Source organism: Heterocephalus glaber, unplaced genomic scaffold (assembly GCF_053883595.1).
Source record: "Heterocephalus glaber isolate CG9 unplaced genomic scaffold, H.glaber_assembly_v1.0 deba00001729, whole genome shotgun sequence".
NCBI lineage: Eukaryota > Metazoa > Chordata > Mammalia > Rodentia > Bathyergidae > Heterocephalus > Heterocephalus glaber.
In genome coordinates, this window is record NW_028258440.1 from 5812923 (window position 1) to 5957101 (window position 144179).

Sequence of the window (144179 nt, forward strand, 5' to 3'; positions counted from 1 at the left end):
ATCTCAAGGTTATAAAATACTAAAAGAAAATGCCAAGTTTAAAATAACAATTTAATTGAATGGCTACAAAATAGGATGTTATATCAAGTTCATTCATTGTTAATTTATTTTAAAACCCTTTATGTTCTTTTCCTTTTGCAGTGCTGGGGATCAAACACAGAGCCTGGGGCATAATAGGCAAGTGCTTTACCAACGAACCTCTAGCCCTAAAACCTATTATATTTGAAAATAATTTTTAAATTGAATATTTTCACTTCCCAAGTCTGCATAATTATTATGGAGAAATCATAGCAATTCTAAATTAAATTAGTTATGAGTAAATAATTTCTAAAGCAAAATTACAAAAGCTCTTTAAAATTTTTATAACAAAAATATAAATGTTTAATGCAGGATGTGGATGCATTTTAATATGTTTAATATGATGCTGGTTAAAACCTTCACAAGCGAGAGTGCTTAGGCCTGTGAAGGCAAAAGCAGGCCTGCCTGACACAGATGAGGCTGCGAAAGAGGATTTTGAGTAGGTGAGTCAGCAGCCAGAGGCAGAAAGACAGGCCCAGCAGAAACATAAATGATTCATTGATTTTTTAAATCAATATTAGTTGAAAAGACTTGCTTTTCATATACACAAATCCAACATTTGTATTGCTTTTCATACAGAGTAGCATAAAGAAGAGCTCAGTTTTATTTACATATTTCTATTTTGCATATCTGTGATGTATTTCTGTTTGTGTGTTTCTATTTTCATTCCTTATAGAATTTGGGGTGAGAAAGGCTTATTACCTGAGGTCACAGACTATCACCTACATTCCTAGTGAGATAGTGACAGGCCCGGCAGGCAGTAGACCATGGCTGCATTAGCATACTGTGCCATGTGGACCCTTCTTCCCCCTCTTTAAGTTTCACTGTCCTGTTGCCACTTTATTCCCACCCTAACTAGTGTGTTAATTTCCTTCACCATCTACCCCAGGCCATTTGTGCCATCTATTCTCTCCTTTCTACTTAGTGAATCCCATAGTCAGGTCTGGCATTGCCAAGGCCTACTTGCCTCTTTCTCCTAAACTGGAAATGGTGAACTGAAAAAATATAGAGTCAGATCGGTGTTTAGGCTCCAAGGATCTGTACAGAATACACCTTCCCAGAATTATCTCCTAAAATAACTCTTTACAAACTTTATGCTCAAGGTATCATTCCCTTTGGAATTGAACAGGTGCAGCTGTTAGTGGCAATCTGATGGATGTGCTCATGAGTCAAATACTCAGTTGATCATCCAGCTGAACACCTTTAGCTTGCCATCTTGGTTTTGGCATTTAATAGAATGTTAAATTACAAAATATGATCATAAGCCTTTTTTATATCCTCAAAGAATAGAGAGAGGCTATGCTGAAATACAGAGCATAAAATGATAAAAAATTATACACAGGGCTGGGGTTTTGGCTCAGTGGTTCCACTGCTTGCCTTGCAAGCACAGGGTCCTGAGTTCAATCCCCAGTACCAAAAAACAAAACAACAACAACAACAAAAAATTATACACATTTTCAAGATGACATTTGTCAGACATGCTATATTAATCTGATCAAAATTTTTATATAGCATACAAAAATTTCCAAAGTACTTTGGAAACCCTGAAAGAGAAAATAGAACTATGGCAAAATTCAATTTGGTTTCTCACTTACTGGGAATAAAATTATTCACATCTGAAAAATAAAATGATGAGAACTCTATTCTCATCATTTGGAAACAAAGCACAAAATCAAAATGGATAAAAGATCTTAATGTTAAAACAGAAACATTTAATCTGTTGGAAGATAAAATAGCTAAAACTATTGAAGACAGAGGCATTGGCAAGGACTTTGTGAACAGAAACTCAATTGTAAAAGAAATAACACCAAGAATCAACAAATGGAATCATATTAAGTTAAGCTTCTGTACAGCAAAGGAAACAACCAACAGAGTGAAAAGACAACTTACAGAATGGGAAAAGATTTTTTTCCAGCTATTCCTTGGATAGAGGACCAATATCTAGAATTTATAAAGAATTCACAAAAATTATAAACCCGCAATAAAAGACCTAGTCAAAAAATAGGCAACTGAAATGAGTAGATACATCTCAAAAGAAGTACAAATGGCCAATAGATACATGAACAAATTCATCAACATCTCTGGCCATTAGAGAAATGCAAATGAAAACAACACTGAGATTCCGGTTGGCCCTTCCACTGTTCCCATTCCAGAGGAAGGGGCTTCCGGACCGCCATTCTGCCGCTCCCAGCCCAGAGGAAGGGGCTTCTGGGCCTCTGTTCCACTGCTCCCAGCACAGAGGAAGGAGCTTCTGGGCTGCGGTTCCACCACTCCCTTTCCAGAGGAAGGGGCTTCTGATCTGCCCTTCCACAGCTCCCAGCCCAGAGGAAGGGGCTTCTGAACTGCCCTTCCACAGCTCCCAGCCCAGAAGAAAGGGCTTTAGGGCTGCAGTTCTGCCGCCCCCAGCACAGAGCAGGTAAGCCGTGTGGGTGCCAAGAGCACCCCCCCACCTTGTGGAAATGAGAACACATGTACACAAGTCTCAAAACCAGACTTCCATATCACCTACAGCAACCCCAAAGGGAAAGGAGATGGCACACTCTGATACACAACCACCTGGACTCCAAGAACTAGCAACAAAGGAGGATCTGGAAAAAATGAAATCAGAAATAATTTCTCAGATAACAGAAGAGATGGTGCCCATAGTACAAGACATGAATAATAAATCTAGAGTGGACACAGATAACAAAAATAGAGGAGCTGAGGAACATGATGGAATCCCAACATAGGAAACAAATGGAATCCATAAAACAGAAGCAAACAGATTTCCAGGAGATTAAAAACTCCACTGAAAGTCTGCACAGCAGAATGAGCCAATGTGAGGACAGAATTTCAGATATAGAAGATAAGATTGCAATTAGTGACCAGGAAAAGAAAAATTTCTACAAAATTGTAAGGGACCATGAGAAATCAATCCAGTAGCTGCTAGACGAGGCAAAGAAGAATAACATCAGACTGATTGCAGTCAACGAAGAAACAGGAGAGAGTGCAGATGACATAAATAAACTGTTCACAGAAGTGATGGCAGAAAACTTCCCCTGTATATTATCAGACCATAGTATGATGAAATTGGAGATCAATAGCATAAGACACTGCAAAAATTACATAAACACATGGAAATTGAACAACACACTTCTGAATAACCAATGGGTCACAGAGGAAATTAAAGATGAAATCAGACAGTTCCTTCAATTAAATGACAATGACAATACAACATATAGGAATCAATGGGACACAATGAAAGCAGTCATATGAGGGAAATACATAGCAGTGAATACTGATACTAGGAAAACAGAGCGAGCTCAATTACACAGCCTGATGTTGAACCTCAAGCTTCTAGAAAAAGAAGAGCAGGACAACCCCAAAGCTCATACAAGGGAGGAAATTATAAAGATCAGAGGAGAAATCAATGCAATGGAGACTAAGAGAATGATACAAAAAGTTAATGAAGTCAAGAGTTGGTTCTTTGAAAGAATAAACAAAACTGACAAACCCTTAGCCAAGCTTATCAAAAAAAAAAAGAAAAAAAAGGCCCAAATCCATGCAATTAGGAATGAAAAGAATGAAATTACAATGGACCCAGCAGAAATCCAGAGGATCATCAATACCTACTTCAAGAACCTATATGTGAATAAGATGGAAAACACAGAAGAAATGGACAGATTCCTAGATACATATGAATTACCAAAGTTGTATGAAGATGACCTAAAAATTCTAAACAACCCAATATCAACCAATGAAATTGAAGACGTAATTAAAAACTTATCAACTAAGAAAAGCCCAGGTCCTGATGGCTTCACTGCTAAATTCTACATTTAGAGAAGAACTACTGCCACTACTGTTTAAACTCTTCAATGAAATTGAAAGGGAAGCAATATTCCCAAATTCATTCCTGGAAGCAAACATCACCTTGATCCCCAAAGCTGAGAAAGACCCAACTGAAAAAGAGAACTACAGGCCAATCTCACTAACAAACATAGATGCAAAAATCCTTAATAAGATACTGGCGAATAGAATGCAGAATATCATCAATAAGATCATACACCCTGACCAAGTGGGATTCATCCCAGGGATGCGGGGATGGTTCAACATACACAAACCAATGAATGTAATACACTCAATAGAGCCAAGGACAAAAACCATATGATGATCTCCATAGATGCAGAAAAAGCATTTGACGAAATCCAACATGCATTTATGATAAAAACCCTACAAAAAATTGGAATAGATGGTCTCTGTCTCAATCTGATAAAAGCCATCTATGAAAAACCAACAGCTAATATCATACTAAATGGTCAAAAACTGAAATCCTTCATACTAAAAATCAGAAACAAGACAAGGATGTCCACTGTCAGCACTCTTGTTCAATATAGTTTTGGAAACATTAGCTACGGCAATTAGACAACAGAAAGAAATAAAAGGAATAAAGATAGGAATTGAAGTAGTCAAATTGTCATTATTTGAAGATGACATGATACTCTATATAGAACACCTCAAGAACTCCACCAAAAGTCTTCTAGACTTAATAACCAAATTCAGTAGTGTAGCTGGTACAAGGTCAACACATATAAATGAATAGTTTTCCCCTGCATGAACAATGGACTCACTGAGACAGAAATAGGGCAAACAATTCCTTTCACAATAGCATCCAAAAAATTGAAATACCTAAGAATCAACCTAACAAAAGAAATCAAAGACCTCTTCTCTGAAAACTATAGCTCTCTGAAAAGAGAGATTGAAGAAGATATCAGAAAATGGAAAGACATCCCCTGTTCCTGGGTAAGAAGGATCCATATGGTGAAAATGGCCATACTTCCAAAACTGCTATATAGATTCAATGCAATCCCAATTGAAATCCCAGCAGCATACTTCACAGACTTTGAGAAAAAAAATCTAAAAATTCATTAGGAACAAGAAGAGACCCAGAATAGCAAAACCAATACTAGGTAACATAGACATGGCAGGGGGTAGCACTATCCTCAACTTGAAACTATACTAAAAAGCAACTGTGATAAAAACAGCATAGTACTGGCAAAGAAACAGACCTGAGGACCAGTGGAACAGGTTAGAAGATGCAGAAACAACTCCAGACACACTCAGTCATCACATCTTCTATAAAGGAGACAAACACCCTCACTGGAGAAAGGATAGCCTCTTTAATAAATAGTGCTGGAAAAATTGGGTTTCAACTTCCCAAAGAGTAAAACTAGACTTATATTTCTCAGTGTGCACTAAACTCAAATCTAAATAGATTAAATATCTGAATATTAAAATAGAAACACTGAATCACTTGGAACAGAGGTTAGGTAGAACTCTTGAAGACACTGGTGTAGGAAAAGATTTTCTGAACAAAACCTCAGTTTTCAGTGAACTAGCACAAACAATTAACAAGTGGGATCTCTTCTTATTAAAAAGCTTCTGCACAGCAAGAGAAACCACCAACAGTGTGAAGAGACAGCCCACAATGTGCGAAAAAATCTTCACCTGCTTTTCCTCAGACAAAGGTCTCCTATCTTGAATCTATAAAAAACTTTAAAAAATCAGATCTCCCAAATTTAAAAACCCAATCCAAAAATGGGCATCTGAAATGAACAGACATTTCTCAGATAAAGAAGTAGAAATAACAAATAAACATATGAAAAAATGTTCAACATCACTAGTCATTCGAGAGATGCAAATGAATACAATGCTGAGATTTCACCTCACTCCCGAAAAAATGGCTGCTATCATGAAATCAACCAATAACAAATGCTGGCGGGGCCGTGGGGAAAGAGGTACTCTGCTCCACTGGTGCTGGGAGTGCAGACTGGTGCAACCACTGTGAAAATCAGTATGGAGATACCTCAAAGAACTAGGACTAGAAGTCCCATTTGACCCCGCTATTCCCCTGCTGGGTATCTTCCCAAAAGAATTAAAAGAATCATACCACAGTGATATATGTGCGCCTATGTTCATAGCAGCACAGTTTGTAATAGCTAAAACTTGGAAGCATCCCAAATGCCCATCAACTGGAGACTGGATAAAGAAAATGTTTTCTTTTTAATAAAATGGAGTACTACTCAGCCATAAAAAATGAGAAATTAGAGATATTTATAGCTAAATGAATGCATATTGAGGTGATACTCTTAAGTGAAATAAACAGGACACACATGTGTAAATACCAAATAGTTTCCCTGGTGTGAGAAGCTGAAAGTGTAAATAAAGACTAAATGGTATAATAGATAATGTGAAATATGAAGAAAAGGGGCAAAGACGAATGGGAAATGGGAGGGGTAGGGCAAAGGAAAGAAGGGAATGGAATTAATATGAAACAATGAAAAAATGGAAAGAAAGTCTTTGTAAATAGTGAGGGATGGAGGGGTTGAAGGGAGGGCAGGGGAATGGGGAAAAAATAAGATCCAAGAGTGTTTATGTAAAGGTGCAAATTCCCAATGATGAATGTCATTATATTGTGTACCTAAAATGTACCAATAAAATAAAATTTTAAAAAAGAAATCAAATAATAACAGATGTTGATGAGGCTGTTGGGGAAAAGGAACCCTTCTACATGGTTGGTACAACCATTATTGGAATCAGTATGGAGATTCCTCAGAAAAGTAAAAAGAGATGTTCAGGTCAATCCAGATATTCCCTTCTAGGTATCTTCCCAAAAGAATTAAAGACAACATATTAGAGTGATACATGTATATCCATGTTTATAGCAGCACAACTCATAATAGCTAAATCTTGGCTGCAGCCTCTATGTCCATCAACAGATGAATGAATAAAGAAAATGTGGCGTTTATACACAAAGGAGTACTACTCTCTATAAAAAAGGAAAAACTTGAGTCATTTGTAGGAAAATGGGTATACATGGAGACCATAATGTTAAGTGAAATAAGTCAGATACATCACAGAAGCTTAAATATTACATGGTTTCCCTTACTTGAGAAATTCAAAATATAAAGTGAGATAAAAAATAGATAATAGCATACAGTAGACAGATCTTTTGTGGTAAGTGGTAAATTGTAAGTGGTCCAAGAATTGAAGGCAAGAGGGAGGGGAAGGGGATAAAAAAGAATTAGGTTGTGTTATGTACATGTACCAACTCCTCACGAGGAATATAATCATTATGTACTGCAAACATGTACTGTTAAAATATAAAAAAGAAACAAAGCACAAAAACAGTTAAAGCAAATTGATGTTTTTAAAGCACAAAATGCTATGATTCCAAACATCAGATTTGGAAAGCAGTTTTTGCCTACTTGTGAATGCTTCTTCCAGCTTGTCTAGTAACATTTAATAACTGCAGTGGCTAGAGTGGATAATCTATCCAGGTTACTTGAATGGCCCTCCACCCTCATCCTTGTGACCCTTCTGGATGTAGGCAGAAAGACAGGACTCTGGTCTTTCTTCCAATATAAGTGCCACAAAGGAAGGCAAGAGCATGACTTTTGCTATTAGGTTATTGTTTTAAGTTTTAGCCCAGGGTGTAAGACAGATTTGGGAAGCATCCCTTCTGATTGAGTCATGTTACAGTCTTCATCCCATCTTTCCACATCCAACAGACAAGAGTCTCTCTTAGAAGTGATGAGCCGGGGATTTAGCTCAGTGGTTTCAACGCCTGCTGCGCAAGCGCAAGGACCCAAGTTCGATCCCCGGTACCAAAAAAAAGAAACCAGAGATCAGAAGTGATGAGAAGGCAAGAAGGAAGAAAGAGAACTTGGAAGCCAGCATCTTGTGGTTGTGATGAGATGAAGCTGTGTTGGGGAGAAGTAGAGACCACACCTAAAAAGGCCTGATGGGGAGTCGATTAACTTAATGGGTCAGCATGGATGCACGACTGTACATACTAGGCAAGGCCAGTGCAGGCTCTATCAAGAGCTAAGAAGTTCTTTCAATCTTGTATAAACTCTAAGGCTCAAAGTCAACATGAGGGCCTTGAAAGATGGATGGAATGAATCTTGAGTCTCATTGAGTTTAAATATGAAATGCCTAAAAGAGCCCAAAACATTGAATTGACTGAATGTGATGTAGATGAGTCTAGATAGTTGTTCTTAGCAAGAATGATGCCTTTAGGAAAGTCCAAATTCAGGCAATGTAAAGTGCAGAACGTAGTCAGTCTTGTTTAATGGCTGTATCCCTAGTGCTTAGCTCTTAGCACAGGAGCAGTTCCATAGGTATTTGTGGAATGTATAACTATCCTTTGCAGAAAATAACAATTGGCTTTGTATTTTCCTAAGGGTATTATGCATCAAAATAAAATTGGAAATGCTACGCTAATCATTTTGACTAATTTCTTGACCACATGCTACTTATTCTTACTCCCTTCTTGGTGTTAGTGCTATGGCTTTTCTCAGTCTCTCTGCAACTGTACCTGGTGGGGCACTTTATTCTTCAATACTCACTTCAATTGCTTCTTCCGCTTGGAAGCTTTTATCCTGTCACCTCTCAGCTGGAAAGGAATGCTCCCTCTTCTGAACAACAGTAACTCTCTGTACCTCTTATTAGAACTTCTTGGAACTTCTCAAAGTCTGTTTTGTATCATATTGTTACAGAATGCACAAGAACATGATGAACTGTGATCATTCTTATCTCCACTAGCCAAACATCCCCTCAGCACTTTACAGTCACACTTTTTAAAGTAAAAGTTTATAGAACATTTGCTTATATTTTTCTATGGTTTTTTTTCTTCCTCTAATGTGCATATAATATATATGTACAGATTAACAAATAATTATAATGCAAATACCCATGTAACTTCTACCTGAGTCAAGAAGTTAAACACTGTTAAAACATTGGAAGATACTCCCAAAGGTAGTACCTCTGTCTGATCACTCCTTCTTTCTCCATCCAGAATTAAACAGGGATTAGTATGAGCTAACACTCTTTGGTGAGGTATAAAAGCTTCTGTCTGTTTGGATTGATCAAGGTTTGTGCCATATTGGTCATTCAAAATTTTGAAGTTTGGGGCTAGGGGTACAGCTCAGTGGTAGAGTGCTTGCCTAGCATGTGCTCAGGCCCTGGGTTCTATCCCCAGAACCTCTCAATATTTTTTTAAAAATCTCACCCCTGGACATAGCCACTCTCTTGACTTTTTAATATCATCTCTGGATATGACCACTATCTTGACTTTTGTGATAATCATTTCCTTGTTTTTCTTTTTTGGTTTATCACTTATAAATGTAGATTAATGTATTAGTTTGTTTGGCAACATATAGTATATAGTCTTTTTTATCTTCTTTATTTCATACAATATTATGCCATGAATGTAATTGCATATACATTTCTTTTTTTTTTTGCACTTTATTAAATTCTTTTATTGGTACATTGTAGGTATACAACACAATTACATTTCTCATGGGGAATTGTACCTTTACATAATGCATCTTGGTTCTTATTTTTTCCCCATTTGTATATACATTTCATTCATTTCCATTAATGTATAAATCCTATGGTGTAAATGCACCACAATTCATTCATTTTCCTGTGGATAGACATTAGGTGATTTCCAGTATTTGGCTATTGCAAGCAAAAGCTGCTAAGGACACTCTTGTACATGGTTTTTGGTGGAAATATTAATGATTTTCTCTAGGGTGTGTCATCTTAGTGGGATTACTGCATCAACAGTGTCACAAGTTGGGCTATGTCACAGAAGCAAAAGCTGAGTGGAGTGTGGACTGCAAGATAAGGTGTTTATTAGAGATCAATGCCTGTGAAACAAAGGCAAAGGAAGTAGGGTTTGGCAGGAAAGATGAACTGTGATACAATATGAGAAAACTTGAGCCAAACATTGGGACAAGTAAAGTCCCTCATGTGTTTTGTGTCAGGGTGAAATGGTCTTTTGCATTCCTGCCTCACTCCTTCATCTTAGGAAGTGTGACCTTGGGTCAACCAGCTTTCTGCTGAAGGCTGTCTGCAGACTGTAACCTCCATACATATCTGGAAAGAATGTATTTTCTATTTTTTTAAGAGTGCATTTTCTTGAAGGAGAATCTGGGTGGCATATATTTGTGTTTGTACCACAATAAGGTATGTTTGTGTTCAACTCTAGTAAATACTACAGCCAAACTCGGTTTCAAAATAGTTGTACAATTTATACTCTCACTGTATTATCTGAGAGTTCCCATTGCTTCCCATCCTCATCAACTCGTTCTTATCAGTCTTTAAGAATTTTAACCATTGTAGTGGGTGTGTAACAGTATCCCATTATGATTTTAATTTGCATTTCCTGGCTAAATACTTTCACATATGTTCATTACTTTGTTTTCCCATTTGTATTTGTTATGTCTTCCTTAGGTGAGTTTCTTTTATGGAGGGGTCTGTAAACACAGCTTCAAGTCCATTTTTGTGCCGCCATTGACCTAAGAATTGTTGAGAAAAAAACCAAAAGAATAGTACTTCATTTTACTTTTGTTTTTGCAATGCAAGGGATCAAACTCAAGGCCTTGTGTATGCCAGGTAAATGCTGTACCACTGAGATATTCACCCCACCCAATATTTCATTACAAGAATTTCAAATTCAATGAAGTTGTAATTCCAGAGGGCTTTACATGTTCCCAAGACTACAGAAAATAAATGCTTTGGTAGGTTAGTATCATTTGAGATAGTGGCTATGAACTTCACCTGGGAGGAATGGCGGGCCCTGGATGGTAATCGAAGGACAGTGTATAGGGACACAACAATGTGAGACCTACAACAACCTGAAATCACTGGGGTACTGCATTACCAAACCTGAAGTGAGCTTACGACGGGAGCAAGGAGAGGACCCATGGGTGGTTGTAGATCCCCTCAAATGGAAGCATCACAGATGTCCAGAAAACGTATGACTTATAGGAGAGGAATCAAGAAAATCAAGACAGACATTTGTAGCAATTTGTGATCACAAGTAGCAACACTAGCAGAGGGGAGGGTTACATTAGGCAAGAAACATTTAATTTTTTTTGTTAAATTCTTTTATTGGTATATTTTAGGTATACAACACAATTACATTTCTCATTGGGAATTGTACCTTTACATAATGCATCTTGGTTCTTATTTTTTCCCCATTCCTAGGCCTCCCTTCACGCCCTCCACCCTTCCCTGCTTACAAAGACTTTATTTCCACTTTTTCCATTTCTCATCATTTTTCCTTTCCCTTCTTTCCTTTCCCCTGCCGCTCCCACTACCCCTACCCCTTTGGACCTTTTCTTCCTATTTTACATTATTGATTATTCATTCTAATCATTGGCACATTTTAGGTATACAATATAATGACATTCATCATTGGAAATTTGCACCTTTACATAATCTCTCCTGATTCTTATTTAAGAAACATTTAATTTGAGCTCAGATCATATTTCAAACTGATTATAAATAATGGAAACTATTTAGGGATGAGGCCTGAAGAGCTTAAAAAGATGTATTCTTATGCATGTGTAATCTAGCAAAAATGGGCACCTATGGCAAGATAGAAGGAGAAAAATGGGGGAAACCATGGACCACACTGTACAAGGTGAAGGAGCTGATGTAGCTAGACAGCCAGTCCCTGAACCCTTTCTCTTCTGCCTCATTTTAACAAAGATATTATGGTCTCTGGCCTCAGGGAGGTCACTATATAAAAGAAGTGTCCTTAGCCTCTCTTATTTACTGCTTTTCTTCAGAACTTACCTTTGGGGAAGTGTGACTGTACCAAATTGCTCACCCTAAAAAATGATAATAAACAGAGTGAATTACCTTGGAAAACAACAGTTCTACCTATCCCCACTTTAGTTTAGGACTAACTTCCAGTACTTACTTTTTTATATCCTGGTCTTTTCCTTGGCTCAGTCTAAAGATCATAGATAGCATCACCTTGTATTTTACTTTTTGCTAACTATTATCCATTGAGTAAACATTACATACCAAGACCATACTCTCTCTCTCTCTCTCTCTCTCTATATATATATATATATTTATATTAAGTGTATAAAATCCTTTGCGTTAGGTATTATTATATCCATTTTACAGATCCAGACTAAAGGCTAGAGAAGTTAAATAAGTTGGTAGAATTTAAATTCCAAGTCTTTCTGACTTTAGAGCTGAAGCTGGTAATAACTGGTATTTTACCTCTACTAACTTTTACCATGGATAACTTTGTGCCTTTAGGAAAATCAATTCAGATTAGTTAGCATGTGTTTTAGGGCTGTTATGGATGGGTAGAATTTTGAGGTTGAGAGTACTTTAACAAATCATTTATACCTTTTTCCTAAGCTGAGTTTTGTGAGAGAATTTTTTAAAGAAAAAAATCCTAATATATAGAGTTTAAAATGGTAATGGATAGAAACAATTCTTCAACCAGGTAACTTTACTATAGACAGTCAATTTATATTGCGTCTGTTACATTACACACCTTGCCACTGCATTTTCTCTTCAGTGTAATATTCTTTCCCTTTCTTGACACACTCTATCTACTAGCTGCTACTTCCATTAGGTATTACTTCAATAAGTCTAGCTTTGAGAAATGTTTTGCCATTAATCTTTTTAAATGTTTTTATTATACAAAAAACACATTCATTGAGGAAACGATGTAACAGAAAAGCAAAAGTAAAAATCCTATCATCTTGCTGTAACTGCTGGTAACATTTGGAGATCTTTCTAGGTTTTTTCTTTTGTGGAAATATATTTATGTAAATAGTTTCTTTTCTGTTTTGAAAAAATGGGGTCATTGTATTTTTGTGCCTGCTCTTTTCACTCAGCAATATATTTGGAGCATATTTGTGTGTCAACAGGTATCTATTTATATAATCATTTTTAACACTTGTGTAGTAGTCCATTCATGAATGTGTGAGTCAGTATTTTGCCAATCTCCTCTTCTTGGACATTTAAACTGTTTCTATTAGATTTTCCTGATCTCGGCAACTAACTGCCCTAAGAACCATTACTGTTCTGAGAATTTATTGAAAAGGGAACACCACAGAGACAGATGGCAGAAATACTTTTTCAGGAGTTTTTTCATTATGATTTCTACTGTCCAGGAAGGAGGGAGCTCTGTGAAGAACAGGGAATTTGGGCTGGGGATTTAGCTCAGTGGTTTCGCCGCTTGCTGCGCAAGCACAAGGACCCGAGTTCGATTCCCCGTACCAAAAAAAAAAAAAAAAAAAAAGAACAGGGAACTTGATAAAGATGAAGTGGAAAGATGAAGTTTTGAGCCAGTAAGTCTGGGATTTGAATCTGGCTTCTGTCACTAACTAGCTATGGAATTTTAGATGAGTTATTTAGCCTAGCTTTCCATTTTCTCATATATAAAATGGAGATAATATGCATTTCATGGAGTTATTGGGATCATTAGCAACATCAAATGTTCAGAATCTATCATAGTATCTGGTACAATAGTGGGACTTCAAGAAATAGTAGAGTATACTAGCTATTACCATTACCTTTTCATTAATATAGAGGGCACCAAGGAAATATTTTTTTAAATGTTACTATCATAAATATTTTTAAGAAAAATGGTGAGAAAGCTTATTGATATGAGCAAAATGGTTATAATTGAAAGTAAGTTACTGTGACCAGAATCTTTTGTACCAGCTCCTAAAGATCAGTGGGATAACAATGTGGTTTCAGTCATATTAGTTTCAGTGATAAATTTCAGATACAGGGTAAAAGAAAGAAAGCCAAGCCTTTGACTTTGTCTTTATGACCTTTATAAAACTAATACCACTAGTGGACATGCATTCTGGTAGCTACTAAACAAGGTTGGCTATGTGAAAATAACTATGGGACAACCGCTACAATGTGACAATCTGCCAAAATGGACAAATGGTACTGAAGATAGACATTAGTTTTAAGGTTTCCAAATATGGTCTCAAAGTTCTAAGTAAAAGTTTGTTTTGTTCTCCAACTCCAATGGAGTAGAGCAATTAAAGATCATTTCAAATTAAAAGACAAATAAAGTAGTAACAAGATGTTGAGTAGGCTTAGAAAGGAGGTGACTTGAACAATGCCTACAGATCATGACTTTTAGGCAGTTTTACAAGTGAGGATAGTACATGCTCTGTAAATAGCAGCTGTTGCCATAATCTAAAGGGCAATATTTGCATGAATCCCATGGAAAGGTCTATTGACTAAGCATCAATTTATCCAGCCATATTAACATACTTGGTAGCACTTTTGACCATATTGGCTTGAAGAGCAAGGATCACATTATATGTACATGAAAAATTGCCAACATATTTTTGTCCCAAAAATCATTTTCTATTTTTTTTGAAGCTTGGAACACATGTTCCTGCAGAAATGGTGCTATAAAGGGATATGCTTTCCCCAGATTTTCTCACAACAGTGCATTTATTCCAAGATGTAACAAATATTGTACCTTGGCAAAGAGATATACAATGGGACAAAGTATCCTTGCAAGCAGGAACACATCAACAGTCAACAAATATTTTTTGAGTCTTTCTCCTTTGAAGCCCCAGGCAATGAAAGGGGAATTCTCTTTCCTTTAGTGCAGTTTAATGAAAAAGAAACCCTCCACTGCCACTGTCTGAAAGGTTCTTTCTCCTCAGGTGGATGCATGTATTCTAGCATCCTCCTATTTCAGTGCTTCGTGAACTTTTTCCATCAAAGAACCCTTAATGACTGAGGAGACTTGCAGGTGGGAAAGAGGTAGTATGCCTAAGTCACAAGGTTCTTTTTGAAGACACTTCACATTTTGCATCCCATTCCTTAATATATCTGCACATTTTAATAGAAAAAATCATATTCACATGGTCAGATAAATGACTTAATTCCATCCAATTTATTTTGTTTTGAAGTTGATACTCCAGGAATAGGAACCATTTTTATACTGACACACCCTATTCCTATTAGATAGTACATGGATGAGAAACATGGTTAATGGGGAGAGGAATCTAAAGTAAAGGAGAAGAACATAATGAAGGTAAAATCAGAACAAAGCTAGTGCTACCAGCCTTTCGTTTCTTCTCTCACTAGCATACCCCTTCACTCACCAGTATCTTCTCTGGCTCATTTTTTCTTTTCATTACCAGTCTCTGGACAAGATCTGACACTTTCACATTAAGGTGTAAACGACCAGTGTTGGTTACAGTGTCAAAAGGTTTTTGCATATTCAGAACTCACGGTTTTGAAACAAAAAGGAATTTAGGGTATTATTCCCAGGAAAAAGTAATACATCTGGGGTCAACTGTGTGCCATCCTGCTATTTGCCTAAATCGTATCTTATTCCAATTGGTAATTTAGGAAGGTACATTGAGGGAAATTAATCATGACTTCTTTTTACTTTAGAAAGTATGTGCTTCATTTTGGAAACTATATTTTGTGATTGTTTGATACAGTTTTCTCTGCTTTGTTATGTCTCTCCTGTAATGACTGAATTTTAGAGGCTAGGATGTAGATCTTATTATTGATCAGATTGAATGATGAGAAATAAGAACAGTAATAATTACAGTTGCACGCTGTTGCAGCCTTTACAAGATGCCTTTACATCTGCATTCATGCACACTATTGGTGGCATGTTACATCCCAAAAGGAGGATGAGAATAGAACACAAATGAAAAAAACTCATAGGTATTCAGTTCAGTTACTAACATTAGGTACCTACCATGGATTGGCCCAAGTTTTGTGGAGGACCTTGACCTTGATGCCCTGGAGGTTTGAAATTTACTAGTGAAGGCAAAAGACAGGCTCTTGGACACTGACCATCTGAGAAGCTCCACAGTTGAAAATAGAACAAATGTACATAAAAACCAAGAGTCAATTTCTACCTTGTAAGTGAATATTTGTAATCAAGTGTTTGAAGGAGTGCTTCTCCTGCAGAATTTAGGAAGGCAGGAATAGCATCACCAATCTGATTCCCATAGGAACCTGGGTAAGGCCAGTCCCCAGAGAGGTTCTGGGCTTTGCAAATGTTGAGAACAATGTTCCAAGGTACAGTTAATAAGCCGAGGAAAAGTTCTTTGTGTAAGAAGGGGAGAACGCCCCGAGGTACAAAGAGCAGATTTAAGGGAAAGGATTCCTTTTCTACACATCTGCGAAGGGAGTTCAGGCTCACTGTCGGGGCGTGTGGGAAAGGAGGTTTTTAGGGGCACTCGGGCTGTGGGATCCCGCCTCCACCCCTGTCCGCGCCCCACACTCAGGCAACAGTTGGTCATGCGGGGCCAGGCCAGGCTCTGGGTGGGGAAGGGGAGTCTCGCGATCGTTGAGGGGGGGTGGGGGAAGGGGGGGAGGGTGACGGGGGAGGCCATGACGTAGGGTGGGTGGACGGAAGTGGGGCAGGGTTGAGGGTTATTTAAAGGAGGGGGGCAAGCGAAGGGGTTGGAAGCGGAGCGATTCCCCACCTCTGCTCCATCTAGCTCTCTCTAGTGCAGCCACTGCCACCGCACGGAAGCACTCATCCCTCTCCTTGTCCCCCTCGTCGTTCCCGCTCCAACGCCATGGAGCCGGACACCGCCGCAGTGGCAGCCACCGTGGCAGCTGCCGACGCGACCGCCACAATCGTGGTCATAGAGGACGAGCAGCCGGGCCCGTCCACCTCTAAGGAGGAGGGAGCAGCCGCCGCGGCCACCGAAGCCACCGCGACCACGGAGAAGGGCGAGAAGAAGAAGGAGGTAAATAGAAAGGGGGTGTGTGCCTGTGTGGTGGCCAAATCCGGTGCCTGGCCCCTCCGAGGGGCCCAAACCCCGACCTTTCGGTGCCAACAGGTACCAGCGGAGCCCTGCGGGGCTGGGGGCGGCGGGCGCGTGGGGGGCGGCGGGGCGGTCTGGCATCCGCTCCCTTCCCCCTTTCCTTCTCGCCGCCTGGAGGGCGGGGGCGGGGCTGGGGCCCGGGCGGCGAGGCGCGGGGTAGAGGGGTGCCCGTTATCCCGGGGCTCGGGAGCCCCTTGACAGCCCCGGGCCCCTCTACCTTCCCGGAACTGGGGTAACGAGGTGGGGGATGGGGCTGTGCAGGAAAAAGCCTCCGCCTCTCCCTCTCTAGCTCGCTTGCTCTCTCTCCTTGCTTCCCCTCAGCTTCTGCCTGGGAAATCTGGGCCCTTCAATCCCACACTCGGGTTAAAGGAGTTTGGCTGGGGCTTATTATTATAATGTGAATATCAAGGTGCTGGAAGGATGCAGGATGATACGGAAGACATTGATTTCTTTGGTTGGCAATGTCGGTCTTTGGGTTGCAGAAAAAGAAATCTCCCTTGTTCGTTTGATCCCCGCCTACTGAGGCGGAGGTGTCACCTCAAAAAAAAAGGAGCTCTTCGCGTCGTACCCCACAATCACAACCCCACACCAAGGAACCGTGCACCCTGGTTTAGGATAATTTCCAGCGCCTGCCCCCTCACCTTCTCCTGCCCCGTTCCCGACGGTATAGTGGGTGTTTCACTCCAGGGCCACCCAAACGGTCCCCAATCCGGCCTCAAGCCTTTCCAGGTTTACATTTCTCTCTCCTAGTGGGCGCTGCTGGTTCCTGGACACACATAGGCTTTTTTTTTCATAATTAAAAAAAATTAAAAGCCAGCATTCCCAGGATGAGGAGCTACTAAGGTACCTTAGTCGCCCTCTCACCTATTAAAGCCAAATCTACAAAATCTGTATTATCTCCGTAAGACATACATACATGGATCAAGACAGGCAAGGAAACCAACCCCCCCACCCCCGAAAACTATGAAACATTTTGAAAAATTAAGAATAAATAATAGGATGGACCATAAGCAGTTTTGATGTTCAATAAAATTGCAAAATGAATCTTTTAGAGGCGCCCCCCATTTACAAGTAGACATATCCTAATTTGAAAAACGGTGGGTAATGCAAATTATGCTGTAGAGATCTCAAGTGGCTTTGTCTGAATCATTATATGGTACTGTACTACCAAATGCACCGCTTTGGAGGGAAATTAACACCTTTTGCCTTGAATTAGAGTAATTTAAAATTCATCAGTGGCTTAAATGACATGTTTTTCCATTACAAGGTTGACTCAATGAAAGACATTGTAGTGCTAAGCGAAAACCAGGGAAAACAGGAAAACCGGGGAAAACAAGCAGTTCGAGATCTATTTGGTACTTGAGTCAGTAAGACAATATCAATGATTGAAGCTGGGCCAAATATCAAACATCAGCATAAACTAAATGTTGGGAAATTTAGAAATGTGTCTAGGTGTTTTTTATTCCCTAGACTGGGCAAGTGTTAAGTGCTAAACTCCTATATGAAAGTAAATGTTGAATTTCCAGATCGTATAAGTGTTTTGAATTGTGAAAAGACTGGGAATCAATAAAAAACCTGTATAATAAGCACTGAATTGATATCTATATAGTCCTAAACTCTGTAGCCTCACCAGAAACTGTCTTGATGGTACTTCCTTTGTCCACTCAGGATAGGGAAATGAGGTACTACATGGCAGGAACTTCCTGGATACCTAAAGTTTACTGCTTTAGTTACTACATCTTTTTATTTTTAATTTTTACTTAACATTTTAAATATATTGCATAGTACTTTGACTCCTTAAGGGATATACTAAAAGTGCAGAGTAACCTTTCTTTCATGACCATCAGTTCTTGTACACTGACAGTGACACAAAGGCAGTTGAGATCCAGCAGATTGTTTCCCCTCATTAACCACTTTTCAGACTCTTTGAGTACTGTGTTGATTTTTAATAATTTTTCTGTTTCTTCTCTCAACTGCCAGGCTCTTAGCTGTCACTTTTAAAGTACCTCATGTACTTTTATGAGAAAGAATTTATGATACAGAGCATAGATATAGCAAAACTGTAATCATTTAAAACAATGCTAAAGTACAATAATACCAAGGGTAAGAGATGCTACTGCAGAACACACATTTTAGTCTACTGGACTTCTTCCATCTCTTCTTGCTGCCCGTGGTGTGCCTTCTTTTAGTGGTCTTTGCTACATCATTTGCTGGGCTTTTATTATCTGGGGTATGGGAAGCCAAATTATCAAAGTAGCTAGAATTGTGTATCAAATAAAAGCAGATAGGTTTTTGAATGAGAGTACTTTTGTGTTGATAAGGCTGATGAGAATTAGTGAATTGATCTGTGATATTGAGCTGCTTAAAGGTATTTTTCCTTACCCTCTGTTTCTTGAACTTAGTTTCAGTGGCAGATAACTTAATGCTGTAGAAACTGGGAGATAGTATTTTGGTAGTGAAAACTTCAAGAAAAGGTCATGATCTTTAAGACAAGGCCTTTTGATGACCTTGTGCTGCATTCCCATTGCATCTACACTACCAGATGACAAAATCCACAAGAACACTTTTTATCTTTTCCTGGATGAGAAATTTAATTTTGAAAACTTATACATATACACATATATAAAGGAGAAGGGTTAGAAGGTAGGTATTTTAAAAATTGTTGTGGAAGATAGTGTCACTTAAGTACTTATCCATGCCATTTAATAGCACTGTTCAAGAATAGGGATTTTAATTAGCATCTAATTAAATTTTTAGGGAATTCTCCCATAAGGTGAGCAAAGAAGTAATGAATAAAATAAAATGTTTTTCTAAGATTAAAGCTTGAATTTTCTGTAAGCAAAGCTTACTTCTCACTCTGTTGGATATATATTTGCATATATGAGGTGATGTAATTGTTGCTGTTTTGAAACTTGAAAACCAGATTTCATTTGGCCTTTTAAAGAATGATAAAAGAGTGGATATTGATACCAAACTTTTCTTGTTGCTTTTGAAATAAATATGATGTGTAATATATGTGACAGTTTTAAAGTGTGGGTTTGAGGGGATCTTTGGCAGTTTTTTATTGCTATTCATTCAAGATTACATTCAAAACATCTTACTTACATATGACGTGCTATAAGTCAAGATGGTTGTTATCTGATCAGTACTCCAAAGTAAGACTCTGACCAGGGCCAAATTCCATAATCTTAGTTTGGATTTCCTCAAAATAAAAATCTTAGTAAACATTGAAAAACATTCATTATATATTGGACCCATTTTTTCTTATATTTAGGGTCACATTCTATTGTTAATTTTTGATGTAGGTTTTCAGAAGCAGATTGATAAAAGGCATGATAAAATTGACATAGGTTCTTCAATTTTTATTTAAAATAATTGTGTTTTGATTTCTGTGAAGTCTGTGTTAAAACCGAAATAATCTTGGCATTGCTCTTAGTGGATAGATTTTTGTTTTTATTATTTTACTTACTGATTTCTTACAGCCCAAGTTTATTCTATACATGTATGTGTATTTGCAAGTATAAGCTTGTCTTTTCAAAGGATAGGATGTATAAGATAACACCCCACCAGTCAGATTATTTCAGTCTTGTTAAGTTATTGATTAATGTTAGTGTTCACTAAATTACAACTTTAAAAATATCAATGGTTAATAGTTAATAGCTCTGATAAAATTGCTTCTGTGAAATATTTATGTAATATAAATAGTTTAAAATAGCTTTCTTTCTAATTAAAGTTAACATAAATCAACAATTTGAAGTTGTACTAAACTATTTTAAATATGTATGATCACATTGCATTGCATAAAAATTTAAATGTTTTAATTTCAGTATAAAAGTAATTCAAAAAAGTGTTTTTTCAGGATGAGAAATCGTTCTTTTCTTCTGAAAGTCTACCTTGTTTCCATTCCATAAAGTGTTTCTGAGAATAAACATCTAGATTCCTTGACCTCTTTGGTTTGTGGTTGACAATATTAGCCTATTCTAGATTTTTAAATCTCTTATTTTATGATTACACGTTTTCTTATGCTTTAAATTAAAAATGGGCAAATAGGCTCCATAATTTACCTTTGGTCTTTATTCTAATTAATGTAATTTTTCTGGCTTTTCAGATTTTTTTGTTTGGACCTCAGGTGCACAGAACTGGATTAATCATAAGCCCTGCTACATAATATGCTCTCATCATTGGCCCATGCATGGCCCACACTGATTTATTTATTAGGTTATTTAATTACTTTTCATTTTCTTCAATTGAGAATGTTGACCAATTTAAAGACCTTGCTTTGCAATTTGATGATACCTGTTTCCTTTGAAATTCTAGAAAAACATTTCTCCGTTTCAACTCAAACTTGCTACTAAAGCTTCTAAATCTGAAAAGGAAATGGACCCAGAATATGAAGAAAAAATGGTAAATACATACTCTTGGGTAGGATAGCAAATGCTATAGTTAACTTTTATAAAAGAGATGCGAAAGATAAAAAAAACCTGTGTATTTATAATGCATAGAGAATCATAGATTTTAGATTGAAAAATAATGTATTAATCCATCACAATAAATTTTGTTGAATAAATTAATTTCATTTTAAAAGGAGGAAATAGAAGATAGAAGAACCTACCTGGAATATGGTGACTAGAACCACATCTCACTTTTGTTCAGTGCCTTTACTCCATAGTAAGGTATTTTATGATAGAAATACTTTATTTACTGAGTGATAAAAATATCAGGGGTAATATCAGTGTGGCTTGTGACCTGAGAGAAATTTAGTCAACGATGCCAGGTTTATATTTCTTTCTCCTTCTTCCTTTGAATATATGAATGAACACTACACATCAATGAAACATATAATATGATAATATACTTTTTTGGGGGAAGGGCATTTGTCCAGTGCCTGAAAATATTACATCTTTAAGCAGTATAATCATAATTGCTTTGCTAGTCACTTAATTGTTTAATTTTTATCACTAAGAAGTTAACAGGTAGTTCAATTTGATTTTTTCCTTAGGGAATTTTTTTGCAATAATGTTATAAAAGTAAGCAGAGATGCACGTTTTTGGGTTGTTGATAGCTTTTTATAAGACTCTATGTCTTAATGTTTAAGGCCACATCTAATGGCACAGTTAATGTTTTAGAGTTAATGATAACTCTAAAAACAACATTCCAGTGAGGATGACATAAAATGGAAAGCTGGCCTCCTTCCAGCTAGTGGTCTGAATATGTTTGCCTAACTCATATTTATGTTAATGAACTCTTCTGTAAGTTTCTGATGTTATTAATTATGTATCTTTCATTAGCTCAAGTATTCTTTACCCTGTGGTCAGAAAGTGACTTTGAATAAAAAATTATTTTCATTTTTTAAAATCAGGAATGAGATATGTATCTTTGATTTTTTTTTAGTGAATCAGTGTTTATTGTATTTATATGGTACAATTACATTACTTTTTGTAGTTTATTGAGAATTAGAATGTACATAAACTCTTAATATTTAATATATAACTGCTTCATATATATGTATGTGTATATATGTTTTTCACTAAATCCTGTTCTCTTTGGAGAGAAACAGTTTCTACTGCTAGCAGAAAATATAATTTTCCAGATCATTGTACACTTGATCTTAGCCAAAAGGCCGAGAAGCGATGTTTTTCCAGATCACTGTAATAGAAAAGAAGAATTTTTTATGTTATTGTACCTTGACAATGAAAATATTTTGAGAGATGATGCTGTGTTCTTGGGTTTCAGTTATTTGTAGTTGCACTCAAGAGTTCATTTTATGGTATGTGTATATCATAATTAATAATTTGTATTTGTGTGTTTGAGATATATACTCGATGCTTAATTTCCTTACTATTTAAGAAAAGAAAATCATGTTTTGGAAAGAGGATTTGTTTTCCAATTTTGATTCTTTATGAAGACCTCTTCTTTTTGGGGAGAGGGTGCTGGAGATTGAACTCAGGGCCTCCGCATGTGTACTACTACTGAGCTACACTCTCAGTTCCAAGAAAGGTACTTTTTAGAGCATTGACTAAGACTTAGATCATTTGGCTTCAAAGGATCAAACTGTTTGAATTCAAACCCTGCTACTTAGCTGTGGACACTTGGGCAAGTTCCTAACCGTCTCTGTGCCTCATTTTTATTATCTGTAAAACGGGATGACACTAGTAACTGCCTCATAGGTTTCTTAATTGAGTTAATTAGGTTAGTATGTTTACAGTGCTTAGAACATTGTACAAAGTAAGTGCAGTACAAGTTTTTGTTAAATAATTTTGAATGAATAAAATATTTTTCCTTTGTTTTGTTTCGTAAATTAGAAAGCAGATCGAGCAAAGAGATTTGAATTTTTACTGAAGCAGACAGAACTTTTTGCACATTTCATTCAACCTTCAGCGCAGAAATCTCCAACATTTCCTCTGAGCATGAAATTGGGACGTCCTCGAATAAAGAAAGATGAAAAGCAGAGCTTAATTTCTGCTGGAGAGTATGTTTCTCTACTTTCTTCCCTTTCTTTTTCTCTGCCTTCCTTCGATTCCTCCTTCTTCTCCCTCCCTGTTACTTAGTTTAACTTTGTATAGGAAATAAAGTTATTGGCACTTTACATGTGTTTTAAAAGTAATAATATTTTTCTTTCTTACGACAATTTAGCAGTAAAAATGTAGGCTGGTTCTGTCAAATTCAAGCCCTGTCCTAGATAACTCATCCTTTCTCCATGACAGACACCAGCAATGAACAGTGACTGTATTGACAGCTTAGCATTTGGGGTTAATAGGAAGGTGTTTCTTTTTCAATTCAGCTATCGCCACCGACGCACGGAACAAGAAGAAGATGAAGAGCTACTGTTAGAGAGTCGAAAAACTTCGAGTGTGTGTGTTAGATTTGAGGTGTCCCCTTCTTGTAAGTGCTCCATCACATTGGTGATATATTTTTCATTTGGCTGTAGAAGAATTTTCCTCGAGTATATTAATGAAAGCATGAGACATTCTTGATTTTTTTTCTTCAGATGTAAAAGGAGGAGCCCTGAGAGATTACCAGATTCGAGGACTGAACTGGTTGATCTCCTTGTATGAAAATGGAGTCAATGGTATTTTGGCTGATGAAATGGTAAGGAGCTGGTAGCTCAAATAGACTGCAGTTATTGGTAGTCTTTAATACAAATTTGGAATACCTGACCTGACCTACTACCAACCCTCACGCCTGGAAGCCTTATTTAGTTATTAGAATAAAAAAGAACTTTGTAAAGTCTGCAAATGTTTCAGTGAACTCTAGGACATAGATTTTCACAGGCACAAAATTTTTACTGTTTTTTTTTTTTGAAATGGTCCAAAAAACCACCTTGTGCTTTTGTTTTGGGTTGCACTTTGGCTACCAGGATGCACAGCCAAATTGAATGCCCAAATGGTGCCCTGTTTTCCTTGTTGCCTCTTTTCCTTGGTGCCTATTTATTTCTGTTTTACTATTAATTTATGTTCAGTGTTTCATTGTAGGCCACGTGAAACATGTTTCTATTGTAGGCTACCTGACATCTTTTTGGGAATGAGGTGGGGCATATAAACCAAACAATAAGGGAATAAATGAATGAATGCATACATGAAAGAATGAATGTAAATATCTAGATTTGTGAGTAATCAAAAAATAAGTAGATGGAATAAAGAACAAGTAAAGAGCAATGCTGAGTCTTGATAAAGTACAGTTCTAAATGATATTTTTACAAATAAGCTAATGAATCAGGAACATGTAAGTAAAATAACCAAAGAGGAAAAAGTAAGACCATGTAAGGTGCATGAGCATCATCAGTAGATGATGCTCATGGATCATCATCATCAGATGTATCTCATCATCAGATGAGAAGACATTGAATTGTATTTGTATTTGAGAAGACATTGAATTGTATTTTAAGGCTGAATTAGTAAAATAGGATTTAAGAGAGGGTAGAGAAGATTCTAGATCTGTTTAACCTAACAATACCATATTTATGAGACTCCAGAGCCATATTTGTAAACACTATTGTTCAGAAGAGCCGTGTGGCAATGTGTGCCTTATGGTGTCTAGTAGTCAGTCCCATAGGTACTCATACTTGATTGAGCAGCTGTTAGGTGTGTGGCAGAGGGTCCTTTAAATCAAGGGTCATTAGCTCCCTGTATTTACAGAGTCTGGTTTGGTGAATATAGTCAGCTTAGAGGGAGAGGAATTTGGTTAATTTTTCAACAAAAGGATTATTTGCCCCAACCACCACCTCTTGGTTACAACCTGTCTAAAATGAAGCACCTAAATAAGAACCAAGAGAGTATGTAAAGGTGCACATCTCCAATGATGAAAGTCATTATGTTGTACACCTAAAATGTACCAATAAAAGGCTATACAAATAAAATAAAATAAAATAAAATGAAGCACCTAAAAATCTTTACACTTTAAGAAGTCTAGAAAATATGGAAAAAATAAAAAATTTAAAATTAAATTATAATTCTGCCACCTGGAAATAATAGTTGAAATTTTGGCATATTAATTTTTAGTCTTCTGCAGGTATTTATTTTGCATAGTTGAGATCCTATTGTATATATTATTGGTATTCTCATTTCTTCATGTTTATATGTATTTTATAAAAATAATTTTTATTGCATAATCCTAGAGAGACACCATAATTTTATTATACTCTTCTTTTATTGCTGCTCATTTGGATTACTTGATTTATAGTGCTACTATGAGAATCTTGTAATTTAGTTTTCTTGTACCTCTCAGATTATTTCCATAGAATTCTTGAAAGTGGAATTACTTTGTTATAGAGTATAAACACTTTAAAGTTTTGATTCATAGCACCCATAAAAATCCATCTCTTTAAGTGACATGTTAGATAGATAAACCCTATAAAAATAGCTTAGGTTTACAAAAGGAAATACATACTTTGTTTAGAGAAAAAGCCCAAAGCTATTTTATTATTTATTTTCTAATGTATTTTTGTGGTGCTGGGGATCCCATCTTTGCCCTAGGCAAGTGCTCTACTATTGCACTACACCTCCAACCCCAAAACGTGTTTTAAAAGGCCGAACTAAAAGCTCAGTTCCTTTCTCATTGGTTAGGTGACAATTTCACCGCTGTTCAGTATATTATTTCTTAAAAGTCCACTGGACTAATTGATCTTTAATATCCTTTCTGGCTGCAAAGCTTTGTTCTTTTGTGCCTTCTAAGGTCTCTAAGAGTGTGAGGTGTAAGTGCCCAGTCCTAAACCCTTTGAGATGCATAGTCTGAATAGTTCATGCCTGAGTTGCAGTGATGTTGGGGACAATAGGGAAGAACAGTGTCTAAAAGGCTGCCAAAGGAAATCTGTCTTTGTGAAACACACACACACAGCCTCATTTTGTAACTACTAGAAAAATTAGTATATTAGTTTGCTTGCTCCTCTAGGAGCAAAAATATACTAAATAGAAATTTGCTTCGTTACTCAACTTTCTGAGTGTACTTTCTTGGTTTCTTTTTATCCTCACAGTAAGTACTGAATTTAATTTTTTTTGGCTTTAAAAAAGATCTTTTTACTTTTCATTGGTGCAAACATAATTCCTAATGTGAGATAGTTTGCAAATATCTTTTAATGTTTTTAATATATTGTTTCATTAAAGAAATTATATTTATAGATTTTGTTTTTCCTTGTGATGATAATGCAGGGTCTCGGCAAGACTTTGCAAACAATTGCTTTGCTTGGTTACCTGAAACACTACCGAAACATTCCTGGACCTCACATGGTTTTGGTTCCAAAGTCTACTTTACACAACTGGATGAATGAATTTAAACGATGGGTTCCATCTCTCCGTGTTATTTGTTTTGTTGGAGACAAAGATGCGAGAGTAAGTAAGAAAAAAGTTTAAAAAGGCAGTAAAAAATAACATCATTTCTGAAGTTAAATTACATTTTATTGCTATTAAAGACATTTAAGTCGACTCCTACTACTTATAAATAATGCTTAAGTTGTGCTTACTCTAAGCTAGGCTCTGTTATACTTTGCATATATTAACTCATTTAATTATAATAAAATCCTATGATGTAGATACATTACCTATTAATAACAGATTATTTTAGTTCATCTGCACTTGCTTTTTTAATTAGCTTACCAACTTAAACATTTTTTGAGAGGCATCAGTAGATTTTATTAAACAGAGTGAAAGTACACACTCAGAGAAAATAGAGTATGGGTCCTCAAGAGAAAAATGTACACTGATCTGGGGTTGGGGATATATGGAGGTATCGTTTAGGATGGGTGATCTAAGATTGCCTAAAAACTTTGTTTGAATCCTTTAAATCTGTTTCTTCATCTTTTGTTTTGTTTTTGGTGGTACTGGAGATTGAGCCCAGGGCCTTCACACTGAGCTACATCACCAGCCCTTTTTTATTTTTTTTAAGAAAGAGTCTCCCTGAGTTGCTAAGTTGCCCAGGCTGGGTTTGAATTTGTAATCCTTCTGCCTCAGTCTCCTAGAGTGATGGGATTACACACATGTGCCACCATGCCCAGCATGTTTCTTCATCTTAAGGTCAGGTTGCTACCCTTTACCTTATCAACTAGTTAATTTAAGGACTTATAGTATCTTTAAGGGATTTGTATGTGATGAGCCTGGAAGAAAAGCAAGCCTATGGATACAGATGTGGATAACCTTGGCTAATTTTGGGGCTGGAAGTTGTAGTTTAGTTTTTCCTTTCAAATGATGATACTATTCGTGAGGAGTTGGTACATGTGCATAACATATCTTATTCTTTTTATATCCTCTTCCCCTTCCCGTTTGCAATTTTTAATTGTACTTTTAAGTGACTTTATTTAAAAATATTATTTTATTAACTTATCAGTGACTCTTAACGTGTGCTATTTTGAAGCCAGAAATGTGTAAATTTGAATGACTTAATTTTTTTCTATTTGAATTTTTGACTTTTGACTTGGTATGCACACATACACAAATGGAACCCCTTCTATATGGAGAGGGCCTTGTATGTTGTATTTATGCAAGACCACATACATGTCTGTATATATTCTCAGATAATATTAGAACCTTGGATTTTGGGGAGAAGGGTTTAGTCATTGTCAATCTAGTGGGCTAGGATTATTTTAGGATTGTAGAATTAATCTAAAAATCATAAATTATGCAAAAATACAAAAATGAACAATCAACTTAGCATATTATTAAACTTTGTATTTTGCCTCCAGAGAACATAGTTAGACTCCAAGTAAGATTATTCTATTTTACATATTTAGATGAGTTACCAAAAGATAGTCTCAAAGGAATGGTAGTGTAATAAATTATATAATTTTATTCTCATCATTTTGCTTGGAGAGAAATTACCTAAATATATTTAAATTTAACTTATAAATAATTTAAATATTAAAATGCTGAGTTTATAAATTTAGAATTACAAGCCCTCGATTTTTCCCTATGCCTCATATTTCCTCATAACAAATTAGTCACTTAGAACTCTTTTTAGTCACTGCTATTATTTAATGTAATATCATTACATATAAAACTTTGCATTTCTAAAATATTGATCTTTTATGAAAAATATTTCTTAAAGATCATAATCAAAAGAGAACTATCTAGGCTTATGCTTTCAGAATGCTTCAGTTAAAATGTAAATCAACAGCTTTCAAGTATGTTATGTGGAGTCCAAGGGATTCATGAAGTATCTCTAGGAGTTTGAAAGGCAGAGTATTTAATTCATGACTATCCTGTCTCTGTCCCATTGAAGGTTGAGATTCTGGTGGATTGAAAAATTACTTAACCTTGAAAACCTGTCTACGAAATCAATGTTTTTTAAATTGTGAGCTGTCACTCACTAATGTGTTGTGAATTCAGCTTACTTGGTGGTGATAATTTTTTTTAAATATTGAGAGAGAATGAATTAGCAAATAAACAGTTTCATACTATAGTAAGTATAAGTATTGTTTTGAGGGTTGGGGATTTAGCTCAGTGGTTCCGCCACCTGTCTCGAAAGCACAAGGACCCGAGCTTGATCCCCGGTAACAACAACAGCAAAAAAAACACAATAATATATAAGTATTGTTTTGAGAAACTTCTTTTTTTAGGTACACATACTTAAAACCATTAATTATCAATCACACGAATAATTAATATACCATATTTGATATTTAGAAATTGATGTTTATATAAAGTCTAGAGCATTATTTGTATATAGATTTGAACTTTGTTACCAAAATGGGGTAGATATGTCGAATTTTTCCATTTTCTGGCCTTCTGTAAACATCTGATGAGGTCAAAGAATATTTTGTTAATAAAAATTTTATATAGGCTATAATGCATATTTAATTCAGTTGGGAAGTTATTAGAGATACTCTTGATACTGTATGATACTGAAGTAGTCCTGAAATGTATAGAAGTATGATTCTCAATCATAGTTTTGTTACTCCTTCTTTTAATAACTACCTGCAGAAGTAGCCAAAGATAATGGATATGGAAGCAGATTGGTTTTAGTTTTGGCTTCCCTGTTGATTGTGTGACATTGAGTGAGTCTCAAAAGGCCTGAATCTTATCACCTATAAAATGAGAACTTTTGGATTATGTGACCTTTAATATTTTATAAAGATATTTAACTCTAAATCTGTGCAGTAATTACAAAAGTTTCAAAGCAGAGCTAATTTAAATTAAAATTTACATCTGTCCCATGAAACTTATAGGAGGAACCATCAGACTGAGTATTTCACAAGATCAAACAAGGATAAGGTGTTAGCAGGACTGAATGGAGTCTTGCACCCTGGTTCTTTTTGCCTTCCAAATTCCTACGACTTAAATTTTTCAAAATGTGATAGTTTCTCAAGGTGCAACTGAGATTGCTACAAAGGCTTTTTTCTTGTCCTTTATTTCAGTTCAGGAATCTCATATATACCGGACACAATAAATATTTGTTGAATGAGTCCACAGTGTATTCGGTACACAGTGTGAATTGTGAAATGAAGACTTGGCAGTGAAGAGTTAATTTTGTTTATGCACTATAACTTCAGATTTATAGTACTAATCAGCCTTTTTCAAATAGATTTTGCTTTCCCTGTTAAATTTTGTGGTTTTACTTTGACCCATACCGTCTGGAATTCAGTTCTTGCAAGTTAAAAATGCTCTCAGTCAACTTGACTACCATGTTGGCCACTGTCTGTGAAGATTTAAAAATAGCTTTAAATAGTTTCACAGTTTTAAATAGCCTTGTACTAGATACAGCAAATCCTCTTTATAAAATCACATTTGTAGCCTTACAATAACACGAGAAACTTCTCAAAAACATTAATGAACTTCTGTGATCCCTAAACAAAATATATAACTCATCTCTTCTAGGAAATGAATGAATATATGAGAGTTCTTGAATGGGTGACAGTAATTTAGGCATATAAAACCTACAGTCTGTAGACTGCTTGCCTTCTTTATAAAAATATTATAAGAACATTAAAAATGAAGTTTTGTAACATACATACATACATATATATATAATGTATAGCCCAACACAATTTCTCTGTGTCTGTTACTTTTCTTTTGTTGCTGAGACACAGTACCTGACACCCAAAGTTAAAGGGGGAAAGGTTTATTTGGCTTACAGTTCATAGAGGTTTCAGTCCATAATCGGCTGGCTCCAAGGCAGGGTGGAGTGGCAGACAGGCCTTGCAGAGTAGAGACAGTTCATAGTGGCCAGAAGGTAACAAAAGCAACAAGGGAAGAAGGAGGGGTCCTCAACAGCATCCTTCTGCCCCTTTTATCTTATGCAGATAACTTAGGGCCGGTAGCACTCACCCAAAGTCTTTGTGCCCTTGAGCCTAGCATTGCACCATGAATCAGTTCTAGAAAAAGCGCCACCTACGACTGCATGAGGCTTTGGGGGACATTAAGACACAAGCCATAACATTCTCTTCACTCAATATAGCCCAAGCAAGCCAAAAGGTTGGACATGCCTGGTTGAAATTACTAATGTATATTGAGTTCTTTCTATTTGTTGAAACTGTATTATGTTAGTAATGCTTGGATTTTGTAAGAATATGGTATTCAGGAAGACTTACTTTGTGTCCTTGTGATATGAAGTCAGAGCCTAGTAATTTAGTAATCTTCTGGTTATATGAACTTTTCTAGTTAATTGAATGTACTGCACTCACATGAGAGCCTTTTTTTCTCTTTTGTTGGTGAATATATTAGTGTCACATCCAGATAATTGCCGACAAAAGTATCTTTGGGCCTTAAGTTTCACATGTCTAAAGTAGACGAGACTAAATGATCCTTAGGGGTCTTAATTCTTTTTTTTCTGGTACCGGGGATCAAACTCAGGAATTTGTGCTTGTGAGGCAGACGTGGTGCCACTGAGCTAAATCCCCGGCCCAGGGGTCTTAATTCTTAGTGTCTTAATACTTTCTGGGGCAGCATTTTCTAATATAAGGAACTTTGTTTTTCACTAGGCTGCTTTTATTTGTGATGAAATGATTCCAGGAGAGTGGGATGTCTGTGTTACTTCTTATGAGATGGTAATTAAAGAAAAATCTGTATTTAAAAAGTTTCATTGGCGATATGTAGTCATTGATGAAGCGCACAGAATTAAAAATGAAAAATCTAAGGTAAGTTCTCAACATTATTTAAGTTTTCATTTAATTACCAGGTCTGTTTGTTCACTTTTCTATATTCAGAATAAAAAAGCAATGGAAGATTGTGGTTTTATTCATGAAATATGAATAAAAATCACTTTTAAAAGTGGTTTTGAAGTCTAAGTTACTGAATACATGACAAAGTTGAGCAAAAACACAAATGTAAGAAAATTAGGTGTCCATTTGCTAACCTTCCTATTGCAACCTAACTCTGTTATGCTACATTGTTTTAATATTGAGACTATCTGGTAGAAATATCATTTTCTTTGGCTTACTGTTTTATTGAGGATACCTTATATGTATTCATATGGGCAGAAAAAAGAGTTTCCTGGAATTATCTGACTTGTAAGAATTAGAGTGTGGTGTTAACATTGAAAAAAATCAGTATTTCTTGCCATTCAACTCCATCAGCAGTAGGACAAGCTTCAGTTATTTTGATGAACCTCTCTTTGGATCACTGGGCTACTTTGGGAGAAACAGGGACAGAACTGGAGCAAAATTACCAGGTGGATCATACTAATTTCAAATTGGAACCAATACCTAATAAGAGGATGAATGTTAGAGTTTATTTAAGAGCATTATAAAAACGTGCATTTTTGTTAACATTACTATTCTTTTATGCTTTTTGTCATAATTTTTGTGGTCATAAATTTAGGAAGTTAAAGAAATCAGGAAAAATGGACTCAATTCTGGCACTGAAAATTTGTGACCAGACCAAGTTAGAACTTGGCTAGGCAGGTAGACGAATGTGGTGGGTGAAGAGAGGGAGGTTTTATTATATCGCTTGGATTCCATGGGAAAGTTCTGACTGTTCTCTGGGAACCAAAATAGAGAAAGTAAATTTTTTGAAGAGATTTTGAAGGAGAAATGGTTTCAGGTATAAATGTCATCTGCATTCTTTCAAGCGTGGAAATGCTTAGAATATTTTGCTCAATTGTGCTTTACTGAAGCTGTGTCATCCTGAATTAGGAAATTTTCCCACAGAAAGTTAATTTTCAAGTTTTATTGTATTCAAAAAATGTATTGGTAAGATAAAGTATAACTAAATGTTGAACATTCCAATAAATAAAACATTGCTTATTTATCTATTTTTCTAGCTTTCAGAAATTGTTCGTGAGTTCAAGTCGACTAACCGCTTACTTCTAACTGGAACACCTTTGCAGAATAATCTCCATGAACTCTGGGCATTACTCAACTTTTTATTGCCTGATGTCTTTAATTCTTCAGATGTAAGTTTAAGCCATACTTTTTTTGAGGTAGTAATAGTTCTAAGGACCAAACACAGGACTACTCTACTGAACTACATCTCCAGCCCCAAGCCATATGTATTTTAAATATGTTTTCTTATGTTCACAGAAATCTGTTTTCAAAGCATAGAATATAGATTAAAATGTATAGCTGTTTTTTTTTGTAATTCTTAATCTCTGTGTGTTGATTTTTTTCAGGAAAGAATTCTTAAGTAAAAAAAATATTCAAAAAGTAGATATTTAAAGAAATAGCATGTTTGTCCTCTTTGAGATTAGCCAGCCAGTTAAACTTTGCTCATAACACATCACTACCACAGCTTACAAGATAGGGCATGTTCAGAATGATGCATTCAACATTTTCTTTTCATTAAATTGGGGGAATCTTGTAACATATTTCTGTATACTAGTGTGGCAGGTAGTGACTTTAAAATAATCTTTGAGGGGCTGGGGATTTAGCTCAGTGGTTTCACTGCCTGCTGTGCAAGTGCAAGGACCCAAGTTTGATCCCAGGTACCAAAAAAAAAAATCTTTGATTATTGTGGACATTTTAACATTTGGTGAATGCAAAAGGCTCAGAATGTGATTTGAAAAATAGTGTAATTTGTAAACCTGTGATTTTAAAATTATTTTTATCATTTTCACAAAGTTATGCTGGGGTAGAAAGCTGAATTGAATGATTTAAGGACATAGGAGCTTCATTTTATATTTTTAACTCCTATCTTTCTTAACTGTTAGGGTATGTGTAAGCCTAATATTTGCTTAATGAAAAATTGATGACAGAATTCCTCTATAATCGGGTCCAAATTTTGGTAACTATTCAGTATTTTGCCTATTTCACAAATAAGTAATACTGGCCATCACAGTTAACATAGTTTTGAAAGTATACTTTTAAAATGGTTTCTCTATTGATCATATAAGAATGTCAACTTCATTTCAAAAAACCTGTGCACTTACTGTAGGATTTTCACCACTCCACAGGACTTTGATTCATGGTTTGACACAAAAAATTGCTTTGGTGATCAGAAACTTGTGGAAAGACTTCATGCAGTAAGTAATAGCAGAAAAGAAATTCAATAATTACAATATTTATATTATATGTAAAATATACAAATATCTGAGTCAGAAAACAAACTGCCACAGAATCTGAACTTGTGGGTTTGGCTGTTGGTCAATCTCACTGCTTCTCCTTCCCAAATTTTCTGACTGCCTCTCTGGTCAGCAGACTACATGATATCTTCAGCCTCTCAGTAGAATAGCTCTTTTTAAAAAGATTAATGTTATTGGTACATTTTAGGTATACAATATAATGACATTCATCATTGGAAATTTGCACCTTTACATAATCTATCTTGGTTCTTATTTTGCCCCCTTCCCCTGCCCTCCCTTCACCTCTCCATGCCTCCCTATTTACAAAGACTTTGTTTCCATTTTTCCATTTTCTCATATTAATTCCATTCCCTTCTTTCCTTTCCCCAATCTTTCCAACTTTCCATTCCCTTTGGACTTTTTCTTCCTATTTCATAATATTTAGTATGCCTTTTGATCCTTATCTACACTTTCAGTTTTTTATACCAGAGAAATTATTCAGTATTTACATCTGTCTCTTATTTATTTCATTTAAGAGTATCATCACAATGTGCATCCATTTAGCTATGTCTCTAATTTCCCATTTTGTATGGCTGAGTAGTACTCCATTTTATAAAAAAACCACATTTTCTTTATCCAGTCTCCAGTTGATGGGCAATTGGGCTGCTTCCAAGTTTTAGCTATTACAAATTGGGCTGCTATGAACATGGGTGCACATATATCACTGTGGTATGATTCTTTTAATTCTTTGGGGAGGATACTCAGCAGAGAAATAGCTGGGTCAAATGGGACTTCAGCCCTAGTTCTTTGAGGTGTCTCCATATTGATTTCCACAGTGCTTGCACCAGTCTACACTCCCACCAGCAGTGGAGCAGGGTTCCTCTTTCCCCACAGCCCCGCCAGCATTTGTTATTGGTTGATTTCATGATAGTAGCCATTCTTTTTGGGGTGAGGTGGAATCTCAGCATTGTATTAATTTGCATCTAATGACCAGTGATATCGAACATTTTTTCATTTATTTGCTATTTCTACTTTTTCTGAAAAATGTCTGTTCATTTCAGATGCCCAGTGTTGGATTGGGTCTTAAATTGGGGAGTTCTGATTTTTTGAAGTTCTTTATACATTCTAGATAGTAGGCCTTCATCTGAGGAACAGCAGGTGAAAATTTTTTCCCTCATTGTGGGTTGTCCCTTCACTCTGTTGGTGGTTTCTCTTGCTGTGCAGAAGCTTTTTAATAAGAAGAGATCCCACTTGTTGATTGATTGTGCTATGCTAGTTGAAGGACAACTAAGGTTTTGTTCATAGAATCTTTTCCTACACCAATGTCTTCAAGAGTTCTATCTAACCTCTTTGCCAGGCGGTTCAGTGTTTGTTTTAATATTTAGATCTTTAATCCATTTCGATTTTAGTTTAGTGCATGGTGAGAGATATAGGTCCAGTTTTAATTTTTGGCAAGCTGAAGCCCAATTTTTCCAGCACCATTTAATAAAGAGGCTATCTTTCCTCCAGTGAGGGTGTTTGGCTCCTTTGTCGAAGATGAGGTGGCTAAGTGTGTCTGAAGTTGTTTCAGCATCTTCTAATCTGTTCCTCTGGTCCTCAGGTCTGTTTCTTTGCCAGTACCATACTGTTTTACCACAGTAGCTTTGTAGTATAGTTTCAAGTAGGGGGTTGTGATATCCCCTGCCATATCTTTGTTGCCTAGAATTGCTTTTGCTATTCTAGGTCTCTTCTTATTCCAAATGAATTTTTGGATTGTTTTCTCAAGGTCTGTGAAGTATGCTGCTGGGATTTCAGTTGGAATTGCATTGAATCTATATAGCAGTTTTGGAAGTATGGCCATTTTCACTACGTTGATTCTTCCTACCCAGGAGCAAGGGATATCTTTCCATTTCCTGATATCCTCTTCAATCTCTTTTCAAAGTGCTATAGTTTTCAGAGAAGAGGTCTTTGATTTCTTTCATTAGGTTGATTCCTAGGTATTTCAGTTTTTTGGATGCTATTGTGAAAGGAATTGTTTGCTCTGTTTCTCTCTCAATGAGTCTGTTGTTCATGTAGAGGAAAGCTATTGATTTTTGTGTGTTGACTTTGTATCCAACTACTTACCTGAATTTGGTTATTAAGTCTAGAAGACTTTTGGTGGAGTTCTTGGAGTCTTCTATATAGACTATCATGTAATATGCAAATAATAACAATTTGGTTTCATTTTCTATCTTTATTACTTTTATTTGTCTTAATTTTTGTGGCTAATGTTTCCAAAAGTATATTGAACAAGAGTGGTGAGAGTGCACATCCTTGTCTTGTTCCTGATTTTAGTGTGAAAGATTTCAGGTTTTTTTTGTTTGGTACCAGAGATCGAACTCAGGACCTTGTGCTTGTGAGGCAGGCGGTGGCACCACTGAGCTAAATCCCCAGCCCAGGATTTCAGTTTTTGACCATTTAGTATGACATTGGCTATTGGTTTTTTATAGATGGCTTTTATCAGATTGAGGTAGACACCTTTCTGTCCCAGTTTTTTGTAGGGATTTTATCATAAATGGGTGCTGGATTTTGTCAAATGCTTTTTCTGCATCTATTGAGATGATCATATGGTTTTTGTCCTTGGCTTTCTTGATACAGTGTATTACATTTATTAATTTGCATATGTTGAACCATCCCTGCATCCCTGGGAAGAATCACACTTGGTCAGGGTGTATGATCTTCTTGATGATCTTCTGCATTCTATTTGCCAGTATCTTATTAAGGATTTTTGCATCTATGTTCATTAGTGAGATTGGCCCATAGTTCTCTTTTTCGATGGGGTCTTTCTCTGCTTTGGGGATCAAGGTGATGCTTGCTTCCAGGAATGAATTTGGGAGTATTGCTTCCCTTTCAATTTCATTGAAGAGTTTAAACAGTAGTGGCAGTAGTTCCTCTCTAAATGTCCTGTAGAATTCAACAGTGAAGCCATCAGCACCCGGAGTTTTTTTAGTTGGTAAGTTTTTAATTATGTTTTCAATTTCATTTATTGATATTGGTTTGTTTAGAATTTTTAGGTCTTCTTCGTTCAACTTTGGCAATTCATATGTATCTGGGAATCTGTCCATTTCTTCTGTGTTGTCCATCTTATTGGCGTATAGGTTCTGGAAGTAGGTATTGATGATCCTCTGGATTTCTGCTGGGTCTGTTATAATTTCATCCTTTTCATTTCTAATTCCATGGATTTGGGCCTTTTCTTTCCTTTTTTTGATAAGGTTGGCTAAGAGTTTGTCAATTTTGTTTATTCCTTCGAAGAACCAACTCTTGGCTTCATTGCTTTTTTGTATCGTTCTCTTAGTCTCCATTGCATTGCTTTCTGCTCTGGGCTTTATAATTTCCTCCCTTGCATGAGCTTTGGGTTTTTCCTGCTCTTTTGTTTCTAGAAGCTTGAGGTTCAGCATCAGGTTGTTTAATTGGGCTCGCTCTGTTTTCCTAATATGAGTATTCACTGCTATGAATTTCCCTTATAAGACTGCTTTCATTGTGTCCCATAGATTCCAATATGTTGTACTTTCATTGTCATTTAGTTGAAGGAGCTTTCTAATTTCTTTAATTTCCTCTGTGACCCATTGGTTATTCAGAAGTGTGTTGTTCAATTTCCACGTGTTTATGAAATTGTTGTGGTTTCTTTTGCTATTGATTTCCAATTTCATTGCACTATGGTTTGATAATATACAGGGGATAACTTCAGTTTCTTTGCACTTACTTAAACATGTTCTATGAGCAAGTATGTGATCTCTTTTGGAGAACGACCCTTGTGCAGCTGAATAGTATGTGTATTCTTATTTTGTGGGGTGGAACACTCTATTAACATCTGTTAAGTTCATTTGTGCAAGAGTTTGATTGAGTTCCAATGTTTCCTTGCTTATTTTTTGTGTAGTTGATCTATTTTTTTATGAGGGTGGGGTATTGAGTCCCCACACTACTATTGTATTAGTGCTTATTTGATTTTTCATATATGTTAGTATTTGTTTTATATAGTTGGGTACACTAGTGTTTGGTGCATATATTTTATGATTATCATTTCATCTTCTTGGATTGTTCCCTTTATAAGGATATAGCATCCTTCTGTCTCTCTTAGCCAGTGTTGGTTTGAAATCCACTTGATCTGCAAAGAGAATAGCTACTCCTCCTTTTTTCTGGGTTCCTGTGACATGGGGTATTGTTTTCCACCCTTTATCTCTCAGTCTAGGAGTTTCTTTTTGAATTAAGTGTGTTTCTTGTATGCAGCATATTGTTGGATCTTGCTTCTTTACCCATTCTGCTATTATATTTTTTTTGATAGGTGAATTGTGACCATTAACATTGATGGTTATACCTGATATGTATTGACTTATCATTGTCATGACTTTTTTTGTTGTTATTAGATTCTTCCCCTTTGTGTTTAATTTCTTTTGGTGTCTGATGGATTCATTCTGCAGGGCTTCCTGGGGTTGTGATCCTCATTGTCTTTTCCTAGGATACTGTCTAAAATGTTTTGGAGTACTGGTATGGTATTCACGAAGTTCCTAAGGTGCTCTTTGTTATGAAAGTATCTTATTTCTCCACTGATTTTGAAAGGTAATTTTGCAGGGTACATCAGTCTGGGTTGGAGATTATTTTCCTTTAGGGCTTGAAATATATCACTCCAACCTCTTCTTGCCTTGAGGGTTTGTGTTGGGAAGTCTGCTGTGATTCTGATGGGCTTTCCTCTGTATGTGATTTGTTTCTTTTCTCTAACTGCTTGTAGAATTTTGTTCTTCTGTTGGGTTTCTGGAATCTTAACTATTATATGCCCATGTGTAGATTTTTTTTGATCACGGCTAGTTGGAGTCTTATGTGCCTCACTTATCTCTATGTCAAGTTCTTTTCCCCTATTTTTGAAGTATTCTGCCATCACTTCTGTGAAGAGTTTTTTTATGTCATCTGCACTCTCTCCTGTTTCTTCATTGACTCCAATCAGTCTGAAGTTATTCTTCTTTGCATCATCTAGCAGCTGCTGGATTGATTTCTCATGGTCCCTTTCAAAGTAATTTTTGTTTTACTGCTCACTAATTGTAATTTTGCTTCTGTATATGAAATTCTGTCCTCACGTTGGCTCCTTCTGCTGTGTAGACTTTCAGTGGAGTTTTTAATCTCCTGGAAATCTGTTTGCATGTGTTTTATCAATTAAATTTTTTTCCTATTTTGGGATTCCATCATGTTCCTCAGCTCCTCTATTTTTTTTAATGTGCCCTCTCTAGATTTATTAATTATGTCTTGCACTATGGGCATAATCTCTAATGTTATCTGAGAAGTTATTTCTGATTTCATTTTTTCCAGATTCTCTTTTGTTGCCTTTTCAGGCAGTCCAGGGATTTGAGTATCAGATTGTTCCATGTTGTTTCCCTTTGGGGTTGCTTTAGGTGATTTGGTAGTCTGGTTTTGAGACTTGTTTATGTGTCTTCTCATTTCAAGGTGATGGGAGGGATGTGTGCTGCTGGCGCCCATGCGCTTCACCTCCTCTGTGCTGGGGGCGGCTCTGATCCATGGTGCTGGGGGTGGTGGTAAGGCTCAGAATGTTCACATCCTCTGAGCTGGGGGCCGCTCTGTTCCTCGGTGCTGGGAGGGGTGTTATGGTGTCCTGTAAATTTCACAGGGGCAGCTCTACTCTTCAGAGCTGGGGGCAGTCTCAATAGAATAGCTCTTTTGGCGTGGTCTCCCCTATGAAAATGTGTTCCTCTCCAGTAGAGGCTGTTCATTCTCTGATACCTCAGAGTTCCTTAAAAGTGGTATTATTATTCTATCAGTTCACCATGGCCACTTCTAAGCCACTACTTCCCTACTGTAATGTATCAAACCCATCCCATGAGGCCTAACAATCTTGTAGTCCCATCCTCTCTATTCATTTCCTTTTTATCATCTATGTATTACCTGGCGACCTCCTTACATTCAATGAACACAAACTTTCATTCATTGATAACTCCCTTGTATTCTTTCTTTGTTTGTTTTTGGTACTGGGGATTGAACTCAGGACCTTGTGCTTACAAGGCACGCGGTGGAACCACTGAGCTAAATCCCTGGCCCTACTCCCTTGTATTCTTAATAGGTATTTCACCCATGTTAACTCTTTTTTCTTTTTTTTTGTATTAAATTCTTTTATTGGTACATTGTAGGTATACAACACAATTACATTTCTCATTGGGAATTGTACCTTTATATAATGCATCTTGGTTCTTATTTTTTCCCCATTCCTAGCCCTCCCTTCACACCCTCCACCCTTCCCTATTTACAAAGACTTTATTTCCATTTTTCCATTTCTCAGCATTTTTTCCTTTCCCTTTTTGCCTTTCACCGGCCCCTCCCACTACCCCTACCCCTTTGGACCTTTTCTTCCTATTTTGCATTATCGATTATTCATTCTAATCATTGGTACATTTTAGGTATACAATATAATGACATTCATCATTGGAAATTTGCACCTTTACATAGTCTCTCTTGGTTCTTGTTTTTCACCCTTGCCCAGCCCTCCCTTCAACCCCTCCACCCCTCCCTATTTACAAAAATTTTGTTCCTATTTTTCCATTTTCTCATATTAATCCCATTCCATTCTATCCTTTCCCCTAGCCCTCCCACTTCCTTCGCCTTTGCCCCCTTTCTTCCTATTTCACATGACCTATTATACATTTAGTCCTTATTTACACTTTCAGTTTCTCACACCAGAGAAACTATTCAGTATTTACACATGTGTGTCCTATTTATTTCACTTAAGAGTATTGCCTCAATGTGCATCCACTTAGCTATAAATGTCTCTAATTTCTCATTTTTGATGGCTGAGTAGTACTCCATTTTATAAAAAAAACCACATTTTCTTTATCCAGTCTCCAGTTGATGGGCATTTGGGCTGTTTCCAAGATTTAGCTATTACAGACTGTGCTGCTATGAACATGGGTGCACATATATCACTGTGGTATGATTCTTTTAATTCTTTGGGGAAGATCCCCAGCAGTGGAATAGCGGGGTCAAATGGGACTTCCAGTCCTAGTTCTTTGAGGTATCTCCATACTGATTTCCACAGTGCTTGCACCAGTCTACACTCCCACCAGCAGTGGAGCAGGGTTCTTCTTTCCCCACAGCCCTGCCAGCACTTGTTATTGGTTGATTCTTTCTGGAGTGAAGTGGAATCTCAGTGTTGTTTTCATTTGCCTCTCTCGAATGACCAGTGATGTTGAACATTTTTTCATGTATTTATTTGCTATTTCTACTTCTTTGTCTGAGAAATGTCTGTTCATTTCAGATGCCCATTTTCGGATTGGGTCTTTAAGTTTGGGAGGTCTGATCTTTTTAAGTTCTTTATAGATTCGAGATAGTAGACCTTTGTCTGAGGAAGAGCAGGTGAAGATTTTTTCGCACATTGTGGGCTGTCTCTTCACACTGCTGGTGGTTTCTCTTGCTGTGCAGAAGCTTTTCAATAAGAAGAGATCCCATTTGTTGGTTGTTTGTGCTAGTTCATGGGCAACTGAGGTTTTGTTCATAAAATCTTTTCCTACACCGATGTCTTCAAGGGTTCTACCTAACCACTGTTCCAACTGGTTCAGAGTTTCTATTTTAATATTTAGATCTTTAATCCATTTTAATTTTAGTTTAGTGCATGGTGAGAGATACAGGTCTAGTTTTAATCTTTGGCAAGTTGAAGCCCAATTTTTCCAGCACCATTTATTCAAGAGGCTATCTTTCCTCCAGTGAGGGTGTTTGGCTCCTTTATCGAAGATGAGATTGCTGATTGTGTCTGGCATTGTTTCTGCATCTTCTAATCTGTTCCACTGGTCCTCAAGCCTGTTTCTTTGCCAGTACCATGCTGTTTTTATCACAGTAGCTTTGTAGTAGAGTTGCAGGTTGGGGATTGTGATACCCCCTGCCATGTCTCTGTTACCTAGAATTGCTTTTGCTATTCTGGGTCTCTTCTTATTCCAAATGAATTTTTGGATTGTTTTCTCAAGGTCTATGAAGTATGCTGCTGGGATCTCAATTGGAATTCCATTAAGTCTATATTGCAGTTTTGGAAGTATGGCCATTTTCACTATATTAATCCTTCCTACCCAGGAGCAGGGGATGTCTGTCCATTTTCGGATATCATCTTCAATCTCTCCTTTCAGAGTTCCATAGTTTTCAGAGAAGAGGTCTTTGATTTCTTTCATTCGGTTGATTCCTAGGTATTTCAGTTTTTTGGATGCTATTGTGAAAGGAATTATTTGCCCTATTTCTCTCTCAGTGAGTCTGTCATTTGTGTAGAGGAAAGCTATTGATTTTTGTGGGTTGACCTTGTAACCAGCTACTTGACTGAATTTGGATATTAAGTCTAGAAGACTTTTGGTGGAGTTCTTGGGGTCTTCTATATAGAGTATCATGTCATCTGCAAATAATGATAATTTGACTTCTTCATTTCCTATCTTTATTCCTTTTATTTCTTTCTCTTGTCTAATTGATGTGGCTAATGTTTCCAGAACTATATTGAACAAGAGTGGTGATAGTGGACATCCTTGTCTTGTTCCTGATTTTAGTGTGAAGGATTTCAGTTTTTGACCATTTAGTATGATACTGGCTGTTGGTTTTTCATAGATGGCTTCTATCAGTTTGAGGTAGAGATCATCTATTCCAGTTTTTTGTAAGGTTTTTATCCTAAATGCATGTTGGATTTTGTCAAATGCTTTTTCTGCATCTATGGAGATAATCATATGGTTTTTGTCCTTGGCTCTATTGATACAGTGTATTACATTAATTGATTTTCATATATTGAACCATCCCTGCATCCCTGGGATGAATCCCACTTGATCAGGGTGTATGATCTTCTTGATGATCTTCTACATTCTGTTTGCCAGTATCTTCTTAAGGATTTTTGCATCTATGTTCATTAGTGAGATTGGCCTATAGTTCTCTTTTTCAGTTGGATCTTTCTCTGCTTTGGGGATCAAGGTGATGCTTGCTTCCAGGAATGAATTTGGGAGTATTGCTTCCCTTTCAATTTCATTGAAGAGTTTCAACAGTAGTGGCAGCAGTTCCTCTCTAAATGTCTTGTGGAATTCAGCAGTGAAGCCATCAGGGCCCGGGCTTTTCTTAGTTGATAAGTTTTTAATTACCTTTTCAATTTCATTGGTTGATATTGGGTTGTTCAGAATTTTTAGGTCTTCTTCATTCAACTTTGGTAATTCATATGTATCTAGGAATCTGTCCATTTCTTCTGTGTTGTCCATCTTATTGGCATATAGGTTCTGGAAGTAGGTATTGATGGTCATCTGGATTTCTGCTGGGTCTGTTGTAGTTTCACCCTTTTCATTCCTAATTGCATGGATTTGGGCCTTTTCTTTCCTTTTTCTGACAAGGTTGACTAAAGGTTTATCAATTTTGTTGATTCTTTTGAAGAACCAACTCTTGGCTTCATTGATTTTTTGTATCGCTCTCTTAGTCTCCATTGCATTGATTTCTCCTCTGATCTTTATAATTTCTTCCCTTGTATGAGCTTTGTGGTTGTCCTGCTCTTCTTTTTCTAGAAGCTTGAGGTTCAGCATCAGGTTGTTTAATTGGGCTCATTCTGTTTTCCTAATATGCATATTCACTGCTATGAATTTTCCTCGTAAGACTGCTTTCATTGTGTTCCATAGATTCCGATATGTTGTATTGTCATTGTCATTTAATTGAAGGAACTGTCTGATTTCTTCTTTAATTTCCTCTGTGACCCATTGGTTATTAAGAAGTGTGTTGTTCAATTTCCACGTGTTTATGAAATTTTTCCAGTTTCTTTTTCTATGGATCTCCAATTTCATTGCACTACGGTCTGATAATATACAGGGGATAACTTCACTTCCTTTGCACTTACTTAAACACGTTCTATGTGTGAGTATGTGGTCTATTTTTGAGAATGACCCATGTGCAGCTGAGAAGAATGTGTATTCTGATTTTGTGGGGTGGAAGACTCTGTAAACATCTGTTAAGTTCATTTGTTCAAGAGTTCGATTGAGTTCTAGTATTTCATTACTTATTTTTAGTCTAGCTGATCTATCTATTTGTGACAGTGGGGTGTTGAGGTCCCCCACTACAATTGTATTAGTGCATATATGGCTTTTCATGTCTGTTAGTATTTGTTTTATATAGTTGGGTGCACTAGTGTTTGGTGCATAGATATTTATGATTGTCATCTCTTCCTCTTGGATTCTTCCCTTTACAAGGATGTAGTGTCCTTTTTCATCTCTCTTAATTAGTGTTGGTTTGAAATCTACTTGATCTGCCAAGAGGATAGCTACTCCTGCTTTTTTTCGGGTTCCTGTTGCATGCAGTATTGTTTTCCACCCTTTAACTTTCAGTCTATGAGTTTCCTTTTGAATTAAGTGTGTTTCTTGTATGCAGCATATTGTTGGATTTTGCTTCTTGACCCATTCTGCCAGTCTATTTCTTTTGATTGGTGAATTGAGACCATTAATGTTGATGGTTATAACTGAAACTTACTGACTTGTCATTGCCATGACTTTTTCTTTTCGTTGGGTTCTCCCCCTTTCCATTTAATTTCTTGTCATGCCAGATGGGTTCATTCTGCTTTGCTTGCTGGGGTTGTGATCCTCAATGTCTGTTCCTAGGATATTGTGTAAAATTCTTTGGAGTGCTGGTTTGGTATTCACGAAGTTCCTAAGGTGCTCTTTGTCATGAAAGTATCTTATTTCTCCATCCATTTTGAAAGATAGCCTTGCAGGGTACATCAATCTGGGTTGGAGGCTGTTTTCTTTTAGGGCTTGGAATATGTCACTCCAAGCTCTTCTTGCCTTGATGGTTTGTGTTGAGAAGTCTGCTGTGATTCTGATGGGCTTTCCTTTGTATGTGATTTGTTTCTTTTCTCTGACTGCTTGGAGAACTTTGTTCTTCTCTTGTGTTTCTGGAATCTTAACAATTATATGCCTATGGGTAGATTTTTTTTGATCAAGGGTATTTGGAGTCCTATATGCCTCACTTATCTGTATGTCAAGCTCTTTTTCCTTGCTTGGGAAGTTTTCTGCCATTATTTCTGTGAAGAGATTTTTTATGTCATCTGCACTCTCTCCTCTTTCTTCATTGAGCCCAATCAGGCTTATGTTATTCTTTTTTGCATCATCTAGCAGCTGCTGGATTGATTTCTCATGTTCCCTTATAATTTTGAAGCAATTTTTCTTTTCCTGGTCACTAATTGCAATCTTATCTTCTATATCTGAAATTCTGTCCTCACACTGGCTCATTCTGCTGTGTATACTTTCAATGGAGTTTTTCATGTCCTGGAAATCTATTTGTATCTGTTTTATGGATTCCATTTGTTTCTTATGTTGGGATTCCATCATGTTCCTGAGCTCCTCTCTAGATTTATTAATCATGTCTTGCACTAAGGGCACAATTTCTCCTGTTATGTGAGAAATTATTTCTGATTTCATTTTTTCCAGATCCCCTTTTGTTTCCAGTTCAGTGGGTCCAGGTGTTTGAGTATCAGAGTGTTCGATCTCATTTCCCTTTGGGGTTGCTGTAGGTGATCTGGAAGTCTGGTTTTGAGACTTATTTATGTGTTTTCTCATTTTGACTGGGGCGGGGGGCTGTTAGCACCTGCACGGATTACCTCCTCTGAGCTGGGTGAGGTGGGACAGGGGCTGGGAGCAGCGGTAGGGATGGTGACCCAAAAGCCCTTTCCTGTGGGCTGGGAGCAGCTGGAGGGATGGTGGCTGGGAAACCCCTTCCTCTGGACCAGGAGCAGTGGGACTGCATCTCAGAAGCCCCTACCTCTGGGCTGGGAGCCGTGGGAGGGATGGTGGCCCAGAAGCCCCTTCCTCTGGGCCAGGAGCAGTGGGACAGAAGGTGGCCCAAAAGCCGTTTCCTCTGGGCTAGGAGCAGCAGGAGGGATGGTGACCGGGAAGCCCCTTTCTCTGGACCAGGAGCAGTGGGATGATGGCTCAGAAGCCCCTACCTCTGGGCCAGGAACAGTGGGACTCAGTACCTTGGTCTGGTGGTCTGGTGTCCTCTGCGCCTTGGTAATGTGGAATCAGGTGGCTGCCTGTCTGTAGCGGGGTGATTCGGCGTCTTCTCCGTGACTCAGGACCTCGGTAGGGCGTGCACAGACCTGCCTTTCTGCAGTGGGGTGATTCGGCGTCTTCCACGTGACTCAGGACCTCGGTAGGGCGTGCACAGACCTGCCTGTCTCTCACTCATGTTAACTCTTTTGTGCCTGTTCTGTTACCTTAAAGAGACCTGTAGATTCTAGGTCATTTTTTCTTCTCCCATGTATCAACTCAGTTCTATTAGGATTCTTTTCTCTATCCAACCTTATACCTTTTTAGCAGTAAGCCTCTTTTTCATCACTTTGAAAACTCTTTTTGCCAGTTCTCCCAAACTCCTTTGCTCCCTTGTCCATCTGCGATAGTGCCTTGAAAACCCTAAACTGGTATAGTACAACTGTCTGTCTTCTAAGTTTGAATTGTGTGCTTCCACTTATTAGCAGAGTGACCTTTGTGCTGAGCTTGTTGAATACTTTTAAAGAAGATTTTACAACTCTGTAGCCTGGAGCTACTATGATTTTGTGTTCTCTAGCATGAGCTGTGATTTTATGATAAACTGTAGCTTCTATGTGGCGTTCTATAGGCCTGTTTCCTGTTTCTTATTTCCTATAAAAGCTATTTCATACTTTTCCCATTCAAGACTTCTGTCCCAGGTATCTCCTGCCCTCTGCTCCTCTGAGAAGGTGACTTTTTCTTCTCAATGAGAAAATAGAAGTTACTGGGCAGGAACTCCCCTCAAGCATGTCTGTCTTCTAAGGGTATCTGTATTTGTGTTAAACTTCTGTCTGAGGAGAAGTGTTACCCTTTGTTTGGTCAGTGGCTAAGTCTTACATATGGACACTAGGTCTCCTCTCTTCCTGTTTCCTTATGGACTTTTCTGCATGATTTATCTTTTTCCTTTTTTGAGACAGGATCTTGCTAGGTAGTTCAGGCTGGCCTTGAACTCACTATGTAGCCCAGGCTGGCCTCAAACTCACTGTGATTCTCCTGCTTCAGCGCCCGGCCCGAGTGCTGGGATTACAGGCGTGAACCACCACACCCAGCTTCCCCATTATGTATTTTTTTTTTGGCGAGTCATCATTTTTTTGTGGTTGTCAGTCACCTTTTTATTGGTGGGACACAATGCAACATATCAACAAATTAAAGCAGGAGAGGTGTATTTTGGCTCATGTTTTAGAAGTTACAGTCCATGTTCAGCATACTTAATCATAAAAAGTGAATGATGTAAGGGTCTTGGCAGAGGAAAGCTGCTCTCCTCATGGCAGCCAAGAAGCAGAGAGCCATGGGAGGAGCCAAGAAGGGAAATACACCCTTCCAGGTCATGCCCACAGTGACCTGCCTCTTCTGTTTTTACCCTACCTCCAAACAGCAAGTCAGCTATGATGCCTCAATCTAATCACCTTCAAAACACATATGGTTTTGTGGTCCATTTTATTTTTTATTTTTTAATTTATTTTTTATTAATATGTGTTTGTGGTACATAATTAATGTTTCTTGTGGAGAGTTGGTATATGTACATAACACATTTTAATTATTTTTGCATCCCCTTTCCTCTCCCTCCATCTCTTGGCTCTCTTCCTTTTGTAAAAGAGCTATCTCCCTATTTCCTACCATCTATCTTTTATTTTGCTGTTTATTTATATTCTGGGTTTCTTATAGAAGAGAAATTATGCAGCATTTAAACTTGTGTGTTTTATTTACTTCAATTAACATTGTGGTCTCTAGATACCTCCATTTTCCTACAGATGACTTAAGTTTATCCTTCTTTATGACAGAGTAGTACTTCATTGTGTATAAATAATTGTATTTTCTTTATCCATTCATCCATTGATGAACATATGGGCTACTTTCAAGATTCAGGTATTATAAATTATGTTGCTATAAACATGGATATTTATGTCATGTCTTGAACTCTTTTGGGAATATTTATGGAGTAAAGAAGCAGTATGATTTAAGGCATGGGGAAGGGTGATTGGAAGTGAAGTCTTCAATGGTGTGTGCATGCATAATCAGTCTTCATGGATTGTCACGAGACACATGTTCAGAAAATGGCAGCATTAATATGATCTGAGAATGGAGTTTTTGGCTACCAATGGGTCACCCATCAGATACCTGAGGAAGCCCAAATGAAGAGTCAGTGTTTTTGACTGTAATGGCCCTGAAAACTGTGAAAAGTTACCTAGCCACCTATTGTCATAATCCATATGTCAGAGGTGTTTTCTTTAGTAAAACCAATGGAAGAGTGATAATACTGTATATAGTTTAACTGAGTGTCCTCTAAAATTAGTGATTTAGAAAACCAACTAAAAGAAAGTAAGGGAAAGTTCAGGGCTTCAGAGTCAAAAGGAGAAAGTACAAGAGTTGGTTAGTATATATGAGACTAGGCCAGCAGTGTCTGTTGGCTGGTAATTATCCAAATTAGTATTCTGCCCTCCATGGAGTCTTGAAGTGTGAGGTCTTACTCTTTTGTTAGTTAAATTCTTGAGACTCTTCTGAGATCCTGCTGAGCTGCAAAAGATACATATTTACAATTGCAAGCTCTGCTTTTAGTAAATGTCAATCAGATGGGCTGTGACCCATGGAGCAAGGGCTCACTTTATTTTTCAAATCCTCACCCATTCATCCTCACACACACACATAACACTGCTCCCCCTCTGCACTGTATCCATACCTGTGAGTCTCTTTTTTCTTCCCTTGACAGCCATCTTCTTTAAAGAGTAGTTTACCTCTCCTCTACTCCCTATCTTCCTGACCACTCCTGAACCCACTGATCACAGGCAGCTGAAACCTGTCTCACAGTTTTCAGTGATTTTCTACCCCCTGAATGTAGGGTACACCTTTTTGTCAACATCTTACCTTTTCGTACTATTTACCACTGCCAATCACTCTTGCTGAAAACTTGTTCCTGCTTTGTTTCCCTGAGAATCCACTCCATCGTTTCACTTACCACATATATATTATTGATAACTCCCAAATTTACTCCTTGTATCTTTCTCCTAAGCTCTATACAGTATCCCTCTCTTATCCACGGTTTTGCTTTCCATGATCTCAGTTACGCAAGGTCATCTACAGATCAAAGTATTAACTGAAAAATTCATAAATGTTAGATGGAGCACATTTGCATAACTTATTAAAGTGTATTGTTACAGTTGTTCCCTTTTTTGATTATCTTACTAGTTATGATAATTTCTGACTGTGCTGAATTTATAAATGAAGCTTTTAATACATATATACGTATAGGAAAAATCATAGTGCATATAAGATTCTGTACAACCTAATGTTTCCGATACCCACAGGTGGGAACGCACTCTGGTGGACAAGGGGAGACTGCTGTTTTTTCATATTCCACTACCTTCTGAGTCTTCCTACCTGAATATCTTAGAGAAGTTTATTGTCCATATATATATGCAGTAATAATAATTACAGTCATCTTGGGAAAATGATGCATATACATCTAGCATCTTAATCATTTTTACTTTCCCTTCCTCATCATCCCCTCGTTCCCCATCCCAGATTGTATTCCCATCTCCACAGAGTCTACCTCCTCATTTCCTATCATTTTCCTTTTATGTGCCCTTTAAATTATTTATCATTCTTTATGACTAAGTAGTACTCCATTGTGTATACATATTCTACATTTCCTTTATTGAGTCATTTGTCAATGAGTATATAGGTCATTCCCGAAATTTAGCTATTATGAATTGTGTTACAGCAGTTTAAACTCTTAAAAATCTCTCTTAGACAGTTTAAGATCAAATCAGAAACCAGAAGTCTTACTTTATACTTTTCCTTTTTTAAATTTCCTATAGATCTTTAATAATAAGAGAGTTTACTATCTACCATGATTAATCTCTACAAATGTACTACCACAGTTTCCATAGCAGCCTTGGAAATAATTATCATCATCCTTGTTATAAAAACTTTAAAATATTTACCATAAATATTTTTTGGATGAATGAATGAAGAACAGTCTTGGAAAAATTAAAGAACATACCCCGGCTCCTGACAGCTAATGAGGGACTGAGTTGATTTTAGAACCATCTCGGTTTAGGATTGAATTCTGCTTCTGCCATTTATTAGCAAAGTGACTTGGGTGAACTTAGTAAAATTGAAATAATTACATTTCAGTGAAATATTTATTACAAGGGTCAAATACTTCATGTAAATTTCACAGTGCAGTGTCTGACACATTGTAGGTAAGTACTCCACGGATTGGAACACTATTATTTCCTTGTGATAGAATCTGTCTTCTAGCTATACTGATTTCCTTTTTCTCTATTCATCCAGATCTTCCTTAACATTGAATCATTTTCTTCTTATTTATTTAACTACTTTGTAGACTCTGATCAAAAGTCTGACTTCAGATTTCCTATCAGGTTTAAATATCTTGTTATATTACAACAGCTTTCAAAAAAAAAAAGTTCTCCAAGCTGGACATGGTGGTGTACACCTGTAATCCCAGCACTCTGGGAGGCTGAAGCAGGAGGATCACAATTTCAAGTCCATTTGGGGCCGTGTATTGAGACCCTGTCTCAAAAATTTTAAAAAGGCCTGGGTATGTGCTCAGTGTAAAGGGCCTGGGTCCAATACCCAATATTCGCTCCCCCTACACACACAAACACACACACACACACAAGTTCTTAAGTGCTTATTCAGTGGTCAATAGTCTTGTTGCCTTAATTTTTAATGTATTTTGTACCATCAAATCATAAATGTCTAAGTTAGATCCTCTATGTTTTTAACTGCTGAGATAGAACTGAAGGCCTTGTGAATGCTAAGTATATGTTTTATCCCAGAGCTACACTTCCAGCCCATTGTTATTATTTTCTAAAAGCCCATTACTTGGTAGTTCTTCACCAAGAAAGTTGGCAATTGTTACTGATAGTTGTTGTCTGATTATACATTGGAAAGTAAATTTCACAGAATTGTTAATGAAATACGTAATCTGAAATATTAAGTAGGTTACATGCGTTTACAAGAGCTGTCACTTTTTAGGTTTTAAAACCATTTTTGTTACGTCGTATAAAAACTGATGTAGAGAGGAGTCTGCCTCCTAAAAAGGAGATAAAGATTTACTTGGGACTGAGTAAGATGCAACGAGAATGGTGAGCTATTTTATTTCTATTTCTATTTATTTGTGTTTGTGTATAAGAATTTACTAAAAATTAGCTTTGTGGTTGTTTAGTTGTATCTTTAATTCAAAAATTACATCTTATACATAAGTGATAAGTTATATAATTCAAATATAATAGAAAACTGATATGTATCTTATTTAATCTCTGGGAAATAGTAAAGGTTTTAGAGTCTATAGTTCTGCCTTTGAATTCCATGCATTGCCTTTTCATAGCTGTTTAATCTGGGCTAGTTACATAGCCTGTTTCCTTTCTGTAAAATAAGGATAATCATAATTACCTTAGAAAGTTGATGTTAAGATAAGGGAGATAATGCCACTGGTACACTTGTTAGTTACTCTTGCTTTTTCCACCAGTGCAAATAGTTATAGCCGTAATGTTGATGATGATGAAAACATTAGTGATTGTGGATATTACAAATAGAAGCTTGAATGGTTTGCTAAATACAAGCAAAACAGCAATTAACAAGGGGAGTCACAAGGAGCCATAAATGGAACATGTTCAAAATGTAACAGTTCTACTACAAGAAGTGAAATTTTGCTTACATAAATAGAATTAGATTGTATTTATAAAACTGGTAAAACATAGCTCTCTGTAACACCAGTATAGAGATTGAGTATATTGTTTGGACTCATACATAAGCTCAAAGCTCACTTTGTCCCTTTCTATAACCCTGAATAAGTGTTTAACTTCTTTTAACTGCCTGAATTTCCATCTGTAAAATGAGGATGGTACTAGTACTTACCAGAGTTATGAAGTTTGAGGGGGGTGACTCATACAAAGCCCTTGACACAATATCTGGGCTTACACTCAATATGTGTTAGCTATTACTGTAATTATATACTGTTATTGGTCAGTTGTATTTGTAGATCTCTTTTGGCATGAATGAAGTTCTAGAAAAGATAATGAAAAAATATTGAGCAAGATCAGACAAAAAATGACCTGTGAAGATAAGAATAAGAAATTGAGATTGTTTTTAGCTCAAACATGTTTTTATGTTGGGAACCAGCTTTCAGTAAATTTTGTAGGTAATGGAAAATTCTCAGATGTAATTATTTGAGTCATTATCAGCTGGTGGCAGTTGCTAATAATGGATAAAGCAGGAGCAAACAGGTCTGTAAGCAACATACAAGTTAAAATGTTAACATCTTCATTAGTTTCTTGGTTTTCAGATTTAGTCTCAAATGAAACATTTTTTTGATGCCTATGATTGAAGCCAGGGCCTCACATATGCCATGCATATGCTTTATCACTGAACTGTACCCTTAGTCTTTAAGTTAGACTTCATTTTCTATCTTTAAACAGGAATCTAATCAGATTGCTAAGGGAAAATTTCCTTATGGAATTAACCATTGATGATTAATTGTAGTTTACAATTTTAGGTATACAAAAATCCTGATGAAAGATATTGATGTTTTAAACTCTGCTGGCAAGATGGACAAGATGCGACTCTTAAACATTCTCATGCAGCTTCGAAAGTGTTGTAATCATCCATATTTGTTTGATGGTGCTGAACCTGGTCCACCTTATACCACAGATGAGCATATTGTCAGCAACAGTGGCAAAATGGTGGTTTTGGATAAGCTATTGTCAAGACTCAAAGAACAGGGTGAGTAATGAATTTTTAATTAGCATGGAATAAATTCATATTAATTATTTGTATATGAATAAAAATTTACATATTCATTCACTTGATTAGCAGACATTGTTGAATACTTACCATTTGCTAGGAATTGTCCTACAGGTTGGGTATTTGAAGATGAATGAGACAACAGTCTCTGTCTTGGAGAAGCTCACAGTGTAGTGAGGAGGAATAGTTGCAATTCATTGTGATGAGTGCTATGATATATTGAGATATTGGGAGTTGGGAAAGTCTTCATAAAGATGATGTTTGAGGTGAGCACTGGAGAATGTGTAGGAGTGAACCTTTGGAAAAAGGAGAGGAAGCATTTATTTTGAAGGCAGAGGGAGAGTCAAAGATTTGGTTGTGGAGAGTGACTTAACCAGTGCTGTATGTTACGAAGCCAACCTGGCAGCAGCATGGGGGATCTACTGAAGATGAGAGACTAGAACCAGTAGACTAGTTGGGAAACTATTGCAGTAGTCCAGTGAGAGATTGCATGGACCCATCACTTATCCTTGGGACAAAGTAAAGGGAGACTTTAGGTTATTTCAAGATGTGTGGAGCGTTTTTGAAGACCTTAAAATTGCATAACTCAGCAGATGCATAATTTTATGTAGTGTTCCTTCATGGTATATGTGTGTGTGTGTGTGTGTGTGTGAGTTTTTAGTGGAGTGTTGATGTGCTCTATATTCATGTATAATAATTTAGCTTTATAACTTTCAAGTCAGTTTTAAACAAGGTGTATAATTTGCTTTCCTTGGTGAAATGTTTTAGGTTCAAGGGTTCTCATTTTCAGCCAGATGACTCGCTTGCTAGACATTTTGGAAGATTATTGTATGTGGCGTGGTTATGAGTATTGTCGGCTGGATGGACAAACCCCACATGAAGAAAGAGAGGTGAGGAATAGAAAATAAAACAAGACTTCAGAAATCAAAGTTTAGTTAAGCATTGTTTTTCATCATTAGATAGTTTTGAACTTTTGCCTCTTCATTAGCTAAGGCACATTGAATTTCTCACTGCCACCTTTCCAGACTCCAATTTGGCTTCCATCCCACTAACTCCTTACAAAGCATTCTTTCCAGGGTCTTTGAAGACATACTCACTTATGTAGAGGGAACTACGTCATTTCATCCTTATCTCTTCTAAGCAATGGTATCTCTGACCCTAAAGTTTTCTTCTTTGGATTTGACTCTTCCTGTAGACCATTTGGGCTGTTGAATGGTTGAGATTTTGCTGGTTTATGAGCAACCCTTAAGAGTCACGCAATGTAGTAATCTGTAAAAGGAATAACCTTGGTCTTAAAGGGATTTTGTAAAAAGCTGAATAGGACAGTATAGGTATGGGCACTTATAATGAATTTTGGATCTCAGCATACTAAAAGATTGGTATGTAGGAATGAATCATTCAGCTACTCGGTATCCATATCTTCCTCGAATCTGGAAATTCTCATAGGGCTTTAGATTATTCCTAATCAATGCCATGGGTCTAATACATTTTAAGCCCTTTAAAGCACTTTTTTGGGAAAGCTTTGCTGATTTATCTTCTCCTCTGTGATCTTGCAGGGCTCTGTCTTTGACTTCTGTTTTAAGTCTATACTCAGGTTCTGGGAAAAAGTCTTTATGACATATTGTAAAATGCACTGAACTTGGTTTCAGAAGACCTGAATTTTAGTACCAGAACTAGTTTGCATTGTACACAAGCTATTTTATTCTCTGAGTTTCTGTATCTTTGACTATATTGTAAGGATGAAATTAATACTTATGTTTCTTACTTCCGACAATGTTGTTATGAGTGTCAGTGGATATAATGGGTACAAACACAATTTTAAACTACATAGGGCAGTGCATGGCACATACCACGAACTGTACATATGTTTTTCTTGGCTTCAGGGCCTCTTTTCAGGTCGCAGGATTCTCTACTCATGCCCTTCTCTTTTCATAGCTGTGACAATACTTAACTCTATGTCTTGGATGCTTTTTTTGAAGTCTGGTTGTAGCAAGACTCAGGTCCTTTTCATATTAAGGATTTTCTGCTAGCCACAGTAGGGAAATGGTTGTGGCAACATTTACACTTAAGGGGACATTTCAAAGCATACATTGCTTTCTGCTGTATAGCTTTTTAACTCTCTCTGAGATGGTGATTTGAAGCTTTACTAGGCTTTTGCGGATTTGTTCCTGAGAACTAGTTTCTCCAAATCTACATTAAGTATAGCCTCTCTAGTACCATTCAAGATGACCCTTCTTTCTAGAATGAAAAGGAAACCCAGGCAGAATGGTTCTGACCTTACTTCTGACTGCTATCTCTGCTCATTACCCATTTGTGTCTAAATTCTTCTGGTTTTTGAAATTTCAAATAAAATTCTCCCTTCAGAGATTTTGAATTGCATGTATTGAATTTAAAATCAAAAGCAAAATCAGAGCTGTCCACTTTTTCTTGGAGATGCCCTGCTTTTCCATTATGTTGTTGTCCGCAACATCATTTCATCTGTCTTCCCAACAAGAAGGGGAAAACTACATTTGATTCCTCAACTCTGATTTTGCGCAAGTTGTAATGAAATAATTTTTATCAGTTCTCAGATTTGTCCTTTTCTCATGACTACAGCAAAATTCAGGTAGCTCAGCCTCTGTTCATCCTCTGGCATAATTGGCCCTCTCACTTTTATAAAGAAAGGAACTAACATTTGTCAAGTAATTACTATAAGCTAGGCAACTTAAAGTTCCAATTGAATTCTCGAAGTAGCCAGGTGAAATATTGGTATAATTTTCTACATGTGAAACTATGTTTCAGAAAGGTTAACTGCTTGCCCAGAATGATAGATGTAAGAAATGGTAGAGTTGTGTTTCACACCCTGGTTTTTGCTATTTCTTCTACACCAACGTGCCTCTCACTACACTATGCTGCTTTCTGTACTACCCCTTTGACATGCTCTACTGACTATGGCAACCAGGGTCACCTTCTCGGCCTACAGCTTTGACCATGCCGGTCCATTCCTATAAAAAAAACCTTCCTGCATTCTGTGATTATACGAGTAATATAGAAGTGCTGAAGAAAATTTGGAAAGTGAAGTATTTCTGGCTAATCATTTTATGAATAGATAAAATACATATAAGTAATTAATGTCATATTTACTATAAGGTTCAGTATCCTGATGCTTTTTACTCAAAATGATATTGTACTTTTCTTTGTCAGTAATAAAAGTCATTGTAAAAATAATTTTAGGATAATATTTCATCCTGTAGATATGCTGCATATAAGTCATCCCCTTATTGTTGATTGCTTAGGTTATTTCCAATTTTTCACTATTATAAATAATGTTACAGTGAAAATCCTTACACATAAACTTTTGTGCTCATCTCTGATTATTTCCTTAGGATAAATTCCTAGAAGTGGAATTACTGGGTCAAAGGGTATGAACATTTTTAAGACTCTTGATGATATTGCCAAATTGCTTTCCAGAAAGTTTGTACCAATTTAAACTCCCAGCAGCAATGTATGAGAGTGCCCGTCGCACCGCCCCTCGTCAACATTGAGTATTATCATTTTTTTAATTTTCAAAAGTTGGTATTATGTTGCTCTAGTTTGCATTTAAGTACTAGTGAAATTGAACATTATTTCTGTGTGTTTTGTCTGTATGTATTTGTTCTGTGAATTGTTCATTTTGGGGGGAATCATTTTCCTATTAGAGTCTTAGTATTTTTCTAATTAATTTGTGTGAGATCTTTATATAATGGTTATTAACATCTCATTAATCTTTAATATTCTTTACTAAGTACCCCTGGGATTGACTGTTTGATTTTCCTCCTATTTCCTTGTTTATTCCTTGTCATCATAGTGATAAAAGCCTTATCTTCTTACTGTGCCCTTATCTATTGCGGATTCCCATCTCTAAACTTTGAACTCTCTTGGTTGATCTTCTAAGCCATATCCACTGTATCAATCCTCCATAAGCTAATGGGAATGAAGTTGGGATTTTTGATATTTTACTCTCCAGATATATTTCTGTTCTTAATCAATTAGGATATTTTCACTATTATTGTTTTATTTATTTATTTTTGGTACCGGGGATCGAACTCCGGTCCTTGCGCTTGCGAGGCAGGCGGCAGAACCACTGAGCTAAATCCCTGGCCCCACTATTATTGTTTTAAAACAATATAAATGAATTATTATTTGCTTAGCTAAATTTGTCTGTTATTGCCCTGTCTGTCTCTATTGATATAAGCTTTTAAAGATCTTCATTTAATATAGTATGTTTTCTGCAGCCATTCCAGTATAATATACAGAAATGTGTTTGAATATTTTTGAAGATGGATGAATATTATAAAGAATATTTAGAAAGAATGTTATAAAGTATGTAAAGATTTTCTGTATGCATGTTAAAATATCTTTTAAGACTCTGGTAACACAATTTTTTTCTTTGTTTTTATTTCTTTATCAACTAAAAAGGAGGCAATAGAGGCCTTTAATGTTCCTAACAGTAGCAAATTCATCTTTATGCTGAGTACCAGGGCTGGAGGTCTTGGAATTAACTTAGCAAGTGCTGATGTGGTCATCCTGTATGATTCAGACTGGAATCCACAGGTTGATCTACAAGCTATGGTAAGTAGTCCTTGATGACATTAGTAATTTATCATAGCTCAGAATATTATTGTTATTATATAGCACAAAGGTAATTTATGATTAAAGGATAACAATTTTGGGGAAGTTTTGTAGAAGTTAGTGTAGATTATTCTGGAAATTAATTGTTGTGCTAATTGAAAATAAAACAAGAAATGAAAACAAAACACAGCTCACATCTTGGGTTTTATCATAAAATAGAAGTGTAATTTTTTTCCCTTTCCTGAATATTGGAGAGGATACTAACATTTTATGGTAAAGAAATGTAATTTCATAAGTAAAAAGATGCGAAATTGCTGTGTATCCAAAATCCCAAGAAAAAATTGGGACAATTAACTTTTTTGGGGAAACATTGAAAGGTCATATTCCAATGAGGTGTAATTTATGTCTTTTCCATTTATAATAGAGAACTTAAAAATATTGACCTTTAGGATATTTAAAAAGTATAAGTATTACTACTTTAGCATGATTTCAGACTATCTGTTGTATTTAACTAAGTAGTAGTAAGCTCCAGTAAGTTACAGTGGTACTGAGCTAGAACATCTAATGGCGATAGCACTTCATTTCCTAAGAAGTATCAAGAGTGCAGCCAGTCTTTCCGGACTTAATGGTTGGAGTGTAAAATTTTAAGTGTGTGTAGAGTATTACATTTCCTTTTAATGTGCTTTATTGAAACTTTGTTACTGGTTTCTAGCATTTTATATTTAGTACAAGGGTTGTTTGGAACCGTTTCTTTAGTGTTCCCCCCCCACCCCACTACCCTTCTCCCTCTACCTATTTGCTCTAGCAGTTTCCATATTTTAAAATCACTATTCCTAGGTTACCAGAAGTTACCACCTGTTGCCTTTGCCAATTATAAACCATAGGCTCATTTTAGACCACTGCATAGTAAGGATATTAATATCCCATTAATTTTTACAACCTTTTGCTGCATATCCCTGAATTGCCTTGGTGAGCGGAAAGAACTGCTTGATGATGAGATAAAGCAGACTTTTGCTACCATAGCAACCCTTTCTATCTACTTTATTCTTTGCTTATAAAACTCCTTGCTAGCTTGGAAGATGTTTGTGTTTAGTGGCTTAAAGTTACTTAGTAACTCAATACAAAAAGTTTTTGATGCCTCTTGTCCTCATCTTAAATGGGCTTTGCCTTTTGCCCTTCTGGAAGTTTCTTAGTACCGGTACTGTATAATATTTGCATTTTTCTTTGTTCCTGGCCATCTCTGGACATGCTTAACATTCATCATACTTCTTTCAAAAGTTACAGGTCTAATGAGATGAACTAATTTTATTTTTAGAATTTTACAGCATATGCTGGCTATACTCTAAATTTTAGGACTCTTTCTATTAGGATCGAGCACATCGTATTGGCCAGAAGAAGCCAGTACGTGTATTCCGTCTCATCACTGACGACACTGTTGAAGAAAGAATTGTAGAGAGAGCTGAGATAAAACTGAGACTTGATTCAATTGTTATACAACAAGGTATTTATATGTATAATCTTAATTAGGTGTTTTTTGCAAAAACAAATTTCTTTAAAGGAGATCACTTATAATAAAGGTTTACCAAAATTTACAAACTTAGAGAAAAAAGTTGGCTGCAAAATGTTAATTGAAATCTTTTCTTCCTAATTGAAACCCTTGCATTCAGTATTTGGAGTAGTAGAACATAACTAGCTTATAGTTGAATGCCTCTGACATGCCTTTTGAAGTACCTGATATTATTTAGCAGTTAAAATGTTTAGCTATACAATACTTTAAACATATATTTTAGAGGGTATCTTTCATTACAAAGAAATTTGATCTGAAAAACAAAGTTTGGACATGAAAAAGAAGTTTATCTCCTGAGTTTTAACTGAAGGAAATTCATAGTGTAAAAGAAAATATGGTAGAAGAAACACTTGTAGGGCTGTCATGAGACAAATAACTAAAGCTCACTGATGTTTTCTTAATAAAATTGCTTTATGTATGGTTTAATGTAGTAGCGTCTGATTAAAACTATTAAGCTATGCTTTCTTTGAAAAAAATTGGTTGAATATGTGCAATTTAAATTTTTATTATTAGGAAGACTCATTGATCAACAATCTAACAAGCTGGCAAAAGAGGAAATGTTACAAATGATACGTCATGGAGCCACCCATGTTTTTGCTTCTAAAGAAACTGAGCTGACAGATGAAGACATTACAACGATTCTGGAAAGAGGGGAAAAGAAGGTTAGTTAAAAAAGCATATTGTTTTCCTGATGAATTGCTTTAAAATCAAAATATGTCAGCACACTTTCTGTATTTGCATTGTTTTAAACTATGTTTCAAATAACTGGAGTTCTCTCCAAGAACCTGTAGATTTATTTCAAGGGATACATTGTTTATAAATTTTTTTTTTTGGTGAGAAAGACTAAGCACCAGAGTTTATAATGAGGTTACCATAAACCTCCTGCTTATTGAAAATAGTGCTTTTTGACAATCTTGTACTTAAATTGCAGGTATTATATTATTAATCTGACATACTGTTTTATTTGAAAATCTTTTGTAAACATTGCATAAAATATTAAAACATTACTTGTGAAAGCACCATAAGTTGTTTCAGAACATCACAATTAATGTACCTTTTTTTAAAAACAAATTGTGAGTAATTTCAAACATAAGCAAAAGTACACAGAGAAATAAGAGTCTCCTTGTACTCATTACTCACTTCCAACAGTTCTCAACCAGTCCTATACCATTTATATCCCCAATTCATTCTCCTCTTTCTTGGGTTATTTTGAAGTAAATCTCAGATATGTCATTTCAGCTGTAATTATTTCACTATTATTATTAATTTAATTATTAATTTATTATTATTAATTTAAATATTCTAAAATATAACAACTTTTTAAAAATATAATCATTATAACATTGTTCCACCTGAAAAGCCCCAGTAATTGTTTTTTTTTTTTTTGGTACGGGGGATCGAACTCAGGACCTTGCACTTGCGAGGCAGGCACCGGAACCACTGAGCTAAATCCCTGGCCCACCCCAGTAATTCTTTAATAACATCAAATATCTAGTATGTATTCACATTTCCAATTGTTTCATAAATATTTTCCCCTTTATTCATTTTTTTTGTTTGTTTTTGGTATTTTTGAGACAGGGTCTTGTTATGTAGTTTGGCTGGCCTTGAACTCACTGTGTAGTCCTGGCTGGCCTTGAACTCGTGGTAATCCTTCTGCTCAAGTTTCTCAGTGCTGGTATTACAGGCATGTGCCACCATGACTGGCCTACACTTTAGAAAGGTCATTCTTCTTTAAAAAATCAGTCTACAATTGGCAATTTCTCAATATATTGTTCATGTCTTTTAAATGTATAGTTTCCCCTTTCATTTATGTATTTTTCTCCTTCTAATTTATTTGGTGCAGAAACTGGATTGTTTTCCTCTTGAGTTACTCAAAGTATGGATTTTGCTGATTCCATATCAAGGGTGCTTTTTGACATGTTCCCTCTTGTGAACTATTTTAGTCCATTTTATGTTGCTACAACAAAGTACCCGAGGCTCAGTCTTTTATAAACAAAAGAGATTTATTTGCCTCCAAGGTTTAGAAGTCCAAGAGCGTAGTTCTGGCTTTGGTTTCTGTGATAGCTGATAGCATAGAAATCACATGGTGAGAGAGGAAACAAGAAAGTGGACAGAGGAAGCCAAACTGGTTCTCTAATAACCCACTTTGTGGTAATTAATTCAGTCACATAAAATCAAAAGTACACTCTCATGGGACTCAACTCATACCTGTGAAAAGCAGTAATCCATCTTAAAGTCTGAATCACCATCTCTTAAAGGCCCTAGCACTTCATTACCATTATGCTGGGGACCAGCCTTCCAGCATATTGGATTTTGGGGACAAACCATACTCAAATCTTCATCACTATGTTTATTAAATTTGTTTTTCAGAACATTTTTAATTTGAGGGTCATATCCTGAATTTGAACAGTCTTAGTCTTATGTTAAGATATTTCATAATAGTATGCAAAACACGGTTTTAGTTCAACTTTGCTTTTATTTTAACATTAGCTATTTGTCTTATTAAAATTATATAATGGATCTTACTTTTCCCCATTTCCCTGCCCTCCCTTCAACACCTCCATCCCTCCCTATTTACAAAGATTTTGTTTCTGTGTTTTCCAAGATATATCATGTAAAGGTACAAATTCCCAATGATGAATGTCATCATATTGTATACCTAAAATGTACCAATAAACTTAATGAATAAAAAAAAAGAATTTTGAAAGAGAGGAAGTAAAAAGATTATATAATGGATATTATAATGTGTTTCCTTTTGCAATGATGAAAGATTTTAAAGAGAGTCTAAGCGAAAATATTTAGGAAGCACCATTCAAGTATTTAAAATACTTGAGGGAAGGTAAATTTTAAAAGTTTTATTATTTAGTTTGTGATACTGGGGATCAAACCCAGGGCCTTATACATCCTAGAGAAGTGCTATACCACTGAACTACCCCCTCAGCCTAGGACAGGTTAAATTTATATTCAAGTTTGATGTTAGCATTACATTCTTACCTTCTAAATTAACAGACTAGATATTTAATGTCAAAAGCTGACTTTTAAAAAGGTAGAGAATTCATGTTTTTACAATGAATGTAGTGATAATTTTCTAATTTCAATGTATTCAACTTCAGACTGCAGAGATGAATGAACGTTTGCATAAAATGGGAGAATCTTCTCTAAGAAATTTTAGAATGGACATTGAACAAAGTTTGTACAAGTTTGAAGGAGAGGATTATAGAGAAAAACAGAAGGTAACATTTTACTCTTAGCCATTACACTCCCAAATTGGCATTTCTCCCCATAAGAATTATAAAATAACACTGGCACTTACTTAATACAATACTCTGCTATAGAGTGAAATTTGAGGTAGTTCAGACAATTTCCTGAAAAAGCTATCTTTAATGTATCTTGATTCAGTATTATCATTATCACTTGCTGCTGCCCCTACAGGTATCACTTACCTGAAATGTTTGGGATTGGAAATATTTTCAGATTTTATATTTGCGTAGACTTTACTGGTTGAACGTTCCTAGTTTGAAAATGTGAAATCTGAAATGCTTCAAGAAGTTTTTTAAGAGTTTTGAATTTTGGAATATTTTGAATTTTAGATTTTCAGATTTTGGATATGCAACCTGTATTACTACTTTTGCTGTTAAAAAGCAATACAAGATTGTTGCTGAGTTCTGAACTCAAGCTGAAATCTCAGCTCTATCACTAATTAAATGACTTTGGGTATTCAGTTTCTCACTTTTCAAATGGAAGTTGTAATAGTTATAGAGTGATTCTGATGAAATCATTATTTGTAAAGTAATTAGCAAAATGCTTGGGATTTAGTATTAACTAGATGAGGAATAACTATTAACTATTAACATTTAGTTAATTACACTTCACAAGAACTTTGTTATGTGTGGTCTCTTTTGAAAATAATACCTTGTAATATACATCAAGGAACTGTGGCAAAAGAGAGGGTTCTATTTGTTTTGTTTCTTTATACTGAAATTAAGGCTGTAATTTTATTTTACTTTTTGTGGTACTGGGGATTGATCTCAGGACCTTCACACTAAGCTCCATTCTTAGACATTTTTTATTTTGAGACAGGGTCTCGCTAAGCTAAGTTGCAACCTGGGCTAGAACTTGTGATCCTCTTGCCTCGGCCTCTCAAAGTGCTGGGATCACAGGCATGGCCCATCTTGTCCAGCTAAGGCTATAATTTTAAAGCTTTTGATGTTTGAAATGATTTTAAACTTACAGAATGATTGCAAAAATAGTACAGAGTTTACATATATTATTCTCTGAACTTCCCCTAATGTGTTAGTTTAATTATTGACTCTAGGACACTAGTTTTTCTTTCCCTAATGTCATTTTCCTTTTCCTGTGGATCCAATCTGGGATCACACATTACCTTCTTTTTTCTATACTGGAGATTGAATGTAGAGCCTTTGCACTGAACTATATCCTCAGCCTTTTATTTTTTATTTTGAGACCAGGTCTTGCTAAGTTGCTCAGGCTGTGCTTGAGTGCTCCTGCCTTAGCCTCCCAGTGTGTTGGGACTACAGGTGTGTGCCACACCTGGCGAACTTTGCATTTTTTAAAACAATAGACTTTATTTTAAAGAGCAGTTTTAGGTTCACAGCAAAATTAAGTGGAATGTACTATATTCCTATGTGCCCTGTCCTCCCCACACATATGGCCACCTCTACCGTTATCATCTCACACCAGAGTTGTACATGTGGTATAGTCATGAACCTGTGTTAACATATCATTATCCCTAAAAGACTATCCTTTGCATTAGTGTTCTCTCTTGGTGTGGTACATTTTATAGATTGTGACACGTGTGGACATATATCCACTGCCTTAAAAATCCCGTGTGCTCTGCCTGCTCATCCCTCCTCCCTGGTAACCAGTGGTCTTTTTACTTTTTACATAGTATGTCTTTTCCAGAATGTTGTATAGTTGTATGTGGCCTTTTCAGATTAGCTTCTTTTGCTTTGTGTTTCTTCTGTGTTTTATCATGGCATCATAGTGCATTTCTTTTTGGCACTGAGAAACATTCCATTGTCTGGTTTTACCACTGTTATTTACCCATTTACCTGTTGAAGGGCATCAGGGTTGATTCTAAGTTTTGGCATTTATGAATAAAGCTGCTGTCAACATCTGTGTACAGTTTTTTTGTGGGCGTAAGTTTTCAGTTCCTTTGGATAAATACCGAGGTGCATACTTGCTGGCTTCTGTGGCAAAAGTGTGATCACTTCTGTAAGAAACTGCCAACCTGTCTTCCAAAACGGATGTGCTGTTTTGTATTCCCACCAGTGGGGAATGAGAGTTCCTGCTAGTTCACGTCCTTGTCAGCATTTGGTGGTGTTAGTGTTGTGGATTTTCACCATTCTAATAGGTGTGTAGTGTATTTCATTGTCGTTTTATTTTCCAATTTCTTAATGACATGTCGAATACATTTTCATATACACTACATAATTACCATCTGAATATCTTCTTTGGTTCAGGTCTTTTTCTTACTTTTTTAATTGGGTGGTTTAGTTTCTTATTGTTGAGATTTACGAGTCCCTTGTATATTTTGGACAGTGGTCCTTTAATCAGATATGTCTTCTACAAATATTTCTCTCAGTGTGTGGCTTGATTCTTCTGATTCTCTTGGCCCCCACTGCATTTTTCTTGCTGTGTATCCTTAGTCTCTTCTAGTCTCTGACAGTTCTTTAGGTTTTGTTTGCCTTTCATGACCTCGACACTTTTGGAGAGTATTTATCTGTTATGTCATAGTTTATCTCTCTCTTTGGCTTTGTGCGGTATTTTTCTCATGATTTGACTGAGATTATGTATTTTTGACAAGGACACCACAGAAGGGATATTATGTCCTCAGTATAATGTATCAGGGCATATATGATGCTGCTACGTCTTATCTTTGATGATGTTAAACTTGATCATTTAGTTGAGGTACTATCTGCTGAGTTTCTCCCCTGTAAAGTTACCATTTCCCCTTTTGTAATTGATATCTTGGGGGAGAAGATCTCAGACTTTCACCTACTGATCATAGCACCTATTGGTGGAGTTTGCCTGCAACAGTTATTATTGTGGTGTTTGCCTACTTCCAATTTTGTATTTACTTCATTCCATCTATTTTTACAAATTGAGGTTTTTCAGTAAGAAAGAGCTGCTCTTTCTCCTCACTCACTTATTTATTTCAGATATTTATATCAGTATGAACTCATGGATATTTACTTTTTGTTATAATCCAGTTCTATCATTATTTATTTTGTTGCTCAAATTGCTCATTAAGGCTGTTATAATTTTGAACTGATAGAAATGCATCTTGTTAAAATAAAAAATCTCATATGTCTTGCATTTACTGAATAATAAGAAGTGAACCCTTTTTGCATTGCAACTAGTGTGCTGCTAATGCTTGTTGCTGTCATTTCCTTCTGATAATTTTTTGTTGTTTTTGTTTCTTGACTTATATTTGTATGGTTGTTGTAATCTTAACTAAGTCTGCTTATGTTCCAGCCTGCTGAGATGGGGGTGATGGCCTGTCTCTACAGGGTAGAAATTGCTTTTCTAATATGCTTTTTAGATACAATTATGTGATATAAATTTTATGAATTTTGCAATTATTACTATGGGCTTATGTGTACTAGAAGGTATTTTATAAAGTGGGAAAAAATTAATAGAGTCTAAATACCATTGAAGCCTTTTATGTACCCTTTTTTGTGGTGCTGGGGATGAACCCAGGCCTCCCACACGCTGTGCATGTGCTGGCTCACTGAGCTCCATCCCCAGCCTCTTCCACACTTTTTAGAGGAAAACAAGTCATAGTAAAAGAATTGTCTATTTCTAATGTAACGTATTTTCCTGTGCTTTTAATTCTAGCAAAATAACGATGTAAAAATATAGACAAATGTTAATAATATGATAATTTGCAGTTTGATTTGAATGCCTGACAATAATAGTAGTGTCTAAAATCAGATGTTTTTTGATATTCTGAAGTGAGATTATATTTTATTTCTGTTCATTTGTGTTTTCTGGATAGGCTCGTAAATTAGTTTCTGGATACGTTCGTAAATTACCCTTTGAAAGAAACTGAAAATCTGAGGGAATATTGTTTATAAATCATAGGAATTTTATGTTAAGGTGAATTTTAATTTATCATTTGTTAAACCTGCAGCATTATTTCATTACCATACCTAGTGAATTAGGTCATAATGGTTGACCTTAATCCTCAGTGAATTAACTTGAATAAATTATTATTAATGTACTCTCATGTAAAACAAACTAATTCAGCATGGTTTGTTTCTCAAACTTCAGGAATTGGCCTTTAACATTTATTCCAAATTTGAATACCCAGACCTTCAAATAAGTATAGATTAAATGACCAAATATATTACTTTAAGAAAGTTAATTAAAGCTACCAGTAATTTATTTTCACTTTAATTGAGAAAAATAAATTTTGGTTGTTTATAGCGTTTCTTTTCTGTTACTATCAACTCATGCTAGTCCATCTGAGATGAAAAGCAAAATTCATTACACTGTGGTGGGTATTTCTTCCTTTCTTCTCTACCTCCATCCCTCCCACTCCCTATCTCTCTCCCTCCTTTCCTTCCTTCCTTTTTTGCACTGCTGGTAGTGGAACCCAGAACCTTGCATGTGCTAGGCAAGCACTCTACCACTGGGCTACACTCTCAGCCCCAGCTGTGGGTATTTCTTATTTTACTTAAACATCACAGTATAATATCCATAACTCAGCTTCTTGGACTTGGAATAGACCTTAAAAGTCATGTACTTTAACCCTTCTTGTAATTAAGAAATCCCACAGAGAGCATCTAGGACAGATATCCAACTTCTTCGAATGTTACAGTGTTGGGTGTTTTAGCCCTCCCAGGATAGTTCCTTTCACTGTTTTATATTTCTGATTCTCAGAAAACATCTTACTTGACTTATAAGGACCTTTTCTTGTGGTGTAGGGGATTGAACCCAGAGCATGCCAGGCAAGTGGTCTACCAGTGAGCACAACCCCATCCTGATTTATATGTTCCTTGATGAAAGAGATTATTTTATTCATCTTTCTGTCTTGGACACTGACTTGCAGGTGATACAGTAGGTACATAATGCATAGTTGTTAAATTATATTGAGAAGAAATCTACTTTCTTGTAAATCTTCATACTGGTTTTTATCTTGTAGATCAACAGAGAACTGTCTTCTTTTCTGTTGTATAGACATTCATGTATATGAATGCCACCATGATGTCTGACTTAAGTCTTTACTTCTCCAGATGGTTTGTAGATCACTAACCATCCTTGCCATCTTAGTTTATCAACCACTCTTAAAATAATGCTAAGGTTGGAACTTAGCCCTTAGATCAGAACAAGTAGATTGGGGCAACTAATAGTAGATTAGTGGCTTCTTCTAGGTCATTAATGGCTTATTTTTTTTGTAATGTCACAGGGCTAAGCACTGTGAAGTCAAGAAAAACCATATGTATTAGCAACCCATTCCTCAAACTCCAGAACTTTGCAATGTTAGTTTTGTCTCTTGAATATTGAGATATATTTTCTGGCTGATAATGGAGTAAAATTTTGTAATGTTATCAAATTATTGTTCACACTACTTTGGATGTTTAATAATACTTTATATTTAACTCTTGGCCATTTAACTAATGCTTTCATGAATTTTGTCACTTTTGTTTGTTCGTTTTTTGGTGCTGGGAATTAAACTCAGGTCCTTGCATGTGCTAAGCATGCCTTCCACAACCGAGTTACACCCCAGCCCCATATGGTTGCTTTTAATCCTCAAGGTAGGTATTATTATTCTCATTTTACAGACAGATAAAGTTATTCTGATACAGTAATTCTGATATAAATTCAGATAAAAGTAATCATTTCCCAAGTTCTACAGCTAGTAAAATGACAGAATTTGGATTCAGATCTGGGTCTTTTTTAATTCCACTGACTTTTCCCACACTATACCTCAGCTACCTCTCCAGAAGTTTTCATTTGAACATTTCTCTTGATTTGAAGTAGGGAGGAAGGATAAATGCCTGTCATCTTGATATTCTTCATTATCCTTCTCATCTATTTTATAATTCATGCACTCACCTCAGTAACCAGAACCAACATTAACTTTTTTCTTCTATGTTAGTTACTATTTACTTAAATTGACACAATACTAAGCAGATTATATGCAAATTCTCAATGACAAAGCAAGAACTAAATTTTAAACTACTTTCACAAAGGAAATGAAAATCACCTTTGCACCTAAACTTGGTGTACAGTACAGGTTCTGGAACTTGGGAGGCACAGTTGTGGTTTATAAGGCATGTTTTGATTCTAACAGCTTTGGTTTTCTCATGCTTCTTCAGCCTTGATGTACTTCATGGTGATAAAACAATTTGGAGTAATTAAAGCTCTTGTTCTTGCTTGTCGTACATAGCTTGGTATGGTGGAATGGATTGAACCTCCTAAACGAGAACGCAAAGCAAACTACGCAGTGGATGCCTACTTTAGAGAGGCTTTGCGTGTCAGTGAGCCAAAGATTCCAAAGGTAAAACAGCCCAAGGCCAGTTTTTATGGCCTATCATACAAGTTTTCTTGTAACACGGTCTATGATTTAGTATTATTTATAGCACTGTCAAATCATAGTCCCTCAAATCTAACAATAAAATAAAGTACTTGATATGGCCTAGCCATATAAACAGATTCCATTGTATTTATTTTTCCTTATATAAAAATAGTAAAATTAAATATGTTCACTTCCTATAATTCATTAAAACAAATATATATGTAATGCATTTTCCCCTCACAGGCTCCACGTCCTCCAAAACAGCCAAATGTTCAGGATTTTCAATTTTTCCCACCACGTTTATTTGAGCTCCTGGAAAAGGAAATTCTGTATTATCGGAAGACAATAGGTTATAAGGTAATTTTTCAATTTTTAGATTAGTGTGATATAACCTTTTAAGATACTATAAACTGTTAATCTAGACTAGGTGTTCCATCTTAATGTGAGTAAAAGCAAATACAACATTTTTAAAACCAAAGGAGAGATTTAACTAGAAGTAATGTCTCAAACTGCTGAATCACTCAAGAGGATCATCACTAATAGGGATTAATGACGAATTATCCAATATTTCACCAGATTAGTACCTATAATAACACATTATTTTTTTTGTTTTATTTGTAATTTAATTTTGCATTTTTATTAGTACGTATTTGCAGTACATGATGATTACATTCATTGTGAGAAGTTGATACATATATATAACACATCTTAATTCTTTTTATGTCCCCTTCGCCTTCCTTCCCTTCCTCTTCCTTCCATCTCTTGGTCCCCTTTGCATTTGTGAAAGATCTATCTCTATTTCCTATTATCTGTCATTTATTTTGCTCTTTAATTTTTTTATACTTTGGGTTTCTCATATAAGAGAAATCATGCAATATTTAAGCTTGTATGTCTGATTTATTTCACTTAACATTATGGTTTCAAGGTGCATCTATTTTCCTACAAATTACTCAGATTTATCCTTCGTTCTGGAAGAGTAATACTCCACTGTGTATAAGTACAGTATCACATTTTCTTTATCCATTCATCTGTTGATGGACATATAGGCTGCTTCCAAGATTCAGATATTATGAGTTGTGCAGCTGTAAACATGGGTATGCATTTGTCACTGTAATACAAGGTCTTAACTCTTTTGGGAAGATGCCTACTTGAAAAATAGCTGGGTCTAATGGAATCTCTATTTTTAGTTTTTTCAGAAATGTTTATACTGATCTCCATTGTGGTTATACTAGTTTACATTCCCACCAACAATGTACAAGGGTTCCTTTTTTTTCTGCATCCTCTCTAGCATTTGTTGTTATTTGATTTCTTGATAATAGCCAATCTTTCTGGAGTAAGATGGAATCTCAGTGTTGTTTGCATTTGCATTTCTCTAATGGCCAGAGATGTTGAACATTCTTCCATGTATTTATTGGCCATTTGTACTTCTTCTGAGAAGTGCTTGTTCAGTTCAGTTGCTTATTTTGTGATTGTGTCTTTTATTTTGGGTGTCTATTTTTTTGAGTTCTTTATATATTCTAGGTAATAGTCCTTTGTTCAAGGAACAGCTGGCAAAAAATTTCCCCATTTTGTAGGTTGCCTCTTCACTTTATTGGTTGTTTCCATTGCTGTACAGAAGCTCTTAAATTTAATATACTCCCACTTGTTGGTTGTTGGCATTATTTTTTGTGCAATTGGAGTTCTGTTCAGGAAGTCTTTGTCTACAACTACATCTTCAGTAGTTTTGCCTCCACTGTTGGTGGGAGTGTAGACTGGTGGAACCACTGTGAAATCAGTGTGGAGATTTCTCAAAATATTAAAACCAGAGGTTCCATTTGACCCAGCTATACCTCTTCTTGGTATCTTCCTGAAAGAATTAAAAGCATCATACCACAGCGATATATGCACACCCATGTTTATAGCGGCATAATGTGTAATAGCTAAATTTTGGAAACACCCCAAATGCTCATCAGTCGACAAGTAGAAAAGATGTGTTTTTTTTATACAATGGAGTACTACTCTGCCATAAAGAAGGATGAGCTTCAGACATTCATAGCTAAATGGATGGACCTTGAGACCATACTCTTCAATGAAATAAATCAGACACACATGTTTAAATACCGCATTGTTTCTCTGGTGTGAAAAACCAAAAGTGGAAATAAGGACTAAAATGTATAATAGATATTGGGAAATGGGAAGAAAATGTTCAAATGGGAAGGGGAACAAGGGAGGAGGAAGGGAGAAAAGAAGGAAGGGACAAGAAAAAAAGTGAAAATAGGAGGAAAAAATGGAAACAAAGCTTTTGTACATAGGGTGGGAAGGGGCATAAGGGGGAGGAAATGGGATAAACTAAAATTTATTTTAAAAGTTTTACCTGTTTCCACCACCAGATTGTTTATTTTAATATTTAGATGTTTGATTTTTTTTTTTTTGAGACAGGGCCCCACTATAGCCCAGGCTGGCCTCAGACTCATGGCAATCCTCCTGCCTCAGCCTCTCAAGTGCTGGGATCACAGGCGTGTGCTACCACACTCAGCTAATATTTAGATCTCTGATCTATTTTAAGTTTAGTTTAGTATGTGCTGCGAGTCATGGGTCTAGATTTGCATGCATATAGCCAGTTTTCTCAGTACCATTTGTTAAAGAGGTTGTCTTTCCTCCAGCATGTTTTTGGCTCCTTTGTCAAAGATCAGATGGCTGATTGTGCCTGGGTTGTTTTTGCTTCTTCTGTTCTGTTCCATTGATCCTTATGTCTGTTTTTGCACCAGTATCATGCTATTTTTTAAACCACTGTAGCTTTGTAATGTAACAGGCATAAGACCAATTTCAAAGAAAGTGAAAAAAGTGGCAGGTCAGAATAAATAGGTAGATTATAGATTCAAAATGAAAAAATAAAAGCAGTTAAAATAATAGAGTGCTTAGCTTCGTATGCCAAATAAGTAGATATTATCTTAATAAAATGTTTATAATACAAATTTAGAACATTATTTTCTGTACTTTTATTGACTGGTACTAGTGAGACTTGATAATATATTGAATTGTTAGACCTCAGGTAGTTAATACACCAAATGTTTGTGTAGAACATTTTATAGTCTATAAATACTTTAACAGTGCTTCATTTGATTCCTAACAGCCTCATGAAATATGTATTATTATTATCTCAATATAATAGGTGAGGAAATTCAGAGAGGTTAAGTGGCCTTGGTCAAGGTGGCTGTGGATGCTGATCTCAAACCCAGTTCTCAGTATTCAAATGTTCTGCTCTTTCCACTCAGACATTCTGGGCTATTTCTGCATGTGATATAACCCTGCTTCTTTCCAACATCCTAAATAAGGACTGTGTTTATAGTGGTGTGACATGACATTTGGGAGGTAGGCCAAGTGGTAGTCAAGTAGCAGCAATAAAGAAATCATTCCTGGTGATAAAACTGTTTATACTCCTTCTTTGGAGATACTGAAGTTTTGTTCTCTAAGATAATTACATGGTTCACCACATTCTGGCCACAGATATAGTTTGGATGTAAACAGTGTCTTTCATTACAGGCAGTTTGTGGTTAGGGGTGAGGTCTTACAGTGAGTCTTTGGGTGATGGCCAGCTGGAAGAAGATGGAGAAGGAAACCTCAGAAGATTAGGGAATGAAGGCACAGCTGTGAATGATGATAGAAAGAAAGAGGGAGAAGAGTATAAGAAGAGAGGGAAGGGCTGAGTGGGGATAAGAAAGGTGGCATGGAACTCATGCTGTATTATGCCTCATGGTGACCTCTTCCCCACCTCCCAGAAAAGTGTCAAGAGAAGGAGAATGAGTGAAATAGGACGTTTTTCATTTAATACCTATTTATTGAGCACTGGTCTGCTTGAGGTACTGTGCCAAGCACTTGGGATAAAGTGGTGATTAAGACAGACAGGGTTGTTCACCTCAAGGAATTTAAATTATAATGGCTGAGGCAGACATGAAACAAACAGCTAGTTGTAAGGATGTCCTTATTTGTGCTGTGAGGGAGCATAATGTGGCTACCTAATGTGGACTGAGAGAGCACCACAGTATTCCCTAAGTGAGTGCCATTTAAGCTGAGATTAGAGCAATGTGAATGAGCTATGTGAAGTGTGGGAGAGAAGAGCTCTGGCAGGGGCATCTCCCGTGACAAGACCTTGAGGTGGGAAGAAGGAGGCCACTTTCTGAAACTGCAAGAAGGCAACTATACAGCTGGTGCAATGGTAGAGGCAATCACGTGGAGCATTATAGGTCATGCATTAGTCTGAACTTTAGAGCAAGGGCAAACACCATTGAGATGTTTCTAAGACAGGGAGGTGGCAGGACAGGTGGTGAGAGATATTTATTTGGGCTATTTGTGTTGTATACTGTTCCAAGTTCTTTATAAATATTAGCTCATTATCCTCAGAACAGCCCTGGAGCTTCATGCTTATTTTATAGATGAGGAAACTGAGACATAAGTTGACTAATTTGCCCAAAGTCATACAGTTTATAAGTGGTACAAGACGATCAGATTTATATGTTTAAAGGATCACTCTGGCTGTGATGCAGAGAATGGGGTTTATCTGGGGAAACCAGTCAGGAGGCTACTGAACTATCAAAATGAGAGAAGATAGTGGCAACTTGGACTGTGCTGGTGGTGGTGGGAGACCCAGTGCCCTACTGTTCTGCTCTTGGCCTTGTATCTCTTCCACCCCATTCTGGATTGCTTCTGTATTGTCCTAAGACTTGCCTTGATTCCCCCTGTGCATGCCTAGCTGAGGATTTACAAGACAAATAAGAATACATTCTGGGTGTGGGTCCTTTCTGAACCTTGTCTCTTTTGTTCTTTACCAGGAACTATGGACCTGAGCTAAGGTGGGTTCTTTAATTGGGTGGGTTTCATGTTGAGTTCAGACTCTAGACAGATTGGCATGGCATGTTATCATCTGCAACAGCTGCAAGGGTGATGTGTGATATATAACTGTTAGACATATCTACTTAAGGAATATGTAGCATTGACCCCCTCCCCAATATCTCTGGAAGACTCACCAGGGCTCTAAGAGGAATAGAGCACTAGTTTAGTCTCAGATGAACAAGAGTGCTATAGTGGAGTCACCTGGTATTCTATATATGCCCCCAGGCTGTCAAAAGGGGACTCCTTCCCATTTTTTCTGCTTAAATGATTGGTGGCTAAGGGGAGAAAAATGTTGTCCATAGCTTGGGGCATGGCAATGTGGTTCATAGTAATTTTTTATGTATTTTGAGTTCCCAAAGTCTTATTCTGTAGTAATTTGGGGTGGGGGTTAGCTAGTTTTGTAGCCCTTGGGAAAGAATGTTTTTTGAGAACCTGTTTGTTTGCAGTTTTGTTATCTATTTTGTTCTTCCTCCTGTGTTCAGCACAGCAAGGTCACAGCAGTACTGCTGATAATAAGGCCTGGACTTAAAGGGGTTTGTTTTATTTGAGAGAAGTATTTGTTCTGCCCTAATCACTTGGTGGTTAGTAGTGCATTATGTATCGATTCTTCGTGCTATCTAAGCTTTGACCTTTTTGCAAGTTAGGAATATTCAGAAGCTTCATTGCTTTTTTGGAATTGAAGGAGTTATTATTCAGGACTTAACCACTTGTTCACTAAAGTCTTTACATTGGAAGAGGATGACTTAATTCAGTTTTAAATTGCAGTATAAAAATCCAGAATATCTGGAAGTTTCATTGAATTGAATACTTAGAGTGAAAGTTTTGCCTTATTTGAAGCTGAAGAAAGCTGTAGAACATTCTAACATTTATCCCTAATAAAGAATTCCTTAGGGAAAAATATAAACATTTGACAATTTGAGAAAGTTTCATAATCTTTGTGAGTTAGAACTGTCATTGTGGGCCACCTGTTTTGCAGTGGCAGAACTAAAATATGGTGAGCTGATTTCAGGTTACTGCTTCCATTTTGTGTGCTGTCATAGTTCATGCAGTATTCCATATTTCTATGAAGTGCTCGCTCAACTCCTAAGAAACCAGGACCCAAAAAAGATTTTCACTATTTCACAGCTCTTAATCACTAATTGTTTAGGCTTGGACTAGAAGTTCAAATAATAATTGAGCTTTCCTTTTGAAAAGCAATTTTTAATGTATGTATTCTGTTGCTGGGCATCATAGTAAAATAGAGACTAAAAGTACTTTGGATGCCCCTTAGGGTATCTGTTTAATAATGTTGGTCTATAATTTGTCTGTTTAATTTTTATATTGCACTTTGAAATCATTCCTGGAAGCTTAATGTTAATGAGAACCTCATGAGATAAAAAGTGTATGTTCTTTTAAAAAATGAAGAATACTAAATTTTTGTAATAGGAAGGGGATATAGGAATTTAGGAATTTGAAATCATTTCTAATTCTGGACATTTTAGCAGCTGTGTGTTTTAATAATTTCCACTTCTAGAAGTTAGATAGTAAACACGAGTATTGATGAAGTCATTCTTAAGCTTTTCTGTATTAAATATGTTCCGTGGGTATGAAAGAAATTTTCTTCAGTGGATCCTAAAATCTAATAGTATTACATAATATTCTAACTTTACCTTTATTCGAAGTTCAGAGGGGGAAATCTTTAGTATCAGGAATATCTGTGTAGGAATAAACATTTTATTTTATGTGGGTATATTAATTTTCTGCCACAAATCAAATGTTTATTAAATACCTCATTTGGTTATAATTTGGTTTGTTGAACATAGAAATTTTGAAAATAATTGATTGAGAAATACCTTAAAATCGGAGTTTTTCTAAATTAAAATTTGAAGCCAAAGTAATTTCATATACCAGCAATTTAAGGGGTCTATTAAACTTTAAAGCTGTATCTATGATTTTTCAATTCTTAAGAATTTTCGGATGTGGAAATAGTTGTACAGTGAATGTCATATATGCACCACATATATTTTATAACTTACATCTTTAATGGCATATGCCTTTTAAGTTAGTTTTACTTTTCTCCAGTCCTCTATCATATGGATATTTTTCCTGTTTTAATGCATTTCAGAGTTGAGGCATAAATACATTTTATCTGGAAACATTTCAATGTGTATATCATTAGCCAGAGTTCAGTATTTTTATGATTTCTTTTTTAAGATAAAATTTACATAGAGGGAAATGTATAAATATTAAGTGTATCATTGAATGTATTTTGACCAACGTGTACACCTACATACTCCAAACCTCTATACAGATTCACAGCTGTAACCTGAGAAGGTGTCTCTTCCCAGGCAGTACCCATACACACTCTCCAGGGGTAATTACTATTCCAACATTACTTTCTTCCATAGATTAGGTTGTTGTTCTAGAATTTCACAGAAATGGAATCGTGCATTGTTTGTGAGGCTTCTTTCATTTAGCATCATGTTGTAGAGATGCAGTTATACTGTCTCATATATCAGTGGTCCATTCTTTTTTATTGTTGAATACTATTCCATTGTATGGATGGGCCAGTTTGCTTACCCATTTTTTTTTTTAATTGATGGACATCTGCGCTGTTTGCTGGGTTGGCGCTGTTATGAGTAAAGCTGCTGAGAGCATTCTTATAAAAGGTTTTACATAAACATGTTTTTATTTCTTGTGGTAAATCCTTGGGAATAAAGTTGCTGGTGTGCCTATAATTTTACAATTGAGTTTAGCTGTTAAAAAGAATTTCTAAAAAATGCATCACTGGACTACATTTAATTTTGAATTTATACCTTCTTTCTAATTTCCATTTGCCACCATCCTAGGCCGGATGATTGTACCTCATACTTAGGTTATGAAAGTTAGCAGGTTCTCTTGCTTCTAGTTGCTTTTCTGTTTCAATCCTTCCAGCACAAGGCTCACAGCAAAAGCACTATATTCTGACACTTCACTCCCTTGTTCAAAAGTCTCCAGTGCCTCATGTGTGCTTTCAGGGCCTGCTAAATATGTCTGTACCTGGCCTTGTGTTTTGTTCCTTCTCAGTATAAGTCCTCACATTTTTTGTGGTGCTGGGGATGGAACCCAGGGCTTCACGCACGCCAGGTAAGTGTTCCACCAATGAGTCATACTCACAGCCCTAACATAAGTGCTCTATACTCCTTACTGTACATTCCTGCCTTCGTGCTTTTGCTCATCCTGCTCCAGCCTAGGATATTCTTCCGTCTCACAAAAACTTTAGGATTCTTAAGGTATGGCTCAAAATTCTATAACTAGTTTGTGAGCGCTTAGTGGGCAACACCATGTCCAACATTTCTTTCGTATTCCAATCAGTACTTATTATAATGCTATGGACATAATCGATATTTAGGCAATGCATACTAATTTGGTTGTTTGGTACTATGATTACAAATGAATCTGCTTTTTAATGCCCAGATTTTATATCTGATGATCGATTTGATACAGTAGTTTAAAAAATACCCAATTTGAAGTTACAACGATGCAGTTTGAACTTTATGAAGTACGTATAACAATGAGAAAAATGTACTATAATATGTGTTATAATTACATTAGAGTAAAACTTTAACTATTTGATACCCCTAGAAAATGAGTTGCTGTCATATGAGTGCATTCCAAACAGTGGAAGACTTACTGCCAACCCTTTTATTTTCATGCTTAATGGAATGCTATAAAAATATACTCCACATGTTCTGTACCTGCCCTCTTAAATCACTGGGCTGCATTGTAGCTGCAGGTGCACACAGCGATGGTATGAGGCTTTGGGCTAAGAGACTTGGTTTATACCTCCACATGATTAATGCTGCCCCATACTGCTGAATCATACTGGTTGTATGTGCTCACCATGACATCATGACACACTGAGGCCCTTTGGGCTACAATTTTGAGATACAAGTGGCTACTTGATTCCTTGGAAAGCTGAGTTTCTGTCCTCAGTGGTTTCCATTCAAGCTCTCTTCTTCTCAGCTGTCAATGTATTTGCAGCTCTATACCCCACACATCATAGTTGCTGTTGGTCACTGCTGCTGTAGTCTTTTTCTTTGACTGCTGGTTCCATTGCAGCTATTGATAGACTCTGCTACTCCTTTCACTCTTAAGTTTTCTTATTTCTTGTTTTTTTTCTTCTTCATTTTCTTTTCACTTCTAGATTGTTCATTTTATATAAAAATATTCTCCCTTGATAAACCCTGGCAGGCAATAAAAGCACTCCATCTTTTTCGCATGTTGAAGCTGTTGGTGTTAGATATCATCTGTAGGTGCACTGCTACTTCTCCACCCTGCTATTTAGTTCCAGAGGGATATGGTCTTTTTTTGAACTGCTAAACTTTTTGCTTATTCCATGTACTACAACATTACAAGGGTATACTTTGTTCTACAGTACAGTGAAATCTAGAATATAATGTGGCACTCATTTACAAATGGGTTTTAACTTTAAAATGCCTGTGGCACAAGAATGATTAATAATATCGTAGTTAGAAATGTGGAGAGGACCTTGTGTCATTCTGGTTATGATTTTACACTGTTTACTATTGAAGTAACAATAAAGATTGATACATATATATATACCCTTACTAATTTTTCTCATAATGTATCCATCACTCGTCTCTTGATTAATAGGTGCCAAGGAATCCTGAGATACCGAATCCAGCTCTGGTTCAAAGAGAAGAGCAAAAAAAGATTGATGGAGCCGAACCTCTTACATTAGAAGAGACAGAAGAAAAGGAAAAACTTCTCACACAAGTAAACTATTTTAAGTGGCTGAAATACTTCTAGTCAACCAATAAGAATAAAGAAGCCTATGGATAGCACTTTTTATTATATTGGCCTAGTATCCTGATTTGACACTCTTAACAAAACTCTAAGCACACATTTAGACCATATATCCTTATTTTTAATAATCTTTTTTATAGAATATGTTTCTTTGGAAATATTGGAAAATCATATATGGAAAATATGTACCAATTATTAGAAATATGACATACTTTTTACCAATTATAATAAGATCATTGAATCTGCAATTGAATCCTGATAGACAAGAATTGCTAACGTGATTTTGAAACTTTAAATTCTTTTGTTGATTGAAGTGAATTGTCTCCTTAAATTATACTCTTTTGTTTATGAAATAATTTCATAATTTAAAAAATTTATTTCATCTTTTCTTAGAACTTTACTACAATCATGAGATATCTGAAATGTTTTAAGATTATCATTGTGTAATTAAAAGCCAACAATTATTAAATAGGGAAGATTTCTATTCGAACAAAGCATTAATGGTTTCAAGTCATTATTGCTTTAGCGAGTTTTGTATCATATTTCCCACATAAATTCTAGAAGATTAAAAAAAGGTTCAGCATAAAAGACTCTTGCAAAATAATAAAAATGTGTTCTGTTTGACACCACTTTAGTATGGATGTTGCTAGCAAAATTTATTTATTCAAGTTTTTTTGGTTTGTTTTGAGACAGGGACTCCGTTGTAGTTCAGGGTAGTCTTGAACTCATGATGTAGCTCAGGCTGACCTCAAACTTGCAGCAGTCCTCTTGCCTAGCCTCTTGAGTGCTGAGATTACAGTCATGTGCCACTATGCCCAGCTCTTGACATTTTTTTAAACAAGATGTATGGCATAGTAGTACAAAATTCTCACATTAATCATTAAAAGATAGTTTTTGAATGTTTCCAAAACAAAAATGGATAAATGTTTGAGTTGGTGGATATGCCAATTACTCATTGCACTTTGTATGCATGTGTCAAAATACCACACTATACCCTATGACTGTACAATTATGTGCCCATTAAATAGATTTTGTATTTATTATTTCATGTACATCTTTTATTTGTTATAACATGTAATTTTAGTGAATGAAATTTTACAAAGTATATTCTGAAGTTTTTGAGCCAAATGCCTGGAAATTACAAAGTTTAGCTTGAAAATATAAATACAGTTGGCTGAGTTTTAGGACTTATCATAGAATAAAATCAAACATTTAAATATTCTTGTTGTATTATATTGATTTTTTTTTTTTTTTGGTACTGGGGATTGAACTTGGGTCCTTGAGCTTGCGAGGCAGGCAGCAGAACCACTGAGCTAAATCCCCTGCCCATTCTTGTTTTATTTTAAAGATTTATTTTCTGAACATAAAATAAAGTTAGGGCCTTCAAATGCTACCTGGCTTGCAATATGCTCTGGATGTGTGGTATAATGTGTATATGCAGTCTCAATTGAGACAGTGTTTTAGTTTGCAATTAGAAATATAATCAATATTCTTGCCCCTCATGGTTGATTTTAAATTGTCTTTCTTTGCTCCTGAAAATTAATCAATCTTTATCATCTAAAATCCAAGGATATAAAATTGCAGCATCTAGGGTATTACACTGATAATTATGGTTAGGAACATATGGAATGGAAAGCAAATTCTTGGTATGTGACTTCCCAGGTAGGCTAACTGTGCCCCAAAGATTTTAAACACTGGCTAATTGTTCTATATTTTAGTAAAGAACTTCAGTGGACCAATAATATTCTGTTTATGGAAATTCTATTTATGAATACAATCTTGATAAAAAATTACTCTATGTAGTTTGGAATGCTTCAAAGAGCTACAGAGTTTTTCTTTTGATTTAATGTATCCACATTCCTCTCTTAATTTGCTCAAGGATGGATCTTTAAAAAAAAATCATTGAAGTAGCAGACTATTAGGACTTTAGCTTTTATATTAGCATTTTATTTTAATAAGTTTATATTTCAACGTAGTAGACATCTATAAAATATGGAAAGGAGTGTGTTCCTTCACAATAGAAAAGCATTTATTTCTATAACAATTTATTCAACTTTTGATTGCAATATTGAAAAGTGAGTTTATACAAAAGAATATTTGTCTTTTAGTAGGACAATAAATGGATTTATTGATTTAACCTCTACTGATGATGTGTGTAACTTTTTCTTCACAGGGTTTCACAAACTGGACTAAGCGAGATTTTAACCAGTTTATTAAAGCTAATGAGAAGTATGGAAGAGATGACATTGATAATATTGCTAGAGAGGTAGAGGGCAAATCCCCTGAGGAGGTCATGGAATACTCAGGTTTGTATGTAGTTTCAAACACAATGTTTTTTTTTTTTTTGGTACTGGGGATCGAACTCAGGTCCTTCTGCTTGCGAGGCAGGCAGCAGAACCACTGAGCTAAATCCCCGGCCCACAAACACAATGTTTTATTTTAACCTTATTCACCTCTTTATCATCAGTTCAATTGTATCTTTGAGATCTTTAAACATGCTTTTATAGGTACTGGCCATGAAACTCAATTGTTTTATGCATGCCAGTAAGTGCTGTACCACTAAACCACATCCCTGACCCTAAACTTTTTGAATAAGATGTAGGTGACAGTATAAAATGTAATTGTATTTCTAAAAAAAAGGTTATAGGAGTTATCAACAAATTGATGCTGTCTTGGTTAGCTAATAGAGCTAAGTAAAGCCCTGATAAGACAAAGGTGGTCATTAGATGAGCGTTGACAGAATTAGTTTTCCACTTTCCACCTCTGGAATTTTGTTCTTTTCTAGTCTAGTCCTGAGACTTGAGTTTCAGTGGATTGCACTAGTCTTTCTTTCTCTGTCGTCCTCGAAGGAGAGAGTTCTTGTCAGGCTCATTTAGATGATCAAACACTCAAGGATCCAGTCTAATCCAGTCAGGTCACGTGGGCCTTGTCAACCTGAGGCCAAATAGAACAGATCTCAAAAGATTACTTGAAAAAAAAAATCTGTTCATTGGTCCTTGAATCATCTCTGTCTTACTCTGCTGTGTTCTTGGCCTTAACCAGAATCAGTTTAGCTGCTGAGGCAGGTAGTGTTAATACTAATTCCCGTATCACAGCACATCCAACCTGAGGCTCTTGAAAAGAAACCTTAATAAAAATAGGTCAATATATCTGTTTTCTACATGGACAACATAGGACATTTTCTACCTTCCAAATAGGTGGAGCTCTCAAATTTATTGTGAATATCAGTTGTTTAGAATAAAGACCATTTTTCCCATAGAAATAATGTTAAAATGTAGGTGTAGGTTTCCTTGCTAGTTGCCCAAAGCCTATTGAACCTAACTACTGAAATTTTTTGTTTTTGCAGTAGTAGGAAAGAAAGAACACTGTATCTCAATAAACAAATCAAAGATTAATACTTACTAGGAATAGTTTTTAGTTTATATAGAGTGCAAGTGCTTGAAAAAGTCATATATAATTGGAGAAGACTTTATTTTTCCTCCTGGAAATGCACAATGGTTTTCTGGTGGTTATCAAGGACTTTAGAGGTGGGTTATATTGAGTTTTTACTTCATATACTAAAACATCAAGTTTATAAGCTTCCTATTCATTGATAGCAGCATGACTCCTGTTTCTTTTCAGGTTTAGCACATACAGTGAACCCTTGACTTACACATTCAATTTGTTCTTGAGGCCTGGTTGTAACTCAAGTTGATCAATTGAAGGCTCAGTTTCCTCTACACAGCCTTCAAAGTCCCTCTCCCATATACAGGCAGATCTCAGTGTCCTTAGAGAGACATTAGCCCAGGATTTCTCAATTAACCTCACACAGGAAAGGATGTTATAATGTTCCTTCCAGAACTCTTTAAGGGTTAAATCTGTATCTGAGAACAACTGGAAGAACAAGTGGCCGGCATTCAGGTTGTAACTCAAGACTTTGTTCATATGTTAAAACTAAAATTCTGGTCATAACCCAATTTGTTCATATGTCAGATCAGTCATAACTCAAGGGTCCACTGTAAGTTGAAGACATTGAGGAGAACAATAGATGGGAAAGAGAATTTTATCAGCAAGAGTTGAGTGAAAACAGTATAAAAGGGCACATACAATGAGATATTCTAAAGATTTTTCTTCAGCCTGTAGATGCCATCAGTGCATATAGAGTTGCAAAAAAAGGGTGATTTTTTAAAAAAATGTCACGGGCTAGGGCTGTATCTCAGTGGTGGAGCACTTGCCTCACATGCATGAGTTCTTGGGTTCCATTTCCAGCACTGCAAAAGTAAAAGAACAAAAAGATATGTCAGTTGGTCCCTCAAATTTGACACTAATTCAGGTAGCATGACTTCCTCAGGACTATTTAATTTCTGCCCACCAGGTTGGATATTTGGAATGGGCTTATGTAGCTGGTTTCAGTAATAGAAGAAATGTGTGCAATTAGCTATTCATGAATATACAGTATTTTATACATAGCAGGCATTTAAATATGTGTTGAATGAATAAATAATGAATACAGGTGCTTATAAAAATCAGAGAGTGCTAACATACCTTTCTTGATAGGCTCTAAAAATGAAGAATTTGAGAATGTAGAGTATGCCATTAGAAGGCCTTTCACTGAAGTCACACAAAGTGACATATTAATGCAGCAGATTATTTGGCTCATCTGTGAAATTTGATTGGGTGACTTGGTAATTTGAATATTCTTCTGTATGTATCCAGTTGAAATCCCAGTGAGATTTAAAGAAGCTGTAGGTCACTGGAAATACTGTAAGATTAGTTAGTCATTTCAGAAGCAAGTAATAGTTTCAGTAGAAATTGCTTCTTTGTAGGAGAAATTTGACCTATCGATAAGGATTTCATTTTCATTGTTGCTTGCTAAGTAGCTACATCCATTTTTATATGCTTCCCTCTTCTGTTTCACTTTATGTATTTGGTCCCTTCTCTATTGTGTTTGAGTAAAAAGCTTAGGTTAAATCAGTATCTGTAGCATCATTTGAAATCCTAGTCATTCAGTGTGAGTAATTAAATATTCTGTATTTTACGAGAGGAAAATTGCTAACTTAAAACCTTGTTGAGCTCTTATTTTTAAATGAAATGTTAGTATTTAATAATTGAAATATATATATATACATACATTTGAATCCTAATTTTAAAAAGTATAAGTTCACTGTATTCTTCCTATCCTTTATTCTATAATTTCTTGGATTGATCTGCCTAAATGATAGCAATTTAAAATAATAACTGTCTTTCAGCTGTATTTTGGGAACGTTGCAGTGAACTACAGGACATTGAGAAAATTATGGCTCAAATTGAACGTGGAGAAGCAAGAATTCAACGAAGGATCAGTATCAAGAAAGCCCTGGATGCCAAAGTATTATATTTTGTGCCAAATTCTTAATAGATAATTTTATTCAATTTGATGATTAGCTTTGATTTGCTGCATATCCAATTAAAAGCACTATTTTGTTGATATACACAGATCGCAAGATACAAGGCTCCATTTCATCAGTTGCGTATTCAATATGGAACCAGCAAAGGAAAGAACTATACTGAGGAAGAAGATAGATTCTTGATTTGTATGTTACACAAAATGGGCTTTGATAGAGAAAATGTGTATGAAGAATTACGGCAGTGTGTACGGAATGCTCCCCAGTTTAGATTTGACTGGTTTATCAAGTCTAGAACTGCCATGGTATGTATTCTTTTTGTTACCATTTTCAGTTTGAAAAATTTTGAACATCATATATCCTGCACCTAGATTGTCCTATTCTTAGAATTTTGTCACCTTCCTCTGTCTGTCTCTGTTACACTCTTTCTCTCTCTCTTTTTCTGTCTCTCCCTCTTTCTCTCTTCCTCCTTCCCACTCTCTTTCAGTATATACATACTTGTACACACCTAGAATCTATATATACATATGCACTCTATATTTTATACTCAGAAATATGGAAACACACTTATAGTCTACGTTCAGAAATATATATCCATATTTTATATTTATAAATGTTTATTTATATTTCTGAACCATTTAAAAATAAGTTGCAGACAGCATGAATGTTTACCTCTAAATACTTAAGCATGTATCTCCTAAAAATAAGTACATATTCCTTTGATCCCATCTGAGAATGTTGACATAGATTCAGTAGTGTCATGTAGTATAAAGTCCATGAAAAGAATATTCTAGTTGTCACCAAAATGTGTTTTATAGCTATTTTTTGAATTGATGATTTAAAAAGGATCATGTATTGCATTTGGTTGTTGGATATGTTTTGTCTTTTTTTAATCCACTACTTTTTTTCATAACAAATGTCCAGACTAATTGCCTTGTAGAATCTCCAACACTGTACCTCATCATTTGTTCATTGTTAGATTTAGGCTCAGTGTCTTTGGTAAGAATGTTACAGAAGTGATGTTTTGGGCTTTTTATTGTAGCATATCTTGAGGAGTATTATGTCAGGTTGTCATACAACTGGTGATGCTACATAGCCACTTTGTTAATATTTTGATCCCAAGAGCTTGCCACTTTAAAGGTACATTTTCCCCCTTTGAATTAACCACGTGATACTTGAGACAGTGTGAATGGCTTAAGGATATGTTTTTATTTATTTATTTATTTATTAAATGAAGGAAAGGCTTATTTAGCTCACAGTTTGTGGAGGTTTCAGTCCATAGTCAGCTGGCTCCAAGGCAGGGTGGCACATGGCAGAAGGGCAATAGTTCATGGCAGTGGCTGACAGCAAAAACCACAAGGGAATTTAAGAACATCATTCTGCCCTTTTTATTTTATTCAGACTACTTAGGGTAGGTGGCACTGGCACCCTTAATCCTAGTGCCCTTGAGCCTAACATTGCACCATGAATCAGCCACACACTCTAGATTCAGCTACCTCTGAAAAAGCCCCACCTAAGACTGCATGAGGCTTTGGGGAGACATCTAGACACTAAGCATAACACCAAAGGAAAAGAATATCTTTTGAAGATGGAGAAACAGGAACAATCAGAACAAACAGGGTTTGCTATGCTTCCCCCAGTTTCTTATCGCTAGATAATGTTTCTATCTAATTGTCCTTTTCTTGACTGTCCACTTCTTTATCAAACCTAGCATTAAAATACGCAGTTTGTTTGTTACTTCAGGTATATTTTTCCTTATGGAGGCTTCTATTACACAATACATCAACCAAGTTTTATACTTTTTATTATTAACATGTTTGTTATAGGGGCTTCATACATGAACCTTAGAAAGCATAGGGGAGAGATATGTGCTGCTACAGTGGATACACATGAATTTAATATATCACCTTTATTTCAATACTTTTCATTGGCCAAGACTACTGGAATGAGATAAAAATAACATCTAAATAGGCTAAATCGCATATATGTGCATAATTTGTCTTCCTTTCATAATCAATCAAGTGCACTGAATCAATATGCCAGAGTCCTTTGCAATGAATTAGGATCAGGAAGTTAGCAGACCCCTCTGCAGGGAGGATGCACTACTTTTTCCCTGGTGTTAATGAAAGAGCCATATGAACATCATTAGCAAGTCTCTGTGTTAGATAGCTTCTTGATATAATATCTTTATAACATCCTTCAGGGAAAAGATCAGCAGCATAACTAAGATTTATTCTCCTTCTTCTCTCTTAGAAATAATTTTTTTTCTTAATTGACAAGGATGGACTTAGATAGTTACAAATAACCAGAAACTGAGAAAATTGGGTTACAAATGCCTCTCAACTTCCAAAGAGCTAAGAAAACACTAAGTTAATCCTGACTATGACTTGATACATGTGCTTCAAAACACATTGTTTCAGCTGGTAAATATTTAGCTCAAGTTCTCAGTTTCCCTGGGAAGTGAGAATCTGATTTCATACCTGGGATTGAGCTAATCTCAGCAAGGAAAATTATAACCTAAAGTTTTTAGGGGCTCAGGTCCTAAGTTTTAATTACTGTTTTTCTTATTTCATGGTAGTTTCTTAACATTATAGTTGTATTCAATTTCTACAGAGGAAGGATTTAAGGTGACAACTGATACCAAAGAGCAGGTTCTGAGGAACTCAGCCTGAAGCCATGTTTCAGGAGAGAGAGCGGCTTGTCTGTTTAGATTATTTACTGGTCAGTTTGTGGGAGGCCTAGTGGGAATTATTTTTTTTTATTAATTACATTGGTACATTTTAGGTATACAATATAATGACATTCATCATTGGAAATTTGCACCTTTACCTAGTCTCTCTTGGTTCTTATTTTTTCCCCTTCCCCTGCCCTCCCTTCAACCCCTCCACCTCTCTCTATCTACAAAGACTATTTCCATTTTTTTCTTATATTAATTCCATTCCCTTCTTTCTCTTCCCCTACCCCTCCCACTTCCCCTTCCCCTTTGCCCCTTTTCTTCCTATTTCACATGTCCTTTTAGTCCTTATTTACACTTTCAGTTTCTCAAACTAGAGAAACTATTTGGTATTTACACATGTGTGTCCTATTTATTTCTGGCTGGGACCTGAGCACACTTGTGATGGTATCTAGGCGTGCCTCTGGCTGGGGCCCCTTTGTAGCTATTGTCTGGGAGGGCCTTTGGCTGGGGGCTGTGGACCCCAGTTCCTGTTGTCTGCACAGGCTTTGGCTAGGGTCTCCTTGCACTTATCAGTGGTATCGGGGTGAGCCTCTGGGTATTGCTTGTGTGCCTGTACAGCTGTCCTCTAGGTATGGCGGGCCTCTGGCTGAAGCCTGTGTGCCAGTGCAGCCCCTTTCTGGGCGGGCCTTTGGCTTGGGCGGGTGTGCCTGAGCCTCTGGGGTCGGGGTGGAGCCCTGGCTAGGATCTGCCTGCAGCCACGCTGGTCTGGGCCACACAGCTGCTCCCGGGATCTGCCCACACTGAGGGGTGGAATGGAGGGCCTCATGCGGGAGTCCGCGTGCCCTTGCAGCTCCTCTCTGAGCAGGCTCCTGGCCTGGGCGTGTGTGCGGGAGCCTCTGGTGTTGGGGAGGGGGCCCTGGCTGGGATCCGCCTGCCGCTGTAACTGGTCTAGGCCTCACAGCTGCTCCCAGGATCTGCCTAGTGGGAATTATTGGCCGTAATTTTCTAAGTCACTTTCCCACTGTCAAACCGTCCTTTGACTGTCGCTTAAGGATTTATTTTAATGAAAAGGAATTGTTGCCTAAGTTGAGTCTTTGCAAGGATATTATGAAACTGAATAATTAAGTAAAACATTATTTTAGCTTCTACAATTTCCTCCATTACTTTCAAATATAAATTTCTGTTAAATTCTAGTGCTATTTAATAGTGGTGTTCATGATGATATTGAAATACATGCAGCACATCTTCAATGTTGGCATTGTCAATCTTTTGTCAGCCAAGGATATTAAGACAAAAATAGATTTATGTGTCCCGAAAATTAAAAGCAACCAGGAACAAACAGTGTATTTATGACTAATCATAAAATAGCATACTTTTTTTCTAATTACTATTTATCATGAATATTTTGTTGTCTAAAAATTCATTAGAGTATGAAACAGTGCTTTATATTTTTGACTCATTTTATATTTTTAGTCCAAGTTGAATAAAAAAAATGAGTTGTTCTACTGAGGACATTAATTTTGACATAAACTTTGGAAGATCAGATATGAAAACTTTTAACACAAATTCAGAGTATACAGATTATGTCATTGTAATGTGCCCATCAAATTTATGGATGATGTAGTGTCAGGAGAGCTAGCGAATACTTTAGACTGAGCCAGGATCCACAAGGAACCAGAACAATTGGAATAGTGGTTCAGGTGAATCTAGCAGCATGACATTTACTAGGGCTAAATGTAAAGTGCTGTACTTTTACAAAAGAATATGAAGAGATGTATATGTTACCAAGATACAGTAGGAAGAATTGAGAAAAAATTTAAGAAGATGACAATCTGTAGCATGAGGATTGAGGTTAGATGTAAGAAAGGGCTGTTTGATAGGGTTCTTTGGATCATTGAAGTGGATTATTGAAGAGCAATGTAGAATAGCTTTTCTATTAGCCCAACAAAATGAAATTTTATTTAGACTGTCTAGAGACAATGGCTGTGAATTGGCCTTTTAAGATGCCATCTAGTTCAGTCCATCTGTGGTGATGTTTAGCAGAGAACACTTTCCATAGCCACACATTTAAGATTTTTAGGCATTTTCAGTTTTATGTGTTTAATGACATAATTCAAGGCAACACCAACACCTTATAAAAGACAATTGCCTAACTACATTTGTCAGTGAATCATGTTTTAGAACATGCATGCCTTTTTGTGTGATGGATCACTTATTGAATTCGGAGTTTTATTTCAGTGATATTCAGTAATTTTTTTAAAAGGTCGAGAGCTTAATGCTGATGTCAACTTCTGGGATCATTAAACTAAAGCAGTAGAATGAGATTCAAAATGTAAAGAAAATCTTATACTATTTGTAATATGAACATAAATGTAGACCCTCATAACCTTATTTCATGTTCCAAGAAAAGCAATCAGTATACTCTTAACAGCCACTAGATGTCTCTGAACTCCCTTGCAAGAGTATTTTTCCTCCATCTTCTTTTTACCAACTGTACTCTTGCTTCAGCCAGAGATTTAAACCTCTAGTGTATATTTTCCAAAAAGCAAATTAACTATATAGATCACAAAATGGAATCTTTATTTTGTCTATAACAAAGACACCTCGTCCTTAATTACTTTCTAGAACATGAAATTTCTAATTTCTAAAGAATCTTTAAAAATATACATGTATGCATATTTGAATATGTTAATTAAAAGATTTTCTAAATTTTTCTGTCATTACATTTTGATTTCCCTTTTAGCTAGTGGATATTTTGGGGTTATATGTTTGGATTTAAAGTATAAGTAAGGCATTGAAAATATGCACACATTTGTATCATTGATTTGGAACATATCATGATAATGTATATAATTAGGGAATTATACAAATAGATTGTTAATATTCCTAGATGAATTATTTCCTCCCTCATTTTAAAAATAACTGTTCCTTTAGAGAGGATCACATTCACAATCTAGGAAGAGAAGCTTCCCCCTTGAAAGAGGCAGCTGTGATTTCTGAAATAAAAAGTTTGTTTCTGAGTCTGGCTTCATTGAAAAAAATCTCATCTTAGAAATACAGAGATTGTAATTTGATTTATGCCGTGAGTGTCACTGTATAAATTAAAATCTTTTTAATGATTGAACTCAGCTTACTAAAAAAGTTCTCTCTAAAAAACATAATATTGCTTAAATATGACTCTTTTCCTTCCCAGAGTCACCAATAAATAATGTAACTCCTTAGTAGTTATATTTTATGCAAAGATCTCAAAGTACTGACTTCATGGCTTCTGACTTAGCAGAGCAGTCATAAAGTGCTTAAAGGCACAAACCTCCACTTCCAAATATGTCTCACTTTGAAAGCCTTCAGCTAAAGGTTGAAGATTTCTTTGAGCTTCTTTTCCATTTAAAAATGCTTGCTATCTATACAAAAGAGAAAATGAATTTTAGTTCCATTTCTCTGTGCTAAAAAGATTGCATTTTTTTTTCTCTGAGAACTTGTGTGGTCTTTTAAGTAAGTAAGCAGTCTCTATTGAACTACATAAACAAGTAGGAAGGCTATGCTAGACTCAAATTTTTAAGCTTGAAGCTGTACTATTTTCTTCATAAGAAAAATATCTTAGAACAGGGTCTTGATCTTAGGATATTCAAAATCTATCAAAATTAAAAATACCTTTACCAAAAGACCACAAAGAGAAATGATAATATTTTGTATATATATATGCATAATCTCAAATGCTCAATTTTAACATTTACCAATCCCCTTACCAATATTAGCTCATTAATTTTCTTGCCATTTCTTTTAGGGAATGGATGTGAGGGTACTATCCCTGTTCATCTAGTAACAGACTGACATGCCTGGGAGATTTGAAAAGAACCTGAGAGGTCCAAAAGATCTAGCACATTTGTCACTTTACTGCATAGGATGTGTGGAAAAAGTTCAATCAGTAATGCCTTGAACCATCTAGATTTTTCTAAGTACTTAAGGGAGAAAAAGCAAAATTTGATTCTCTGAAATAAAGAACATTTCTTGATAAGATACTTATTGCATCTTTTGCAGGTGGCTTTGACTCTTAATTTTAGTTAAAAATTCTTACCTTTAAACCTCTAGGAAGCTTTTTACTTTTTAGCCGGCTAAAGAAGCTGTGTGCACATTGCCTGTAGCCATGTATGTTGGAGTTGAAGCTGAGTATTAGTAATTAGTTATTACGATTGCACTGTCTTTTGTAATAGCTTAAATAAATTTTTCTGATAGTATCTCAGAGAAAGAATCTTACACTGTTGAATGCAATGTAATAAAAATTTCATGTTATTACTATTTGTTTTCAAATCACAACTTTATTATTAATGAAACTGTTCTTTATTTAAAAATAAGAAAATGACGTTCCTCATTAGAACTGTAGGAAAAAAAATGCTTTTTAAGAAAATATTGCTGTAGCTTTTTATTAACTTGCTTCCCGTTTTATAGTTTTATCACAGCAGCTAGTAAATGTTAATTAGGTTATTAGCTCAGCACAGCGTGTTTTATAAATTCTCTGTCCAGTCAGAAAAGGATTTTCTTTATAGATAATTTAGAAGAATAAAGTGAAAGTGGAAAATTTCCTACTTGCTTAGTAGTCACAGTAACACTTATCTTTGTTGCTTACAAGGCCTAGTCTGGAAAATTTTACAAAGAAAACTTGTGATTTGTGATTTTATATGTTAGGACTTAATTGTATGTTAACAGCTAATATCGATATTTTAGAGCATTACATTCTTAATGAAATATGAATAATAATTGGTAAAATTGGTAAACTACTGATGGGTTATTGTTCACTGCAGAATTAAAATGTTAAAAACCAAATATATTTATGGTCATAGGGATCTGTTACTCCTCATGTACTTGAAAGACTAAAATGTCCCCTTTTGGCCTTAATTTTGAAAAGGTCTTATCACAGAGGGAAGTACAGAGGAGGTAGCATTTAACTTTGCCTTGCGGCAAAGGAATCAGAGGAATAGCTTCATAAAAGAGGTCCTTTTTGGAAGCAAGTCTTGAAAAAGTAGAAGGAATTGTCCCTGAGAATACATTCCAGGTTGTGGAAACAGGATATGCAAAGGTATAAATCAGCCCAGCATATTCAAGTGGGTTGGTATAGCATTGTGCAAGTAGGAAAGTATTAGAAGATGAGGCTGGAAAGGTAACCGGCAGGGAAAGAATAAAGGGCTGTGTCTGCAGCATTGAAGACCTCCACATAGTCATTAGTCTACAGGCAGTGTGGAAGAGTCCTTCAAATAATTTACCAAGCCAGTGATATGATCAGTTTACATTTGAAAAATCGCTGTTCTGGTCCAAGTGGGTAAATGTCTATCTCATCTACCAACTACACTAACAGTTCTCAAGTTTATATTTCTGTTTTCTCATTGCTCATCTTTTTTTTTTCCTTCCTTCAGCAAAGATGCCATCATCTGTCCCAGAGTCATTTTTTCCTACTTGTTCTTTTTTGGGGGGTACTGGCGATTGAACCTTGTGCCTTGCGCATGCTAGGCAAATGCTCTACCACTGAGCTACGCCACCAGTCCTCCTACTGGTCTCTTCACCGTGAAGCGCAATTGTTATATTTTAAGGAAACCAGCATAGACACTTACTTAGAGTAGGCATTCAGTGAGATCATGAGCATGGAACTTTTACATTTCAGTTTGCTTTTATTGCATAGACTCCTCCCATCTGACCATGTACCAATGTGTTGAAGTCTACTTCATTCCTTTTTATCTACCGTTTTCTAATGATAAATGCTGAGTGTCATCCCTGCAGGTTTTGTTTATTCATGAGCTTGAATAGGCAGTTGTAAATTTCATTTGTTTTATTATGCATCTGTAGTGTTTTAGGGCCCTGAACTGTTCTAACAATCAGAGACAATTAATATACTAACAATCAAAGATAACAAATAATATACTACTATAGGTACTTATGCATTATCTTGTGAGGAGGTGACATAATATTTTATAAATAACAGTGCTTAAGTGGCAGCAGTTACGTAAAAGCATCACAACATTTGATACTTGTTTGAAAAATGCAGAATATATTTATTTGAATATTAATTCTCAAATAACTAGCCAGGTGCCTGGGCCTTGAAATTCTAGTATAGACTGTCATTACTGTTAGTATGATAGAGGTTCAAAATGACTGTGAATCTGGGCAACTTCAAATCACAGAATGTATACAGATGAAGGTAACTATTTAAAAATGTATTTTTTACGGAGGTAATGTATGGAGAGTGCATAAAAGAACAAAGAAGAAAAAAATGCCCATTTTATTTTCCTAAGAATCGTGCAAGAAAATCCTGACTGTATAGATTATTACCCACAAATTGAGAGGCATAAATGTGGAGTGCATTTTTTCTTGCCCTTGCTCATTCAGCTGCTTTTGACTTTCAGCCATAACAGGCGCAGACCTTCTGTCATTCAGACTTAGGTAAGCTTAGTGTCTAGGATTTTAGTACACAGGAAATATAATGTGAAGCTTCTTTAATCCCTTTCAATAAATCTCTTCAAGTCAAATGATGCTTTCTGTGCCTTTTGAATTAATGCTTTGAAGCTGAGTTTTGGGGCAAAAGATATTTGAACTTGGTGCCTGGGGTGATTTATATTCACCACACACTAAGGGGCAGCACATCTCACTGCAGATACCAACCACAACATTAAAGCTAGAACTACACATCCTAGTGTTCAAAAGTTGAAAATGGAGAAGTTCACATTGAGTAGACTCCTAAACCATTAAAAAGGCAGGAAAAACCAAGGCAATACATTTTTTGTTTTACATAATTTGAAAATCTGTAGTTTAAAATGGGACTTTGCAAATACTGGCCCACTACATGTTTTGTATGTCTTGCAACCGAGGATGATTTTTATAGTTTTAAGTGGTTGGAAAAAATGAAGAGAAGAATAGTATTTGTAACAAATGATATTTATATGAATTTCCAAAGCTAGTGTTTGTAAGGTTTTCTTGGAACACAGGTACCCACTCATTTATATATCGTCAGTGATTTCTTAGGCTAGAATGGCAAAGCTGAATAGTTGTGACAGAGGCTGTGTCGGATGCAAAGCCAAAAATATTTACCATCTGGGTCTTTACAGAAAAAGTGCCCTGACCTCTGGTTTAAAAGAATGTGTAACAAAAATGGAAAGGAAGAAATTAATCAAGGGTAGTGAATATAAGTGTTATATACTCTTTTAAGGTAAGTGTTAAAGGAAGGATGGGTAAAGAAGGAGAATATTTAGCCCGAAAGAGTTATGTTTGCGGGTCCAGGGGTGATTATTACGGAGGCGTGAAAGCTGCCTTGAAGTATTTGAAGGTTATCACACAGAAGCAAAATTTAGCTTGTTCTCTATGACTACAAAAGTTAGGTACAGAGCCATGTGTTGGAAACAACAAGTTAGTAAACTGTAGTTTTGCATAAGAAAACATTTTTAGCTTGTCCAGAGGTGAAATAGCCAGCCTTTAGAGGTAGTGATACTTTCTTATTAGAAGAACTCAGATTGGCATGCTGTATAACTCATTAGCAAGAACCTAGTAGAAGAGATTCGAGTATCAACTTTAATGATTTTTAATGGTAAATCCTTTCTATTTTGAGAATCTGTGATCTTATGAATCCCCATTAGTAAGAATCTGTATCAAGACAAGATTTCTGAGTATTAAATATATATTTGATTATATCAGTAGTCCCGCTCAAATCATCAGATCATCAATGAAATCCTTTTGTCAACTAAATTATATACAATTTCTAGTTGTTTGTTCTTAACTCCTAAGTTCTTTGTACTTGAAACCTAACTTGACCTTAGCCATCACTCTTACCTTGTACAGCATTGCCAAATTGGCTTCAATTAAACATTGCCCTAGAATATGTAAATAAATGACATAGGGAAAAGGATTCTATGTTTAAATAGAGTTGAGATATGCTGACACTGAATTAAAATACTAAAAGCTCTGAGAAGACCTGCTATGAATAAATTTGTTTAACCTTATTAAAATCCACCATTTCCCACATAATTGAACATGGAATGCGTTTTTCTTTTGTCACAGCTATTAATATTACAGAACAGTTTTCCATTTGTCATTTCCCTTTTCTCTTTTGTTGTCATTATTTTTTTCATCTCCTTTTAGTATTTTTCTCCCTCTAACTTCATTTCTAAATTTAGAGTGGGAAAATGATGAGAGAAGAAAGAGATAATTAGACTCAGAATTGTACAGTTTGAAGCCCCACAAAACACTCCCTGTAACCCCAGAAAAATAGAGAGATAAATGGGAAGATAAGAATCTAGGAGAACATGTTGAAATTATAGAAAATGAAAGGGCTTTTGACATCATGAAATTTCTCATACTCATTTCATAGTCACTTAATTACTCAAAAAGTGAGTCACTGATTTATTGATAATCTGGCCTTTCTCCGCGTTGTTTCTGATTTTCATGAGTGTTCTGTTTATGATACCATCTGTTAGGCAGTTGAAGCATGTGGATGAAAAATAGGTTGGTATCTGTACAGAATGTGACATGACCTATGCTAGGAAGGTTATATCCCTACTCATCTGTTCTTTTATGTCTTCCTCTGTATAGTTAAATCATTTTTCTAGGTCTGGAGTAGTTAGTGACAGGTTAAAAGCAACGAAAGTAAGAATTTATAATGCAGTCTTCTTAATCCTTTTGAGATACTCTACTTCTCTATATGTGAGATGGTCTCACAGTACTGTTTTTTTCCCCCTGAATCATCCACATGAATCATGAATTGTATCTAAAATATCTGCAGTCACAGACAACTATTACTTATTGAGAGTAATAATAGCCAGAGGGGAGAGCTTAATGATTCAAGAATCAGCTTCATATAAAGACTCTACCTTAGTCTCCCTAGAAACCAATGATCAAATCTCATCAGGGTCAACTTAGCCCTTTCTATAATAGATGAATTGAATAACATGGTGTTTAATTTGTGTGTGTGTTATTGAATGAAGCTATGAAGAGTATTTGGTCTGCATATTAAAGATATAACCATTGTTCTGGCAAGCAAGGAAAATTCCAGTGTTTTTTTCCCCTAAAATATTTAACCTTGGGTGATTACAGATGCACAAAAGTTTGAATGTTCCAGTGTCCATGCAAGATTGTTTTTAATCGGAAAACAGTAATTTGTTAATGGGTATTTTATGTCATGACTAGCCTCTTTTTGGTTTTCTGGCTTTTTGGGGGCTTGAATTAGGAGAAAATGCTTGGATAGTTGACAGTATTTCTAAATCTTATATTTCCTATCTGTATGCCATTTTTGTGAGTTTTATTTGGAAAAATAAATCTACAAAATTTTTGCCGTTTCTTAAAAACTTTGTAAATTGTTCAAGGACTAAATTTTCATTTTAGAAACCTTGCAAACTACAAGCTAGTATAAACAGGCAAATAAAATGAAATAAAATAATCAGTTCAGCTACTTGAGAGGCTGAGGCTGGAGGATTGCTTGAATCCGTGAGTTCAAGTCCAGCCTGACCAAAATGGTGAGATCCCATCTCTTAAAAAAATTATCTGTGGTCCTACTTTCAGAGGTAGCTGCTGTTAACCACTAGTCACATTGTTGTTATTATTCTCCCACCTAATTCTGGTGTGTGTATTCTGTTTTCAAATTTCCAATAATTTAATTAGTTCCCAGTATTTCTCTCTTACCACTGTTTAAACATTCTTTTGACATCTTTGCATTCATCTCTTATTTCCTTACAGTCAGGTTCTAAGCATGGAATTGTTAGGTCAGAGGGTATGAAAACTTTAAAATCTTTCTTTGATATTTCCAATTTGCTTCCTAGAAAAGTACTATATTAGTATGTTTGTGCTGCCAAAACAGAGTACCACAGACTGGGAAGAAATTTGTTTTTTCAGTTTTGGAGACTGGAAGTCCAAGATGAAGATGCCAGCAGGGGTGTTTTCTTTCTTTCTTTTTTTTTTTTTTGGTACCGGAGATCGAACTCAGGTCCTTGCGCTTGCGCAGTAGGCAGTGAAACCACTGAGCTAAATCCCCGGCCCTGCAGGGCAGTTTTCTGATGGGGCGTCTCTTCCTGACTTGCAGTTGGCCGCTTTCTCACATGACACCCTCACCTGTCCCTTTCTTGGAGTGAGAGGAGAGAGACAGAGAGCACAAGCTTTTATGTCCCTTCCTCGTATAAGGACACTAGTGCTCTTGGGTTAGGGACTCACCCTTTTGATCTCTTTTTAACCTTAGTTAACTCCTTAAAGACCTGATCTCTACAGGTGCATTGAGAGGGCTTCAACAGATGAATTTTGGGGAAACACAATTCAGTCCAATTTTACTACATGGACATTCATCATCAGTGAATGAGAGTTCTCATTTGACCATTTTGTGGAGATAGCATTGTTTGCATTTCTTTGATCCTTAGTTTCAGTGAAAAAAAATTTGTATTAGAAATTGATTCCAGGGCTTTGCACATGCTAGGTAAGCACTCTATCACTGAGCTACATCTCTATCCCTTTTTGTTTTATTTTGAGACAAGGTCTCAGTAGTTTGCCCAGGCTGGCCTCGAACTTGTGATACTCTTTTATTTTTTATTAATCATATTGGTACATTGAGGTATACAATATAATGACATTCATCATTGGAAATTTGCACCTTTACATAATCTCTTGGTTCTTATTTTTCCCCATTCCCCTGCCCTCCCTTCAACCCCTCCATACCTATCTACAAAGACTTTGTTTCCATTTTTTCTTTTTCTCATATTAATTCCATTCCTTTCTTTCTTTTCCCCTACCCCTCCCATTTCTCCTTCCCCTTTGCCCCTTTTCTTCCTATTTCACATTATCCATTATACCTTTTAGTCCTTATTTACACTTTCAGTTTCTCACACTAGAGAAACTATTCGGACTTGCTTCAGCCTTTCTAGTAGCTGGGATTACAGGTGTGTACCACTATACTTGGCTCAGTGAAAATTTTTTTAAAAATTTGAACTTTTTTGTGAGTTTTCTATTTCTGTATCTGACCATTTTTTTCTGTTGTTGAGGTAGTTCTTAATTGACTGTAAAACTACATTTTCATTTGAATGTTTAGCTATTTTGTATTTTGGGAGACTTTCTTGTTTACAGAGAAAAGGAATCATTTAAAAATGTTATTTATCCTTTGACATTAAGCCATTATTTACTTTTAACATAAAGTATACAGAATTCATAATGTTTGAGTTTCTGTATTAATGAATCATGTGTTTAATGCTCACCATACATTCATGAAACCTTTTTATGGTTTCAATGCATTGATTTGCTGACAGTGAAATATAGGTAGTGGCAAGGTTAGTGCAAAAATGTTTCTAGGTACTGTTTACTCCGAATTAGCAAATAAAGCAGTGTTTCCTGAGATGTACTCCCCAGAACTCTGTTCCCACAAGAAGTTTGGTGACAAGAGAGTTCTGTTGGTTAAATAGCTTTGCTGCTGTATCCTGCAGGACTCCGAGAAGCCTGGTAGTGAGGAAGGCTGCTTTAACTTGTGTTATCTGAGTGTCTTCATAACGTATTTTGACCACAGAACATCCCCTTATTTTAAGTCCTGCTTATGTGGTTTATGTTCATTTTTAAATTTGAAATATTTATAGACTCAAAGGAAGTAATAAAGAAATGTATAGGCAGGTACCATGTACCCTTCACCCAGTTTTCCCCAGAGGTAATAATGTCTTGCCTGACAATCAGGAAATTCATATTAGTGTAAGCCACGAAGCTTGTCTAGATTTCATCAGTTATACATGCACTTGTTACTCATTTGTTTGTGTGTGTATGTGCGTGCGTGTGTGTAGTTCAGTATAGTTTTACCCTAAGCAGCTTTGTGTAACCACCTCCACCACCAGCGGACTCCATTGTGCTCTCTGTAATTACACTTATTCTCCCCTCCTTTCCCTAGTCTCTGCCAGCCATTGATCTATTCTCCATTTCTGTATATCTGTCACTTTAATAATGTTGTATAACTGGAATTAACTGGAATCATACTATGTTTAACCTTTTGAGATTGATTTTTTTCATTCAGTGTATTTCCCTTGTGACTTATTCAGATCGTTTTGTGTATCAACAGTTATTTCCTTTTTATTGCCGAGTAGTGTTCCGTGATGTAGATGTATCACAGTTTTTTTAAACAATCACTCATTGAATGATATTTATTCCTTCCCCTATTTTGGTGAAATATGTCAATGCCCTCTGTGGATATTGTTCTGAAGGACACTGTTTTTGGAAATTCTATACCACAGAAATGATACAATTAAAGAATTGTCACTTTCTTAAAGATGAAAACTCAGTTATAGAAATTGTCTTTTTATTATTTCATTTAGGAATTCCAGAGACGCTGTAACACTTTAATTTCATTGATTGAGAAAGAAAATATGGAAATTGAGGAAAGAGAGAGAGCAGAAAAGAAGAAACGGGCAACTAAAACTCCAATGGTAAAATTTTCAGCATTTTCCTAACTTTTAGGTAGATCCCATTTTTTTACATAATTAAATACCTATGTTTAATGCAGTAGTGATACCTATTATGAAAACTGTTCTTGTGAAATGCTGATTTGTTTTGGACAGATAAAACATTACACTACAATAACATTTCCTATATCTTTGTAGAACACATGGTGAAGGAGCTCCCTAGCTAGTAACAGGGCTCAGTATTTTAAAAATCCCTCATGACTCTAAGCAGAAGTATATAGCAAATCAAATCCTTTGAATTGAGACCAAGCTATTGTAGGGTTAGGCCAAGGGGTAGGAGTGGGATGAGATGGTGATGAGGTGTCAACTGGGAATTCTGATTTAATCAGATAAGTTCTCTGATCCATGTGGAACTATGAGTGCCAGTGGGAACACTGAGCAGACAACAAAGCTTTACTCAGTAATAAGTTAACTATTGCATTAAAAAAACCTTGATTTTAATACAGTGAGGTTGCTTTGTATAGCTATAATTTAAAATATCCTTAATAGATCTTATTATTTGAGCATGGTTAAGTAATTTGCCATATTTCATTAAATCTAAGATGCTTTCCATTGTCATACACAATTTTATGTACCACTAAGAACAAATGTTGCCAAATATCTGTTAGCAGTTGTGAGATGCATTCTGATTTCACAGATGCTAAAAAATGAAAGACGTGCATTATAGAAGATATGAAATATGGTACTTTAAAATCTATTGTAAATGTTTTAAAAAATATACTCATAAATAAAATTTTGCCCAGAACCTTTAAGTATTAAGTCGTCCTTAAGATAAGAGTACATTTATAGTGCCATGTATAAGTAGATACTTGATGACTATTTTTGACGGGTATTTTATGTCTTTTCATAAAAAGAAACATCTTCAAAGGTTATTTTACATTGAGTTACACAGTTTGTTGGGCTATATAGAACATTAACTGTGAAATATAACAGTGAAGTGAATATTCATGTTAAAATTTTTTTAATGCATTTACATCCTAGATTTAACATTGTTGGGCCATTTAAAAATGTGCATATTGGAGCAGAACATTAAATCTGTTTCCATTTTAGTCACAGAAAAGAAAAGCAAAGTCAGCTACTGAGAGCTCTGGAAAGAAGGATGTCAAGAAGGTGAAATCCTAAAGCCTAGAAATAAAGTTTTAAATGGGAAACTGCTATTTTCTTGTTCCCATCTTCAAATGCTAATTGCCAGTTCCAGTGTATTCATGGTATTATAAGAAAAATCTCTTTGGTTTTGATTTCTTGCATATTTTATATATTTTACAATGCTTTCTACCTGAAATGTGTAGCTTTATATTTTATGCATTCTAGTATTTTTGTGTAATGTATTTTGTGCATTTCATGTTGTCATCAAAATTCTCTCAGTCCTTGTTTTTTTGAAGCTTGTGCTGAGGTTTTAGCTTTTCTATGTTTTATATGCCACTGCTTTGAAAGAGAACCTAGATTCTATAGCTGTATTATTGTTGTTTCATACTTTAAATTTATATGGCTGTGGAAAAATGAATTAAAATGATTTGAGGAGAAAGACTTTTTCACTTCTTTGTTGCTTTCTTTTCTATTGAGTCTGGGCTTGTATGTGTTACTGCATACTGTGATTAGCATAATAATTGTTTCTTTGAGGTCATCTAAATATTTTTTCCTAAAGGAATAAAGGATGAGAAAAGAAAAATATTAAAAAAACTAATATTTGATACTGTGCTTGCTGTCAGTATGCATTACATTTAAATTATTCTCTAAATATTCAAGTGGGAAAATATAATAAAGAAATGTCTATAAGAAATTTAATTATTTCCTGTTTTTTTGTGCAGTAGAAAGCAGTGTGTTTACTGAATTGTATTGCTCACTACTATTTTGTTGAAAGCTTCTCTCCAATCGGCCAGTTCAGAGGAGTCTGGGTATAATGTGTAGATTTATTAACACCTAAATTTAGCACATGAAATAAGCGTTATATATTATAGAAGAGGGGGAGGCTGCATTCATTAGAATATAGTTATGCTCAGGTAATAGTTTCATACTGTGTCAGAGGTTTGTTCCATCAAAAATTAGTTTCTCACGCTCATTGCATATCTCAGGCAGATCAGAAGGATGTGGGATGGGAGGGATCTGCTCCATGCAGTTCTGCAAGAGTCCAGGTTGACTGAGCTCTGCTGTTATTTAGTTGCATCATCGAGGACACATGGCCCTTTCAGCTGCTACTGTAGGAGGAAAACGAGAGGCTGGAGAATTTCATATAGGCTCAGCCTACAGCCTAAAATTGATATATGTCACATCCACTTAGATTTCATTGCCCAAAACTATCCACATCGTCCAAGGTATCCGCAAGCCGGCTGGTAAATGTAGGGGAACAAATGGAATGTCTTAACGTCACTGCTTTCACTAGCTTGCAGTTTGGCTCCAAATTCCAATACAGAGCTCTAAACCCCAAAGTTAAATTTTGGAATTTTCTATTCTAGTGAGATGCAAAGCTACCATCAGTCACCTTGGTTGGAGAAATTGACACCTCAGAGAGTTTTACTGATACCTCCAAGTTCTGGGTACTAGAAAACAGGCAATGAAGGCCCGGACTCTGAACAATCAGTTGAGCCTTTCTTTGATCAGGGAGGGATGAAGATGGAGGGTGAGAACAGGTACAGTTGGGGTCTTTGAACACTTTCATAGAAATTTAACACAACTACTTGTTCTTTCTCTGTTATCCTGAGTGGATAGTACCTGAGTTACACAAATGTGACTGTCTAATTTAAGACCAAAAATCTGCAGGTAAGTTCCTCCAGCCTTTTCACAAGGTCATTTTCCTCATCCATATCAGGGCTCTTATGAGTCTTTCTTGGACCAAAGAGATGAGAAATTCAGCTCCCCAAGGCTGTCAGTGAGCGATTGTGGTGTCATCTTTAGAAACTTGAGAAATGGTTTTACTCAGGACTTAAAGACAATACTATATACTTGGTAAATTCACCACCTCCCGTTTCTCATCTTAAAGGATACAGCTACATCGTTGAACCCAACATAACCAAGAAGACCAATACAATGAACACCAGGTGGTAGCATAGTCCTAATAATACCATGTTGGGGACACAAAACGACCTAACTCTGAATGTGAAACCCCTTATTGTTAGGTTTTCACAGAAAATTAAACTCCCATAGAAAATTTAATAGTCCCAGCAAAGAAATCCCATTTCAAACAAAAGGCCTAGGCTGATGAGGTAATATCCTTAGATGTGGCTGCCATGTTGGGGAGAGAGAGAAGGATAGTTGGTTTGTCATGTCAGCTGCTTGGAGGCCAGAAGAAACAGTGGACCTGCCCATCAGCAAAAACAGTCCAGTCGGTTGTATTACAACCTGATTTAATGGGATTCCTTGTTCGGAAAATGTGGAGGGAGGAAAATGAGTAGACAAACAGGGACCCTGACAGGTTTCTTTCACTTACAGCCTCTGTTGATGACAAGGGGTATCTTCGTTACTTTTCTCATTGGTGAGACAAAATACCTGACACCCAAAGATAAAGGAGCAAAGATTTATTTAGCTCACAGTTTGTAGAGGTTTCAGATCATAGTTAACTAGCTCCATGGCAGGGTGGCAGAGGACAAACAGTTCATGACAGGCAGAAGGCAGCAAGCATTGAAGTTGTGAAGCAGCAAGCATTGATGTGGCGAAGCAGCAAGCAACAACAGCAGCCCTCTTTCTGCCCCTCATATTCTATCCAGGCCCTTAGGGTGGGTAGCACTCACCCAGGGTGGGCCTTCCCATTATGCACACTTAGAACTATGCCAAACCAATCAGTGGACTAATTTAGTAATCACACACTCTTAATCCCAGCATCACACACTCTAGATCCAGCCACCTCTGCAAATGCCCCTCTTATGACCGCCTGAGGCTTTGCTGGGGGGACATCTAGACACAAGCTATAATAAGGGATAAATAGATTTCCCAACAATTAATGCTGATGTACACATTGTTTTCTCTCCAGGGGTTCTTACCAACTCCTGAAATCCTCAAATTGCTATTCAATTTCAGACTTCTATGACTATTCTATCCCATGTTTCCTTCACTTAGTTTGCCTAAGCTATCCTCCCCAGTAGACACGGGGTAAAGTTTTCCTGTGGGGGAAATATACATGGCTAACACTGTCATATTCCTTATCTCTCTTATTATTTTTGTGTGTGCAGCCTACTTTTTTTTTAACTTCCAGTTTCTCTTGGAGGGTTTGTTCAGAGGCCTGGAAGACTTTTTTACCCTCTGTATGATAGCTTATCAGAAGTAGAGGTTAACATCTCTAGGAGCCACTTTCAACTCAGAATTGATCCTAGGTTTCGCACCCTTGAGCAAGTTAACTATGGTACATTGTGTTTGCCAGAGTTCCAAGGGATTAAGCTCTAGTCACCTACAGGGTAGCCATCTTGATAACACACTCTATTGACTGCTTTCCTTTCTCCTGTATCATTTCCATACTCTCAGTGGGCTTTTCCTGAGGCCAGTTCCTAACTACCTTCATTAGAATCTTGGTCTCAAGTTTTGCTTCTGATGAAACCAAATTAAGACGCCTTATGTGCACAGTTCTTCCAAGCCCTTAGTTAATTCATAAAAGTGTAAGGTGTTTCTGTAAGGAGAATGTTTTAGTTACTTTCTCATTGCTGGGCCGAAACACCCAACACCCACAAGTTAAAGGAGGAGAGGTTTATTTGGCTTAAGGTTTGTAGAGTTTTCAGTACATAGCTGGTTCCAAGGTAGGGTAGCATAGTAGAGGGGCAGTGGCAGCAGAGAAACAGCTCGTGGCAAGTCAGGCAAGAAGCAGAGGGATCAAGGGAAGAAAAAGGTTGTATACATCCTCCCAGGCCATGCCCACAGTGATCCACCTCTTCACTCCAGGCTTCACTTCCCAACATCACCCTAGCTATAAACCCGTCAGTGCACTAACCCAGTATCACACTCTCATGATCCACGTGATCCAGCCACCTCCCAAAAGCCCCACCTTTGAGCGCATGAAGCTTTGGGGGACATTTTAGATATAAACTACAACAGAGTAATGATTGGGTAGCATAGCATTGATCCTTTTTTATAAGATCTACCTCTGTGAAGAGTGGATGGTGTGACTGGATCAGGGTGTTCTGCACTGGTACAAAGTACTGTGTCTTGATTTCTCTAATAACAAACTTTTCTCATACCATCAATAGCGATGGTATGGGAAATTATTAGCCAGACTTGAGATTCTGAAATGTTTGGTAAGGCCCAAACTGGTGCCTAGGTTATTGTTTCTATAAGTGTTTCTATGCTGCGTGATACCCCTTTGCTGTACAGTTGTTCATTTAGGTAGCTGGACCAGGTGTTAGTCCTTCTCACTGTACTGGATATATAAGCATCACACAGTCCTGATGATAGCCTTTTTTTCATCTATTGGTCTGGTGAGCTGGTCATTTGTCCTTTTCTTGATATACTGCTTTCCTTCTGGGGAAACTTTTACCTAGGCCACTGTAGTCAAATCCAAGCTACATTTTGAAAAATTGATTTTCAACCCCACTTCAGTAGTGCCTCCAAAACCTGCTTGTTTATCTTCTGATCTCTCTGTGATACAGGTATTAGAATTCTTCAGTATGTTTGACTACCAAATTATGTGCGCTATTTTTGAAGGTCTGTATATCTCTGGGAGGTTGACGTTGAGCACTGTATGTATCCTGCTGTACACCTCCCATCATTAATACAGTTTTGAATTAAAGTGTCTTCTGCACTGGTGAAAACCAAAACCTATTTGCTGTATCCAAGACAGAAAAGATATTTGCATTAGAGCCCCAGCGTTGCTAGAATATTTGGTATGTGACCATCAACGTCAGTCCCCTAAAATCAACTGTAAGTCCCCAAATGGTATTTGTTTTTGTCCTGACCTGACCAGTTAGTTTTGTATTGGCTATCAGAGCACTACTGGAATATGACAGTTTACCCCTCTTGTACTAAGATTGCCATGGCATTCCATCTGCTGTTTCCCAGTGTGAGCTAGCTATGTTGTTTAGAATTGGATAGTCTCCATTGATTGCAGTTAGGTCTGAGTCTGAGTGTCTTTGTGAGTATATGTTTTCCTTCTTTCGTATATGTCTATCCTGGTTTCTAAAACCTCAAGCTTTCTTTCTGTCATTCAGTTCCTTATTCTTTCCTAATTTGCTTTTCACCACTACTAAAACTAAAACTATTGCCTGGACAAGTTTTCCGTTCACTTGAGATATCCCTTAGTCACTACCTACTGATTAAGGGCCTTTAAATATGTCCAGGCCAAGCTAATTCTCAAAGCCAAAGCCTTCTGGATACTGTTATTATTTAATGCCTTTTTGACTTTTAATCTTGTTTTACTTTATGTTTTCTCCTCTACTTAATTCCGGGAATAAGCTTCTTTCTCCATGTAATAAATGCCTTTTGATCCACTTTTATCACTGTACTCCACTTCCTTTCAATGATTGCACCCACACTATGAGGTTTTTGAAACCCACAACCATAATTAGACACTTGACCAAAATTCCTGGTTACACATTGCAAACCACTAAGGTTTACTTATTATTTTCTTAGTCTGTCTTTACAGATGTGTAGATTAGTTTTCATACAGTGTCCAAATCAGGGCCAACATGAAAACATATGATGGGGAAGGGATTCAGGATACTTTAGAAAAGGCCCATGATGCCCCAGACTTTTATCTCCTTATCTCTGGATGCAGGTTAAAACAAAATTAAGAGCAATAGAATCTGGGGTCTGCCATCTAGTTGGCTTTATGAATGTTTAGGTCAAATGATCCCATAGGCCAGTGGTGGCAAACCTATGGCACGCATGCCGTAGCTGGCTGTTTATTATCATTGAAAGCTCTAAAAGGTTTACCATCACTGCCATAGGCCAAAAATGTCTTACACTACAATTCTGCTTATTCTAAGGGAGATCTAGCTCACCTGGAACCTTGGTCGTCCTGCAGATTGAAATCGGGGACAAGGCTATCCTAGCTCCTAGGGAGATTATATCCTGGGCCCCCAATAGCAGTGTTTCAAGTTTGAGGCCTGGACTTCGGTTTCTTTTGTGGAGCTTTCCTCTCCAAGTGTTGATTCCAGGGACCTATAGTTGCTTTTTTCTGAGACTATGTCAGAGTTAGGGATGGAGGTGAGATTCAGGTACTATTAAGGGATGAATCGTGGTAATCAGCCAGGGCAATACCACACTTGTGTATTTCACAGGGGATGAATGCATCTAAAGAGTGGCAAGGGAAGCGAAGTAGTATTTTATTAACTGGAAAAATGGCTCCAAACTCTACATCAACATGTCTGAGGCATCACAGAAGAAGTGTTAGGGTAAAGACAGCCAGGAACTCCGAGCCAAAACAGAATGGCTTAGCATTTCTCTTAAGCCAAAATCAAGTCTCAAGCTGCCATTCCAATGAGGAAAAAAGTCATAGCTCAGAAACAGGCTTTCTACCCATACGGGATTTTTTGTATTCTCAAGGCTCCACCCAGCAGAAAATGTTGTCCAGCAGTGCCTAGGGACCTTATCTATCAGTTTCATTAGTTCAGCACTCCTCTGCCTCTTGGGTAGGAGGCTGGAGAACAGACCAGAGGACCTCTGAGCCTCTTTCCCTGGAAGTCAATATGTGCACCATGCTCAGATGCTGTGGCTTAGTCAATTCCTGTAGCCATAGTTGATTACATGCTCATGGGTGGCTGGAATATTGACTAATATAAAAGGTATTATAAGGGGTGCCATTATAGAATACAATCTCAGTAACTTTGGCTTAGAATCATATAATCTGTGTGAGATTGCTTATTGCCTACCTCTTTTGGAAATCATTGATGAGACTTTATCAGTGAACTTGAGTCCTTGAGAATAATGGTTGTCTATTCAGTGACATCAGAATTTTGAGTCTTCTGAGAAGTAGTGACTCCTGCTGGTTGTGATACTGGGTGAAAAAAGTGATGTTTTCATAAGCATGCAATGGTTATGAAATGGTTAATTCTGCTGAAGTTTGAATAGAGGTGGACTGTTAGTTTAAAATTGGCTTTCGTAGTTTTTTTATAAAAGCAATGTAAACTGTATGAATCATTTGCATGCCATAATTTTTCTCATGTGGCGATCTCCTACAATGCTAGGTGGGTGCTGTGACATGGCAAGCGCACTGCCTAAGCTTCATGAAACTGGAACTAGTAATTATATCTCAGGATACAAGGATTCAGACTTACCACCTGCAGGAAAACATTCCAAGTTATATTCAGAATTGTCAGTTTCAGCTTTGAAAACAACTACGTTTGCTTTGGCTTTATTTTTGTGTCTGTATCAGTGTTTGCTGCATAACAAGCCACCCTAAAATTTAGTGACTTAAAACAGCCATTTATTTAGCTCACAATTCTATTGGTTGGAAATTTGGCTTGGACTCAGTATCTCATGGGTTCAGCTGCTTTCAAGGTGTTAAGTCTCTGCATTCAAAGAAATCCTTGTAAGCTGAAACAGGGGTATTGAACTCCTACTAAAGTTGAATTGTTATGACCCAAATGGTATATAGTTTGAATGAAAGAAAGCAAAATGCAGAACAAAAATGCTCTTGGCTTCAAAATAGCAGTGTCAAAAATAGGTAATGAAATCAAAATGTGCTATATTGGCTGGACCAATGCATATACTGAGGTCCAAGCAGAATGCTGTTACCCTTATCCTGTAACAAGGCCAGAACTCAGACAAGCCCTTTTGAGGCATGAGACTTATGTTTGCTTCATAACAAGCCTTCATACCACTTTTGCTGCCACTAAAGTTGTTAAGGACTAAGATCCCTTGATTGCCACCACTGCAGTTGCTGGTGCTGGATTGTACTGATGCTGTGCATTGTCACCTGGTAACTAAATTGATGCATCTGGGGGCAAAATGCCTCCAACTCCCATCTCACTGGCTCCTAAGTGAGGTCCTCACTTAGGCCACCATTGAGCAATGGTACTCTAAAAACAGGTCTGGAATTCAAACACTTGAGCTCATCACAAACATTAATTAACTTTTGCTTAGGGCACCAGAAAAATGGGGTTGCCAGGCTTGCCACCTTACAGATCTAGTGCTTCTGTTTCTGTTTGGCTACTTAGCTTGGGGCAAGGGCTGGCCCACTGGTGCCATTTCTTTGTACTCAGAGTGATTTGATCTCAGAAGCTTTGCAGCACTTTTTGCCACTGGGCCTTCTCTAAAGTCATCTCTGTCCATCCTGAAGCATGTTGTTAGCTTTATGTATTCCTTTAAAATGTATTTATTTATTATTTATTCATTTGTATATTCATTCACTCATTTGTTCAATCTTCATTTCTGTTGGACCTCAGGTTCAGCCCCTGGGAAATGAGACTGTGGCCCCGAGATCCCTTCCCTGACAGAATGCCCTTCAAGTTTGCACCCATAGGGACTGTGTGTATCTGTTTCTTTCATTGTCATTGTTTCTCATTGACTTTCCATATAACCTTGACACTCAACCTCACTTGATCTTATACTCCATCTAGCCCCCTCTGCAGACATTCTAGCAGCACACTCTGGCTACTGAAAAAGAAGAGGTATGGGGAGTAGTGGAAGGATACCAAGCCAATAGGAACAGAGGCACTTTTGCTTTCCATTTCTTTGCAGGGTATGTGATTTCTCTGTCAATATCTGTGTCATTGTCCTTGTCCTTCTCAGCATCTCTGCTTCTCTCTAGATGTGTCTACCCCCTTAATGGATGGCCTTTCTTGGGAATCCCAGGTTGTACATTTTGTTTTTATTGTTATTTTGCCATCATCCTTCATAGATCAAGGCAATGTTTTTTGGTAAGCACTCTCATTTTTAACTGCTGCAGTCTTCAAATTTGGGGACAATTATAATGATCATCCTCTGTATAAGTCACATTGTAGGTAAGTGGTTCAACTGTTTTGGCTACACCTAAGTCAGTGGTACACCCTCTGGCTAGAAGGTGAAGTTATGTGGTACAAAATTTGGTAGCATGAGCAGCAGGCTGCAGAGAGGCAGTGGATTAATAGGCTCTAAATGACGCCTCTCTGAAGTCTGCTTCTTGCCCATTAGTACACATCTTTTTTTTTGGATGTAAGGCCAAAAAACCCCACCTATTATACCTTAGCCAAAGACACATGCTGTCCCCACTTCTAGGAGGGGGCCAACCCAGTTTCATCTAGAAGTGATATGAAGGAAACACACCAAAAGCTACCTGTCAAACTCAGTGTCTATAACCTTTGTGGGGCATCTTCAAATCATCAGGTCCTGGCCCTGCCTGTGGTGGTTGGTCATAGTATACATTGCATCCCTCAGGTATTTGGGGCTGGTGAATTACCTACTGGAATGGGTAGGCATAAATGTATTGTAGCAAAGAAAGTTCCTTCATCAGCATATCTGAGCAACTGGAGAATTTATCTCTGGGAGGATTAACCTGAGATACTGTGAGGGCAGCAGCAGTTCCCTTCCAGGTAATGGTGGCACTTTGGGCAAGGCCAGGTGGCAAGGTTGATTCTCCAACCTGAACTTTGATTGGGATAACCTGGAAGGTGGCTGAGCTCCACCCCTGGAGTTTCTGACCTAGCAGAACTATGCATTTCTAACAAGTTTCCAGGTGATGTTGATATTGCTGGTGGTCCAGGAATCACACTTTGAGAAGAGTTGTTGTAGAGTGTCAGCATGAATCAGGCCTTTGGTGGTCAAGCAGAAGTGGAGTTTGGTTGTTATAATGTTGGTAATTTCAATCCAGGAAAACATTTTCTGGGTTATCTGCCAGCTGTGTTCCTGGGAACCCTTCAACTTTTTATTAGTACAAGTCTGCTTTACATAATATATTTATTGTGGGGAGTTGGTATATGTATATAGCACAACTTAAACCTTTTTACTTTTACTTCCCTTCCTCCCTTCTCCCTCTATTCCTAGATTCCCTTAGCATCTGCAAACAGTCTACTTCCCTGTTTCCTATCATCAATTTTTAATTTTTCTCTTTGTGAGATTTACCCTTTGGGGTTCTAGTATAACCATGGATATTTATCTTTCTGCATCTGACTTATTTTACTTAGCATTATGGTCTCAAGGTGCATCCATTGTCCTACCACTGACTCAAATGTACCCTTCTTCATGGCTGAGTAGTACTCCATGGTGTACATATACCACATTTTCTTTATCCGTTCATCTGTTGATGGGCATATAGACCATTTCCCAGATTTAGCTACTGTGAGTTGTACTGCTACAAACATAGATATGCATGTATTGCTATAATATGAAGTATTTAGCTCTTTTGGGAAGATACCCAGAAGGGGAATATCTGGCTCAAATGGAATTTCTAGTTTTAGTTCATTGAGGAAACCCCACACTAATTTTCATAGTGGTTGTACTAGTTTACATAACCACCCACAATATAGAAGTGAACTCCCCACTTTTAACACTCAAACACTTTGCATTCTATCCCTTCTAGCACCTGGATTGCCCTCCTTCTTCATGCACTGATTGTGATGTGCATATTCACTTTGTGCTCAATTTCTGCCAATTGAGTCCAACCCAGCTCCTCTCAGCCTCTGTTTATTTGGTGATACCTTTGTCAACACCTCTCCCATACTCATTTCCTGGCAGGAAAGGACTAACTGCCACTTGACAATCTCTTCATGTTTTCTGACCCAACTTTCCAAGACTGGGAGTCTGATTAGCTGCTCAGGTTATCTTTTTGTGGCAGCCATTAGAGTGGCCTATGAGTTTTGAGGCATTGGGTTGTTGGCTGTGGCCAGTGAAAGGCAGACTAGTGTGGTAGATAGCACGGCTGCCTAGGCAGTAGGGGTTATATGGAGGGTAGTTGCCCAGAATGCCTGGTGTCTGGCAGGTGATGATGGATATTTAGAGTCATGTGTTGACTGGCAGGGTTGACATTTTAGAAGGAATTCAGTATACTGATTATTTTCATAATACTAATACTATTTAACACAAAATCAGTTAAATATACTAGTGGTAGTTATTAAAAGACCAGTTGAACTAAACACTAACTACCTAGTGTTTAGTAGGTAGTTCCTTCCTTGAGTTCCTTTAGCAGGTCTCTCCAACCCAATGGACCCAATCTGTTCCTGGGACTCCCAAGACCTTCTAGTTACCCAGTAACTAAAGGTTAATGCTTATCATAACAGAAGGCCTCTGGACTTGTGATTTTTTGATTTGCTGATTCTAGGCCATACTGATAGTTAAATATTTTGAATGCTACCCTCAGGACTTGAATAGAAAAAAGGTCCAAAACTTACATTATGAGATGCATATGTACTATATTTTCTAGGTATACGTGTATTGATGTAGTTGTAAATTGTGTATTTCATAGTTTGATTTGTTCCAAAACAATTCAACATGTCTTTCTATAAACTTTGCATTTTAAGCATTCTTTATTTATGTAAATAAAAAGGAAAACAATGTGTCTTTAAAAACATTTTTATGTGATAATCTTTCCTTAGGTTCACTATTTTGTACCAAGAAAATAAATTTTGGTCACAAATAAGAATTATTAGAATGCTAGTAGGTTAGTACTATATTCCAATAAAACTGACCTAAGGGGGAAAATTCCTTTTCCTTTACAGAGAAGAAGTAATTTCATAGTAGCAACAAATTTATTAGAATCCTCTACAGGGCTACAATGGAAAACAACTTAAAAGCAAACCAAATATTGTCGAATGTTTTCATTCATACTAGGGATTTGGCATCATGTATAGTGTCTGTCCATAGTGCTATGCAAGGACTGAGTAAATAACAGGGTCCCCAAATGAAAATGTGATGATTCAAAGAACATATGATGTCTTGAAACAAACTAGAATTCATCAACAAATAATAAAGTGTATAGGATGCAAAGTATTTCTCTGAACTTTCCCAGAACAGAATTACATTGGGCATATTCTTCAGCAGTTGAAGTGTATTTGATGAAAGGAATTGCATTATGTGTTCTGATTTAAAGAGTACAGACTTTAGGAAATGCAAAGGGAGCCAGGAGCATTATTCAAGAATTGTCTCCTGTTGCTAAGCCTTTCAATGTATAAAATAATAAAATGTACCACTCAGATTTATTAAAATATGAAGCATGACTATAAAGCAACATGATGACTTGTTATGTGACTTGTGAAATGAGAGCCATTACTTGAGAGTTATAAACTCTTGGTTATTTCTGTTTGGGGAGGTGAATAGTCTAGTTAATAGATACTTCAGTAGATGTCGAGAAACTTGCAACAAGTGCAAAGCTTTGTATGTAAAGTAGAGGCATCAAGGTATGGGGGAGAAGAATACAGCTTTGGGGAATCAAACTCATCTGAAGTCTGGTCCTAGCTTCTCCACTGAACTAGCTATGCAAGTGTGACCTATTATCTGACCTCACTGAGCATTCATTAGCCCATCTGTAATGTGGGGCTGATACACTAAGCGCTGCTGTTCAGCTCTACATGTAGTATGGGTGGAAGAGCTGTTTGCAGCTGAGCTCTGTTCTGACCGGGCCAGTGTCCACTTTGGTGTGTGCTTGTAAGTATTTTGACTATGACTCCTAGTAAACCTTAGTGGGTAGTGTCATTGGGAGCATAAAATGAGATAATATATGTGAGGTTGCTGACATGTAGATACTACTCATCAACTGTTAGTTTTTATTTCCTCCTTTTTCCTGCACAACTTAAAAAAATGTTTTTCAACCTAAATAGAGGGAGAGAAAAATTTCTAACATTTTTCACTGTGATGTTAAGAAGTTAGGAAAATCGTTTATATCTTACAATTTATTCAGCATCCATTAAACAAGCATTAAGTTTCTACTCTGCCAGGTACTGAGGGCTGCAGGGAGTTAAAGAATAAACACTTCACTGTCCCTACCCTTGATGTGCTCACAGTCACAGAGAAGCTATAGACTTATTTCAGTCCACGCAGTGAGTCAGCATGAACCTGCAAAGGTGCCTTTATGCAAACTCAGTAGGGAGACCTCCTGGCACAGGTACAGCCTCGCTTGACAGCTGAGCTCAGGCTGGCTTTCAGCTTCCACTTGCTTCCTTATCTCATGTTCTTGTGCAGTGCACAACATGTACAATTATACATGGCAACTCTGAGAATTGTTATAACAGAGATATTTGCCAAGTTCTATAGGTCTGTAGTGATAAGAAGTACTGAGCTTTGCAAGATAAATGGCTTTGGGCAAATACAGATGAAGGAGAAAGCGTTAGGATTTGTGCAAAGACATAGAGATATAAAAGAATTGAGAGATTAGGAGAATAGTTGATTCCCCTAAGCAGATAATGTATTTGGAGTCTTTGTTTTGATGAAAGTGATGGTAATACAATTAAATATTAAAACTGGGTAAGTTGATGTTTCTTCATTTTTCTTAGGATAGATAGCATGCTTCCTGTTCTTACATTTTCATTTGAATTAAAAATTGTTTTGAGTTAATGAGAATGCACTGTCCCCTAAGTTTAATTATATGAGATCATCTAGTGACTTTCCAACCAGCCTTGAAGTCTAAACAAAGATCAGTGAGCAAAGGAGGCTGAGTCAGTGAGGTGATGCTTAAAAAAAAAAGAATATGAAGTTTTTTTAACCACTGAATTATGGATCTGTGTTTATTTCATAGAACCTTAAAACAGAGTTTTAGAGCTTCAAGACCTTTGGAGACTTGACTCTACTTTCCTCATTTCAAAATCTCACAAATAAGAATTATTAGATTGCGGGTAGGTTAGTACTATGAATGTTATTGTTCTTCTAAAAATGGTATATGTTCATTATAAATATTCTACCAATTAAACAGTTATTTGTGAGAAAATGCTTCTACAGAAAAATTTGAAGTTTATAACATTACTAAAGGGTAAAAAATCTTTATTTTCTCTGATTGGTTTTTAGTTTTTAATGTGCTTAAATAAGAAGGTCAAAGTGTGTCCATTTGACCAAGCAATTCCCCATCTAGATATCTTTCTGAAAGAAATAAAGACATCATATTACAGTGATACATGCCTACCCATGTTTATAGCGGCACAATTCATAATAGCTAAATCTTGGAACCAGTCTATTAATAGATGAATGGATATAGAAAATGAGGTATTCATATACAGTGGAGTACTATTATGCCGTAAAGAAGGATAAATTTGAGTCATTTGTAGGAAAATAGATTCACCTTGACACCATTCTGTTAGGTAAATAAATCAGGCACAGAAGGTTAAATATTACATGGTTTCCCTTTTATGAGAAATCCAAAGTATAAATAAAGAGCAAAATAAAAGATAGCTAATAGGAAACAGGAAGATTGAGCTTTTACAAATAGAAAGGGGACCAAGAGATGGAGGGAGAGGGGGAGGAGAGTGGGAGGAGAGGGGAAAGGGATGTAAAAAAATTAGGATGTGTTATGTACATGTGCCACCTCCCCACGATGAATATAATCATTGTGTACTGCAAACATGGACTAACAAAAATAAACATTAAAAAAGGATGAAAGAAAAAGTAAAAATTTGAGAGCTAAAACCACCCCAAATCAGGCCACCCTGACACAACTACCCTTAACATGAGATGAACAACATTCCACACATCTCTTGCACATATATAGACAGGTGATAAATGAAAGCAACCAATTTTTTAAATAAAACTTGGATCATACTATATACATTTTTAATCAAAATCACTCAATTTACTATTATATAATAGAATACACAAAATGGAATGATCTTTGGAAAAACATTCCGCAGGGATATCATGTTCTAACAGATCCTGCTAAAGTTGAAGAAAAAGGTTGATGAAAAAATACCAAGAGCTCGGTGTTACTGTGTTTTTTTCTTTTTGATTTAAAATAATATTGATTGACTTCCTGCTATAAAAGATGAAGAAATCACTTATATTTAACCCTTTTCCTTTTCAGTACTTTTGTATTTTATTACTTTGTCAAGGTCTACAATGTTTACTTCATGTTCTAAGAATCAGTTACAAATTATGTTTGACTGCCAGGTAATAGACATGACTCTAGTGCCTCGTATACATAGAAACTTGGCCTCTCACCTTGAGAGAGACTGAAGGTAGGAGGCAGTTATGATCAGGGTTTCATGAATTCATTAGGGACCCAGCTTCCTCTGGCTTCCTGATTTGTCAGGCTTAGTATGTAACTTTCATTTCTGAGGACATAAAATAGATGCTGGAGTTCTATTTTTGCCTACATTCCAGACAAGAAAGGAGGAGAAGGGCGAAGTTTCTCTCCCCCCCTTCCCTCCCTCTGCCCCCTTTTCCTCTCCCCCGCCCTCCCCCTTCCATCCCCCTCCTCCTCCCTCTCCTGTCTCTCCTCTCCCTCCCTCTCTTCTCTTCCCCTCTCCCTCTCCCTCTTCCCTCCCCCTCCCCCCCCCTTCTCCCTCTCCTGTCTTTCCTTTTTCTCTTTCCTTTCTCCTCTTCTCTCTCCTCCTCCCTCCCTCTCCTTTCTCTTTTTCTCTGTCTCCCTGCCTTGGCATGAGGTTGGCTGCAGAGATAATGGAGCCTCATGATCATAGGAGCCTCACTTTCTGACTCTTCTCCTGAAGAGCTACTTCCTTGGAGAGTTGGATTTTCACGAATGAGAAACTTTATGTGATAAACCATTGAGATTTTGGAATAATTTTTTACTGCATTGCAAGTCTAGCTTATTCTGATTCATATGACATCCTTGTGCATCCTTTTTCATATTTCTTGTATTATTTAGATGTCTTCAGATATAAATACTATATATTAATCAATTGTTAGTTATATGCATTGAAAATATCTTCTTCCTGTTTGAAATTTCTTTTGCTTTTTATGATGTCTTATATAGAAGTTTTAAAATAATGTAATCAAACTTGTCATTTTTTCCATTGTAGTTTGTGCTTATCATGTCCTGTTTATTCATTTCATTTTTACCTTTATATTATGAAGAAATTCATTTCTATCTCTCAAGTTTTTGAAATTGAGGACTTTGATTCATCTGGAACTTATTTTTAGTGTATCATGTGAAGAATCACATTTTATATCCCCCTGTCTTTGGAGGTAACATTGTCTCAGCACCATTTATGGAATAGTTCATCCTTTCTCTACTAACTTATAAATGCCACTTCTGTTACACACGAAGTTCTCATGTGTATTTGTCAGCTTTCCCATTGCTGGGACAACATACCAGACACAATTCAGTACATATTTTCATTGTCTTGCAGCAAGTCTGTGACTGGAAAATGCTCTTAGTCTTGTTTATCTGAAAATGCCTTTTGTTTACTCTCACTTCTTAATGATTGTTTAGCTAGGCATAGGTTTCAGATAGCGGATATTTTCCCTCATCACTTTGAAGTTAACATTCCATTTTATTTGAGCCTTCATTTTCAATCTAATAGTCATTTCTTTGTAGGAATGTTTCATTTTGTTTTGTTTTATCTTTGGTATTCTGCATAATGAGTTGCCAAAAAGCCAATGAATGGCACTTAGGATAGAAGAGTTCATTACTTTGAAGCTAAATATAAAACTGCTTCCTGAATATTCAGCTGTGAAAAACATTCTGCTGGTTTGTGGTGATTTGGGAAGTTAATTTAAACTTCACATGGGGCTGTGTATTAAAGAAAATACATCTTTATGTCATGTGCACAATTCAACAACTGATGCATACTCCATTTGTTGAGCTACAATGGTGTCAAGAGGGTCAAGTGAGTTTTCTTGCAAAGAGAAAAGACCACAGGAGAGATAAAAGGAAAATTAAAAAGAAATGAAACACAATGAAAAGAGCATGGTATTATGTTTCAAATCTTAAAAACATGGAAGGGGAGGAAGTCATTTTGAACACTTGCTGTGTTGTGAAACAGTATGCTATACATTTTTAATAAAAAGGGAGAGATCAGCATGAGATTTCTTTAATTTATATCAAAACCAATGGTTTACAAACTACATAAAACATCTTTGAACACATAAATAAAAAGCAAGAACTAGGACAACGCTACTCTTCTTCCTTTCTTTAAATGAGGCTTAGTTGTTGGCATCACATACCTTTTATAAAATATAATGCTAGAAACAGGATTCTAAATGTATAAGGTATAATAAGGATGATGCCATTTAAATCACAACTGTATTGTGTTCCAGAAACTTGGTTATGTTCCTATTCATGGCTAATTCCTGTAAGACTTGGGGAATGACTTCATGTTCCTGTAAGAGCTAAGAAGAAATGGGATTTTAGTTCCAGTGATTTTTCAAGATGAACAAAAGAGTTTCACGTGGAAGGAGTTAATTAATTTATGAAATATTTCACTTTTTATTGATATCATTTGAATTTGTGGTCCCATGGTAACATTTTCAGAATTGTAAAATGAATGAGTTCTATTGAAATATAATTAATATGCCATATAATTCACCCATTAAGTGTATCATCTATGATTTTTGTGCAACTATCAGCACAATATAATTTTAGAATTTTCATTCACCCTAAAAGAAATGCCATACCCATTAGTACTTAATACTTATTCCTTTCCTTCCTACACTAGTCCTAAGTAACTATTAATCTACTGTATGTCTCTATAAATATGCCTGCTCTAGACATTATGTACAAATGGAATCATGCAATATATGGTCCATTGTGACAATTTTTTCACTTATAAAAATGTTTTCAGTGTTGATCCATGTTGTAGTACGTATCAGTACATTTTATTATTTTTATGTTTGAATAACATTTTATTATGTAGATATATTGTATTTTGTCTATCCATTCATTGAGTTGTTTTCACTTTGGGGATAATATGGATAATGCTACTATGAACATTTATCTTCAAAGTTTTGTGTGGACATATATTTTCATTTGTCTTGGGTGTACAACTAAAGATGGAATTGTGGAGTAGTATCGTACAGTAACTCTAGATTTAACCATTTGAGAAACTGCTAGTTTTTTTATAGTGGCTAACATTTTACATTCCCACCAGAAATGAGAGTTGTTTTAATTTCCTCACATCTTCCTAACACTTGTTATTGTTTATCTTTTCTATTTTAGCCATCCTAATGGGTGCAAAGTAGTATCGAGTTGTAGCTTTGATTTGCATTTCACTAATGACTAATGATGTTCATCTCCCTTTTACATACTATTGGTTATTTGTATAACATCTTTGGAGATACATCTTTTTAGGTCCTTTGACTATATATATATTTTTTTTTTCTTAAATTCTTTTATTGGTACATTTTAGGTATACAACACAATTACATTTCTCATTGGGAACTTGTACCTTTACATGATGCATCTTGGTTCTTATTTTTTCCCCATTCCTAGCCCTCCTTTGACTATATTTTTAATGAAGTTATTTGGTTTTTTTTTTAATTGTTGAGTTGTAAGTGTTCTTTTTTTTGGTACCAGGGATCGAACTTGGATCCTTGCGCTTGCGAGGCAGGCAGCAGAACTACTGAGCTAAATCCCTGGCCCCTAGTTGTAAGTGTTCTTTACATAGTCTAGGTACAAGTCCCTTATCAGATTTATACTTTACAAATATTTTCTCTGATTCCCTTTATTCTCTTTCCACATGCTTACGGTGTCCTCTGAAGCACAAAAGCTTTACATTTTGATGAAGTCCGATGATCCATTTTGCTTTTTGTGCTAATTTTTTTTCATATTTAAGAAACTCTCCAAACCCAAGTTCATGAAGATTACCTTTACGCTGCCTCTTAGGAGTTTTATAGCTTTAGCTCTAAACTTTAGGTGTTTGATCCACCTTGAGTTAATTTTTGTGTAAGGGTGTGAGATAAAAGTCTGACCTCACTCTTTTGTATATTCTTTTCCAGTCGTCTCTGGACCATTTATTGAAAAGAATATCTTTCTCCATTGAATGACCTCAGCATCCTTGTTTAAAATAAGTTAATCCTAGACACATGGTTTTATTTATGAACACATAATTCACTTCCATTGAACTATATATCTATCCTATGACAGTATTATATTGTTCTGATTACCATTGCTTTTTTTGCGTAAATTCTTTTATTGGTACATTTTAGGTATACAGTACATTTACATTTATCATTGAGTGCTTGTACCTGTACATGATGTATCTTGGTTCTTATTTTCTCCCCATTACCTGTGCACCCTTCACCCGTCCGCCCTTCCCTATTTACATAGACTTCGTTTCCATTTTTTTTTCTTTTCTCATAATTTTTCCTTTCCATTCTTTCCTTTCCCCATCCCCTCCCACCACCCCTACCCCTTTGGACTTTTTAGTAGTGTTTTGAAATAAGGAAGCATGAATTCTGTTCTTCTTTTCAAGGTTGTTTTGGTTTTTTTGGGAACCTTGCAATTCTATATGAGTTTAGAATCATCTTATCAATTTCTACAAAAATATGTTCGAATTCTGATAGGGATTATGTTGAATCTGTAGATCAATTTGGGAAGTATCTTAACAACATTAAGTCTTCCAATCCATGAATACAGGATATTTTTCCATTTAGATTTTTAATTTCTTTGAACAATACTTGAGTTTTCAGAGTAAAGTTTGTCTTTTTAAAATTTGCTAAGTATTTAACTCATTTGATAGTATTGCAAATGCAGTTGTTTTCTTAATTTTGTTTGTTTTTTCATTGCAATTGTATAGAAATAAAATTGATTTTATATATTGATATTGTCTCCTGCAATCTTAATGAACTTCTTTATTTTAATAGTTTTTTAATGAATTCCTCACTATTTTCTACATACAAGATTATGTCATCTGTAAATGGGAATAGTTTTACATTTTCCTTTCCAATCTGGATACCTTTTGTTTATTTTCCTACTAATTGCTTGGGCTAGAACTGCTGGTACAATGTTGAATAGAAGTGATGAGAGTAGGAATCCTTTTTGTTCCTGACCAGAGAGGGAAAATTTTTATTTTTTGACAGTAAGTATGATTTTAGTTATGGGCTTTGAAGCTCTTCCTAGATTTTTTCCCACTGACAGCCTTTGCATACCTGTTGCCCAATTTCCCAATCCTGGGCTTGCTCACAAAAACCCATGTTATTGTTTATATCTAGATGTTCCCCCACAGGCTCATGTGATCTGAGGGCGGCTTTTAAAAGATGATTGGATTATGGAGGCATTACAGCTGACTTGCTGTTAGGAGGTGGGGATCTGGTCAGAAGAGGTGGGTCACTGGGGGTATGACCTGGAAGGATATTTCTCCTTTATTGGCTTCTCCCTTAACTCTCTGTTTCCTGTCTGCCACAAAGTGCAGAATTTTCCTGTGCCTAACCCTTCCACCATGCTGCCAACCATGCAAGGATTGAAACTTCTAAAAAATGAGCCTTTAAGTCATGGCTGTCGGATATTTTGTTCCAGTAATCAGAAAGTAACTAAGACAACCCCATCATCTAACCTGATTTTTCCCGTTTCATCATATCTTGTTCATTTTTGCCTCTGCATCCATTGTTCATAAAGTTAGAGATTGCCCCTATTCCTCCACCAATCTAGTTCATGTGCTTCCTAAGGGTTAAACTCTGTTCTCCAGATTATTGCATCACTACCTCCCCAACAGACACAAGTGAACACACATACTCAGTATCATGCGATTTCTTGACTACCCATTTCCTGGCCAATTGAAGTTAATTTATATGTTCTTTCAGCTCATACCAGATCATTTCAGCTGATAAATGTTCTTTCCTTATTTAATTAATCTTTCTCTTGGTTCCACCAACTATACTGTAAGTTTCTCCACAGCAAGGACCATGAACCCTTTATTTTAATTTCACTCCTTGCAAGGCTCAACACAAAGGCTTACAGAAAAAAAATGCTTAATAAAAGCTGGTCGACTTCACTCAAATTTTATTCTCCCTGAAAGATCTCTTTGTGAGCTACTGTGAAAGTTGGAGGCTATCTGGATGCCACTTAGATATCCATTAGGGCCGCACCTCCATTTCTACACCATTTCTTTTCTTCTTTTTATATTGTCTGAGTTTTGAGAGAGAGATAATTGGCTCCATCAATTTTTATGGCTTAATGAAAGTCTCAACCATGTTTACCTGCTTTTCTTCCAGAGTAAATGCAGCACAAGTGAAGACAAAGACATCCCACAGCCCTTGTTTAGAAAATGTATGATTTTTATATTGTCCCCATTAAAGCAATACAGTCCAGTAGCTATAACCTCAAACATGACCTTCTTTTAAAATGAATGCCTTTCTGTGAAATGTTCATCCTCAAAGCCAGGCCCATGCTGGGGTTTGAGAATTTGTAACAAATATCCCAGATAACTCAGCATACTATCTAATGTTGCTTTCCTTCCTGTAGCATTTTCTTTTGTGTGTGTGTGTGTGTGTGTGTGTGTGTGTGTGCTTTACTGCAACTAAAATATTGACACCTTCCTGTTCTACCCCACTAACCGTGGCAAATGAAAGACCTTTGCAAAAAGCACACCACAAATAACAGAGTGTAAGGCTTGGTCTTCCTGTTTTAACAGCTAAAGAGGCAGGCTGCATGCCAAATGGTTTTTTTTGACATTTGCTGAGCACATAGCCTATGTCAGGCACAGAGGGATAGTTAAGGAAACACATGGTTTCTGCTCTAGGGGAATTTATAGATTTACTGGGATAAGACTAATGAACCTCTAACAGTGACCTACTAACCTAGAGGTAGTACTGATAATTGCTAAACAAGGGCAGACGAATTATGACAAGTGTGGGACTGAAGACAAGGAAGGCCTTTGACAGAAGGTGATGTCTTAAGATTGACCTGGAAAGATTTTGAAGGACAAAAGAGTGAAAGTGATACACAGAAACTAATAAGAGGTTGGCAATACAAAGAGGGCAGATGACAAGCTTGAATATCCATACCAGAAATCATTTGGAGATAATATTGCTAAAGTGGAGTAAGTCTAGATTAGGGTGAATCTTGATAGAATCACAGAATATAAGAGTTGGAAGGACACTGCTATTATTCCAGCTGGACACAAAATATCTAGTCCAGTGTCTAGTTCTTATAATTTTCATTAGAATTTTTTTAATCCATGGCATTTTCCCTTCAAATTGAATCACATGAAAAGAAGCTTAATTTGTAAAACAGACAGAAGTGAAATTATTTTGACTGAATTCAGGGAAGATCAAGATCAGACCAGTTCCTACAATTTAACAATGAAAAAATTGAGACCTAGGAGTAGAACATTATCTCTTTCATTAAATTCCATGAAACTTACTCTCCTTCAGGCCCGGCTTCTCAGAAGCATACTGCATTTTTGAGTTCTCTCTCTTGGTCAACACTTTCCCTTCCCATGTCTTCTATGGTACAGCTCTCCAGATATTTTTCTCTGGCTTCTGTCTCAGTCTGATTTGGGTTTCATTCTCTTATACCTAGACTTTAAATCCTTCATTCCTCAAGACATGAGCCACAGACCCTTTTACTTTCCCTAAATTCACTGCCTACATAATGTTATTTGATGGTTTCAAGTATGATTTCTATATTTTGATAATTCTCAAATTATATTTCCAACTCAAGCCTATTAATGATGCTACTAAATGACTAGGCATTTTCATCGGGATATACCACATATGCTGCATACTCAAAATTTGCACAACTTATCTCCTTCTCTCTCCAGCCCTCTGTGGTTGCACCTTCTGTGCTCTTCATTTTGGTGAAAGGAATCACTAAGCATCTAGTTTCCTAAGCCCTAAATCAAGGACCCATAATCGACTCATCTGTTTTCTCCTCCCCCACATTCAACCACAGGTCCTGTTCTAGCTGTACCATTCCTTGGTATGTAGCTAAAGGAATTAAAGTCAGCATATCCCTGTTTATTGCAGCACAGTATAAGGTTCAGAACCAGCCTAGGTGCCCATCAACAGATGAATGGATAAAGAAAATGTGGTATATACACATAATGGAGTATTATCCAGCCAGTAAAAAGAGTGAAATTGTGTTATTTGCTGAAAGATGAAAGGATCTGGAGATCATCATGCTGGGTGAAATAAGCCAGGCTCAGAAAGACAAATATTGCATGCTCTCTCCAATCTCTTCATTATTCTTCATTCCCATCACTACTTCTTCAGGCCACCATAATTTCTCTCTTGGGCTCCTGCAATAATCTAATTTATCTGCCTGCTTCTATTCTTGCCCCATCCTCCAACTAGTTCTCTACAATGTAACCAGAGTGATTGAAATTATTTTACTAGTATATGTTTGTGATACATAGCAAATATACTCATCGTGGAGAATTGGTACATATACGAATTTCCTCTTGATCCTTTTTTACTTCCCCTTCCTCTCCCCTACCTCCTGTTTCCTTCATCTCTGAATCCTCGCCCTCTCCCCCTTTTTTTTGGTACCAGGGATCGAACTTGGGACCTTCCTCTTGCAAGGCAGGCGCCACCACTAAGCTAAATCCTCAGCCTCTCTAAAATCCCCTTTTTATCTTTACACAGTTTCTCTGTTTCTTATCATCTATCTTTTATTTTGCTCTTGGGTGATTTTTTAAAAGAAAATCTTGACTTTGCTCAAAAGCTTCCAGTGGTTTCCGATTGCCTAAAGATAATGTTTAAGTTTCTTGGCATTTGTTAGGGAACCATTGAAATACTAACATTTGTCCACTTAGATTGGATAAATCTCATTTTTTTAAAGTAGGATGATATTTATTGATAGGAAAGCTCCTGAGGGGCAGGAGGGGTCCCGAGTGGGTAGCCAAGGACCCCGCTTTACAGAGAAGTTTTATGGTGTGAAACCCATGTGGGAACAAAGTGGGCCACAGCCATGAACATCCAATAAGGTTACAAGTATAGTCACTTAAGTAATCGTGGTCCAATTGGGAAGCAAGTCCCATAGCATAGAAGGATTTTCAGCAATTGTGGGGGTCAGGGATACTTCCTGGAGAGGCTGGGTTAAGACCTTGATCCCCCACCCAGGTGATTGATACCTATTTAGAATATCAATCACTGCTATTTATCCTTAGGACCAGCACAGGGGTGTGTAGTTTCTCTCCTTTTACAATTCTGACCTTCGATGAATGTTCCTTGGGCCACAATTGTCCTCCATGCTGAAGGCCCAGCCCTGTGTAACTGGCTGTAATATTTATAACTAACTTAGCTGTCTACAATACCAAGAGCCCCCAATAACCTTCCAGCAAATCCCCTTGGCTTAGGTTGGTCTGTCCCTTTCTTAGCCAGGAAGTCTAATTGATGTGGTGCTGTGGTTTGTTTCACCTTTGTCCTGGCCTTCTCAAGGGCTTAGCCCTGTCTGTCTGCCTATAATATTTCTATCTAGCTCATCTATCTATAATATTCCCCCCTCTGAAGAAGTATCCCAAACTGCCATGAGGGGGGTAAGGGATGATGACTGCTTGAGCTATTTCAGGCTGATGGGGGTCATAGTTGTGGGTGGCAGTCAGGGATACCCTTCAGAAGGTCTATCTAAAGGTCCTTGATAGGCATCATGATTTCCATCATGGGTAGGCATATAGCTTTAAGTCTGAAGGAGACAAGGCCAGAAAGACAGTTAAGTATAGATGGGCCAAACAATAAAATCAACAAGAATATTATGAGTATAGCCAACAGATGTTTCCACTGGGAAGAGCTAATAATAGCCTTCCACAGGGAATATAAGGAGAAGTCACAGGGAAATCTCAGAATCTGACATGGCCTTAACCTGTTGTTTAATATCTTGAACAGCCATCGAGATATTAGCAGAAGTATCAGGAATGTATACACAACATTCAGCTTTTACAATTGCACAGGTATCTCCTCGTGATGCTGTTAAGATATCTAGCGCCATTTGATTCTGGAGGACAGCTTGTCTCATTAATTTAACCTCTTCATTTAAAAGAGAGAGACCAGCTGAAGTGTCATTCAAGGCCCATTGAGTGTAATTAGTTAAGGTCTCAATGTGTTGCATAACATCTTCTAATCCTAAGGAAGGGATAAAGATGGAGGCTAAATAATCATACCAGTGAAATAGGCTTCTAGACCATCCGTGTTGTAGGAGGGGTAAGTTTACAGGTTTGTCGATATTTTTGACACTCCTGCCTTGTAACTATGCAAATCCCAGCATGCATTTCCCTATTCATCCAGGTGGTAGCCAAGGTCACAAATTGGTTCTGCACGACCAATGAGTGCCATTGGGGGCTTACCATCTAAGACCAGGGTGATTTAACCAATTTGTTGCAAACCAGTCTTCAACCTGTAAAACTATAGTGTGTATATATTGTTCAAGGGGTGTCCATCCCAGGTACTTAGTAGAGTTAGGACAGTGAGAATAGGAGTGATTTCTTTGTTCCCAACATAATGGGGCTTTTCTACTAAGCTGTCCTATAGTAGGAGTTAGCCACATATAATCATTCCATATCTGGAAGTAGCCATCTTTATATCTGTGATCGTTGGTTCTCATGATAGGGTTTTTATTTTTACTTAATAGGGGTTTTATTAGTGCCTGTAGAGAGGCTTCAGTGGCACTTTTAGAAAACCTTCGATTATGCCCGGGATCATAAAGGGTGGAGTTTATAGGCCACTTGGCTACTTTGTAATGTTGGGCTAAGCTACAAAGTCTTGTTTCTCCTTTATATAGTTTTGTAGTTTATTCCAATCATCTCCTTGAAGTGGGGATACCCACCAAGGAAGTCCTGATGTACTTGACAAAGGGAGCAGGCCACATATCCAGCAAGATGTTTGTTGTAGTGATCCTGCATATTCCTGTGCCCATATTAGGAGAGAATTCCATTGTCCTTTAAGTGGTAAGGTAAATAATAAAAGGGCTAGGGATAGCATCTTAGGTTACTTATCTGAGGGCTTGGCCTTTTTCTTGAACAAGAACTTTAAGTCTTCTATGGGCTCCAAGGAATACTCAGTATTCTATGGGCTCACACTCAGCAACAGTCTCTGGTTCCCAGGGCTTAAGGCGGGTGTGATATATCCAGGAGTCCAGGCCTGCTACCTTGACTGTTGATGGAGTTGACAGGATCATGGTGTACGGTCCTTCCCAAGTTGGCCCTAGGGAAGGAGATGATGAGGGAAGAGACTTTACCAGTACCAAGTCTCCAGGTTGGAATGTGGGGTTTCCTTTTTCTCTGAGCTGAGCTTCTGGGAGCTGTTAGAGAGTCTGTTGGAATTTAGCCAGTGAGGTGACATCTTTTAATAAGGCATCTGTTTCTCTATCAAAGAGAAAATCATTAGTGAGAAAAGAACACCCATAGAGCATTTCAAATGGACTGAGACCCAGGATTTGGATTATCTTATTTTGATAAGAGGTAGTGGCAGTAAGTGAGACCATTGTAGGTGAGTTTCCTGAGCCATTTTGCGAAGATGTCTCTTTAAGATTTCATTTGTTTTTTCTACCTTTCCTGATGATTGTGGCCTCCAGGCACAATGGAGGTGACAGGGTATGCCCAGTGCCTGAGAGACACCTTGTGTGACTGTTACTTTAAAAGAAGGCCCATTGTTTGCTCTGTAAGATCTTAGGAAGTCAAAACCTGGGAATAATTTCTGAAACCAAAATCTTAACCACCTCTTGAGACTTTTCTGTTCTGCAAGGAAAGGCCTCAACCCAGTTTGTGAAAGTATCTACCCAAACCAATAAGTACTGAAGTCCCTTACTTTATGGCATATGAGTAAAGTCAAGTTGTCAATCCTCTCCAGGGTATTTACCATGTCTTTGTATACCTGGAGGGACTATGGTTCTGTTGAGAGGATTATTCTTTTGACAAAGTTCACAAGACTTAACTACCTGTTGTAGCATCTGAGAGAGTCCTTTTCCCAAGAATAATATTGAGGTCATCTGGTGGGTCTTGTCTTTCCCTAAGTGAAAGGTTTGATGTAACAATTTAATAATTTTCCACTGGCTAGCACCAGGAAGGAACAATTTACCGTCATCTGACTATATCCATCCTGATGGAAGAAACTGGCATCCATGGGAGAGAGCCCACTCAACTTCTGACTGAGAGTATTTGGGTCAGGTATGCTCAAGGTACCCTTCCCAGATCAGGAAGGCCTGGACAGGGGGCCCTCAAGCAGCTTCCTTTGCAGCTGTATCAGCCAGTTGATTACCTCGAGATACTTCATCAGTTCCTTTTTGGTGTCCTCTACAATGAATCACTGCTATTTCAGAGTGCATAAAAACAGAAGATAAAAGTTTATCTATCTCCTTATGATATTTTTTTTTGGTACCGGGAATCGAACTCGGGTCCTTGTGCTTGCACAGCAGGTGGGCAAAACCACTGAGCTAAATCCCTGGCCCCTCCTTATGATATTTTATAGGAGATCCATTGGCTGTCAAATAATTTTTCTCTTTCCATATGGCTGCATGGGCTTGCAGTACTAGGAAAGCATACTTTGAATCAGTATAAGTATTGACTTTGTCCATTACTGAGTTGCAGAGCTCTGGTTAGATCTATAAGTTCTGCTAGCCGAGCACTAGTTCTAGGAGCAAGTGAGGAACTTTCAAGTATCTGATATAGAGTCACTACCGCATATCCTGCCTTTCTTGTCCCATTTTTCATGAAGGAACTGCCATCACAGAAAAGGGTCAAGTCAGGTTCAGTAAGGGGAGTATCTAGTAAGTCTTCTCTGGTTGCTTATGTATGGAGAATTACCAGCTTGAAGTCATGTCTGTCAATTTCCTCCCTTTCTGGTAGAAAGGTAGCAAGGTTTAAGGAGGAACATGTCCTTATTTGAATGGCTAGTCCTTCAAGAAGTAGAGCCTGGTATTTAAGAAGTCGGTTGGATAAATCTCATTTTTTAAAACTAGATCTCTCTCTCTCCATTGATACTCCAATTGTAATTACATTGGTTCAGTTCCCAAAATGTGTCATTCTTTTTTTTAATTGGTGTATGTTTGCAGTACAAGTTTTCATTCATTTTGGAGAATTGGCACATGTATATTATATTTTGATTTTTTTTTTATCTCCTTTCTTCCCCTCCCTTATGTACCCCTGATCCCCTTTCCCATCTCCAAAAAGTATGCCTTTCTGTTTCTTCCTATCTCTACTTTATTTTACTTTTTATTTATATTTGGGGTTTGTAATATAAGATACACAACATTTAACTTCCTGTATCTGACTTATTTTACTTAACATTATGGTCTCAAGTTCCATCCATTTTCCTGAAAATGACATAAATTTATTCTTCTTTATGGCTGAATAAGATTCTGTTGTGTATATATACCACATCTTTTTAATCATTCATCATTAATGGGCATCTAGGCTGTTTCTTGAGCCTAGTTATTGTGAATTGTTCTACTATAAATATGGATATATGGATATGCATTTGTCACTAAAGTATAATGTCTTTAACCCTTTCAAAAATATACCCAGGAGAGGTATAGTTGGGTCAAATGGAATTTCAGTTTTTGGATTTTCTTTTAAAGAGTAGGAAAAATTTATTGGGAGAAAGAAAGCTTCTGCCTAAGAGAGACAGAAGGGGGACCAGAAAGTGGGTTGCCTGCCCACCCGACTTTTCAAAGATGCTTTATACAGCAAAGCCATGTGGTGAGGTGGGTACAAAGTGGGACAAAACTATAAGATCCAATGGAAATTTACAAGGTGGGCATGAGGTGGGGCAAAACCATGACCAATCAATAACATTACAAGCACAGTCACCCAGGTAATATCGATTAAATGGGGGTCTAATGGGGGAGCAAGTCGCATAGCAAGCATACAAGGATTTTCAGTAAGGGTGGGTCAGGGATATTTCCTAGAAAGGCTGGGTTAAGACCTTGGCCCCCCACCCAGGTGATTGATACCTGTTTAGAATATCAATCACTATTCATCCTACATGGGTGTGGTAGTTTCTCTCCTTTTACAATGCTGGCCTTCAGTGAAATGTGTCTTCATTGTCTTCCATGTTGGCTCCTTGCTGTGTTGGCTCCCAGAGGGCTGGCCTTGTCTAACTGAATACAAGATATCTAATTAACTTACTTATCTGCAACATTCCCCCCTCTGAAGAAGTACCTCTAACTGCTGTTAGGGGGCAAAGGGCGAAGACCATTCTGGCTACTTTCAACTGAAGAGAGTCATAGTTGTGGGGCAGGCGACAGAACCACTGAGCTAAATCCCTGGCCCTTGAGGGTCATAGTTGTGACCGGCAGTTAAGAGTTACTCTACAGAGTCTATCTAAAGGCCCTCGATAGGTGCCAGGTATTGTCATTTTGGTAGCCATATAGCTTTGAGTCTGGAGGAGACAAAGCCAAAGAAACAGTTAATACCTGGGCCAAATTATAAGGTCAGCAGAATTGCTATGAATATAGCCAACAAGGGTTTCCACCGAGAGGAGCTAGTAATAGCCTTTCACAAAGAGGATAAGGAGAAGGTCCAGGGGACTTCAGAATCCACCATACAAGTTGTATTGTATAGTTTAGCAGTTATGAGCTATTTACAAGGTTGATCTGGGGGATTCCAGTAAAAGAATTCTAGCACATTTGTCATTGGTTCCATTTGTATGATTGCTGGGAGTCTTGCAGCCTCTAGGCAAGAATAAACAAAACTTTTAAGAAATTAGAGCATGTATAATCTAAGCATGAGCACACTGGAATGAAAGGGCGGGTTGGGGAGAAAGTCACACTTAGAAATTGAAATAGTGATTGTAACCTGCTGGCTCTTAGATTTTTTTTCATTGATAAAGGTTATCTATAAGTGTGATACTTTGTCATAAGTCTCTAATTTTAGCTGTAAGAAGAGACAATTTGGAGAACAAATCTAAGAAATTTAAAACTCTAGCTGAGCTCATAGATTTTACTGTAGTTTTTTCTTAATGATCTATAACCATGGTCAGCTACTGGTATAGCTGGAAACTTCTAGAGGAGTCAGCAATTGGAGCCCCTTTTTATATCTAGCTTATTACTATGGCATTATTTTATACCTCTTTTGGTTGTTCTTTTCTGCTTGGTGTTTAAAACCAAGTTAAAGCGAGACCTGTGTCAATCAATGTGAACCTCTTCCTATCTATCAAGGTCAGTTAAGTCTCCTTGGGCATTACTTTGGAACCATGCATAGAGCCTCTCAGTTCTTCTGTCAGTGTCAGCCATCAGGATGGGTCATGGCCTTGCTTGACCATGTTGCTTTCAATGAAAGCATGGGAGATTTTTCCCTCTTTGTGACCCTCACTTGGGACACAGTACATTTGTCCTCTGGTCCCCAGCAATTTCCCTGCTCAGGAGGTTGAGTGACTTACCAAAGATGTAGGATCCCATAGGAAAGGTTCCCTCATGTCCTGGATTCTTTGTTGACCTTGAGGGGCTCGGACCAAAATATTGGCAGTCCTCTTAGCCCAGTTACCTTTCTAGTTTTGGTCTCCAAACTTTAGTTGTTGAACAGTCAGAGGAGAAGATCAGTGACATTAGTAGTGCAGTAGGAGCAATGAGCTTAACTATTATAATTTCATCTGGACATTAAGCACTTTTGAAATGTAAAGCACAGTTAGAGGGGCTGTTATTTCTTATCAATAATGGTTGTTCTAGTAGTTGAAACCCTGCAGAATGTTAACAGACAACAGTTATATATTATAGAGAAACTTAACATCAAGAGCCACACATAATATTTTTGCATGACAATCATCGTGACATTATCATTGTAACACATGTTCATCTTGGTACGGAATAGTCTTTCAATCAAACACCTCCATCTGATCACAAGACATTAAATGACATAAAGAAAATTGTTATTTAATTCTTATTTGCTATCCTTTAGTAGGATGCCATCTAAAGAGAACATACATATTGGCCTATAAAAGTACCTTAGAAGTTCATAATGTCTAGCCCTTAATTTTTAGTGTGTGACACATAACATATCTATTACATAATTTTTAAAAGGATTGTTATTTGATTGGTTATCTCATGTTGGCTTGATATGCATCTCATCACAAGTAGCTGGAGCACAAGAGAAACGCAGATACCTGAAAAGAAGAACAAAAAAAGATCATTACCATAAACAATATTTTAGAAGACTTGTGCACCTGGAAGGCATGAATTATAATCAGCACACCATGAAATAACAATGAGTATCAATTACATGATAACCTTTGTCACTTAATTTTGTTTTGTAACAAGAACATTTTAAATAAAACCTTATTGTTTTCCCACAGAAAACTTAGCCATTTGACTATAACTAATGTATATATATCACAATAATTTGTTTAGCAATGTATTTCCCCCAAGGTTATGGAAATTATTGGGGTACCCTTTGTGAACAAAGGCTGGAATAAACTTTTTTCCAGGCAGCCATTCCTTTATTTACCAAGAGAAGTCCTGTTGAGTAGTTTTCCTAAGTCTGAGTCTTTATTTAATTATCTTAACAAGTATTTAGATGAACTGTAAGAGCCAGATCATAACAATTAACACATTATTTTTGACCAATGAAAAATTCTCGAGGTATTATATATAGACAACCATATGTACTGTGTTTGTAAAACCAGTTGACACTATTTGGAAAATCTGGCAATCTGGGGGAAGCATGTATTTAATTATATTTATCTATAAGCCAACTTGAGTCACAGGCAAACATCTTAAAAAATCCAAAATACCAAAAGAAAAAAAGCTCAAACACAGCAGCTATACATGTTGTAACAAATTGAACAGACAGACAGACACCCACATAAGACAACTTGTTTATAAACCAGAGAGCACTCAGATGTATTTGGCCAAGTTGAATTATAATAACTTTTATAATTTTTAGGTTGATAACTATAAAAAAGACTAGTCAGAACTTTGTAGATCAATTAACAGAGATCTTTTGTAATAAGAATCAAAAAGAATAAAAATCTTCTACACCTGTGAAAGCAAAAACAGTTTTAAGATGGGCCCTAAGCTTACAGTTTATCTGATTGGAATACCCAGCTACACAGGCATCTCATGGCTGTTTTTAGCCACATATAACTGTTTCCTCTAAAGGGACAGACTGTTACAAGTAATTTTAACTATCTCTAGGGGGTGCACTCAGGCCAGGTTTGGGTATAGAAGAGACTAGGTGACAGTCTTTGAAGCTAAGTATAAATTCCAAGCAGTGAGAGAAGAAGGCCTGCCAAGGGTCCAACCTGCTGTGCTGCCAATGTCTACCTATGATAGTATTTTCCATTTTGAAAAAAAAAATCAAATAAGAAGGCATCCCTGTCTATTCCTCTTGTTCTGTGCCCAATTTAAGGTGTCCCTTAGACTTCATCTCATCCAGTGCCAGTGGCAGCAGAGTAGAGATGCAAGGTAGTGGCCAGAGCCAGGTTAGCTGTTCTTACCATTCTCTAATTTTGACTGAGCACTGAAAGACAGATAAATTTGGACTAAAACTTTTATGTTTATTTTTTGAGAGTTTCAAGATTAAACCTAGACCAGTTTTCTGTATGGCCCAGAGATAAATGAAGGTCAGCTTTACTCTGGAAGGATTCCAGGGAGAGGAAACTCACCATTTTGGAAGCTTTGTCTTGAAATCCAACAGCCACAGAAGAGGAAAGTGCCTTGAATCAAACTGCATTATTTCTCAGGGACAGGGCAGTGGGGAAGGGACAGAAGAGTGCCTTTAAGTATGGCACAAGAACTAAATCTTAACCATCTCAGGTGTAGAAGGACAATTAAGATCAGGAGCTTTTCCAGAGTGGATCTGTAATCCTTAGCAAAACATGTATCTAGAGACAAAAGCTATCTATGATTGACTCTAACTGTATTGCCAAGGAGAAAATGAAACCAATAATCAAAGAAACCGAATGGCTGCTTTTTGCCTCTTGAAATAGAATAAAAGTGTTCTAACTATATTGTTTAGGGCTTTTCTTTTTAAATAAATTATTTTGAATCTATAATATCTAATTTATGATTTAAATACCCTGCAGGCTGTTGAGAAGCTCCCTGATGTTGTAGAAACACTTCCAAAGCTATGTTTTACCTTTTATTAACATACAAACTGAAATGGTGTCCTATAGTAGGCACTTAGAAGTACTTGTTTGAGCTTCTGGAATGCGGTCTGGGAATAAGGTTCCCAGATGTCTGTCTCTTGGGTTTTTTCTATAAGCTAGTAGAGGGGACACCCAATCTCACTATATCCCGCTATTTGAAGGCTGCAAAAGCCTGTAATTTCTAGGAATCTCCTTAGCTGTTTTAGAGTCTTGGGCTGTGGAAAGGAAAGAACTGGTTTAATTCTTTCTTCCCCCAGTCTTTGGGTTCCCATAGATATAATTAGGCCAAAATATTTTACCTCAAGGCTGCAAAGTTGTACCTTAGATCGAGAAACATTATTACCCCTGTTTGTTAGAAAATTCAGCAGTGCACAGATGTCTTGGCTAGAAAGCTCTTCCTGAGTGGGCACATAACATTATACTATCTACATATTGCAAGTCTATGACTTGGGAAAGACTATAGTATTTCCTTTTATCAAATCAGGATCTAGGGATGTCCTCGTATTTTTTCTGATAAATAGTTGACAATTTAAAATAATTGAAGGGCTTAATTCTCATCTTTCTTCTACCTTCAAAAATACATGCCTGAAAATGTCTTCTATTTAATCTCCTCCTATCTGATTGGTAGGCCAGTGGGAGTCTTGTATAGGAACCGCTTGTTTCATTAGGACTCAGTTGTTCCCCTGGTTGCCTGTGTTTTGAGCTTCCAAAATTAAAACAATATTTATCTCTACATGTAGTAGCTGTCAGGTAAGAGAGCCAAAAACCAAGACCAGACCAGTACCACAACAAGCCTTTATTAAGGAGAAGGGACAATCTGCTGGGCTGCCTCTGAACAAAAGAATGTAGCAGTGTGGCCAGGGTAGGGAGAGCTTTTATGGGAGATAGGGTGGGGTTTGGGGAATGTGGTGATTAGGGATTGGAGGGTTTGAAAGGCACATGACGGGGGATTGGAGGTGCCTGTGACATCACTAGTTGCTAGGAAGAGCAAGTATCAGGTTACTCTTTTGGCAGGAAGAGGGGCATGTTGGGAAGAAGAAGGTTGTCTTTTGGTGTGAGAAGCCATTTTGGGGTTGGGTTTTAGGCAGGAATCAGGGTATTATGGGAAGGAGAAGGCCAGTTTGGGTGGGAAAGGAGCCATCTTGGGACTGGGTTTAGGTGGGAAGCAGGGTATTATGGGAAGGAGAAGGCAGCTATTATATGTAGCGGCCATTTTAAGGTGAGGGAAATCTATCATTCCAGGCTTTTGTTTTGTGGTTGTTGGGCGAAGGTCTCTTCTTCTGGATCTGCTACAAGCTGACAAAGGGGAGAAGATTGGGGCTAGACCTAGATCTGATGGCAGGTGGAAGTGTCGTCTCATTGTTGCAATGGTTGGTATCCTGCCATAACGAGCTCTGTGACTGTCTGGTTGGTAAATTCCCTCATGCATTCCTGTAAGAAATCTTGAAAACAGTGAAACAGACAGGGTCCAAGGAGCAGGATAAGGCAGATGATGACTAGTGGTCCCATCTGAGGAAGGAGCCAGGGCAGCCAATTATTTAGGGAAAAGAGGTTTTCATTTGCCCAATGTTTATGCGTTGATCAATGTTTGAGGCCCTTTCAGTTAGTTTTTTTGCTGTATCTTGTACTATACCTGATTGATTTGTATAAAAACAACATTCTTCTCCTAGAAAAAGACATATACCACCCTTCTCTGCTGTGAGATCTAGCCCCCTCCTATTTTGGAGAGTGACAGCCACTAAGGAATCTATTTGGTTTTGTATAGTTGTGATTGATTTAGCTATTTCTTTTAGGCTATTACTCAACTCTTTAGAAAGAGTTTGAAATTGAGTTAGTGAGGTAGCTAGGTCACCTTCCCCTGTCCCTATAGTAGCAGTGATGCCTAGTCCTATGAGTAAGGGTATTAGCTGGAAACTTGTGTATGTCTGACCTGTGTTTTCATTGACACTGATAAGGTTTGATTGTTTGGGGCTATATCAGTGTTGGGGCTGAGGTAAACTAGTGTGCAAGTTCCAGTCCAGTTAGTCAGTAGGCACAGGTAGGTGAAAGTTCCACAAAGGAAGAAGACACCTTGACTGGATAAACAGAATTGGTTATGTATGTCAAAAAGATGTGTGAGTTTGTTGTTTTCATTCTTCCATACTCCTAGTGTTCCCACCAATGCAGTGCCTGTTAGGGACTGAAAAGGTCTTTGGCATGAGATTTGGGTGGCCTCGCTGGTCCTAATTTTCCACTGGTGGAAGAATTTCTTGGTATCCACCAGGAGTCATTCTGAAGAATGGTTAAATGTTGGAATAAGAAGGCATTCTGAAGCTGGCTGTGGGGGTGTGTCACAATGGGTCCAGGGAAACAGTCATGCAAGGCTTGTGGCGACCATTACAAAACCCTGAATTTTGAGAAGATCCTGTGTTGTAAGTGTAGGAGCAGCAGTGAGGCGGACAGGCTGAAGAAAGGGAGCATTTAGGGTGGCTTTGTAGTTAACATGACTTGATGAGGCCTGTAACTGTAACATGTAATTGTACTTTTGAGAGGGGATGTGTCCCAACATGGGGCCCATGGACAAGTTTCACTGAAAGCAAATTGGGGCTCAGAAGCTCAAGATGATGTTATCAGCTATAGGTCAGAGTATAGGTTTTTCCCTACTCTCATATAAGAGAGGCCCCTGTGCAGGCCACCAGTAGCCATATAAGACTGAAGGAGCTGGGCTGCACGACCTGTTTGTGTTCTTTTTGTCATGTCAGTGATGAGAAATTTGGTGATGGACTGTTTGTTAAGTACCTGTAATGGGCCTCCCATCTTACATTGAGGTTGGTAAGTGAGATTGGTAGCAGTCTAGACCTTTGGAGGTACCAGGATGGCCGTGTAGGAAGCAGTGGATAGGGATATCCAGAGCCAACAGTCACTGGCTAGTGACGGGTTGAATAAATTTAGTAGGGAGTGGGTTAACTGTAGCATGTTGTCTAGATAGTGTGGAAGCAAAGAGTGAGTTAATTGGAGTGCGTTGTGTATGTGTGTGGAGTTAACAGGTAGGAGTGGGGTCATGGAAACTGAATGTAGAAGGAGGAGGAGGATGAGAATGAGGGCATTTGGGAGAATTGTAGTGTGGACCCTGTAGCGCATGATCGGGCTGCAATGAGTCTTGCCAAAGGGAAGAAGAGAAGCGCGAAGAAACATTTTGTGTATTAGCAAAGGCAAATAAAAATACTGAGAAGAGTGATAATTAGGTAATAGGTTGCTGTAAGAAGACACTTTTGTGAGAAGGACCAGTCAGTTGGGCTCATGGCAAAAAGTCCAGTTCCAAGAAGGGTACCAAGGGACACAAGAAACAGACGGGAGAGGATGTCAATGGGAAGGCCCATAGCCAGGGCATTGCAATATCCCATGAATGTTGTCTAGCATAAGGGGATATCTATGAGTTGAGGGACAGGCATTGTCAGGCAACACACTAGAAGAAAGAGGTAGAGGGGAACTTCCTCAGGGGTGAAATCGGTTAGGGAGCCCTGATAATAGCTGTCAATCACCCATTCATGTAGAGTATCAATCAACACCTCATGTTCCTCCTCATTGTCAGTGATCCAGAGCCAGATAAGGTCCTCCTGAAGCACCTGGGTAAAAGCTTAGAATCACACTGTGAGGCCACTTAGGGGCATCAGTCAGATGGTGGCTCCTCAGGGATTCAGAAGAGTTTGAGTCTTAGAGGGCCTGTCAAAAGAGAGGAGTATCTGGGAATTTAGTGTTGCTCTTCAGACTGGTCTGTCTGGAGGGTCAGAGGGGCCCATTTTATTCTAGAGAAGTGGAACCAGGGCACATTTTCTTGAAGTTTGACCATTGTAGGGGTGGTTAAGGAGATGGTGAAAGGGCCTTCCCAGAGTGGCTGGAGGGGTTTGGGGGACAGGGTCTTGAGATATACCTGGTCGCCTGGGGAAAGAGGAGGATATAGAGTGCCTGATAAGTCAGGAGAGGGTAGAGTCTGGTTTGCTAGAGTCTGAAGGAGATGATGAGCATAGTTGAGTGTTGGGATATAGTCAGCGAGAGGTGGTGAGGGATCAGGAAAGTTAGAAAATAGGAGAGATCGCTCATACATTAACTTAAAGGGGGTTAAATTTAATGGTTTTGGAGGAGTTGAGTGAAGCTGAATTAGAGCCAAAGGGAGGAGATTGACCCAGTTTTGTTTTAATTCCATGAAAAGTTTGGTTAGCTGAGTCTTAATAAGCCCATTGGCCCTTTCAACCTTGCCTGATGACTGGGGCTGATAGGGAATGTGGATTTTCCATTGTATGTTGAGTGCCTCCATTACCTGTTGGGTGATCTAGGAGACAAAGGCAGGTCCATTATCAGACTGGATGGAGCATGGGAGGCCAAATCTAGGAATGATCTCTGTTAGGAGTACATGGTCTAGAGCGGCCGCTCCCTCTGATGTACATGGAAATGCCTCTATCCACCCTGTGAATGCGTCTATCAAGGTTAAGAGGTATTTAACTCTTTTGACGGGTGGCATGTGGGTAAAGTCAATTTTCCAGTTTTCCCTTGGCAACTGTCCCTGGGACTGGTGAGTCTCGGCACATGTCTGAAGATCACCTTGGGGGCTGGTAGTGGAGCAGATGGAGCAAGCCTGTTTTATTGCCTGTGTGTGTGTCGTCAGGGATGGGTGGTATAAAAAAGGCCTGAGAAGGTGTAGGAGGGGTTGAGTCTCTATGTGAAGTGAGTTATGTAGGTCAGTGAGAAGAGGTATTGTTTGGTCATCAGGTACAACATGGCGTCCCTGATAGAGGAGCCAATCATTTCTCAGGGTAGTGCCTCTTTCTATGTAATTGGCCTTCTCCTGAGGGGTGTAGCTAGGTTTTAAAGGTGGAATAATTGGCATTTGGTTTTGGGAAGTGAGGTTCTGTGCCATTTCACAGGCAGTTTGATCAGCCCTATTGTTTCCCCAAGCTATGGGAGAAGAGGAAGATTGATGTCCTTACAGTGAATGACTCCCATTTGTGTTGGAAGGGTGGCCGCTTGGAGAAGGGCATGTATCAGATACCCATTGACAATGGGCGTTCCCTTTGTGGTCATAAAGCTTATTTCTTTCCAGGTAGAGTTGTGAGAATGTAAGATATGGTAGGCATATTTGGAGTCAGTGGAGATGTTGCCTCGCCTGTTTTGTGCCAAAGTGAGAGCTCAGGTGAGAGCAATCAGTTTGGCCTGTTGGGAGGTGATGTTTAGTGGGAGTGTATTAGCCTCAGTGACCTGTGTGAGGGAGACTATGGCATATCCTACCCCATTTTGGCCTGGTACATGAGTGGGAATTGAGCTGCCATTGATAAGCCATATGAACTCTGGATTTGGGATGGCCTCTAAGGAGACATTGGGAAGGGAAGGAAGCAGGTTTTCATTTGTCTCTGTGCAGGAGTGAGAGAGTGCCCGAGCAGCCTCAGGGAGGAGAGTGGCTGGGTTAAGAGAGGGGCAGGACTAAAGAGAGAAGGATGGGTTTTCTATGAAGGTAGCATGAAAAAGTTGTAATCAGGAAGGTGACAGGCATGAGAGGCTATGATGAGTAAGTCCTGTAGGCAATGGGGTGACTTTATAATTGTGGGTTGACCAAAAGTTAATTTAGAGCTTTCTTGGGCTAGGAGAGAGGTGGCTTCCAGGGCATGTAAACTTGTGGGCCAACCTCAGACAGTGTGGTCAAGTTGCTTAGATAGGTGACTGGGACGAAATGTGACCCAAGGTTCTGTCCCAGGACTCCCAGTGCCAGTCCTCAGGACTTGTGCTTTTGAGTCAGGCAGCAGAACCACTGAGCTAAATCCCCAGCTATTTTATTTTTTATTTAAAAATTTTAAAATTTTTTTTGTACATGTTGCAGTTTGTGAGGTTTACAGTTGTCCTGGGTAATAGTTACATGTTCATATGATAGCACATTTCTTTTTTTTTCAGTCCCATTCCCCTTCCCCCCCTTTTCTTCCTCCTCCAGTTCCCCATCCCATTTTTCATTCTTGTTGATATTATTTGTCTTAGATCAGGATTTTTATGCCTTGTGTGCTGTCTTCTAAGTTTTTATTACTGCAATTACTCTTATATTAGTGTTCTTTGAATTATCTAGCAGCTGTTGGATCCATTTTTCCAGTTCTCTTGTTATTTTTAAGGCATCTTTCATTAACTGATCACTAAACACAGCCATGTCTTTTAGACTGGACAGTGTGTTCTCTCATTTGTTACTTCTGCTGCCCATACTTTCAATCATATTTTTAATCTCTTGGATTTCTGTTTGGAACTTTTTATAGACTCTAATTCTTTTCTATGCTGAGTGTTCATGCTTTGCATCTCTTTCTTTAGCTCCACTAGATTTTTATTAATGTCTTTTCTAGATTTGTTGTTCATTTGTTTCATTTGGGCCATTATCTGTTTAGTTATATTTTCTTTGAATTTGCCAAACACCTTATTTAACTATTTTGTTAAATGCCTCAATACCTCTTCACACATTTCTACTGTTTGCCTTATGATTTCCTCCCCCTTGATGTCCCAGGATCGGCTTTGGGCTTTGGCGGAGTTGGGAGTTTTTGGAGGCATTTTCTCATGTTTCTATTTTTGTTTCGTTTTCTGTGCTGGTGTTTTCAGCTTCTTTGGCCCAGTGTACTTCCTATACTTGAATATTGTCATCTTATACACATTTGACTAGTTTTCAATGTTATTTCTTTAAATATGCTTTCTGGCCTTTTCATTTTATTGAAATTCATATTATACAAAAGTTAGTTCTCTTGGTGGTGTTGCATAACTACTGTACAAATTCTTTGTTTTCATTATTTTTCTTTGTGTTTCTCTGATTCAATAATTTCTAATGTTCTGTCTTCTAGCTCACTGATTCTTCTTGATTCAGTCTGCTCTGAAAACTTTGTATAAATTTTTCAGTTTAGTTACTATACTATTCATCTCCAAGATTTCTATTTTTATATTATTTTCATTTCTTTATAAAAATTCTCATTTTGTTCATAATTTGATTTCCAAATTTCACTTAATTTTCTATTCTATATTCTTATAGTTCATTAAACAGTAGGAGGATTATTGAGAATTCTTCATCAGTCATAATAAATCTCCATTTCTTAAGGAAAGACACTTTGGTATTATGAGTCCTTTGGTATTATGATTTCCTGATGGTATTATTCACTTTTCCATTGCTGGGACAAAATACCCATACACCCACAACTTTAAGGAGAAGAGATTTATTTTGGCTCATAGTTTCAGTCTGTGATTGGCTGGCTCCAAGGCAGAAACATCATGTTGGTAGGCTATGAGGGAGCAAAGCTGCTCAGTTCATGGTGGCCAGCAAGCAGAGCAGGGGAACAGTACCAGAGAGGATCCTACAACGGATCCTATATAGCAAACATACCCAGAAGTATGGCTTACTAATCTGCTAGGCATTTCTTAATCCAGTGAAAGTTGACATATCAAGATTAATGGTCACACTAATTTTTCTTTGCTGTCTGCACACTTGAGGAAACATTCACTTTTTTGGCCTTTACAGGTGTTCTTTGGTAGAGGTAGGTTGTCACTTCTTAGTATAGCTTGTGATTCTGGATGGTTGAGGTGATAATGACTCAGGGCCAACAGAGCTTGGCCTCAGGTTTCTCTAGTTGACTGTGGTACTCTCTTTACTCTGAGGTTGGGTGGGGCTGATGGCTAGACTTTGGTGTCTGTTGAGAGAACTGGTTGCCTCTTCTATCAGTTGAAGTTGCTTGTTTGGCATTGAGATTACTTCTGCTTGGACAGGATTGCAGGTTATATTCTCAGGCCAGGTGGTACCTTTATTTAGGTTCTGCAATTGAATTACAGCCTGGACTGGTAGATTTGGGAATTTCATTGCTACAGGTGGAAGGTGCCTCTGTAGAAATGTGCAGTGACAGGTGTCTGCCTGATGGTGGTGATTGCATTATGTTATGAGCCTGAACAGAGCTGCTGTTTGGACTCCCAGGTCATACAGGTCTATCCCCTGTGTTCTGCTGAAATGTTCAAAGCTGCGTTTTAAGCTTCTGGGTCTTGAAAATTTAGCCCCTGTACTCTGCCAAAATCTCCCTGCTTGAGTGGGGTTGTGGGTTACATGCTGAATCTGGAGGTGAAGGTTTTCTGCCTAGAGACTCAAAAAATTGTAAACTTCCTACCATGCTTCAGAGAGTAGTCAATTTGGATTTGTAGGTGGGTTGTGCCAATGGCCAGTATCTCAGATCAGGTGCTGCTGCTGGCTGGAATATCAAGCTTGAAGAACCAAGCTACCCGCAAAATCTGTGTGCTAGTTTCTGTGAGCTCCACCTACTTTCTTTATTTTTACTTGACACCAGACAGTCTAGCCCTTCTATTTCCCTCACTGTTCCTGATGAGACAAGAGAGGGATGGGTTTCCTGGAAAGTGTTTTGGAATTCTAGGAAGTGTGGATGTCCACCTCTGCAAGAAATCAGCCTGCTAGGAATGCCTAACTGGAGGGGTGAAGGGAGACTAAAGACAAGATGCAGAGATAATTTTATTTATGTATTTGTTTCCCTTAAATTCTTTTATTGGTACATTTTAGGTATATAATACATTTATATTTATCATTGGGAACTTGTAGATTTACATGACGTATCTTGGTTCTTATTTTTTCCCCATTTTCCTGCCCTCCCTTCACCCTCTCCACCCTTCTCTATTTAAAAAGACTTAGTTTCCATTTTATCCTTTTCTCATATTTTTTCCTTTCCCTTCTTTCCTTTCCCCTACCCCTCCCACTTCCCCTACCCCTTTGGACCTTTTCTTCCTATTTCACTTTATCAATTATTCATTTTAATCCTTATTTACACTTTCAGTTTCTCATATCAGAAAAACTATTCGGTATTTACACGTTTGTCCTATGTATTTTGCTTAAGAGTTTGGCCTCAATGTGCATCCACTTAGCTATGTCTCTAGTTTCTTGTTCTTTATAGCTGAATAATACTCTATTTTATAAAAAAACCACATCTTCTTTATCCAGACTACAGTTGATGGGCAATTGGGCTATTTCCAAGTTTTTGCTGTTACAAACTGTGCCACTATAAACATGGGTGCGCATATATCACTGTGGTATGATTCTTTTAATTCTTTGGGGAAGATACCCAGCAGCAGAATAGCTGGGTCAAATGGGACCTCTAGTCCTAGTTCTTTGAGGAATCTCCATACTGATTTCCACAGTGGTGGCCCCAGTCTGCACTCCCACCAACAGTGGAGAAGTGTTCCTTTCTCCCCACACCCCTGGCAGCATTTGTTATTTGGTTGATTTCTTTATAGTAGCCATTCTTTCACAGAGATAATTTTGAAAGAAGGACTAGGGGACTCTTGCCTCTAGTGGACAAAGACCCCTGAGCATCTGGCTTGCTTCACTTTTATTCAACTTAGGCAAGGGATAAAGCAATTAGGTTAAGGGAAAATTCATCTGTTTCTCATTATTTGCAAAGTGTACCCAAGTAAGTATTTTTCTAAACTAGATCTCAGCTGTTGTTGACTTCTTCTCTGGAACCTGCAACATGCCAGCATGCCCGCACATTGCCAAAGGAGGATCTGCTTGCTGTTCTCTGCTTTGTGTCCACAGGGAAGGTCAACTGGGCCTCCATCCTCATGTCTGGTTTCCCGCACACCTCTGGTTCTCTTTTCTCACTGTAGAAACCATGGAACCAGTGGAATTTCATTTGCCAATTTACTTACGCGCTGGAGGAAGAAGGGCATCACAGCCAAAGTCAGACTATTGTCTTTATCCTTGTGGTTTTTATTTGGTTCTACAGTTGAAGTGGGTATATCAGTTTCATTTTCCAGTTTTGGGGTTTTCAAAAAGGTGTTTTTGTGTATAGTTGCTCATTGGACTTCTTTTGGCAGGAATGAAGCCTTGAATCTTCTTTTCCACTATCTTGCTGACATTACCCCAGTAGGTACTTTAAAAAAAATCTGTTGAATGGCTAAATGAATGAATGAGTTACAATATGTATTGAAACCTATGCCATCTTCCAAAAAGTTTAACAAAATATAGTGATGATGTTAAATTTAGCATAATTTCCTCATTTTACTTTTTTGTTTGATAATCCTCTTAAAAGGATTCACTTTTATATTTCGTAAAATTCCTGCAAATGTCAAGGGCATACTTCCATGTGATGATTAGATATTTGGTCAAGATGATTATGCCTGAGAATCTTGCCAATTATTCTGCAGGGAGGGCTTTCCTTTTCACTTATAATTATGGTTACCTAACTTCTGCAAAGATTCACTGGGGAAATTAAAAAAACACATAATTAAAAATTAAGGGTGACACATTTTCAACTTATATAGCCAACTAAGGCAAAGGCTTTCTCCTTTCTCAGCTGTTTGTCATTTATGAGCCGAAAAGTATTTTGCACAGAAGGGGCTATTTTCTTCATGTTATGGGCATAATGGCAGGAGGCTGGAACACAGGAAAGCACAGATGAGAAGTGAGAGAGTATTAAAGGCCAATTCAGCAAATGAACATTACAACCTCATTATCTTTTAAATTCCATGATTTTCATTTTTAATAAAAAGGAGTGAAGTTGAAGCCCTAGAGAAAGAATCTTGCCCTTTCAAGTGCCAGGCAGGTCAGCAGGGTTTCAGGGAAGCTTTCTGGTTAGAACTCTCTGGCCTCAGTCCCAACTCAGATAACAGCTGCTAGCTGGAAGAAGATATTCTTGAGTTCCTGAGCCTATGGTTTATGGTGAGGAAATCACACTGAGTCTGACAGGGAAGTAGGCCCTGCTTCTACCTCTTCTGGGAAATGGGGGTTAAATAGTCCAACTCTTCCAAATGCCATATCTTCAACGCTCCTATGTAATACCAAGAGTAATCTGCTGACTTTTAAAACACAAAAATCAGTCCTCAATTAAACGTGTGAACTGGGCACCAGGCAGTATTTTATAATACCAGACTGGGTAGCTTAGAAATGGTTGAGGTGCCTCATTTTAATGGGTTCCTCTTATGGCCTATTTATTCACAAGAAATCTTCTATTTAGAGTAGCAAAAAACATAGTATCCAAAAGGGTGAAATTGCACATCATGTGACAAACAGAAATCTATTGGAAAGACCAAAAAAAGAAAAAAGTATACAGTAAGTCCCCAACTTCTGAATGAGTTCTGTTCCGGGAGGATGTTGGAAAGTTGGATTCGTTTGTAATCCAACAAAATGAGTCTTATACAGTACACCTGTGAACCTTATGCAGTATACCTGTGAAAGTTCATTACTTGAATGTTTGTAAGTTGGGAACTTACTGTACTCGGGAAGGAAAACAGTTTAAAAGACATTCAGAGTCCTCCATGAACCTAAAAGCCTTATAATATTCCCTACTGGTCATAGCCTCCAGTTTATGGCCTCACCTTAAACTGACCCTCCTTGACAATTACCCAGAGCAATAGAAAATGAATACATGCCACCAATCCTCCATTATTCTTCAAAATTTCCCAATCCTGTTTTCTTGAGTAAGTAGCTATATTAGTTTCCTAGGGCTTATATAACAAAATACCACAAACTGTGTGGATTGGAATAACAGAAACATTGTCTCAGTTCTAGAGAACAAAAGTTTGAAATCAAGGTGTTAGTAGCACCATGCTCCATCTGAAAGATCTCATGTAGGCCTCTCTCCTACTTCTTCTGCACCTTGGTTTGTAACTTTGTGTGTGTGTCTGTCTCTTCACATGGTGTTTGTTGAGGTCAGAGGGCTAAAGGAGTATTTTTCCAGGTGAGATCCCTAAATAGAAAAAGACACATGGAGCTGACATCAGCAAAGCAACGATAAAGCTCTTTATTGCTCAGCACTTATAGTGGCCTTTATTAGATATACTAAGACATAACAGCTGTGTGTCCTTGTATGGCTGTTTTGTGCATGTGTGGTTGTCTATGCTGATTCATTGTGCACCTGTGCTAAATGACAGGGTCATATCCTCAGGAGTCCTTAAACACCTGGGCTTTGACACATCTTGCAATAGCTCCCTACATTCTACTCCCTCAAAGATCTGGGGGGGGGAGTGTTACCATTTCTTATGAGCAGCCCATAGGGCTGACCCTTGTGCACAGAGTCCTCAACAGCAGTATAGGGAATAACACATGACTACCAACCCCATTGCCACCGCAGCACCACTGAGAGCCAACCAGCACCAGGTGCATCCAAGGTATTCCCACCATTGGGTTAGGGGATCCTG

The 144179-nt window shown here is 37.1% G+C and overlaps 1 protein-coding gene across 9 annotated transcripts; it reads left to right on the plus strand.

The window, feature by feature from the left end:
- Window positions 1–16235: 16235 nt before the first annotated feature.
- Window positions 16236–99809, plus strand: Smarca1 (SNF2 related chromatin remodeling ATPase 1). Of its 9 annotated transcripts, none has more exons than XM_004860027.4 (25): window positions 16251–16640; window positions 21036–21122; window positions 23021–23187; window positions 23500–23600; window positions 23707–23807; window positions 26363–26542; window positions 31123–31278; window positions 32403–32534; window positions 33531–33599; window positions 50666–50775; window positions 52185–52411; window positions 53201–53322; window positions 55798–55833; window positions 56870–57022; window positions 58391–58523; window positions 59103–59251; window positions 61703–61822; window positions 68008–68118; window positions 68380–68493; window positions 77641–77763; window positions 79967–80099; window positions 83022–83140; window positions 83249–83461; window positions 98136–98246; window positions 99333–99809. In XM_004860027.4, the coding sequence occupies exons 1-25, from the start codon at window positions 16467–16469 to the stop codon at window positions 99402–99404; spliced, it is 3213 nt and encodes a 1070-aa protein (XP_004860084.1). In that variant the 5' UTR covers window positions 16251–16466; the 3' UTR covers window positions 99405–99809. The 9 variants fall into 9 exon arrangements, with proteins under 9 accessions (XP_012933360.1, XP_004860084.1, XP_087055971.1 ...); XM_004860029.4 differs by having other exon boundaries at window positions 16315–16640; window positions 98136–98277; window positions 99333–99513; XM_087199846.1 differs by having other exon boundaries at window positions 16315–16640; window positions 99264–99438.
- The last annotated feature ends 44370 nt before the right edge of the window (window positions 99810–144179 follow it).

What these genes read in the sequence shown, in the direction of transcription:
- Smarca1 (XM_004860027.4), top strand. Translation starts at nt 16,467, where the DNA reads ATGGAGCCGGACACCGCCGCAGTGGCAGCCACCGTGGCAGCTGCCGAC. An exon ending in TGGAATTACTGGGTCAAAGG is followed by an intron (nt 55,834 to 56,869) that starts GTATGAACATTT and finishes TCAACTAAAAAG; the next exon opens with GAGGCAATAGAGGCCTTTAA. An exon ending in GGAGGTCATGGAATACTCAG is followed by an intron (nt 80,100 to 83,021) that starts GTTTGTATGTAG and finishes ACTGTCTTTCAG; the next exon opens with CTGTATTTTGGGAACGTTGC.